Raw genomic sequence first — 129,111 nt, 5'->3', positions numbered from 1 at the left:
TGTTGGGAAGAACTTCCCGAACAATATTTGATTTCCCTTGTAGAAAGAATGCCACGAGTGTGTTCGGCGGTTATATATGCTAAAGGTAGCTACTTTGCCGAGTCAAAAATTTAAATTAAATTTTGTTAAACGAAATGATTCTATGATTTCTTTTTTTATCTCCAATTGTTTATTTGTTCTATGCTTAATTTCAGAGAACATTGAGACATTAAACTGCGTAGATTTCAATAAAAACTGGAAAAGTGAGGTGTTCGAAAACTTTTGACCGCTAGTGTTCATCCTATATTTGCACGACTCTGTGTCCATACTGTTTATGTACTTTGCACCTCCCACTCCATTAAATATTATGATTAATATGGGATTATGTTTAAGTTCCTCTCTGTTTAATACGAGTAAAAGTACCCGTCCCGGTGAGGGGAAAAGTTAAAGTTGATCGATCAATTTAAATTATTTCATTGTTCATTGTGTTGCACTCTTGGTTTCACTCAGATCCAAAGCTCTGAACAACTTATACCGCCCACCTTGAAATGTTGGTGCATCATTGGGCGGCAGAGGTTGGATTTGTCTAAAAAGAGGGAAAAATGTATTTCTTTTAAATCGTGTGTTACTCCATGAAGATCTGAATTAAATCTACTTCAAAGATAACTTGAAGGAACAATAAAAAAAACTGCTTTACCTGGGTATACACAGCTTTTCAAACCCAGCGTGGGAAGCAGCCGCCATAAACAGGAGACAGACGAATGCACGGACAGACATCACGGTTCACAATATTGTATATTTAATAGAGAATATCATTATTAATGATGCAGCCTCTCCCTCAGGGTCTCATAGCAACGGACGACATTGCTATAGTGAGGTCCGATGGTAACCTCAGTCAACCCTCTCCACCATCCAACCACCCGCACCTTACTGATATCCCTCCTCACACAATCCTCCCATCTCAACTGCAGTCCCACTCTTTTTCTTCTACCTTGTACCTTCAACCTATCCGCTCTCTTTGCCATTCTCTCTTCCCCCATCCACACCAAGTGTCCAGCCCATCTCAGCTGACATTTCACCAATCTCCTCATCAAGCCCGTCTGCACACCAATCTCCTCCTTCAGTTAATTCATTCTCATTCTATCCACCCTCTTCAATCCCACAATCCTCCTGACCCAGTTGCTCTCCCAAACCTGCAGCCTCTGTTGTTGTCTCTCGGTCAGAGCCACCATCTCCAGACCGTAAAGTTAGGCCGGCATTACACACGACATCAGAACTTTTCCTTTCAATCTCCTTGATATATTCCTGTCTGCCATTACTCCCTCTACCTTCCTCCCCACATTCACACCCACCTTAAATCCTCTTCCTCACCTCTGTCTCTGACTTACCATCTCCGGTCGCTGTTCCATCCAGATACTCAAACCTATGTCCCTGTCTGATCTCCTTCCCCTTTGAACTGACAATTGATTTTCTCTCCTGCCTGACCCACATCACCTCAATCTTCTCCATGATCATTTTCAGTCCATGTTTCTCAAATGCCTCTTTACACACCCCCAATAGTTCCTGCATCTCCCACCAACTCTCCACCACAACAGCAAGAGCATCGACATACAATATCCTTCCCAGAATATCTTTCATGTTCACCTTCCTGCTTACCAGCTCCATCACCATGATAAACAGGAGTGGGCTGAGAGTGCTTCTCTGCCTCAAACCAATGTGCACATTGAACTCCTCGACATCCCAGGAACAACCAAACTCTTCCCTTCATTCCCTTGTCCATCCCTTCCACCAATCTAACTTCTGCTTCCATTACTCCCATCCATCTCAGTGTTGCCATCACCATCTCTCTCGGGACACTGTCAAGGGCTTCTCCAGATCCACAAATCCAAATACAATTTCACCTTGCACCTCCAACCTCTTATCCACCAGCTGTCTCAGGGTTAACATCCCACCCATCATCCCCCTACCCTTTCTAAGCCCCTGCTGCTCTTCTCTGATCTCCTTCTCCACACTCTTCCTTATTCTCCCATCCAGAACCCTCTCCAGCACCTTAATGACATGACAAAGGAGTGTAATGCCCTGTACTTCCCCAGATCTTGAACATCCCCTTTCCCCTTCCATATCGGCCCAATTAACCCTGTCCTCCACTCCATCGGAATCGGAATGTAGGCAACCCCTCACCAATAGGTATCATGGTCGGCCTGTCTCTTCTGTCTGATCTGAGTCAACCGGACTCGGTCAAAAACCGAAAAGAGCGACAATAATGTCAGGCTTACGAAAAACGAAAAGGCATACAGTGTCAGAATGAGTCAGTACGTTTTGTCAAGGTGTTTTTAAAAGTGGAATTCCTCTATATTGTAGGCACTCAAATTTTGTACTAGGTTACGCACAATGTATACACACTAGCGGGCAGTGCAGAATGCACTAGTGTGTGGCGCAAATAATGGAAACAAAATGGCTTCTAATTCCGGGTTGTCGTAACTCTCTCTATACAGGGACTCTAGGGAGGAGGGGAGAGTGACGATATCGCACAAAAATGTTTGTCAATGAAAAAATGGGTACATGAAAACAGAGGCAGCTCTGTCTACTGTAACGCCATGTCTTGCAAAAGCAGCCTGAATATCATTCACCATTCGTAGATGTGGTAAATTTTGTCAGATTTCACTCCAGATTTGGACATTATTTAGTCTACATTATCCACTCCTCATATCCGAATCCAGATTTTGATGATATGCTTCAATTATGAAATGATAAGCGATCATGTTTCCAAGGCAAGGCACGTTTGAGTGGTTCGAAAGAAAATGGCGGTTTAAGAATCTCGTGAAGTGCAGTGGGCTGATCAAGATGGATGTTATAACACACCCAAACACCAGGTTTTCATCTTTGCTATCTTTTGGAGGTCCAGGTGTATGCATGCAAAGTTTGAGGCCGCTAAGTTTCATGGTTTTGGAGTTATGGAGGAGACAGACGGACGGACGTACACTGCCTTTTATTATTACAAGATCGCCCATGGGGTCACCCATAGTGCGGGTACTCTGCTCGTAACATTAATAATATGCTATTACTAGTACCCTACTGCAAAGCCGCAATGAGCTGGCGAAGCCAAAGCCTCTTGCCACTATTTTACCCCATTACTATGGCATCAGTAGGTTAGGTAGGTGGTAGTAGGTAGGTGTAGTAGGTACCGTACCTAGTTCAAAATGACACCATTTGCATTCTGGATGAGATTAAAATTTATAAAATTTCCTTCTTCATTAATTCGATGAATTCCGTCTCAATTTCGGATATTTCCGGCCGTGAAAAACTATTCCCTATGGCCGCGAGATTTCAAAAAAATAATTCTTCGTCAATTTTAGAATATTTGACGCCGTTTTCAGCCTCCGAAATGCGGTAATAAGCTTTTTTGAAATATTTTTTCAAATGCTCGAATCTCATTGGTTCCGGTGTTTGGTGACGATTTTCGTTGAAGATAACCAGGGCCCGTGCGGGCCCGCGGAACGAGGTTGGTCTTAAAGTATTTTAATTACAAATTAGAGGTGCATAAGATTGTGAATCAAAAAAAGATGGGTGAAACAAACTCCTATTGAACTTTTTCTCAATTTTTTATGCATACTTCCGCATCCGCAAGATGGCGGCCTCCATGGAGCGATTTGGTTTTTGAAATATTTTTTCAAATGCTCGAATCTCATTGGTTACGGTGTTTGGTGACGATTTTTGTTGAAGATAACCAGAGCCCGTGTGGGCCCGGGGAAAGAGGTTGGTCTTAAAGTATTTTAATCACAAATTAGAGGTGCAAAAGATTGTGAATCAAAAAAAGACGGGTGAAACAAACTCCTATTGAAGTTTTTCGCAATTTTTTATGCATACTTCCGCATCCGCAAGATGGCGGCCTCCATGGAGCGATTTGGTGCGTCAAAGCTTCGAAATTCTCAACAGATCCAGCAAAATCTGGCTTTTCAATATAATACATACGCGTTCATTCACAACACCGGCTTCGCCGGCTATTATCATTAATTTTATTAAAAGTGTCTATGGAAAAACGCCACGATAAAGCTAACTTAACATGGATATACACCTCAACATGTAACCCCATTGAGGGCAATGGCAGGGAAAACCCGCTCGGGAGAGAAAACCTCTTGTAGAGGGGAGGGAATGAATGCGCTACAACCTGTAACCCTTCATCATCCTGTCAAGTTTGGTTGAGATTGGATAAGTAACGACGGAATGTATTGCAGTCAAAAAATCATCAGACAGACAGACAGACAGACACCAAAAATCGTATTTTAGTAAGAAAGATGGTGACAGATTGAATTGAATTACGCAATTAATCAATCAATTATTGTACACCTTTCTCTCCCAATACCGTCTGTATGTGCTGCACAGTTGTATCGCCGAAGGCGCCCGGGGCAATACCGCGCTGGAGGATGTTATTTTTTTATTTGGCATGAAGGCGTTGCCTTTGAATGTATCTGTACTTGTTTAATATTCTTTTTCTACCATTATGAATAAATATAGCTGTTAAAATTATTCCTCCGTAACTTGTATTAAATTGCATTTTTTTGCATTAAATGAGATTGCATTTAACACTGTTCATTACATGGGAATGTTTTAGTAATTTTAAAATGTGTCGGGTACATTATCCCTTCACCTCCATATTTCTTGCTGGCCTTTTTTGTCCCTCAACCCTCCAACAATGTCGGAGACAGGGGACATTGACCGAACAATCATCTGTTCATGTACGTTTATGTACGTGATATTTCAAAAAACGTTCAACATTTAGCTTTCATATTGCAGATATCTATTCTTCGTGATGCTATCTTTTAAAAACCTGATTAGTTCGTGGCTGTGATTGGCTGCATTATGTTGCTATGGCAACCATTTCGGTAACTTGGCCTGTGTACATGATCTTTCAAAAACCGTTTAAGAATTAACTTTCGTATTGCACAGATATATTCCTCATACCACACACAAGGTGGGGGACCCGGAGTATCAGCTCCTTGTGTTTTTGGTAATTTTCACCCTCGCCAGAGGTGAGGAGATTGCATTGGAGTCCGTTTGTCTGTTTATTATTATTTTAATATTTTTTGGTATACAGAGTCAAGGCTCTTGTAAGAAATAACGTTCTTTTGGAATGAATTACACACGAGAACAGGCACAGACCCATAAAACATACAATACATAAAGGGAACAGGAGACAAGAGGGGGAGAGAGAGGGGAGCACACAAGCACAACAACAGTAGAGAACAGGGACGCCGGTAGATCTGTGGAAGGGGGCGGGGAGGGGGGGTGGGGGGGGGGGTGAGAGCAGTGCATGGTATAAAGCAAATGAACACTACTAAGAATTTCAGGAAAGAAGTTGGAGCTTGAAAGGAAAGAGGTAGATTTGGAACAATTGGAATGGATTTGCATTTGGAACATTTGGAATGGATTTGCATTTGGAACATTTTTTGGATTTGGATTTGGAACATTTTGAACATTATATTTGGAACATTTTACACACTTTACAGATAACAGTTCTGCATTCTCTGGGCTGTGGCGTCATCTTGTGCACTTTGGCATAGACCTTCCAGCAGGTGATAGTGTTCCTGGAAGACTCTCCAGCCTGTCTTTTTACCATGTCTGGATATGGATGAAGTGGTGTCACCTTGTTGATTGGATCAATTGCTGAGAGGAATCTAGCTAAATCTTTGTTTTCTGGGTGTGCCATTAAATTATCCCACTTGAAGCGCAGTGGAACATCCCTGACCACATGTCTTCCTTGTTCCACATTTTATTGACCTCTCGTATTACTGATCGAATATTACATTGATTCGTCTGAATAGTGAATCTTATTGAAGAACCGCTCCAATGAACACGTCAGTTAAGTCTCCAAATGAGACTCCAATCTTAGCTCTTTCACGAGCCTTGACTCTGTATACAACAACAACAAAAAAAAGTCTCCAAATGTGGCTGCTTTCTGATGTTTACCAATAGCGAACACCAGCGCCTGGCCATCGGTGATCAGTGATGCTTCTTCACTGATACCTGTGCCATCAATTCCTGCAATAAGTATTTGAGACAAGTCTGCTTTCGATCCTGAGCGAAGGCTACCATTGGTCTCTGCTGGAGCTTGTGGGACTGGCAATAGTTAATGTGACAATATATCTGACAGATCAATGTTACATTCAGCTTCGTAGGCCGTATTGAGGCGTCGAAGGATTTTTCTGTCTACTTTGATGGACCTCACAACACCACTATGGGAATCCTCCTGTTTGACCTCAAACAAGGAAGAAAATGTCATGGCCTTGTTTTTGGAATTGGATCTCTGACCTTGACCTTTCTCTCTCCACAAGGCATGAATGAGTCTCTCCTCAATGAATGTGTTCGGTCTCTCCTCAAGTCTTCAGGCATCTCATCTGAGAACAGATTGAAAGACTTTGAGGCTGTTTTCTTCTTTATTGTCTTGTTTTTTTTCTTTCATTTGAAAGATTAATTGTGCCTAAAGTCGTCACCGGATTCTAGGCCATACAAATCTCTTGTTTCAGCAGCGAGATGTGTCCATAGGTTCTGTGAGAGTGCCCTTCTGCTTAGAGCAGAGGAGGTCTTTGTTATGCCAATGATGCCACCTCTCTTCTTTTGAAACTGTTCATGAAAACATTTTAACCGCAGTGTCCATCCACAATTCCAGGTTTTTTGGGGGGTTTTTTTGCTCGTCCATTAGCACTTTTTGGGATGACCGTACCTTTAAATATTTGGAACAATGCAATATATTTTGAAAATTTGGAAACGTCCCTGTACCGGTAAACATGCTGGGATGCACGTTTTTTTGAAAGCGTCGGTATCCTTTTGTGCTTTGCAGGATTGACATTGCGCGACAAGACTGCAACATATTGAGTGACAAAGGCATGACATTTCGGTCAACATTGGAAGGCTGCACGAAAGCCTGTCGCCAGATTTTGCAGGTGTTGCGAAAGGAAGCCGAAAAGACAGATCTGTATGTTGATCGCTTTCCGTCATTGCATCTCGTGTCTTCATTTACACTGGCTTGTGAACTGCAGCTTGAAAATGATGATGAATGATGATTGCCCCAATTATAAACCGAGTAGCCTGATTGCCTGGTCTTCCTGCCGAAAATGGAAAATCTACCAGCTTTTCTAAGCTGACATGCGGATGACGGATCACAATGGCAACCTCACACAACTTCAGCAATCGATCCCACGTCACGGCTACAAAGCTATATATGACTGGAGGTGTGAGGATTGGTAGCGATTAAGTAGCAATCCAGAAGTATCAACATTTTCATGGTATTACAAAGAGTTGCACTTTTTAAGAAGAACACTCCTCCTCCCCCACAAAAAAATTAATAAATAGTAGACCTGCAGTACTTTTCAACACTTTTTTTCAGAAAAAAAACGGAATCGGAGTTTTCAAATGAAAACAAATAAAGCACTTTATTATTAGTCAAAACAGAATTTTATGGAAACCATCACTTTTGTTTTTGTGTATATATGCGTGATATATATATATATATGTATATATATATATATATATATATATATATATATATATATATATATATATATATATATATATATATATATACATATATATTATTATTATTATCTCTAATGGACTATTTCCCTTAAATGTTTGCAAATTTCAAACCTTTGTTATTTGTCAAGCCAAAGGTCAAGGTAATGTGGGCACTGATGAAACACACAATATACAAAGCAAAGTGGACACATGATGCACACGTGTAAAGTGTAATACGGGTTACTACTAAGACTGGCCATCCATGAAATCACAGGGTGACCGGCTGCGGAGCAAGGCATCCCATGTCGGTATAATGCGCGTGGGGATTTCAATCAAGGCATTGGCTCAGCATGAGGCTCGGTGTCATAGTGATGTACTGCACTCTCGATGCAAGATGTTCGACTTTATTTTCTCCATTTTATTGATCTGGGTGTTTAATTTCTTGTTTTCCAGTCAATTGCAGGTTTAAAAGTGACAATTTCAAAAAGCATTTTAACTCGTATGTGAGCGGTTACCTCACTATCCCTCTTCCATACCTTTGGTACGACCCTGAAAATGTCTAATTTTCGACAGCCCCTAATAAAACACTGCAGAGGTGGATGAGCAAATACAAGAGTGGACATCATGGGATTTGGAATTTACCTACCCCTCCCGAATACGTGGCGTACTCTCCGTGAAGGACACTGGGATCTATAACGTTCACCAACTAATTCCGGCAGACAGGACACCCAGTTTCAGGTCCACCAAAGGGAGAGCTCAGTCATTGATTCTGTCTGCGGAATACCTGGATTGCAGTTTACGGCTGGGTGAGAATTGAATCTCGACCCAGGTATAACATGTGCACTTCTCTCCTAATAAAACACCTTTATAATACAGTTAGGCATCTAATACAAGATCTATATTTAATGAATATAGTCTTGGCCTTCACTCTTGTGGGTTAAACACTGGGCTAGAATTTTTTTTACATTGTGGTTTCAATTCAAATCCAGAGGTATACAGCAGTATTGACGGATTTGGATCAAAGCTCTTGAAGGCTGAGATCGTTTTCACCATGTCACTATTGGCTTGTTGGCTGACAGGATGGCCTAGAGGTACGCACACTCGCTTCTAAGCTGTCTAACCTGGGTTCAAATCCCGACCCAGCTATGAACTCTCAGTTCAGTGTTTCACAGGCAGGGTGAGTCATCAATGTGTGTGCCGTTTAAACTGGGGGTCCCGTCTGCCAGTATGGGTTGGTGGACGTTAAATATCTCATGCTGTCCTTCACAAAGAGTAGGCGAGATTCACCGACACCATGGCTAAATTCCAAATTCCTGCCCTAACTAGGCGAACGTCAGGCCTGGCCAGACCAGTTCGTGGAAGACTTGGGCAAAGCTTCCCCTGGCCGACCCCACAAGGTGGGATAATAGTGGCAGTTAAAGAGCAAGAATAACTCTTGGCTTGTTAGTATAAAAACACAGCTGGCTGGTTGATGGCCTTCAGGGAAGGAGTAATCTAGCCTGCTCCTCTTTGTCTGGTCTACAGTCTACACACTGCATGGTTGACACTTCACTCAAGGAAGCATTGGTGGATGCTTAAATTCTACCAGGCAGTACCGACAACAACAACCCCCTCATTGAATTGAAATAAGTAAAGCATTCAGTGTATGCACGCATGATATCTTGAAGGAGACCATTTGTTCATAACCATTACTGACTATTTGTTTTCATTGTAATGACAATTATTTGCAAACATTCAGGTTATATAATAAACAACTTGGAACCCTCACAGACTGAGGGCGATGACTGCGGTATCAACAGAGGATATCTTCTGTGCGTTGTTGGTGGACATGTGACAGCTCCTCATACTGGCCGCAGCATGGTGACATTGCTGCTGTGAATGGCTGACATGAGCTCCTCGTGAAGACACGTGTTCTTTGGTACCTCATTTTGCTTCACCTTGCGCTTGCTTAATGGCTGCAAAACATGCCGGAAATCGTTCTCATTCCGCAACCATCGTGCTTCTGAAACTTTGGGCTTCTGCCGCGCCGTCGCTGCCTCTGATGCCTTCATCGCTGCATTGATGTCAATGAAGGCCTTTTTCTGCTGGGCTGGACTGCTTGGCCGTGCAGGGCTCTGGCTGCCCAAACTTTCATTGCCCTGTTGGTACATTACCTCTCCAGCCCGACGTTGGATTTCTGGAGAGAAATCTTGAGGTGGAGTCGCACCGGCCTGAATGTCAGAGCAAGAAGTTTGGAACCCCAAGCACCTTTCTTCTTGCTCTTGCCGCTGTTGTTCCACCCTCCGTAGCTGTCGCTGCCTGTGGGAAAACCATAGTGTAGTTGTGATTATTGATAAAATCATTTGGATAGACATACCTAATTTGGATGGACATAGAACTGAAAAAGAAATCAGCAAAAAAATGCTAGTGTTCTATTCTCTGTACCCCTTTTGATATCATATTGAACTAATTTCCTTAATCAGATATTTTTTTCTCTCTTTCCCAATAGTCCTATCTCATGCTACGAGGTTACGAAAGTTACGAGGACAAACCAAACACCAAGGGAGGTATTTAGATGAAATACAGGATTTCTTTTACAATAGTAAATTGTAAAATAGACCCTCCCTTTAGTTCCACCCTCCCCTTCTGCCTCACACTCCACAACCATTCACCACTGGCAGGATATTAAAAAAAAAAGTATGGTGCCCAACCCTTCTGAGACTCTGCAGCTCACTATAACAACATGGTTTGCCGACATGGTCATAAGCTTTGAGCACCAATATTTGGGTGCGCATTCAAAGCGCAACTGTCTTTCTAATAGCCCACAAGTCCTCACACTGCCTCACCATAACAAAAGATTTTTACACATACAATCTTATCTCTAGCAACACGATAAATTACATACACTGCCTCCTCACCTTCACATTTAACAAGAGGACTTCCTCTAACATTTTCCCTACTTACAAGAGTAAATCTACACTACGCGAATCACATGGACCATGCTATTCTTACAGCAATCTAGCTATGGATCCCCCCACCCCCCACTTCCATGTAACAATATACAGAAAAAATAATATGTATGTATGTATGTATATATATACACACATAGGGGAGAGGAGAGGCGCCTGAGGACAAATACACACACATATATATACAGGAGGAGGTATACACATATATATACACACATACATATACAGGTTGAACTGAACATCAAAATAAACTAATCACTTTCATTTTTTGAAATGTGCAGCTTTACAAACACGTTTCTTCAATTGTAATGGCTGATTATGTAATGGGAACTTCACTTCAATCACCTGGTTGATCAACAATGGCATGCTTGAGTGGTTCTGTATCGGGATCTTTTCCTTTAAATAATGACCCTCATAATGAAATCCTTCAGTTCTCGTGGTTAGACATTCATTTACTGCTGTCCATAGTCACTCTAGACTCTAGAGGCTTCTGACAGGGAAAACAACAAGAAAATTCAGATGCCACGCCTGACATCTGAACAACCTTTAAGGGCAATTGGGATGCTTGAGGCTGGTGTAAGCTAGCGAACAATTGCCCAACGTCTTGGTTGCTTACAGCCTGCAATTTCCAACCTGGCCAGGTGTTACGGTGAAACTGGAACTGTGAATGATGGGCCATGAAGAGGAAGACCATGGGTAACCACCCCAAACCAAGACCAATGGATTGTGCTGCAGCATCTTCGTGATCGTTTCCGCCCTGCGACGCAAATGCAGTGACAAAAGGTTGCCACAACAACCGCATCAGTGTCTCTACTGTGCGGCGGCACTTGAGAAGTCGGGGCCTGGTGGCAAGACGTCCTTGCAGAGGTCCAGTATTGAACGCAGTGCATCAGCGGAACAGACTAAGATGGTGTCTGCAGCATCGCCGCTGGACACAGCAACAGTGGAGTGCAGTCTTGTTCAGCGATGAGTCCAGATTTTACCTCCATGCTGCTGATGGGCGTCAACATGTATGGCGCAGAGGTGGGGAAAGTTATGCATCATGCTGTATTCGCCAGATCAATCGTTGGGGAGGACTCAGGGTGATGGTATGGGCCGGCATTTCCACCCGTTTCAGGACACCTCTGGTAGTCATCGAAGGCAATCTCACGAGTCAGCGTTATGTCAATGAAGTTTTGAGACGTCATCTGCTGCCATTTCTCCAGGCTCATCCTGAAATCGCAGTGTTCCTGCAGGACAACGCTCGACCCCATGCTGCTCACCTGACCATCAACTTCCTCCAGGAACAGGGTGTTGAAGTGATGCCTTGGATGCCTTATTCCTCTGACATCAATCCCATTGAGCATTTATGGGATGTGCTTAGTAGATATCTTGCATTGAGGAGATCAACGGCTGTCAATCAGCAAATGCTCATTCAAGGCTTGCAGGAGGAGTGGGACAGACTTCCTCAGGACCACATCAGACGCCTGGTACAGAGCATGCGTCGGAGGTGTACAGCATGCGTCGGAGGTGTACAGCCTGCATCACAGCTCAGGGAGGATACACACGATATTGAGGACTGCTGTCATTCTGTCCTTGACTGTTAGGAGTGGTGTGTCCATTCCTATGTCATTTTGTTTTGACTGTATTCAGGTGCGTGCCTTTGTGTTTCAGTGCTGTGACTTTTGCTGCACCCCTTGTGATGTTCATGCTTTTTGCTTTTGTGTGATTTTTTGCTCTTGTTTATTGACATGTGTTTAGTAAAGATAGCTGAACTTTACCTCTGTGTTCAAATATTTTTCATTTTTGCTTGGAGGATTTCAATGAGTGTCCTTCTAAAGATTTGATAAGTTTATTTTGATGTTGAGTGTTGAGTATATATATTTGTATGTCCACTAAAGGTGATGTTTCTGGTGATATGTTTGTTAATGACACACCACTGATAGTGAGTGGTGAGATCCGAAACGAACCCGGGCAGCAGGAACTGTCTGCCGCTCGGCCACATTGTCTTTCCTCATCAGCCTCCATCAAGGAGTTTTTCCTAATACCCCTATCAAAATTAAATAATTTCTGTAGCTTTTACCTGCACATATTTCTGTCACATTTCAGCATATCTGCACCAAACACATTTTGTAACACAATTGCTAATTCCAGTGAAGAGGCACGACTGAATATGTTTTTGTATATGTACACATTATAATTACTAGCAACGGTACCTGCCCTATGGGCGGGGCTTCAATTGGGAAGCCCAAATGAAAAGGCAAAATATCAGAAATTGAAGGCCTTCTCTCTAAACTAAACATCTAAACAGTACAGATCAAAATCTAAACAGTACATGGCTAAACAGTACATGGACGATCACGTACCACATACGTCTCGCTCGCTCTCATGTTGTCCCGATAATGATCCTTCCGCAGGTTCACCGACGGAACCTTGTTACGACTTTTACTTCCTCTAGACTAGACAGTCAGGTTCGCTCATCTTTTCGGTGCACCGGCACGAGCCGAGAACGGCCCGTGCAGGGGCTGATCCGAGGATCTCACCAAACTGTCCGATCGGTAGTAGCGACGGGCGGTGGGTATGAAGGGCAGGGACTTGATCAACGCGAGCTGATGACTCGCGCTTACTGGGAATTCCTCGTTCATGGGACACTGTCTCAAGCTCATCTCACGATGAAACCATCACGGATGGGGCTCAGCGGTTTACCCGAGCCTGACGGCGAAGGGCAAGGTATATGCTGGCCCGTCCAGTGTAGCACGCGTGCGGCCCCGGACATCGGAGGGCATTAAACGTTCATTAAACATTAAACGCTCATTAAAGGATTACGAAACGAAAAACATTCCGAAATTACATTCACACCGTCACGTCAAACACTACCGTGAACACATACATCGTCACAACATCGTCAAAATGAACGTTATGCGAACGCGAATGTTATGCGGGAGTCCAAACCTGAGAATGCTGGAGACCAAAGCTGAAATTGGGAAAACTAAATAGCCTATTTTACTCCCAGGGGTCCCAGGATTACCCACCCAAAATATCTTTGCGATCGGTTCAGCAGTTTTTACGGTACCTTCGAACAGACAGACGGACATTTGGTGAATTATAGTAAGATTACGCTCCTTCTTACGCTCATTAAACGTTCATTAAACATTAAATGTTCATTAAACGATTACGCAAATAAAAACGAAAAACATTACGAAATTACGTTCACACCGTTACATCAAACACTACCGTGAACACAAACATCGTCACAATGAAAACATCGTCACAAACGTTGCGTTACGTAATTCAAACCGTGAACACATCGAATATTGGAGAGCCCATTGCCCAAATTTGAAACACGATGGAATAATATTTACCGATATGAACAATGATGTGGCTTTTATTGAAATTCTACAAACGAGCAACGGTACCCACCCTATGGGCGGGGCTTCAATTGGGAAGCCCAAATGAAAAGGCTAAATATCAGAAATTGAAGGCTTTTAATTTTAAACGATTCATATAAACATCCGTTAAATCATATCACACGCAAATCATCAAAATCTAAACAGTATCTTACTATAATTCACCAAATGTCCCACAGTGATCGATACACTATGATCGTGATGATCGTGATCGTGAATCGTGATCGATAATCGTGTTCACAATCGCTATGTCGTATGTACTCCAAATACGTGTTTCCTTTAGTTGAAATGGGTTAGAATTCTCTCAAGCAGGGATGATTGTGGATATAATGGAATCGTCATTATGTCATAACATGATGGAAAGGATGCACCTAGTTTTTTTGAGTGTGGCTGCCTCCCTTTTACCTCCCTTAGTTTTGACTTCCTTGTACAGAACAAAATTTGTGTTCACCAACCTGTCTAGGTTACGAGTGAGAATATTTGCAGCTACCATGCGTGGGCCGGGAAGCTCGAAGTGGTAACCCAGCTTCAGCAGCGTGTAGTTGAACTTCAGAAGACGAGAAATCTCCATTTCAGCCTGCAGTGAAAGTGTAGATTGTTGTAAGTTTTTGTCACATTACTTACATTGAAATGTTAAAAATTGTAAAGGGTAAACCGTTTCAAAAAGAGTGATACAACGTTAAACGTTTATTTACAAAGAAACAGAAACTTCAAGAACATGAACCAAGCATTTATTGAAAGCTTATGACATGGTATTTTATATCACTGATTGCTATTGTAGTAAGTCACTGCTGGAGTTAGTGAGAGCCCAAGGTCTGAAATTGGCATTTACGTAAAATCCTTGTAATTTATGTTCTCGATGTGTTCAGACAGGCATTGATCCTGACTCCAAAGTTCTGCCCAACTTTCCTGTATGTCTCAGGTAGTTCTGCCCCCCAGAAAATGTTGTTGTGGTTGTTGATGGCACCGTTCAAGTGGAAATGGGCTTCATCACTGAACCACATCAGGTTGATCCAGTTTGGGTACCACTCCATCCTGTCACTGAGCCAATTGCACATATCAAGTCTCTTTCTCATGTCACTTGACTCCGTTGATGCCTAATAGATATGATGTATGGGAAAAGCCTCAGTTCCCTAGTGAGGATATGCCAGACTGATGTTGGTTTGATGCCCAGCTCCTGGGAGCGCCCCAGGTGGGGCTTCTTGGGACTGTTCACTGCAGAAACCCACACGGGGTCGATGTTGGCTTGGCTCTTGGTTACTGATGCTGGCCTGCTACTGTTGCCCTTGCTCTGGTTGTGCACTGTACCCTTGTGCTCAAAATATTTTCACAATATGTTGAATGGCACAATTTGTGGGTCCATCACCTGTTCTGGGGTCGTCTTCCCAGTAGAAAGTCGGAACAAAGTTATTCACAAAGCTCGGAACAAGTGTGTGTCTACCCTCAGGAGAGCCAGGAAACAATATTTCTCTACTCTCAAGACTGAACTCTCAAAGCTTCGATTTATGCCAGGAAGAGGAATGACAGACGCACTTTTTATTGGAAGGCAGTTGTAGGAGAAGTACATGGAGAAGAGGAAGAAGTTGTTTCTTGGGTTTGTTGATCTGGAGAAAGCATTCGATAGGGTTCCACGCGAAGTAGGGACATGGGCATTGAGGAAGTTAGGAGTGGAGGAATGGTTGATCAGAGTAGTGATGGCAATGTAGGAGAGAGCGCGCACAGCTGTAAGGATGAAGGACGGGAACAGTGGTGAGTTTGAGGTGAAGATGGGAGTGCATCAGGGGTCGATACTAAGTCCACTACTATTTGTAGCTGTGATGGAAGTGCTGGCTCGGAATGTAAAGGAGGGTTTACCGTGGGAGTTGTTGTATGCAGATATAATCTGGTGTTGATTGCAGAAAGTATGGATGAACTGAAGGAGAAGATGAACAAGTGGAAGGAATGTATGGAGACAAAAGGTCTGAAGATGAATATCGGAAAAACAGAAGGTAATGGCAGGTGGTAAAGCATGTGGAGGTGGAAAGAACTAGGAAGTGGCCGTGTGCTGTGTGCAGGAAGGGTGTCGGAGTGAACTCCATTCAATGTAGAATGTGCGCAGAGTGGGTTCATCAAAAATGTAGTGGTCTGAGAGGGCCATTAACCAGTGTGGCAGCTACATTCAAGTGTAAGGTGTGCACAGAAGGAGCTGCAGATGGAGGAAATGTTGAGTTGGATCTTGGAGACGGCGTGAAGCTGGAAGGTGTGAAAACATTTTGCTACCTCGGAGACATGTTGAATGGAGAAAGTGGATCAAACTCGGCAACAGTTGCCAGAGTGAGATGTGCATGGAAGAAGTTTCGGGAACTGAGTGGCGTGCTGACGAGGAGGGGAGTGTCGTTGAAGCTGAAGGGAAAGGTGTATGCTGCATGTGTGAGAAGTGTTATGATTTATGGGAGCGAGACATGGGTAATGAACGTAGAGCAGCATCGAAGGCTGGAAAGGGTGGAAATGCGAATGGTTCGGTGGATGTGCGGAGTATCGTTGAGAGAAAACCACCTTAAAAAAACCACCTTTAGAGGCTATTTTTCCCCGCAAAGCGGGGGTTGGCCTTTTTCGGGCACCGTGGTTGTTGTTGTTTTTGTTGGTCCCCTTTTTGAAGCAATGTTTTACGGCCGGATGCCCTTCCTGCCGCCAACCCTGTTTGTCGCCTTTTACGACACACAGGGAATTACCAGTGAACTGGTACTCAATTAGCTGACCTCGGAAGGATGACAGGCCGAGTCAACCCCCTGGCGTTAATTCAGCGATCGACCGGGATTCGAACCCAGGATCCTAGGATCCTAAGCTGGCACCCTCGCCGCTAAGCCAACACCAGGCTCTGAGAGAGAGGAAGACAAATGATGAATTGTGAAAGATGATGGGAATAGAGCCTGTGATGGATGCTGTGAAGAGAAACAGGTTGAGATGGTTTGGTCATGTGTTGAGGAAGGATGGAAGTGGCTAGTTGAGAAGAATGATGGGAATTAATGTAGAGGGAAGTAGAGGACGGGGAAGACCGAGAAAGACTTGGCTAAAGGTGGTGGAAGAAAAAATGCGGGCAAGGGGGGTTAACAATTGGAGATGCAGAAAATAGGGCATAATGGAGAAGATTGTCATGGGGCCCGCAAAGCTAACCCCCGCTCCAGCAGGGAAAATGGCCTTAAAATGCCTGTTGTTGTTGTTGTTGTTGTTTGTTTTTCATGGTTCGGGCTCAGCCCCTTGGTTCTAGTGAAGGGAAATCTTAACGCTATGGCGTACAATGACATTCTAGATGATTGTGTGCTTCCAACTTTGTGGCAACAGTTTGGGGAAGGCCCTTTCCTGTTTCAGCATGACGATGCCCCCATACACAAAGCGAAGTCCATACAGAAATGGTTTGTCGAGATCGGTGTGGACGAACATGACTGGCCTGCACAGAGCCCTGACCTCAACCCCATCAAATACCTTTGGGATGAATTGGAACTCCGACTGCGAGTCAGGCCTAATCGCCCAACATCAGTGCCCGACCTCACTGATGTTCTTGTGGCTGAATGTAAACAAATCCCCACAGCAATGTTCCAGCATCGAGTGGAAAGCCTTCCCAGGAGAGTGGAGGCTGTAATAGCAGCAAATGGGAGATCAACTCCATATTAATGCCCATGATTTTGGAATGATATGTTCGATGTTCGGATGTCCACATACCTTTGGTCATGTAGTGTATCTCGTGCCTTTGATACGGTCTGGCATCCCGCCTTGCTCACCAAACCCTCCTCCTATGGTATCCATGAAAACTTCCACGCATGGCTTGCAGACTTCCTCACCGGTCGCAGTCAACGTGTGGCCCTGAAATGGAATTCTCTCGTCTCCCCTTCCTGTTTAGGCTGGAGTTCCTCAAGGCAGTGTTCTGGGCCCTGTGCTTTTTCTGGTCTTCATTAATGATCTCTCTGACTCCCTGGAAAATCCTCTATCTTTTTGCTGATGACTCCACTCTCTGCCGCTCCATATCTCATCCCTCAGATCAGCAGTCTGCATCCACCACACTCTCCGCAGACCTGCATAAAATCACAAACTGGTCAAACAAGTGGAACATGTCTTTCAATCCTGACAAATCTCACACTCTCACTATGTCTCTCCGAAAAGACCGTCTGGATAATCCTCCCATCTACTTTCTGAACAACCCTTTCCAAGAAGTTCTGTCACTCAAGCTTTTGGGTCTCACTATCTGCCATGATCTTTCCTAGGAAAACCACATTTCCAAGCTGGCCTCCAAAGCCAGTTGCCGACTGGGCATCCTCAGTCATGCGAAGTCCTTCCTTGGCACACCTGATTTCCTCACCACATACAAAACTTTAATCCGCAGTTTGATGGAGTACTGCTCTCCCCTCCGGGCTGGTGCCCCTGCCTCACACCTAGCTCGGCTTCACGCTGTAGAAACCAAAGCTGTCAGAATCATTGGTATCTCCCGCGATGAAGCCAATTCTGAGGGCCTTCCACTCACTCATTCACTCAGGTTAAACATTTACTCTCTTCAATCCCACTGCTCCCTCCAGGTCTTTAAAACAGCTGTTCACCACCATCTCTTGGTGGTCTTTCTGTCTTCTACCGACTCCTATCCGGCCTAGCTCGCCCAGCTCTCTCTGTGCTCTGTCCCCCAAATATTCCTACAGGAAGCACAAGATCTGCCAGCAACCCTCTTATGGTTAAACTGCCAAAATCAATACTCTCTATTCACTTTCACTCTTTCATTCCTCTTTACTCCCGCCTCTGGAACAAACTCCCACACTCTCTTCAATCCCTCTCCTCCCTTCAGGTCTTTAAAACAGCTGTTCACCACCATCTCTTATCTTCCCCCATCCAAAACCTTGATCTTTTCTACCCCTGTTAATTCACCCCAGATCCACCTTTTTGAAATACTGACTTTTTCCTGGAAGTCCTAGCAGTGTCCATTTGTTTTATACCTCTCCCACCACCCTCCTTCCCCTGCCCCCTCCCAAGAACTCTCCCTCCCACAGATCTCCCAATGTCCCTGTTCTCTACCGTTCTTGTGCTTGTGTTGCCCAATGTCCCTTCCCTCTCCCTCCCCATCTTGTCTCCCGCTCACTTTATTATATGTTATTAATGTTAGCTCTTATACGATCCTTGATGTTGTGTACAAAAAATAAAAATAAAAAGAGAACTTCTGGTGGGTGTCTACATATGATTTGGTCTCATGCCACAGAGCCACCACTTTTGTCTTCTGCTCCACTGTCAATGTCATAGTTGAGCTACGGAACTAGAAATCCCAGGGAACAAATACCACGATAACACCACCAAACCCTGAAAAGGAAAACGGTATTGGTAAAAAAACAAAGAAATGGCAGAAAGTCAAAGTTGTATCAATCTTTTTGAAACATCCTGTAGGTTACGACTTATTACGGTGGGCAACAGGTTGAGGTGGTGGTAAAAGGAGCCCATAAATGGAGAACAAAGTGCAGCTACAAAGAGCAATCAGAAATTGCAGACCCTCGATGGGAATATTGTTTTGTGTGATGTATTTTGTGGCAAACAAATGGAAGGATGTACTAAATAAAAGGTCGATGATTGCAAATGAAAGGTTCAAATGGTCTAGTTTAAATGGGTAATGGTCAAAGGTTTGAAAAGTTGTAAAGATCAAAATGTGTAAATGGGTCTAAGGTGTCTAAATGGTTTAATTTAAGATTTAAAGGGTCAGGATAGTCTGAAAGGGTCTAAAGGGTCATAAAACATCTAAAAAAGAGTCAAAATGTCAAAGGGGTCTACAGGGTATTAAAAGATATGAAAGGTTTAAAAGCATCTGAAGGGAAGAAAGGAGTCGAAGGGACTTAGGGATTAAAAAGGATCTAAGAGGATCTAAAGAGTCTTAGAGGTCTAAGGGTTCTAAAGGGTTTAATGGGGGTCTATAGAGTGTAATGGGTTTTATAGGGTCTTAAGGGTGGAAGGGCATTTACAGAGTCTTAGGGCTCTGAAGGGTTTTAGGGGTCTGTAGGGTCTATAGGGCTGACAGTGTATCAAGTATCTTTGGACCCCAAAGGGTCTTAAGGGTCTTAGGGTTCTAAAGGGTTTTAGGGGTCTTAAAGGTTTAATGGTCTTGAGGGTCTTAAGGTGTTTTAGGAGTTTTAAGGGTCTTACACATCTTATGGTTCTAAAAGGTCTGATGTAATTAATTAAATTAATTAAAACACATACTCACGTTCTGTGCGGACAAACCAAAAAACAAACAGACAGACAGACAAACGGACCCAAATGCAATACCCCTCTCCTCTGGCGGGGGTAATAAAAGGGGAACTTACATGGAGAACAAAATACTAAGAACAATAATAGAACAATGCAATGAATGGTATGCAACCCTTTACCTATCATTCATTGACATTGGAAAGGAATTCGACAGTATGAATAGAGAGGCAATGTGGAAGATACCGAGACTGTATGGCATGCCAGATAAATTTGTACGGATGACAAAGATTACTACAATGGATACAAATGTTGTGTAATTTGCAACAATAAGTTGTCATCCAAATTTGAAATTACCACAGGGGTCAGACAGGTTTCATGTTGTCTCCATTATTGTTTTTTAGTGGTGTTGCACTGGGTGTTGTGTAAAGCAACTGAGCAGAGAAGGAACGGGAAATATACCTTGGAACAAATTCCAACAGCTAGAGGAACTCTAGCTGAACGAAGAAGAAGTGTGGCTGAAAATGAACTTAGCCAAAAACGAAGCATGAACATACATGTCACACACACCAACGAGGTGTAAACTGGTAAATTGGAGATGGAGGAGATGGAGGGGGTTCAACAATCAATCCTGAAACAGAGACAAAGTGAGAGCTGGGAGCTTCCTGCATTGAACAACCTTTTCCAGGTGGCTGGACAATGACAAGAAGAAAAATCCAATATCTGCAGACAAACATGGATGCTCTGGAGGCTGCCTCTCAGGCATGTGGTGTACTGTTTGGCACAAGCTAGAGTCGTCATCAAAATAGTACGGAAGTGAAGAGGTCATTGATGTGCATCAATGATATTAAGGCTTGGTCTTAAGTGCTGGCTTGCAGCGCACTATAGCCTCAAGAGGAAGGTCATGAGATGGAATACTATCAACACAAACCTGGTGTTTCCACTTGTGGACAACAATTCAAGGAAGGTCCCCAAAATACCATTGGCAGACAGGTTAGAAAGTAAGGCAGGTGGCAGCGAGTATTAAAACTTGAGTGTGGCTCCGTACTCTCCTTTGAGCTTGGAGCATCCAACTGTTAGTGAGTTAAAAAAAAAAGCAAAATGTCAATGTAGAATAGCCATGAGGAAGGCCAACTGATGATGGGAGATGAGAGACTTGGAGAAGAGATGATGCCGAAGATCTGCAACAGTGATAACTTCCATCGCTTTGCATGGCTCGTCTGTATTTGAGTGGATCAGACTTGGAACCCTTCTTGTGAATAGGGTTGGTCTTGGCTACTTTCCAAGATGAAGGCAAGAGACCTGAGAAACACCTGGAGAAGAGTGGGGAAAGAGTAGAGGAGTGTCAAAGCACAGTTTTTCTGAGTGGGGATCATTACCATCGGCCCATTTGCATAATCGAAGTTGCATAACAAGTTGTCGATGTTCTTGTAATTCCCGTGTCCCTCTGGGGGTATTTAACACCAATGATCGATCTTGAAGTATCCTTCGCAGATAATAGACCCCTGGATAGGCTGATAGTCCAATGTGGGATGTTGTAAACAGTAGCCCCCTGTCACGGTAAGAATTTCGAATTTTTTGGTCGGGCTGCTGGTACAATGGGATCTACTTTTGATTGCCTTCACTTTTTGACAGTAATGTTGGACCATGACCATTGAGAGAATGAATGAATGATCGTTCTAAGGCCATTTTTCCCCGCTAGAGCAGGGGTTAGCCTTGCGGGCCCCATGACTTCATGGTTCCTTGTTTGAGGCAATGTTTTTATGGCCGGATGCCCTTCCTGGCGCCAACCCGTAGGCGCCTCTTATGATGCGCAGGGATACGGTATACCTATTCTATACCTATTCTAAATCTGGGTGCACATCGGGATCATTCATCCCAGCAAGCTGGTACTCAATTTGCCGACCTCGGAAGGATGACAGGCTGAGTCAACCCCCCTGGCGTTAATTCAGCGATCGACCGGGATTCGAACTCAGGATCCTAGGATCCCAAGCCTGCGCCCTAACCGCTAATCCTACACCAGGCTTCGACCTGGATTGAGAGATGGGGAAAAAACAATGTATATCACGGTATCTCAAACATGGTGGATGGGCAGATTCGGCCAAAACTAGGTGAATAGGTTGGGTGTATGACAAGGAGGAATTGATTCGATTTTGGTGAAGATTCGAATCCTGATCTGGATCAGAGAATTTTAATATGTGATTCTTCACCATTGAGAGATAGGGCCAAGACCGACATGTATCATGATATCTCAAAAGGTTGTGGACGACTTATGACAAAGCTGGGTGGATGAGTTGGGTAAGTGACAAGTAGAAGCCGATAAGATTTTGGTTCAGGTCTGGATACAGAGGTCTATCAGTGGATGCAAAACGTAAACTGTTTAGCCTGGCGGAGGTATGCGCCCTACCGATTGTAGTTGTAGTTGAACGTGTCCTAGACAATACAAAGGTGGGTGTGTATACCATATGTCTCAGCTGCCATATGGCAGCCAAGGGTGGGGGAGGGTGGAAGGCAGAGAGAGTGGAGAATAAATTGGGAATCTAAAGAGTGTACAAAGGGAGTGTAGAAGCGGAGAAGGAAAGAAGACGATACGAGGCGAGAGAGAGGAAAAGGTATGAATGGCGCATATGTCGAGGGACTCAAAAGTTTTAAAATATCACAGATATGGGATTGAATAATGGGATAAATGGCTCGTAATGGAAGCAATACTTTGAAGGAACATCAAGTGATGGTGTAGCGAATGATTGCATGTGCAGTGTTTGTTACCTTCATACCCAGCATGTGCCTCTGATTATGGAAGCGGAGCTCGGTAAGCGTCTCGTTGAACTGGAGGCAGCGCACCAACGCGACCGTACCTCTACTCGATATGAAGTTCGAGTCAAGGTTGAGGTGAGTCAACGAGCGGTTCTCTCGGATCATGTTGGCCAAGGCAAAGCCCACACTGTCGTCTGCGTGCGTGTTGGTGATGCTGAACTTACGGACGTGCTTGTTCCTCTTGAGGGCCTCAGCGAAATCCACAAGCACGGGACTTGTTATTTTCTCGATGTTGTTGAGATTGATGTCGGTGAGCGATGGATCGTTTTTCTTCACGCTACGCAGCGCATCCTCTACGATCGTAGGGTTTCCCGAAAGCAGACCAGGAAGAGCAAAGGGCATTTTGGGAAGATTTCCTATCTTTCCGATTAACTTTCCCTTCATCTTCTTCATCTTGTTCTCCTCACCCCCACTAGCATTTATGTCCTCGGCCACTTCTGAGTCTTTGAATTCAGTTTTTCGTTCAGAATCTGGACAGTGGTTCATTCTCTTTCCTTCTATCGAACCAGTTTCTTCTTTGAATTCATTGTGTAGCTCTTTTGTCTTCATGCTGGTTTCCTGAGGTGTGGTCGGACGCTCGCCACCACCCTCCATTTTCTCTGTCGTTGCACACAATTCGGTAGCTTTCATTTCCTCAGCAATGTTATTATCATCATCACAGTCATTATCAAATTTCTCATGATCTTCCAACACTTCTTGATCCTTATCATAACTTGATGTTTCTTCTTCTTTCTTTTCTTGCAAAATTTCATTCACAGTTTTTGTATGCTCTTCGTCGTTCTGTCCTTCTGTTGTCACGTCACTTCCCAAATCGACTCCATTGATCTTTGTTTCCACTTGAATGGGAATATGCGTAATCTTTTTATTTTGCCACGTCTTATTGAGATCTTCTTCCTCCTCCTCCTGTTTCTCCTCTTGCTTTTCCTGCTGCACCTCCTCCAACTCCTCCGGTGCCTGCTCTTCTTTCACAGCACAAACCTCTTTCCTATCTTGAACTTTGTACTGCAAAGACAATCAGGGATTCATAATTATTTGTGCTGAACATTTTCATGCATTTAAAGTGAGCATTCTGGTAGTGGATTATTGAAGGATGAAACGAAATCCCAGAGACCATTTCAAAGAAAACGGATCTCAGATTATGTGCAGGGTGCTTGACTTGTCCTGCAAGAGAGAACAGGCCATTGGACAGGGTAGAGATGTCAAATGAGATATACAGGCTGTCCCTGAAATAGGTAACCTAATGATTTCTATTTATTGAATACAACAAGCATACACAACAAGCTTACAAACTCCCAACAATGGATGGAGGCTTTCAATGTTAGACATGAGGTCAGGGCCGCCTCACTAGACATATCTCAAACTTTCGATAAATTCTGGCTTTGTGTATGTTCTGATACAACACCTTATTGTGTCTGGCACAACTCTCTGCCTATGGCATTTAATGCCAACTCCGCACATGGCTTATTGACTTCCTCAGCCCTCGTAGCCAATGAGAAGCTCTCAACAGAGTTCTCTCATCTCCTTTCACTGTCAAGGCTGAAGTACCCCAAAGCAGTGTTTTGGCCCAGTCATATTCCTTATTTCATTAAAGATTTATCTGACTCTCTGGAAAATCCTCTTTATATCTTTGCTGATGACTCTGCCCTCTGCTGTGACATCCCTCATCCCTCAGATAGGTAGCCAGAAGGCATTCTCTTCCCTCTCTTCAGAACTTGATAGAATGACAACTGGCCAAACACTTGGGATATGTCTTTCACTCCAGACAAATCTCACTCTCTCTCTCTCTCTGAAAGGACAGTCTGGAAAGTCCTCCGATGTACTTTCTTAACAATCCTCAGTAAGAGGTTCAGTGACTTAAACTTCTGGTTCTCACTACCAGCCATGATCTTTCCTGAGCAAATCACATTTAAAAGTTGGCCTCCAAAGCCAGAAGCTGACTGGGCATCTTCTGTCGTACCCTTCCTAGCCCTTCCATGGCACACCTTGACTCCTATCCACCTACAAGGCCTTCATCTGCAGCTTGATGGAGTACTGTTCTCTCATCTGGGCTGGCATGCACCTACCTTACACTTTGCTCAGCTTGATTTTCATGATGCCATGGAAACCAAGGCCTTCAAGATCATTTGAATCTCCCACTATGAAGCTGCGTCTATGGACCAATCACTTTCACATCACAGACAGGTCGGTGGTCCGTCTGTCCTCTTCCGCCTACTTTCTGGTCTCGCACCCTCTGCTCTTTCCATGCGTTGTCCCTCCCCAGATTCCTGCAGGGCACGTGTGGTCCACCATCAACCCCTTCTGGTCAAACTACCCAAGTCTAGGATCACTGCTCACCTCCACTCATTCATTCCTCTTTTTCCCCTCGTGTCGAACCAACTTCCACATTCTCTTCAACCTCATTCTTCCCTCCAGGTCTTCAAGACAGCTGTTCACCACCATCTCAGATCACACCATCCCCATCCAAAACCATGATCTTTTCTACCTCGAGACATATCTCAAACTTTCGATAAAGGCGTGGCCCCATTCTTCCAAACCAGGCTCCCTTCCTCCAAAATTTCCAGTTTTTCCTTCCTGATAATTTGCTTCTGTATCCATATTTTCCACCCTGTGTGTCCTCCCCTACACCTCATTCTTTCCCACATGCCTTATTTCTACAAATATCCCTCTATTCTGCCCCTCAAACAGTTAGAGTAATGTTTGAAGTTTTGTTTGGTACTCAACATGTCCACCTTCTCTTTCAATATACGTCTGGAGACATTGAACAAAACTGTTTATAACGTTCGCACAGATGGCACGAGATATGCCCTCAACATAATTTGGGATGCGATCCCGTAGCTCGACCAATCACTTTGGGCACGTGGCTTATACTCTGTCCTTGATGAAACCTCCCAAAAAAAAAAAAAATCACAGGTAGTCAGGTTCAGGAATCTTGTCGGCCCTGCAATGGGTCCACCACGGCCGATCCATTGGGTCCACCACGACCGATCCATTTGTTGGAGAATGTTGAATGAAGGAATTCGCAAACTGCTTCTTCACAAGAAAAAATAGAAAGCGAACATTAATTGAAACAAAAGTTGTTGGATATGTTGTGTACTAAACAAAACTTCAAACATTACTCTAATTGTTTCATATCAGCTTGAATTGGAAGGTTGTTTTTGCTTATTGTATTCAATAAACTAGCAACTGTACCTGCCCTATGGGCGGGGCTTCAATTGGGAGGCCCAAATGAAAAGGCAAAATATCAGAAATTGAAGGCTTTTTAAAATTTTAAACAATTCATATAAACATCCGTTGAATCACATCACACGCAAATCATCAAAATCTAAACAGTACATGGCGCCCATTTTGAAAAAAGATTGAATTCTGCAAAACGGAAGCGGCCGCCACACGTCTTTCCCAGTCGCACGTTCATGGGTGAAGAGTGCGCGCCGAATCTGTAACACGGAAGCGGCCGCTACACCTGTTTCTCAGTCGCTTTGCACACGCTGCAGTGTTTCTTCGGAGCCGCACGTTTATATAGGAAGAGTTCGTCAGGAGTCGATCTACTCTCTCCTGGTACGTAGAATAAACAGTATTTGTAGAATTTCAACAAAAGCCACATCACTGTTCATATCGGTAAATATTATTCCATCGTGTTTGGAAAAACTGGAAAATTGGAAAACTTGGAAAAATTGGAAAATTGGAAAAATAATATAACCTATTTTACTCCAGGGGGTCCCAGGATTACCCACCCAAAATATCGTTGCGATCGGTTGAGCCGTTTTTGCGGTACCTTCGAACGGACAGACGGACATTTGGTGAATTATAGGAAGATATAAAATGGGTACCGATTTAAGGGACACCCTGTATAGGGCAGCCATCTAAAGCAATCTATCTATAATTCCAGCAATCTCTGTGTGTCTGTGTGTCTGTGTGTCTGTGTGTCTGTGTGTGTGTTTGTCTGTGACCGCTGTTTCTCGACAACCACGGGTCCGATATACTTTAAACTTGCCAGGTTTATTGCTGGGGACCCGAGGATGTGCCTTTTCAAGGTTTTAAATTAATCGGACAAGTACTTACCGAGCTATGTCCAAAAAACGCTTCAACCAATCAGAGAGCAGCGAGCTATCACGTGTGCCGAACGTGGCGATCAGACTCTACCTCGGACGGCACATTTGAGAGCGTATTCATTTATTTCACGTTGGAAAACTATGTTGCCGTTAAACTATGTTTTAAAACGAATTCAAACTGCGATTAAATTAAAACGATTCATCGTAACTGCGACGATTTGCGAACTTCCGGACAGTGAAGACTTCACTTCCGGCAGCCAATCACAGAACGCTTTGTTGCGTAGGCGTGGCCGATGTGAGAACGAGCGGAGCTGAGCGCGTTACGAGCTGACCGCCATTACGGTACGGTTCGTAATTCGATTTCTTCCGGAGAAAATAATAATTTCTCGATTTCATATGCGCATTATTTCTCCCAATTCAGTCAGAGCGAAGGGCGGAAGCGAAGAGCGTTGTTTTTTTTGTTTACGGGCGTACGGGCGGGGTAGAGCGTACGGGTAGCGTTTTTTTTTTTTTTGGCAAGGAACGGGCACCCACGTACGGGCAATGCCCTAGTATACCGTAATCAGACCAATAGTGTAGAGACTTTATATATTTACGGCAGTATCAAGTAGGAGACCTCGTGTAGTCAATTTGAGCTACATTTTAATGGAGAATGACAGATTTTTATGTCGCTTTGTCGGTTCCGGTGCTAAATGTTAACAACTTAAAGTGTATGGAGGCCCCGTTGGGTCACCCTCTCGTTTACTGGATATGCGTTGAGTAGGGTATATATTGTACTTATATAGGTTAAAATGAGCAGATCTGCAAGATCTCATGATTTCCAATGTTTTTAGATGTTCTTTTTTTTCAACCTAGAAAAAGATAAACCGATTTGAAGGTTTTTAAATCCAGTGATCAAAATTTTGAGCTCCAAGTATGGGCAGGTGAGGGAAGTATGATAAAAACCCCTGGAATGGCCATGCCCGTACACTCGAAGGTAAAATATCTAAATTGTGTTTCATCACTATTACTTTTGCGAGTTACAGTTTTGAAGTTAGTGGAAATACCTGGTTTATTGACATACTAGTAATAAGCTTGTCAAATATGATGGGATGGAACAGTTTATTTGATCATGGTGCACTGGTGCAGCCTCGTGAGCGTGCCAAAGTCTGAAGCCTCGGCCTAGAGTCAGGTGTGCTGCTCATATCTTTAATAGACATCCTATGGACGTAAATGAACACTCGGTTTACTCTGCGCATGTTGCACATCAAGTGCAATGAATTCCACCTCCATGTGCATTGTATTTATTGTTATTTAAAAAAAAAAAAACCCTTCTGTACACCACCCTTGAGGCTCGGTTTGCAAGCCACCGTCTACAATTCCAATAGAAGCGACATAATTACTCTTTTATGGAAAATGTTTTTCGAGTTAGTTTTATCCTCAAAAATAGACCGTAGTGAACACACATTCGTGTTAAAATATTGCCTTTTATAACCTACCCTTATGAAGGAGGACAGACATCTGTACAAACACACAAACTGACTGTGTTGTAAATGATAGATTCCTTGTTGGTGATTCTTGTAATTAATTGCTCAATTACTAGGCCTACGATCTGCCATCTTTCTGATATCACTGTGGAGAGTTTATAAACTTGATGGAAAGGATAATCAATGATCGTGTAGCTTAGGTGGGTCACTGTGGGGTAACGCAATGTGGTGCTAAAGAGGTACCGTATTTCACATTGCCTCATTGAAAGGTCATCGGTGTTATTTTCTTGTGTGTGTGGTGATTGTCTCACCTGCCCATTGAGCAGTACTGCAGGCACACGCTCAGCCTCAAGTATGTGTTGTTCACGTTGCAGGAACTCTCTCAGGGCATACCGATTGAAACCAGCCTCCGGCTCCCGGCTTGAATGGTCACGCTGCCGCTGGCCAATTGGCAGGGAAGATTCCGGAGAAAGTTCCTCCAGCTCTTGCTCTAGCTGCTGAAGCTGTTCCTGTGATAATTCTGCAAGAAGTGTTTCCTCATCCTCTTCTTCATCTTCCTCTTCTGCGTCATCACCTTTTTGAGATTCTTCTTCTTCTTCACTTGAGTCTTTCTCTTCCTCACTCCACTTATTGTCAGAATTTGACTCAGTAGTTTCCAGGGAACCATCCTAGAGAAATGAAAGAAATTAAAACCGAGGCAGCGCATGAAAAGGAGCATCTTTTGTGTTTTCTGTTGTTTATTAGACAATCGAAAACTCATTTGTATGTTCGATTTTAAAAAACCTCGGTTTCCCTACATCATGAGCCAGGGATTCAGTTGAAATTGATAAAAAGGCTAAACTCAAGGTGTTGTATTTTGTCGTGCAGACACATACATTGGGCTCTAACTGGGTATCGAATAATTTTTGTCTTGACTTTCGTGCGAAACGTTTATTTTTGCTATTTTTTTTTAATGAATCAAGTCTCAAAATGTTGTATTGTAGCGACCCATGTGTCCCCCAAGCAAGACCAGCATCAGAATCTCCTTGCTCCAGCCGGTGACGTCACCGGCGGGGATCCGCGGCGCCAGAGTGGCTGGTCACGTGACCACCAAAGCGTGCCGCGCGTGCGGGTATAATCAGCTACACCTGTTGATCACGTGACCACCGAAGCACGCCTCGCTTGAGAGGCGTGGCTTTCGGTTTCGGTTTCGGTTTCTGGTTGTGCTTTATAATGCAGCCCGATAAACGGGCTTTACAGTGTTCCCGAGTTGGTTTTACGAATAAATATCTTCTCGGACGAGTTTGTGCCTTGCCATCCTTTTGTCCGTATTCTGTTGGAGCCCGGACTCCTTCACTGGTGACCCCGAATTTGAACACGCAACCCCGACTGCCCCCGCACGGATGCGGGGGCTGCGAACGGACACGGCAAGCACGCCCTAGCCAGGGAAGCCACCTAAGCTGGTGACGCCGGCTTCTCCCGCACGGCTTCGGGCGCAGTTTTGACCGCAGTTTCGAAATGCCGGAGTTTCGGAAACGACGACGGCCATGACTATGAGGTTCGCGCACCGCGCTCGGCTCCTCCTCTACGACCGGAGGGGCGAAGCTATTCCAAGACCCTCCGAAGGCACGGCTGCTTCGTCACCTTCGCGCGCACTGACGTTGGCAGAACGGCTGCTTCGTCACCTTCGCGCGCACTGACGTTCGCGGCATGGCCGCTTCGTCACCCTCGCGCACCTACAACTACAACCGCAACTACTTCTCCGACCCTGCAACCTCGGGAGGCCCGCGAGGAACCTCGGCAGCCTTCCCCGAGGCCTGGACCAGCCCCTCGGTTGGCTCACCCGCTTTTCGTGTGCGCCACTCGAGCCTTCTCGGCACTGCACCCGCGCACTGCAACCTCGGGAGGCCCGCGAGGAACCTCGGCAGCCTCCCCCGAGGACTTGCCCGGCCCCTCGGCCGCCCCCCGTCCACTGCATCCCCCGAGGCCTTGACCAGCCCCGCATCCTCGGGAGGCCCGCGAGGAACCTCGGCAGCCTCCCCCGAGGCCTTGACCAGCCCCTCGGTTGGCTCACCCGCTTTTCGCGTGCACCACTCGAGCCTTCTCGGCACTGCACCCGCGAACTGCAACCTCGGGAGGCCCGCGAGGAACCTCGGCAGCCTCCCCCAAGGACACGCCCGGCCCCTCGGCCGCCCCCCGTCCTGCACCCCCCGTCCGACCACCCGCCACCACACCGGACCCCCCTGCCTGCACCCCCCCGTCCGACCACCCGCCACCACACCAGACCCCCCCCCCCCCCCACGACTGGCCAGGGGTCGTTTCGGTCGGGTCATCCGGACCCCCCTCAGGTTGACCTTCCTGGATCAAGTCCATTCTGGGGGGGCGTGTGTAGCGACCCATGGGTCCCCCAAGCAAGACCAGCATCAGAATCTCCTTGCTCCAGCCGGTGACGTCACCGGCGGGGATCCGCGGCGCCAGAGTGGCTGGTCACGTGACCACCAAAGCGTGCCGCGCGTGCGGGTATAATCAGCTACACCTGTTGATCACGTGACCACCGAAGCACGCCTCGCTTGAGAGGCGTGGCTTTCGGTTTCGGTTTCGCGTTGTGCTTTATAATGCAGCCCGATAAACGGGCTTCACAGTGTTCCCGAGTTGGTTTTACGAATAAATATCTTCTCGGACGAGTTTGTGCCTTGCCATCCTTTTGTCCATATTCTGCTGGAGCCCGGACTCCTTCAGTATCTTGTTTTCTCAGATTAGTGCTCCTTTGTCTTGTAATATTGTACAGATACACACAACTAAAATGATATAAAAAATGATGTAGTTCTCTTTGTTGTCCATCTCGATGACCATATATTTGGTGCTCCTCATTTAACATGTGTCCTGATAGGTTAATGTACAGTTGTAGCACACTTACCGATGAGCTGTCTAGTCCTGATAGGTTAATGTACAGTTGTAGCACACTTACCTATGAGCTGTCTAGTCCTGATAGGTTAATGTCTGGAGGTAGCACACTTACCTATGAGCTGTCTAGTCCTGATAGGTTAATGTACAGTTGTAGCACACTTACCTATGAGCTGTCTAGTCCTGATAGGTTAATGTCTGGAGGTAGCACACTTACCTATGAGCTGTCTAGTCCTGATAGGTTAATGTCTGGAGGTAGCACACTTACCTATGAGCTGTCTAGTCCTGATAGGTTAATGTACAGTTGTGGCACACTTACCTATGAGCTGTCTAGTCCTGATAGGTTAATGTACAGTTGTAGCACACTTACCTATGAGTTGTCTAGTCCTGATAGGTTAATGTACAGTTGTGGCACACTTACCAATGAGCTGTCTAGTCCTGATAGGTTAATGTACAGTTGTAGCACACTTACCTATGAGTTGTCTCGTCCTGATAGGTTAATGTACAGTTGTAGCACACTTACCTATGAGTTGTCTAGCCCTGATAGGTTAATGTACAGTTGTAGCACACTTACCTATGAGTTGTCTCGTCCTGATAGGTTAATGTACAGTTGTAGCACACTTACCTATGAGTTGTCTAGCCCTGATAGGTTAATGTACAGTTGTAGCACACTTACCTATGAGCTGTCTAGTCCTGATCGGTTAATGTACAGTTGTAGCACACTTACCTATGAGCTGTCTAGTCCTGATAGGTTAATGTCCGGAGGTAGCACACTTACCTATGAGCTGTCTAGTCCTGACAGGTTAATGTCCAGAGGTAGCACACTCACCTATGAGCTGTCTAGTCCTGATAGGTTAATGTACAGTTGTAGCACACTTACCGATGAGTTGTCTCGTCCTGATAGGTTAATGTCCAGAGGAAGCACACTTACCTATGAGTTGTCTAGTCCTGATAGGTTAATGTCCAGAGGTAGCACACTTACCTATGAGCTGTCTAGTCCTGATAGGTTAATGTCCGGAGGTAGCACACTTACCTATGAGTTGCCTAGTCCTGATAGGTTAATGTCCAGAGGTAGCACACTTACCTATGAGCTGTCTAGTCCTGATAGGTTAATGTACAGTTATAGCACACTTACCTATGAGTTGTCTAGTCCTGATAGGTTAATGTCCAGAGGGAGCACACTTACCTATGAGCTGTCTAGTCCTGATAGGTTAATGTCCAGAGGGAGCACACTTACCTATGAGCTGTCTAGTCCTGATAGGTTAATGTACAGTTGTAGCACACTTACCTATGAGTTGTCTCGCCCTGATAGGTTAATGTCCAGAGGTAGCACACTTACCTGTGTGTGCACACTTACTAGCTGTCTAGTCCGACTTTGATTCCCGACCCGACTAGAAACTGCAGGATCATGATGTTTTGTAGGCAGGCCGTTTCATCACAGAGTTCCTCGGATGGACTTGAAGTTTGGTGTCCCATTTACTAACATTCCTTTGTGGCCATGAAAGATCCCACGGTGTGTTTCGTGAAGAGTAGGCAAGTTATCAACGGCACCCTGAGAACTTTACAGATTATTTCTGTGCCCACCAGAAATTATTATATACTTGCAAGCCCAATTCATAGTATGATTAAACCTTTAGGGCCGAATTTATGAAAGGCGTTTAGCAAGCGTTTTGCTAACACATACCTAACCCTTACACGCTGACAAAAACATCTTTGTGTGGAACAGCTAATTACCCATTTAAATAGCAATTTACGAAGGGAGATGAACATCTGTTTAGTTGGGTGTGTCTCAACAGCGGATTAGTCTGTGAAACTCCGCCCATATCTCCAACATCCAATTGAAATAATGCACTTGCATAGAATCGCAGCGCCACAGACAATTATTGTTGGACGGGATTCAGCGTATTTATCCTTATCGTAGGTTGATCCAGGTCATGTTAAATTAGATTCAGCACCCAGATAAATGATTCCTTCGAGAGATCCATCCATCCCTCCTTCAAGATTATCCATCCCATCTTCCACTCATCCATCCCTCTTTCTACTCATACATCCCTCTTTCCACTCCTCCATCCCTCTGTCCACTCCTCCATCCCTCTTTCCACTCATACATCCCTCTTTCCACTCATACATCCCTCTTTCCACTCATACATCCCTCTTTCCACTCATACATCCCTCTTTCCACTCATCCATCCCTACTTCCACTCATCCATCCCTCTTTCCACTCATCCATCCCTCTGTCCACTCCTCCATCCCTCTTTCCACTCATCCATCCCTCTTTCCACTGATCCATCCCGCTTTCCACTCCTCCATCCCTCTGTCCACTCCTCCATCCCTCTTTCCACCCATCCATCCCTCCTTTCACTCATCCATCCCTCCTTCCACTCCTCCAACCCTCTTTCCACTCCTCCATCCCTCTTTCCACTCATCCATCCCTCTTTCCACTCCCCCATCCCTCTTTCCACTCCCGCATCCCTCTTTCCACTCATCCATCCCTCCTTCCACTCATCCATCCATCCTTCCACTCATCCATCCCTCCTTCCACTCATCCATCCCTCCTTCCACTCCTCCAACCCTCTTTCCACTCCTCCAACCCTCTTTCCACTCCTCCATCCCTCTTTCCACTCCTCCATCCCTCTTTCCACTCCTTCAACCCTCTTTCCACTCCTCCATCCCTCTTTCCACTCATCCATCCCTCCTTCCACTCCTCCAACCCTCTTTCCACTCCTCCAACCCTCTTTCCACTCCTCCATCCCTCTTTCCACTCATCCATCCCTCTTTCCACTCATCCATCCCTCCTTCCACTCCTCCAACCCTCTTTCCACTCCTCCAACCCTCTTTCCACTCCTCCAACCCTCTTTCCACTCCTCCATCCCTCTTTCCACTCATCCATCCCTCCTTCCACTCCTCCATCCCTCTGTCCACTCCTCCATCCCTCTTTCCACTCATCCATCCCTCCTTCCACTCATCCATCCATCCTTCCACTGATCCATCCCTCCTTCCACTCATCCATCACTCCTTCCACTCCTCCAACCCTCTTTCCACTCCTCCATCCCTCTTTCCACTCATCCATCTCTCCTTCCACTCATCCATCCCTCTTTCCACTCATCCATCCCTCTTTCCACTCATCCATCCCTCGTTCCACTCCTCCATCCCTCTTTCCACTCATCCATCCCTCCTTCCACTCATCCATCCATCCTTCCACTCATCCATCCCTCCTTCCACTCCTCCAACCCTCTTTCCACTCATCCATCCCTCTTTCCACTCATCCATCCCTCCTTACACTCATCCATCACTCCTTCCACTCCTCCAACCCTCTTTCCACTCCTCCATCCCTCTTTCCACTCATCCATCCCTCTTTCCACTCATCCATCCCTCTTTCCACTCATCCATCCCTCTTTCCACTCATCCATCCCTCGTTCCACTCATCCATCCCTCCTTCAACTCATCCATCCATCCTTCCACTCATCCATCCCTCCTTCCACTCATCCATCCCTCCTTCCACTCATCCATCCCCCCTTCCACTCATCCATCCCTCCTTCCACTCATCCATCCCTCCTTCCACTCATCCATCCCTCCTTCCACTCGTCCATCCCTCCTTCCACTCGTACATCCCTCCTTCCACTCGTACATCCCTCCTTCCACTCGTACATCCCTCCTTCCACTCATCCATCCCTCCTTCCACTCATCCATCCCTCCTTCCACTCATCCATCCCTCCTTCCACTCATCCATCCCCCCTTCCACTCGTACATCCCCCCTTCCACTCGTACATCCCTGCTTCCACTCATCCATCCCTCCTTCCACTCATCCATCCCCCCTTCCACTCGTACATCCCTCCTTCCACTCGTACATCCCTCCTTCCACTCGTACATCCCTCCTTCCACTCATCCATCCCTCCTTCCACTCATCCATCCCTCCTTCCACTCATCCATCCCTCCTTCCACTCATCCATCCCCCCTTCCACTCGTACATCCCTCCTTCCACTCGTACATCCCCCCTTCCACTCATCCATCCCCCCTTCCACTCGTACATCCCTCCTTCCACTCGTACATCCCTGCTTCCACTCATCCATCCCTCCTTCCACTCATCCATCCCCCCTTCCACTCATCCATCCCTCCTTCCACTCCTCCATCCCTCTGTCCACTCCTCCATCCCTCTTTCCACTCATCCATCCCTCCTTCCACTCATCCATCCATCCTTCCACTGATCCATCCCTCCTTCCACTCATCCATCACTCCTTCCACTCCTCCAACCCTCTTTCCACTCCTCCATCCCTCTTTCCACTCATCCATCTCTCCTTCCACTCATCCATCCCTCTTTCCACTCATCCATCCCTCTTTCCACTCATCCATCCCTCGTTCCACTCCTCCATCCCTCTTTCCACTCATCCATCCCTCCTTCCACTCATCCATCCATCCTTCCACTCATCCATCCCTCCTTCCACTCCTCCAACCCTCTTTCCACTCATCCATCCCTCTTTCCACTCATCCATCCCTCCTTACACTCATCCATCACTCCTTCCACTCCTCCAACCCTCTTTCCACTCCTCCATCCCTCTTTCCACTCATCCATCCCTCTTTCCACTCATCCATCCCTCTTTCCACTCATCCATCCCTCTTTCCACTCATCCATCCCTCGTTCCACTCATCCATCCCTCCTTCAACTCATCCATCCATCCTTCCACTCATCCATCCCTCCTTCCACTCATCCATCCCTCCTTCCACTCATCCATCCCCCCTTCCACTCATCCATCCCTCCTTCCACTCATCCATCCCTCCTTCCACTCATCCATCCCTCCTTCCACTCGTCCATCCCTCCTTCCACTCGTACATCCCTCCTTCCACTCGTACATCCCTCCTTCCACTCGTACATCCCTCCTTCCACTCATCCATCCCTCCTTCCACTCATCCATCCCTCCTTCCACTCATCCATCCCTCCTTCCACTCATCCATCCCCCCTTCCACTCGTACATCCCTCCTTCCACTCGTACATCCCTGCTTCCACTCATCCATCCCTCCTTCCACTCATCCATCCCCCCTTCCACTCGTACATCCCTCCTTCCACTCGTACATCCCTCCTTCCACTCGTACATCCCTCCTTCCACTCATCCATCCCTCCTTCCACTCATCCATCCCTCCTTCCACTCATCCATCCCTCCTTCCACTCATCCATCCCCCCTTCCACTCGTACATCCCTCCTTCCACTCGTACATCCCCCCTTCCACTCATCCATCCCCCCTTCCACTCGTACATCCCTCCTTCCACTCGTACATCCCTGCTTCCACTCATCCATCCCTCCTTCCACTCATCCATCCCCCCTTCCACTCGTACATCCCTCCTTCCACTCGTACATCCCCCCTTCCACTCATCCATCCCTCCTTCCCTCATCCATCCCTCCTTCCACTCATCCATCCCTCCTTCCACTCATCCATCCCTCCTTCCACTCATACATCCCTCCTTCCACTCATCCATCCCTCCTTCCACTCATCCATCCCTCCTTCCACTCCTCCAACCCTCTTTCCACTCCTCCAACCCTCTTTCCACTCCTCCATCCCTCTTTCCACTCCTCCATCCCTCTTTCCACTCCTTCAACCCTCTTTCCACTCCTCCATCCCTCTTTCCACTCATCCATCCCTCCTTCCACTCCTCCAACCCTCTTTCCACTCCTCCAACCCTCTTTCCACTCCTCCATCCCTCTTTCCACTCATCCATCCCTCTTTCCACTCATCCATCCCTCCTTCCACTCCTCCAACCCTCTTTCCACTCCTCCAACCCTCTTTCCACTCCTCCAACCCTCTTTCCACTCCTCCATCCCTCTTTCCACTCATCCATCCCTCCTTCCACTCCTCCATCCCTCTGTCCACTCCTCCATCCCTCTTTCCACTCATCCATCCCTCCTTCCACTCATCCATCCATCCTTCCACTGATCCATCCCTCCTTCCACTCATCCATCACTCCTTCCACTCCTCCAACCCTCTTTCCACTCCTCCATCCCTCTTTCCACTCATCCATCTCTCCTTCCACTCATCCATCCCTCTTTCCACTCATCCATCCCTCTTTCCACTCATCCATCCCTCGTTCCACTCCTCCATCCCTCTTTCCACTCATCCATCCCTCCTTCCACTCATCCATCCATCCTTCCACTCATCCATCCCTCCTTCCACTCCTCCAACCCTCTTTCCACTCATCCATCCCTCTTTCCACTCATCCATCCCTCCTTACACTCATCCATCACTCCTTCCACTCCTCCAACCCTCTTTCCACTCCCCCATCCCTCTTTCCACTCATCCATCCCTCTTTCCACTCATCCATCCCTCTTTCCACTCATCCATCCCTCTTTCCACTCATCCATCCCTCGTTCCACTCATCCATCCCTCCTTCAACTCATCCATCCATCCTTCCACTCATCCATCCCTCCTTCCACTCATCCATCCCTCCTTCCACTCATCCATCCCCCCTTCCACTCATCCATCCCTCCTTCCACTCATCCATCCCTCCTTCCACTCATCCATCCCTCCTTCCACTCATCCATCCCTCCTTCCACTCATCCATCCCTCCTTCCACTCGTACATCCCTCCTTCCACTCGTACATCCCTCCTTCCACTCGTACATCCCTCCTTCCACTCATCCATCCCTCCTTCCACTCATCCATCCCTCCTTCCACTCATCCATCCCTCCTTCCACTCATCCATCCCCCCTTCCACTCGTACATCCCTCCTTCCACTCGTACATCCCCCCTTCCACTCATCCATCCCCCCTTCCACTCGTACATCCCTCCTTCCACTCGTACATCCCTGCTTCCACTCATCCATCCCTCCTTCCACTCATCCATCCCCCCTTCCACTCGTACATCCCTCCTTCCACTCGTACATCCCTCCTTCCACTCATCCATCCCTCCTTCCACTCATCCATCCCTCCTTCCACTCATCCATCCCTCCTTCCACTCATCCATCCCCCCTTCCACTCGTACATCCCTCCTTCCACTCGTACATCCCCCCTTCCACTCATCCATCCCCCCTTCCACTCGTACATCCCTCCTTCCACTCGTACATCCCTGCTTCCACTCATCCATCCCTCCTTCCACTCATCCATCCCCCCTTCCACTCGTACATCCCTCCTTCCACTCGTACATCCCCCCTTCCCTCATCCATCCCTCCTTCCACTCATCCATCCCTCCTTCCACTCATCCATCCCTCCTTCCACTCATACATCCCTCCTTCCACTCATCCATCCCTCCTTCCACTCATCCATCCCCCCTTCCACTCGTACATCCCTCCTTCCACTCGTACATCCCTCCTTCCACTCGTACATCCCTCCTTCCACTCATCCATCCCTCCTTCCACTCATCCATCCCTCCTTCCACTCATCCATCCCTCCTTCCACTCATCCATCCCCCCTTCCACTCGTACATCCCTCCTTCCACTCGTACATCCCCCCTTCCACTCATCCATCCCCCCTTCCACTCGTACATCCCTCCTTCCACTCGTACATCCCTGCTTCCACTCATCCATCCCTCCTTCCACTCATCCATCCCCCCTTCCACTCGTACATCCCTCCTTCCACTCGTACATCCCCCCTTCCACTCATCCATCCCTCCTTCCCTCATCCATCCCTCCTTCCACTCATCCATCCCTCCTTCCACTCATCCATCCCTCCTTCCACTCATACATCCCTCCTTCCACTCATCCATCCCTCCTTCCACTCATCCATCCCCCCTTACACTCGTACATTCCTCCTTCCACTCGTACATCCCTCCTTCCACTCATCCATCCCTCCTTCCACTCATCCATCCCCCCTTCCACTCGTACATTCCTCCTTCCACTCATCCATCCCCCCTTCCACTCGTACATCCCTCCTTCCACTCGTACATCCCTCCTTCCACTCGTACATCCCTCCTTCCACTCATACATCCCTCCGTCCACTCATCCATCCCTCCAACTATTGATCATGTAAAAGACAATCTGTGAATTATGTACAATCTCTGTAACCGAGCTATTGTTCCCACATGTATGTATGCCACTCCGGTTAATCTGGATTGAAATGATCGATGATGGTTATTGAAACATCGATCATGTTTTACGTTTGGGTGTCTATACAGTATAAAATTAATTAGTGGCTATCTATTTATTTTGTATGCAGATCTGCTGACGTATGCAGATCTGCTTGCCACTCCTTCCATACCCATATAATAATAATAATAATGCATTTATTTTATATAGCGCTTTTCAGGAAGCCCAAAGACGCTTTGACAGAGTGCAAAACATAATGCACAGCAAAACATAAAAACAATTGCAAAAAAAGAAGAATCAATAGGGAAATATTCAAAGCACAAAGGAGGGAGAAGGAGAGGAGATAGTCAGGGGTTAGATGCTGTGGGTTAAATGTTGAATGCAGTGTTGAACAGGTGGGTCTTGAGTGATGTTTTGAATGTGGTGAGTGAGGAGGAGTCTCTGATGGTGTGAGGTAGCGAGTTCCAGAGGGTGGGAGCAGCGATGGAGAAGGCCCTGTCCCCCCAGGATCTAAATTTGGTCCGGATGGGGGGGGGGGGGGGGGGGGGGGGGTCAGGAGGTTGGTACCAGCAGAGCGGAGGTTGCGGGTGGGAGTGTGTCTGGAGAGGAGGTCAGCCAGGTAGGATGGGGCCAGGTTATGGAGGGCTTTGTAGGTCAAGAGGAGGATTTTGTACTGGATTCTCTGGGAGATGGGGAGCCAGTGAAGCTTGTAAAGGACGGGGGTGATGTGGTCACGGGTCCGGGAATGGGTGAGTAGACGGGCAGCGGAGTTCTGAATGTATTGGAGTTTATTGGTGATTGTTGAGGGTGAACCAGTGATTCTAAAGTTGACTTAAACTGCCAGGAAGTACATGAGGGTAAAGCTGCATTTGTAACTATACAATTTTTGCCTAATTATTGCTTCAAGGCCTTACACGCACTCTTAAACACTTCGATGCTTCACGAAGAATATAATTAATTTACGATCATTTATTAGCACAATTAGGCTACTCATCATCACATATTTTACAAAATTAGACAGATAGACAAACGACCGACTGTATATAATAAACCAATGACCTGTCGGAAATGCACTTCCTGTTTCAATGCGCTTACCATGACGTCACCATTGGCATGCGGTAATGAATAAATATGTAATGGCGATATAACAATTTTATCCTTTTGCTTTGAAGAACGAGAATAAAGGGGGAAGATGCTGCTAAGTCTGGTTGAGAAGTTTGGGTGGTGAGGAGGTTTGTAGACATATTTCAATGTAACAGCGGCCATGTTGGTGCTCGCTGCTAGCAAAGGCAAAGGCGCTGTAACGAACTCAAGCAGACTCCATCGTGCCGGAAGCGGAAAGCGCGTTTATTGACGGTTGACGCGGTGATGATTCACTCGTGTCTGACGAATAAGCGCGTCCGATAAACCACAACAACAATGCAAATACAAGTCAGAATAATACGTTACATCCTCCTTTCTTTCAAGGAAGCCACTTTAAAGGAAACCAGCAAAGCAAATAACTCTATAAAGTAAAACTTACAATGAATTAATTAACAAACAGCATCACATTCAGATCACGTGAATCAATTGATTTAAATTTAAAGATCCAGACGTCTGGGAGGGTTAACCGCTCTGCCGCTCCTTGTGATGAACTTGGTATTTCTGGGAGATGCAGCGGCTCGAGGCGATGACACTGTTGGGAGACTTTGGGATTCAGATGCTTGCTCACTTGGACTTGGGGACTTGCAGCAGTTCCCCACTGGGGTGTCCTGTTGAGTGGTGGGATCAGGGAAGTCCCTCATGTCCTGGGAAGAGTAAAAGCGAGAGAGTGGCTGACTTCCCACCGGGCCAACATTGGCTGAATGAGGCACTCTGCGGAGATGGAGCCTGTTACGCCGGTACACATTGTTTGGGGTCCTCAGCAAATATGACCGGGGGCTGTTGTGGCGCGCCTCAACTACAGCCGGAATCCAATGCCTGGCCTCCGGGTTTGGCAACATCTTAACACTGTCTCCCGGCTGGAGCGGTGGCAAATCTGACATAGATGGCTTGTCATGATAGTATTTTTGTTTCTCCTTCTGTGTGTCAAGGCGTGATCTCACAAGGTGATGGTCATACCGCGCAGGCATGAGAAGAGTGCGGTTGCAAGGCAGTGTGTTTCTGGGGCGTCTTCCCATTAGGAGCTGAGCCGGGGACAAGTTTATTCCTTCAAGTGGAGTGGTGCGGTAGTCTAGCAGGGCTAAGTACTTATCTGCTGACTTCTTCCAGAGCCTTTTCACTGTCTGGATCGCTCTTTCTGCCTCTCCATTGGCACGTTGGTGCTTGGGGGACACAATGTCGTGAGTTATGCCATATTCTTTGCAAAACTGAGAAAATTCCTCTGACGTGTACTGACTTCCGGAATCGCTTCGCAGCTTCTCTGGAATACCATGTCGACAAAACTGCTGCTTGAGAGCTTCGATTACAGAGCGAGCTGTAATGTCCTTGAGGCAATCCACCTCCACAAACTTGGAGTAATAATCGACCGTGAGCAAATACTGCTTTGATTCGAAGTCAAAAACGTCGCTTCCAACTTCGATGAATGGAAGATCAGGCGTGTAAGTCGGCAAGAGAGGCTCCCGTTGCTGAGCGCTTTGATACTCTGCACACTTGCAACAATTCCGTACAGTTTCTTCGATGTCAGAGTTCATTGAGGGCCAATACATGACCTCGCGAGCACGCTGCTTACACTTGTTCACTCCGAGGTGCGATTCATGAATCAAGCTCAGCATTCTGGGTCTGAGGCTTGGCGGGATGACAAGGCGCATGCCTTTGTAGACAACACTGTCTGAGACTGCCAATTGCGTTCTGGAGTCAAAGTACGGACGGACCTGTGCTGGGACTTCCTTTCGGGAGTCAGGCCATCCACTTGCAATGACACCGCAGAGAAGGCTCATTTGACTCAGAGTAGCTTCCTGGATTTCGAGGTATTTCCCACTCGTGATCGCAAGGAACTGGAACATGTTCACAGGCTCAAGGTCTTTCCCAGCTTCTGAGTCGGTGTCCGGTAGAGGTGCACGGGACAATGTGTCGGGGAGCACCATCTCAGAACCACGGCAGTAGTTAACCTCCAAGTCATACCGTTGAAGCTTGAGCAACATACGCTGTAAACGCATGGGAGAAGATAGGAGAGGCTTCTTGAAGATTTCCTCAAGGGGTTTATGGTCATTATATACCACTACTGATTTTCCAAAGATATAGTAGTGAAATGCTTCTGTTGCATGGACGATTGAGAGCATTTCCTTCTCAATCATAGCGTAGCGACACTCAGTATCGGTCATACTGCGTGATGTGAACGCTATAGGGTTGCCATTCTGGAGCAAACAGGCTCCTACAGCGTTTTGGCTGGCATCGGCTTGTATTTCAACTGGCTGACTTACATCGTAGTACTGAAGGACCGGGGCCGAAATACATGCTTGCTTCAGCTTCTTGAAGGACAGCTCCTGAGCTGACTGCCAGGAGAACTCCACGTCCGCCTTGCAGAGATCACGGAGAGGCTTGCTTGTGTCACTTAGGTTGGGGATAAACTTCCCTAAATACTGAACGAATCCAAGGAAACGCTTGACGCCTTGTTTGTCTGTTGGACGTGGCATTTTCTCAACTGCCTTCGTCTTGAATGGATCTGGTAGCACTCCTTCTGCAGTAAGCAGGTGGCCTACATAAGGGACTGAGGTTCGCCGGATGAGGCATTTTCGGAAGTTTAGTTGCAGGTTATAACTTGTAGCTCGTTGCATAACTCGCTTCAGTACACAGTCGTGGTGGGTGATGTCACGACCAGCAACTAAAATGTCATCCATTACCGCTGTTGCCCATTCTATCCCTTCTAGCATCTGGTCCATGATTCGCTGGAATATCTCCGGCGAGCACCTCAATCCATAAGGGAGACGCAGCCAGCGGTATCTCCCTACAGGTGTATTGAACGTGGTCAAGAATGAAGAAGGCTCGTCAAGGCGAATTTGCATGAACCCACTGCGGGCGTCAAGCACAGAAAATACTTTGGCTCCAGGGATTTGAGCTAAAACTTCCTGAACAGTTCTCATTGGGTAGTGCTCACGTTTTGTGCACTTGTTTAAGTCTTTGGGGTCTATACAGATGCGGACTTTGCCGTTGCGAAGAGCTACTACCATGGAACTCACCCACTCAGTCGGTCGTTCTACCTTCGCGATGTGACCTTCGGTGACCATCTCTTGTAGCTTGTCAACTATTTGCTCTCTCAATGCTGCAGGCTGTCTGCGAGGAGCGTGAACTACTCCCTGTGACCCTTCTACAAGCTTGATCCGATAAGTTCCGGGAAGAGTTCCAGTTGTCTTGGCAACTTCTGGAAACTCAGAGATTACTGCTTCCTGAGACACATTGACTAGAGGCTGAACAAGAGACAACTTATCGAGCTTGACAATGAGGCCTAGGGCTTCCGAGGTAGCGCCTGACATTACATTCTCCTGATCGAGGTCAATGACCTCAAAACTGGCTCTAACGGTCTTGTTTTTGTGAGAGAGAGGGAGTGTCACGGTACCGACAGGATGGATAGTATGGTTCGAGTATGTTTTAAGAACTTTATGCGACGATTGTAGATCGCCTGCGAGGTGCTGGACTAACTGGTAGTCGTTGAGTGTTAGTGTGTTGCACCTTGCACCCGTGTCAATCCGGAACCGAGTCGGCTGACCCAGCAACGTGACGGTCTGTGCCCACTTGTCATGAGTAGCCGTATTGATGCTTGGTTGTAGAGCGGAGATCCTTAAAATTTCAGATTCCTTGACGAGTTCTTGAGGAAGATCTACATGATCTAGACTGGTCTCCTCATCAAGGGACTTTAGGTCGCGCAGTCTCTTCCGACACGCCGCAAACCAGTGACCAGGCTTCTTGCAGTAGGAGCAGCTAGAATTAATTGCTGGACACTTGGCTTGCCTGTGCACTGACTGGCCACATTTGCTGCAGGGACCGTCATTCCGAAACCGATTCTCAGCTTTGAACAGCTCGGTGGCTTGTGTATGCCTATCAGGCTTGCTCTTACAACGTTGAGTCTGGTGCTGAGTTCGTTCGTTTTCAGATCTGAGGGCTGAGATGAGAGCATCTTCATCTCGGACTATTCTCATATGTTTCTGCGAGAGCTCTAGCTGTTGGCCAATTTCTATAGCTTTAGCTAGTGAGAGCTCCTCACCCCTATCGAGTAATTTCTCTTGGACCCTCTTATCATGGCTGCCATCAATGATGCAATCGACGATTATGTCGTCTGGGTCTTGGTAATCGCAATCCATGAGAATTATCCTCAGATCTTTTATGAAATGATCAAAAGACTCACCACTCCGCTGGCGCCTTTGTTTCAGTCGGTGTCTGGCAACTCTTTTGTTCTTTCTGGGCTGCACATAGTTCTGGAATTTGTTCAGCACTTCCTGCGGGTCGTCTTTCTCTCCTTCCTCCCAAGATAGAGTTTGGTAGATTTGACGACCTTGTTCGCCGATCCACGTTCCGAGCCATCCTGCTTGACGAGGCTTCGTTATGTCTGCGAGCGGCCCTGACAAGACAAAACTGACGTGATTTCTGAACCGGCAAAACTCCTGGTAGAGATCCAGACTCTCCCAGTCGATCGAGGGATGATCAAAGTTCGGAGATGCCATATTTATGGAGACGAATGGCGGCTTATGGCGTGAATATCAACGAACTTCTGACACCATGTAACGAACTCAAGCAGACTCCATCGTGCCGGAAGCGGAAAGCGCGTTTATTGACGCGGTGATGATTCACTCGTGTCTGACGAATAAGCGCGTCCGATAAACCACAACAACAATGCAAATACAAGTCAGAATAATACGTTACAGGCGCCTCGGAGCTGTCATATTCACAATCGCGATGCACAACCAAAGTGACAGTTAAAAGGATTTGAGCCGATAGCTATTGCGGTCTTGTGAAGATCGGCGTCAGCAATCGAGAGAGCGGTCTGTTAACTTATACACCGCCCAAATACTCGTAGCTGTGGCATTCTCAAGCAGAGATTAAACCCATGGCGTTTGAAATTTGTTGGAGGTAATTATTTATTTTTACGATGTGCGTCTATATATATATATATATATCTGTGCAGTGTCTGTGTTGTGTTGTGTTGTGTTGTGTTGTGTTGTGTTGTGTTGTGTTGTGTTGTGTTGTGTTGTGTTGTGTTGTGTCTTGTCGTGTCGTGTCGTGTCGTGTCGGAACTACTCCCTCAAACTTTTGTCAAATCGTACCAAACTTCTGGTATGCACCTATCTCTCCCGTCGGTATGTCCTAAGGGTATTTTTTAAAGAAAATTTTTCCAAATGTTTTTTTTTTGGGGGAATTTTTTTTTTTAAACCTAAGTTTTCCACTTCAATTGTTTATAAAATGTGATATCACGTATATTACAAATACATTTGTGCATTATGATTGTTTGAATTATGATTGGTGAAACCATGACAAAACAGCAACTCAGGTACAGTCATTATCCTCAGCTAAAATAAGCCTGCTCCTCAGTAACGACGATGTATATACAAACATATATATGTGTGTGTGTGTGTGTGTGTGTGTGTGTGTGTGTGTGTGTGTGTGTGTATATATGTGTGTGTGTGTATATATTGTTACGGACATGACTTAGATGTTATGATGGGCCGAGCGGAATGGCCGCCGTGTTCGCACAGTTTACCCGATTACACTCGAACGTTGACTAAGTCGCGCTATGCTAAATCAATGAAGGAAAGGACACAACGGCTGGGATAAATTCAACGACACAAGGGGTACAGTTCTCAAGACCTCCGGAGGAGGATATAATATTGGTTATGCAGAACGATTAGATTACACGACAAGAGGTAAAGCACAGCAAGATGGACACTTAGACACAGTCTTATCTTAGCCCTGACAGACCACAGACAAACGGGACAAGACTGACTCACACAGGGATTGATGGCAAGGAAGGGCAGGCAGTCGATAGCTCAAGGTGCACCTTGAGCTCAGGGGCAGAATCGACCCGGTCCGGTCTAGAGATGCGGGGAGGTATCGTCGCGCTGGAGGTGGCGTCCTTTTCTCTCCAAGCTGAGGCGCATCTGACGTCACCTCCGTCTTCCTGCGCATGTCCCGCGGGGAGTGACACGCCCTCGGCTCGTTAGCTCCGCCCCAGATGGAATCGGTCCGCCGCTTCTTATTGGGTGCGGGGGGTTACCGGGCTCCGCCCTTGACGAGGAGCTGACAGTGAGCCCCTGCGTGGTAACCCCGTCGGAGCACATGGTCAATGGCGGCTAACCAAGCCGGAGTGAGGACGCACACTCCCCGCGCCGCCGCCGCTGTTGTTGTAGTTGTTGTTGTGGTTGTATGAGGAAGAGATGCGGGGAGGTATTGGGAGGTCCTAAACTTACTAATGGTGCCATACAATCACATTCTGGTGCAACGAAGAGTCAGAATTAATGGAAACGAGTCCTTAACTGACATAGACTAAGAATAACTAGCAGGATGTCCGAAAGTTGTCTACGTGAGATGCGGTGGACCTGGGCACGACATTTAATGGGGGAAAAAGGGGAAGGTCGGGGCTACAGAGTGTTGTTTACAGACAATGGGACTAGGGAATGGGGGATTGGGGATAGTTGGGGTGTATTGGGGAAATAGGGGAATATTTACAAGCGGATATGGATGGAGGCCAAATCCCATATCCGCAACATTGCACCCTTCTCTACCTCGGGGCGTCCCGACCCGATAAATTTTTACCTACTTTAGTGTGGCACTCAGATGTAGTTCCCTCTACTATTAACTCAACCCTGAGTGCGACAGTTTTACAGATGTTCACAAATGAGTAAATATGTCCCCCTGCGACGTTGCACCCTTCTCCTACCAGAAACACACCCACAGGATAACCGAATCACGGAAAGAATTCTCAAACTAAACATACAGCCGGTAGGGAGCATTATTTACACAAGACTACACTGATATTTACACTACGATCCAGGACCTGTTTTTGGAGGAACACATGCAGATGTTATGCATAGAGAGAGCACGCATGCCAGCATCGATACACCAACCCACGAGTGCTCTGTGGCCCTACGGCCTTTAATAATGTGCAGAGCACCCCATCCAAGCACCAAAAGCACCACCCCATCATGTACAGTCAGCACCATCCGGTGCGCCAATAAAGTGTTCGATAATCACCGGTGGTGTCGCAGCCGGCCGATGTTCTGCCGCTGGTCTTGCCTTCATGTGGTGTACTTGGCCTTCTGGTTTCCTTCAAAAATAAAGAAAGGCACCAACCGCGTCCATTTCTGTATTGTGGCCGTCAGGGGGCCAACTAAAAGTGGTTCACCTGTATGGCATAGGTGCCACGTTGACCCAGAGGTCCATCCACGGGTGGTGCTTGCCCGCAAAAGAACTGCGGTCCATGGTGGGCGGCCACAAAAATAGCGGTCCATATGGTGTATCGATCCCGGCAGCAAGCAGCGAAAGTGCAGGCCCACAACTGCAGAGCCAGCACCTCTCTCTCCTCTCTCTCTGCCCCAAAGCCAGATCCTCGGAGGTGGGAGACAAAAGAAGCAGACAAGTGAGTAAGGTGGTAAGGGCGCAAAAGTGCACGCAATACCAGGTAATGCACAGTAGGGGCACATGGGAACCAGGTGAGACAGGTACGTTCCTACCGTACGCCCCCCCCCCCACCAGGTAACCTACATTGCCCCTCCCTTACCCCTTACTGTATCCACAAAACACAACACTACCCATAAACATCTACTTTACAAATCAACAAACGTCCCTACTGTCTTCCCCGTTCCTCCCATAAACCAAATTCGTCTTCTCTCCCTCCTAACCAATCAAATTTGCCATCTCCAACTCCACATCAAAATTTGCCATCACCAATTCATCATCAGTCCCTCCTGAGGAGGGAGAGATGGAATCACCCCAATGTCTCATCCACGTCGTGATGCGTCTCACAAATCCAACAGCAATTCTCATTTCCTGCACACAGAACAAAGAAAACACAGGTGTGGAGTCATCATCATCACCTCAGGTAAGTGGCTGCGTATGGTGCGACAGGTTCATCAATCCTAACTATTTCCTAAATGACTTTAACAACTTTACATTACCCGGGGTCTTTCCCTGCCAATCCATTGGCCAACTTACACTATGGGTTCTACAAACCAATTCCCATTGACCAATCTGTGGTGCCTCTCAATTTGGGGTCTCACTCCCCCGATTCATCTCTCGGTGCCCTCGCACAATTTCTGGGCTGCGACGTGTAGCTCTCCTAGCTGGTCTACCCACCTGCACACCTCCACTACTGCAGTTGCCTCCGAGCTTACCTGCTCCTTACCCTAACCTATCTACCTGGGGAAGGCCCTCTGGCGCTCTCCCCACTCGGTGCCCTCTCTGGCACTGGGCTACCCGGGTCCGTCCTCCGGATCCTCGGGCCCCATCCACAACTCTACCGGCTCCCAGAGCCCACCTGCGGCCTCACCTGGCCGACATCCTCACAGTGGTGGAGTGCCCAAACCAACTACACACACTAACAGGCTACACGCCCAGCCATTTCCACAACACTAATGCACCCATACAAATACCATTCTGTCACCCGCACCACAGATGCCAATATCCAACCACAATTTACCTATACCCTCTACCTAACACTTACACTACCCGCCCCGGGTACTTGTGAAAGGGGTCCACTCTTCCCCCATCCACACCTTCGCACCATGCACACCACTCCGTACCACTTACTCCAACTCTCTCCACACCACTCATTCTCTGCTCCCTATATTCCACACACCTGTACTTGCACACCTGTGCACTCATGCTTGGTGCCACCTGCACCCTTCTCTCCCCAAGCGCATTCGCGCTGATCCACGACACTCACTACTCATACACTGCTCCACACACCTGTCCAGTTCTCACACAGCATCATCTCATCTAACTACTCCCCTCTGAAACTTGCGCTTCCCAGTCGTCCCTTTAAACTATTGCGCTCCCTCGTCATTATCATCCCTACTAATCTACCTGCGTCCCCACTACAGGTATCATTGTCACTAACTAACCTTAACGTTACCTAATGTCATCTTCGCTAGATCCCTACACACAATATCCTAACCCACCTGGGCTAGTTTTCACTGCCATACACCCCATAATCTATAGCGCATTTGCCCCACATGGGAAGGGTGGCAGGGATGCCACCCTTACCCACCGGGCCCATCGCTCACTACCAATTTTGCACATGAAATTTCAACAAATCAAAAATTTGCCAATCACTACCCATCATCTGCCAATCATTACTGCCAATCCTTTGCCAATCATCAAATTTTGTTTTTTTTCTAATTTTGGGTCCAAAACACTAACCTCATCACACAGTCTACTCACTAATGCCTCTCGGTGCGCCAATTCCCGTCCAAAGCCCGGCTTCGTAAAGCCGAGCAATGAATGCGGGTTGTTTGGTGCCAGCGGCTGGATACGTCCCGCATTCGGGGCAGGGATGGGGGCTTACCCGGCCCGAGATCCCACGCACCACCTCGGCGTGGAGCCATCCAATGTCCCGATCTCGACCTGCCGGCACGTCTCAATAGAAAGTGGTCGCCATGACGACCCTTCCTATCGGGCTGCCCGCTCCGCCTAGTGGAGCCCGGACGTGGCCGTTCCACGCGAGGCCCAGCATGGATCGCGCACGGCGGTCCTTTCGAACCCGCCGTGGCTCGGATCCCCGCTGGTTCTCGCGGCACGCGAAGCCCGGCACGCACCGAGGGCCCGCTTCGGCTAAAGGTCGACCTAACCTCTAACCCGGTTACCGTCGATGCCTCACCTGGATGCTTACAAGCATACGCTACCGCTTTCGTGCTCATACATCCAGCCGTTTCCATGCTCCTCGTCGTACCTTCTCTAACACACCCAGGTACACTCATTCCACTCCCAGCCTTGGTCACACACCTGACCACCGAACACTTTGGCACACATTCGTTGGTCGCACACCTCACCAACACACCTCTTCGCGCCCCCTCCTCGGTCACCTCTTCTGTGACAATCACAGGTGTGCTCTCACTCGCACACCCAACCACGTGCCTCACTACCAATTCCAGCGTGCATTCCCACACACGCGCTACCATTCCAGGTGTGCTTCCTTTCTCACCTGTCACAACCAACTCACGCTCCGTGTCACTCTTACTACTCTCACCTCCACTCTTCACAGCGCACTCACCCTTACTCTTGACAGCGCACTCTTTCCCCATGCACCTGTCCGTCACACATCTTTCTCGCACACCCTCTCCCGTTACATCCTCTGTAACACTCACCACAGGCGTGCATTCTCCCTTTACATCCTCCGTAACACTCCTCACTACGCGCTTCCATGTGCTCCCTCGCACACGCGCTACGACCGACTCACTCTCGCCAGCACCCTCACTCCTTGGCACGCACTTTTTCCTCACACACCCCATGGTCGGACATTCTCGCACACCTCCTTTTTCGCACACCAGACCTGTCGCACACTTCACCAACGGCCTCTCACGAACACCCGGGTCCATCTCGACCCCCAAGCTCATTAAATCACCTGGCGCATCATACGCACGACCATATTGGTCACCACTTACACCGGGTCCTCTTCCTCTTCGCTTCTCCTCCATCACCTGCGAATCCCTCATCCGGTTAATGAGCACATCATCACGATCCGAACACAGACTTTGGAGCAATTCTTTTACTTCCTCTTTTATCTCTTTCTTATCCCCTCTCCGTCGCTTCTTAATTTCGCTCACCCCTTCTTCCACTTCTTCTAATTTCTGCTTCACCTCTTTTATTTCCCGGTACGTCTCCTCAAGTTCGTCCTCTAAGGCTACCTTGACCGTTTCCATGTGCGTCCTCACCTGCCGGTCCTTCGTCTCCATTACCTCTGTCACCTCGTCCAACCTCGTTGTCAGTCCCTCACGTACCATCTGACATTGCCTCTTTGTCGCTATCAAGTCGTTTTTTATGTCGTTTTGTGTCGCTTTTAACCCTCCTAATACCGCAGTGTTCCTCTGAACCTGCTCCGTGAGTCCTTTTTGTCCCTCCGTCAGCTGTTCCACCTCCTGCGTCAGGTCCTCTATGCCCCCTTGCAATTTTACAGTCCCCTTTCTCACCTCCTTCTCCATGTGCTCCTTACAGTGCCTCACCTCCTCGCGCACTCCTCCGACCTCCTCACTCACACCTCTTCTGATCTCTTCTCCCATCACTTGCATCTCCTGCCCAGATGCCACCCTCATCTGCTCCATTTCCTCCCTGTGAGCATCCAGTTTGGTTTCTACCCCCATTCTGACCCCCTGTATCTGCTGCCCCATTTGTTTAACTTCCCTTTCCGCTTGGTCCCTCATGTCCCTCAATTTGCCTTCCATACTGTTTTCTAACCCCTCTAACCCCTTTTGCATCCCTTCCATTTGATTCTCTTGAGCAGCCATTCTATTTTCTACCCCCATTAACCCCTCCTGTATTTCCCCTAATCTATTGTCTAATCCCTCTATTCTACTCCCTAACCCTCCGATCTGGGCCCCCATGTCCTCCCTCAATTTCTCGCTATTGGACCCCATATCCTCCCTCAATTTCTCGCTATTGGACCCCATCCTTTGTTCTAACCGTTGGCTATTGGCCCCCATTTGGCCCTCCAATCGCTCACCCTGAGCATCCATCCGGTTCCCCATTACCCCCAATTGCTCACTCTGCAGTTTGAGGGACGCCTGCATTTGCACCATAAATTGCTCCATGAGGGCCTGCATTTGGGCCATCCCTCCCACTTGTGCAGCGGGTGCGGCCGCCGTAGCTATGTGCGAGGCGCCATTTTGCGCGCCCGCAACCTCGTGCGCGACGACGCCATTTTGCGACCCTGCTACCCTCACTGCTTCGCTCTCCTCATGTCCCTCAATTTGGTCCTGGATCGACCCTGCCTCACTCTCCTCTACCGGAACCCAGCCGTCTTGATCCGCCATAGCGCGAATTTCAAAATTCGGGTTTTTATTTTTTTTTGTAAAACACAATCAAATTTCGCCGTTATAATTTCGAGCGCGTGAAACGCGCTCCGGGACCGATCCCACTTCCCGACACCAATTGTTACGGACACGACTTAGATGTTATGATGGGCCGAGCGGAATGGCCGCCGTGTTCGCACAGTTTACCCGATTACACTCGAACGTTGACTAAGTCGCGCTATGCTAAATCAATGAAGGAAAGGACACAACGGCTGGGATAAATTCAACGACACAAGGGGTACAGTTCTCAAGACCTCCGGAGGAGGATATAATATTGGTTATGCAGAACGATTAGATTACACGACAAGAGGTAAAGCACAGCAAGATGGACACTTAGACACAGTCTTATCTTAGCCCCGACAGACCACAGACAAACGGGACAAGACTGACTCACACAGGGATTGATGGCAAGGAAGGACAGGCAGTCGATAGCTCAAGGTGCACCTTGAGCTCAGGGGCAGAATCGACCCGGTCCGGTCTAGAGATGCGGGGAGGTATCGTCGCGCTGGAGGTGGTGTCCTTTTCTCTCCAAGCTGAGGTGCATCTGACGTCACCTCCGTCTTCCTGCGCATGTCCCGCGGGGAGTGACACGCCCTCGGCTCGTTAGCTCCGCCCCAGATGGAATCGGTCCGCCGCTTCTTATTGGGTGCGAGGGGTTACTGGGCTCCGCCCTTGACGAGGAGCTGACAGTGAGCCCCTGCGTGGTAACCCCGTCGGAGCACATGGTCAATGGCGGCTAACCAAGCCGGAGTGAGGACGCACACTCCCCGCGCCGCCGCCGCTGTTGTTGTAGTTGTTGTTGTGGTTGTATGAGGAAGAGATGCGGGGAGGTATTGGGAGGTCCTAAACTTACTAATGGTGCCATACAATCACATTCTGGTGCAACGAAGAGTCAGAATTAATGGAAACGAGTCCTTAACTGACATAGACTAAGAATAACTAGCAAGATGTCCGAAAGTTGTCTACGTGAGATGCGGTGGACCTGGGCACAACATTTAATGGAGGAAAAAGGGGAAGGTCGGGGCTACAGAGTGTTGTTTACAGACAATGGGACTAGGGAATGGGGGATTGGGGATAGTTGGGGAGTATTGGGGAAATAGGGGAATATTTACAAGCGGATATGGATGGAGGCCAAATCCCATATCCGCAACAATATATATATATATATATATATATATATATATATATATATATATATATATATATATATATATATATATATATATATGTGTGTGTCTAAGAAGGTAATTGGTTTCGGGTGGTTTGTTGTCACATATCCTTTCCACTTATCTTGTGGGATAGTGAGTTAGACAGGAGACCGTGATGGGCAATGTTATGCTCATGGGGTTTATTGCATAATTATTGCTCAATAATAATGAAGGTATGCTTGCTCGAAGGACTAGTTGCTTAATAATGATGAGAAGCTGTGACAGTTAAGGTGCATCTCAGGTGGAATGCTGGGTCAGCTGTGGGACCAGAATAGCTCCTTTCATTAATTTTTTTACAATTATATTTTCGTTCTTCTGTTTAAAAGACATTCCTTATTGCCCTTCTTCCCCCCTTCGAAGGAAATGGAAAAGGAAAAGAGGAAGTCGCGGCCAGAAAGGCAGGCTCGAGAGTGAGAGAGAGAGAGAGAGAGAGAGAGAGAGAGAGAGAGAGAGAGAGAGAGAGAGAGAGAGAGAGAGAGAAAAAGAAAGAAAGGGGGGAACGAAGGCAAGATGCGCGCCTCAATTTTGACTACAAGTAACTCGGCCTGAGAGGGCTTGTGGAGGAGTTGACTGTTCACCCGCGAGGGCTGCCGGTTGGAAGCACTATCGAAGAGGGAGGGACGGGTGTTGAGCTGGTGTGGAGGAGAGCCTCTCGGTGCATGTGTCGTCGTTTAGCAAAGAGGGAGGGAGCAGAGGTGTTTTCTCCTCCGAGTATAGTCTTGGCCCACCTGAGGAAACTTACTGCTTTATGGTGTTGCAAGAATTGCCCAGGTCTGTTGGTTCGTGAAGCTTGAGGACACATCTCAAGAGAGAGAAGAGTGGTGAGGCACCATCCATGGGGCCTGCGGCTGAGACGAGGCCGCTGGAAGACATCTCAAACAGGCCTGCATCCCCCACCCCTCTTTTTATTTTTCTTTATACCCAGACAAATATTATTTTGTTAATTTCTTCCCCTCCCTCCCCCCCTTGGGATTAGATAGGGATATTGGGTGCGGCATTTGAATGTGTTGTCCGCATTGTCTTGGTGCCTGTCTGTCTTTATGTGATTACTTATTCTTTACCACCACATGTAAGTGGGATTTTCCTATGATTTTTGTATTGCTTAGTTGTATATCCTGTGTTTTGGTTTAATCCTGAGCAAAGGATTTGCATTCATTCCATTATTTTGAATTTGCATGGCATACATTTGCACACATTTGCATACTGTATCGGTGAGTGGGGGTGTAAAGTTGCGTCATCATTCGGAAGATACACCGCTCGGTCACATCTGACTGCTTAAACGGCGCAACACACACGGGGAATGTACTGACCTCCCGAATATGTCAATTAGGACCTCTGGAGCAATAGATCATACACCGAGCCCTCTACTCAAGGGCCAGGTCATAACAGCCATGAGCCTTTTTTTTCTTTTATTTTCTATACTGAATCGAGGCTCGTGAAAGAGCTGACAACCGCGAGGGAAAGACAGCACAGGGGGACCATGAGGGAAAGACAAAGACAGCACATGGGGACCGCGAGGGAAAGACAAAGACAGTACAGGGGGACCGCGAGGGAAAGACAAAGACAGTACAGCGGGACCGCGAGGGAAAGACAAAGACAGCACATGGGGACCGCGAGGGAAAGACAAAGACAGCACATGGGGACCATGAGGGAAAGACAAAGACAGCACATGGGGACCGCGAGGGAAAGACAAAGACAGCACATGGGGACCGCGAGGGAAAGACAAAGACAGCACATGGGGACCGCGAGGGAAAGACAAAGACAGCACATGGGGACCACGAGGGAAAGACAAAGACAGTACAGGGGGACCACGAGGGAAAGACAAAGACAGTACAGGGGGACCGCGAGGGAAAGACAAAGACAGTACAGCGGGACCGCGAGGGAAAGACAAAGACAGCACATGGGGACCGTGAGGGAAAGACAAAGACAGCACATGGGGACCACGAGGGAAAGACAAAGACAGTACAGGGGGACCACGAGGGAAAGACAAAGACAGCACATGGGGACCGCGAGGGAAAGACAGCACATGGGGACCACAAGGGAAAGACAAAGACAGCACATGGGGACCGCGAGGGAAAGACAAAGACAGCACATGGGGACCACGAGGGAAAGACAAAGACAACACATGGGGACCGTGAGGGAAAGACAAAGACAACACATGGGGACCGCGAGGGAAAGACAAAGACAGCACATGGGGACCACGAGGGAAAGACAAAGACAGTACAGGGGGACCACGAGGGAAAGACAAAGACAGCACATGGGGACCGCGAGGGAAAGACAAAGAAAGCACATGGGGACCGCGAGGGAAAGACAAAGACCACATGGGGACCGCGAGGGAAAGACAAACGCAGCACATGGGGACCGCGAGGGAAAGACAAAGACAGCACATGGGGACCGCGAGGGAAAGAGCTGCACATTGATACGTCTTTTCCGCATATCTTGTGGGATTATAAGTTGGACAGGTGACCTTGATGGGTGGGGAGGCTTGAAGGCTTGAAGTAGGGAGAGGATTGACACCAAAGGAGATTTGAGCCTGTGTTCCATATCGGAGATTTGAGCCTGGGTTCCTGCTAGGAGATATGAGCCTGTGCTCCATGTCGGATATTTGAGCCTGGCTTCCCGATAGGAGATATGAACCTGTGTTCTGTATCAGAGATTTCAGCCTGGCTTCCCAATAGGAGATTGGAGCCCGGCTTCCCGATAGGAGATTTGAGCCTGGGTTCCATATTGTAGATTTGAGCCTGGGTTCCATATTGTAGATTTGAGCCTGGGTTTAATATTGGACATTTGAACTTGGCTTCCCGATAGGAAATTTGAACCTGGGTTCCACATAGGAGATTTGAACCTGGGTTCCACATCGGAGATTTGAACCTGGGTTCCATATAGGTTATTGGAACCTCGGTTCCGTATAGGACTTTCGAACCTGGGTTCTGTATAGGAGATTTGATCTTGGGTTCCATATAGTACATTAGAACCTGGGTTCCGTATAGGAGATTTGCATATGGGTTCTGTATAGATTTGAACCTGGGTTCCATATAGGAGATTTGAATATGAGTTCTTTATAGATTAGAACCTGGGTTCCGGAAAGGAGATTTGATCTTGGGTTTAATATAGTTTTGAACCTGGGTTCCATATCGGAGATTTGAGCCTGGGTTTAATATTGGAGATTTTAGCCTGGCTTCCCGATAGGAGATTTTAACCTGGGGTCCATATTGGAGATTTGAGGCTGTGTTCCATGTAGGAGATTAGAACACAGGTTATATATAAGAGATTTGAACTTGGGTTCTGTATCGGAGATTTGAACATGGGCTCTGTATAGATTTGAACCTGGGATCCATATAGGAGATTTGAACCTGGGTTCCGTATATATTTGAACTTGGATTGCATATAGGAGATTTGGACATGGGTTCCGTACCGGATATTAGAACCTGGATTCCGTATCGGATATTAGAACCTTGGTTATGTATATATTTGAACCTGGGTTCTGCAACTGAGATTGGATCCTGGGTTCTGTATCTGAGATTAGAACCTAGGTTCCATATCAGAGATTATAACCTAGGTTCCATATCGGAGATTAGAACCTGGGTTCCGTATCGGAGATTAGAACCTGGGTTCCGTATGGGAGATGTGAACCTGGGTTCCGTATTGGAGATTTGAACCTGGGTTCCGTATGGGAGATGTGAACCTGGGTTCCGTATGTGAGATTTGAACCTGGGTTCCATATGGGAGATTTGAACCTGGGTTCCGTATGGTAGATTTGAACCTGGGTTCCATATGAGAGATTTTAACCTGGGTTCCGTCTGGGAGATTTGAACCTGGGGTTCCGTATGGGAGATTTGAACCTGGGGTTCCGTATGGGAGATTTGAACCTGGGTTCCGTATGGGAGATTTGAACCTGGGTTCCATATGTGAGATTTGAAACTGGGTTCCATTTGTGAGATTTGAACCTGGGTTCCATATGGGAGATTTTAAGCTGGGTTCCATATGGGAGATTTTAACCTGGGGTTCCGTATGGGAGATTTGAACCTGGGGTTCCGTATGGGAGATTTGAACCTGGGGTTCCGTATGGGAGATTTGAACCTGGGGTTCCGTATGGGAGATTTGAACCTGGGTTCCATATGCGAGATTTGAACCTGGGTTCCATATGGGAGATTTTAACCTGGGTTCCATATGTGAGATTTTAACCTCGGGTTCCGTATGGGAGATTTGAACCTGGTTTCCATATGTGAGATTTGAAGCTGGGTTCCATATGTGAGATTTTAACCTGGGGTTCCATATGGGAGATTTGAACCTGGGTTCCATATGTGAGATTTGAACCTGGGGTTCCATATGTGAGATTTTAACCTGGGGTTCCATATGGGAGATTTGAACTTGGGTTCCATATGGGAGATTTGAACTTGGGTTCCGTTTGGGAGATTTGAGCCTGGGTTCCATATTTGAGATTTGAGCCTGGGTTCCATATTTGAGATTTGAGCCTGGGTTCCATATGGGAGATTTGAACTTGGGTTGCGTTTGTGAGATTTGAACCTGGGTTCCATATGTGAGATTTGAACCTGTGGTTCCATATGTGAGATTTGATCCTGGGGTTCCATGTATGAGATTTGAACCTGGGGTTCCGTATGGGAGATTTGATCCTGGGGTTCTATGTATGAGATTTTAACCTGGGGTTCTGTATGGGAGATTTGAACCTGGGTTTCGTATGTGAGATTTGAACCTGGGGTTCCGTTTGGGAGATTTGAAATTGGGTTCCGTATAGGAGTTTTGAACCTCGATTGATGCAGTGTCTTTTATGATTGATGATGATTATTATTAGTATTATTGATTCATGCACCTTATCAGTCAGCAACAATATTGTATCTATCGTTCAACACGTTACAACAGTTATTTGTACCTGTTGTTTGTGCCCGTCTGATGTCCTTAAAAACACTAAGTTTCCTGTTTGGAATGATTTTTTATTTTGTTTGACTTCCAGACAGGCAGATAGAGTAAAAATATTATCTCCCTCCTCTCTGCGCATGCGCGATCGGGACGAATGCAGAGCCAAAGTACTGCTAAACTACAGGTTCGTGTTCCGATTCGTGTTTGAAATATAACATTCAATTGAAATTAAGTTGTTTCATGATCATAATCTCATGTTTCTAGACAGACAGACAGACAGACAGAAGTGAACCAATTGCTTAACCTCACCTTTTGCTTCGCGTGCATGAGGTAACAAGTCATGCTGTAAGCAGATCAGTGCATGGGATTTGTTATCCACCATTCACGGAAAGCAACAGGTGTACATGTTGCCCCAGGGTGACGAAACGCAGTAAGATGAGTAGTTAAAACAGAAATAGGAATAGGGAAGCCAATTACGTCTTAGCAAGAAAAAGTTACCTACGGTACAAGGAAAAGAAGGAATAAATATGTTTGTTGGATAGTCAGGTATAAGCTGAGTGACTGCAGGTTTGGGTGTTCACTATATACCAGTATAACACGTTTGTGGCAGTATTTAACAAATGTACCTTCATTAAGGCTTAAAAAGGAAAAGGAGAAGTTCACAGGTAAATCATAATTAATAGACATGAAGTGTTTTAAAAGTCAAAGTAGTTCCGGATTGGGGAGAAAGTAGGCACCAAATTAATTCTTCCCTCCAGGTTTTCAAGAGAGCTGTTCACCACCATCTCAGGTCATCCACCATTCAAAACCATGATCTTTTCTACACCTGAACACCCCCATCACATCCAAAATTTTGCTTATGTTTCCATCTTGACAACCCCTTGCATTCACCTCTACTCATCCTTACCTGTATCCCTTGTTTGTCAGTCTCCATCTACCTTCTCCCTAAGCTCTGCTATTTGTCACTTCCCCTTTCTCCTGTTGTTCCCTTTGCTATGTTGTGTCCTGATCTGTTCTGTGCCCTAGCTCTTCCACGAGCCTAGACCATGCACAGAGAGACAGAGAGAGAGAGAGAGAGAGAGAGAGAGAGAGAGAGAGAAGAAAGGAGAAAGAGAGGAGAGAGAGGGTGAGAGAGGAGAGAGGGTGAGAGAGGAGAGAGAGTGAGGGAGGAGAGAGAGTGAGAGAGGAGAGAGAGTGAGAGAGAAAGAGAAGAGTCGTCGAAGTGAACACAGACCCTAGAATGAAGTTCTAGAACTACCTAGCACCGTTTGTTTAACTTGAATGAATATTTTTTGGTTTGGCGGTGATGTTGAGTCTCGTTCGTATAGCCAGCGAAGGTAGATTTACGGTAACGCGAACCTTCATCTGCTGCACAGGTAGATTCTAAGTATGATGCAGATAACAAGAAGTTTCAAATGGAGGGCACACTAAACTTCCCTTTATGGATGCTATTTGTTACTCAACAAGCCTCTTGTTGTAAAGTATTTTTTATAGATTTTTGTGTTGCGTTACAATACGTGGCCACAAACATGACATTTTGTAGAATCCAAGATATCGCTGTGGCCTGGACAAAGGAAAAGAATTCTAAAAGCCGTTTACATTCACACATGGCCCCTTACCTCAAGCCTTTGCAACTCCCCAGCCAAAGCCTTCAACTGTTCTTGGGACAGACTCTCCAAGATGGCGTCCTCGTCCAAATCGTCCTCATTTTCTAGGCATCGATGGTGGAGAGACATTGTTTACAAATGTTGAAGATGAGATCCCTTTCGTCTTCTGTTTATAGAGATTAGAAATATATCCACACTTGATTTGACGGTCTCTGAGCGCTGGTTGTTTTCTTGGAATCCGAAACGGTCTCTTTCCGTGAGTTGTCAATACACCTCCACCGGTTGTGGAATCAGCAGACGACCACTGTCTGACCAGGGGACACTTTCATGGCCACAGTAAAGTGTTTGTGCACTGGTGTGAAGCAGCTAAAATAAGGCTTGCAGCATCAGACAGCTATTTTTAGCATCCCAGTCATGCCGGTGGCCACATGTCAACTGACCCTCTCTCTTAGACACGATATCACAGAGTAACAATGATGTTCCACAACACACAACGTCTCCACCTTGTTGGATAATGATTGCAAGGCCTAGTCAAGGTCTAAGCCTGAGTGACTCATCTGTGCTGTGTTTGCCATCATCGGATCGAATTGATTGGTTGATTCATGATGGTACAAGAGGTTCTAATCTCACTAGGGATTAATCCACTGTAAATATGACACCTGGTTTTCAAAGCATGTTGGGTACGGTATTCTAAACATGGGTATGTGGGTATTAGACAAACCACAAGGTACAAGATATACATACCTCATACATTTTAACACTTCCTCTCCTTTTTATACATAACCATATTTCCTCCCTGGCCCTCTTTGCTTTCTATATTTTTCCTCCTCTCCTCTCTCTCAACTCCCCTTCTCTTCTTTTTTATTTTGACATTAAACTAAAACAACACTCTTCGACGTCACGACGTCGACCGATATGCCTCCACCCACATCATTACATCGTTATAATACTTGTATCATGTTTGATTTAAATCCATTCAGCTGTTCTCAAGTTATTACATTTTTACCTGACATGACCTCTGACCTTTGACCTCTTGACCCCAAAATTTACTCAGTTCATGTTTACATCATCACACATACCTGTACCAAGTTTTAATTTACATCCCTTCAGCTGTTCACAAGTTATCACATTTTTACCGGACATGACCTCTGACATTTGACCTCTTGACCCCAAAATTTAATCAGTTCATGTTTACATCATCACACATACCTGTACCAAGTTTTAATTTACATCCCTTCAGCTGTTCACAAGTTATCACATTTTTACCTGACATGACCTTTGACCTTTGACCTCTTGATCCCAAAATTTAATCGGTTCATGTTTACATCATCACACATACCTGTACCAAGTTTTAATTTACATCCCTTCAGCTGTTCACAAGTTATCACATTTTTACCTGACATGACCTCTGACCTTTGGACTTTGACCTCGGGACTCCAAAATATAATCAGTTAATCTTTACATCATTACACATACCTGTACCAAGTTTGAATTAGATCACTTCAGCCGTTCTCAGGTTATAGACCTATTACAGACTTTGACCTTTGACCCAAAAATCGAATCAGTTACTCTATAGCCACAGGCTGCACACAAACCACCACGAGACTATACACCCAGCTTAACGTCTATCTGAGGGACGACACGCATGTTGATTCCTCCTCCTGCCTGTGAAACACCAGGGTGGTAGTTCATAGTTGGGTCGAGATTGGAAACTAGGAAAGAAAGTTCTGAAGTGAGTTGTTTGGGGGATTAAACCCCACTGTCTCTCTTAAACACCTCTTTACTCGATAAGAGGAGCTGCCATGTGTCTCAACGAGGTTGAATTAATTGTTTTCTGATTTAAATTACCTTAGGTAATTCAGGGTACCTGTTTATAGGGGTAAATTATGTTTGAATAAGCATTGACACCGATTATTATCACCCAATAGGATATGTTGTTGATATGGTTCAAGTGCACTGGTTCTACCTTTCCTGCACAGGTGTTAAGTGAATCGGTAAACAGTTGATTCTCATTCCATCAATACAACTAGATGGTATTCATAGAATACTTACCCTGTGCAGTCAACTTGGTGCGAGCCAACTCGTCTGTTTTTGAATGTTAATTTTTTTCTTTGATCCAATATGGCTGCCAGACCACGTGACAGAAGACATCATAAATTTATATTCTCTAATATAATTCTTGCATAGATCATGCTCAATAAATTTCAAACTGATCAGACTAAGCATTGTTCCTGTTGAATTATGACGTCATAATTAAGGTACCGATGATATCATCATTAACATATCTTGTTCCCCAAGGGGAGTACTTGACAATGAGCCATATTTCAATTTTTTCCATGGAGTGGTTTCGGAGGTATAGAGGTACAACTTTTTCCGATTTTCCCAAGATGGCGTCTGCACCACTTGACCAATGACGTCATAATTATCATTAGAACAATTCTACAGGAGGAGCCGCTCATATTCTGAAAATTTTGTGTTCATCGGACTAACAGTTGCAGAGTAATTTTTTTTCATACTGATCAGATCAAGCTTTGTACTTGTCGAATTATGACGTCATAATGGAGGCACCTATGACATCATCATTAACATATCTTATTCCCCATGGGGTGTACTTGACAATGAGCCATGTTTCAATTTTTTCCATTAAGCGGTTTGGGAGATATAGAGGTGTAACGTTTTTCCAAGATGGCGTCCGTACCACGTGACACATGACGTCATAATTATCAGCAAAACAATGTACAGGCAGGGGCGCTCCACCGGTAAATTTAATCTCAATTGGACCAACGGTTGCCAAGACAATTAATTTTTTTAATGCAGACGGCACACGGCACACGTACGGCACACGGCACATGTATGGCGCACGGCACACGTACGGCACACGGCACACGTACGCACCCGACTGCTTAAACCTGCTTTTCGCTTCGCAAGCGCAGGGTAACTAGTTGATCCACTCTTACAAGTCCACCCTTAGTGGAACAATACCTGGGGCATATAGCTTAACGAAGCTCCTTAGAATAGTTTCCGAGAGCCGGTGGATGCTCAAGGTCAGAAAAGTTTGTTTTCCACATTTATGTCACATCAGAGCAATTTTGAGCGATTTGTCATTAAATCTCGCGCTCACCTTTACAGCTTACAATGTCTTATCCCCAGATGTAATGTGACTGCGTTTTTTATTTTCTTTTATTGCGTAGCCCGTAGAGCAATGCTGTCTGGAACAGCGTTCGTCTTTCTGGCCGATGTATGTATGTATGTATGTATGTATGTATAGTGTGTGTGTGTGTGTGTGTGTGTGTGTGTGTGTGTGTGTGTGTGTGTGTGTGTGTGTGTGTGTGTGTGTGTGTGTGTGTGTGTGTATATATTTGTGTATATATATAGCTGAAGGAGCAAAAGAATGTCATTGTCTTACACTAATGGTGTATTAAATTGCAGAAGCTTAGCCTGGTACTTCGTAAGCAGTTTGTGAGTGTAACTTCCATGGGATTGGGTGTCACTCCACTGAGTCCACTGTATAGTCAGGTTCACTATGTTTTTTCGTTCAAAATCATGGTAGATTAGCAAACCTATACATTTTTGGAAACGTTACTACATGGAAAATCTGAAAATCAATGTTTACATTTGCCAATTCCGACCAATTCGATTCGACCAATTCGACCAATCGACCAATTCCATTCGACCAATTCGACCATTCGACCATTCGACCAATCGTTTCGATCGACCATTCGACCAATTCGATCGATTCGATTCGATTCGATTCATCGAATTCGATTCGATCGACTATTCGACCAATTCGATTTGCCTATCAATTTGACCGACCTTTGCTTGTGTGGAACGGACTGTGAAAACGATGCGGACTATATTGTCGGATACGACACACAGGACAGTGATGACGAACTCTAAATGGCATATTCTGTAATCGTGTATGTTTGATGCCATTGACTGCCTGTGTATATTTTGTCATTGACTGCCTGTGTAGATGTGAAGTTATACTGACTGCATGTGTATATATGATTTTGCTGACTGCCTGTGTATGTTTGGTGATATGAATTATTGTGACACATTTTGATGTTATTAACTGCCTGTACAAAATGATAACATGTATTTGATTATGCAACTTATCGTGAATATAAAGACAGTATTTTGCAATTCAAAACCTTTGATTCATGTCTTACCATTCCCCATAGCACTAATTTGATACTTTCATTGGATTCCTTGTCCCTGAAAATATAGGTTTAGTATATTTTAAAAAGTTTTTAGGGTAATTAGAGGCAGAAATAGAACAAAATATGTATTTTACAGTGGCCATTTTGAAAATCCAAATGGCCGCCATACAGGTATCTCTCCAAATGTAAACATTGATTTTTAGTTTCCTTATGCTATAACCTTTCCAAAAATGTATGGGTTTGCTAATCTACCATGATTTTGAACGAAATATAATTTATTGACATAGTGAACCTGACTAGTACCTGCGATCTATTTTTAAAATTTGCTCTGGATGATGGACCCAGATTGTGCATATCAAATTCCCGTCAGGAAGCGATTCATTGTTACCTGGCAACGCCGGGTACTTTTGCTGGTATATATATATTGTTACGGTGGCCGGAGCGGAATCTCGCTCCTGAACACTGAATGTGTTACAGCCCGGGGTTCGGGTTTACTACGAGGGGGTGAACCTCTGTTCCCTCCCGAACTTACCGGACCTGTGGCTGCCGCGCATGAATAACTTTGTGCTTAGCAGGTTGTGAATCAGCAACTATGAACGCCGATTGGTCTGTTGCGCGATAGCTTACCTGTGCCACATGATGGTTCCAATCGGGGAATGCACCATACCCTCCGGCGGCACACCAATTTATATGGCGAGCGAAAACCGTTGGTAACCACTGGAGTAATGGTAATGTCGTTACGGCCGATGTTAACCTGGCTGGGCGCGGGCAATGGCAGATCAATGAAGGTAAAGACTTTCACAGACAGAGAGAAAGGAAACGCTTAACAATTTGATTTATTACAGATATTTACAATGTAATTATTTCAATTTGAAAGAAAAATGGGCGAGAAGCAGGAACTTAGCTTATTCTACGCCTTATTACGATTACTACGAATAAACACCACATGGGCCCAGCACACTTTCACGGGGAAGGGGAGGGGAACGAACAAATGAACGTAGGAAACCTGATAGCACAAAGGCGACGATGCTCCAGATACCTCCCAGCACGGCAGAGTGAAGTCGATCATCAGGACTGACTTGGGCAGGTAAGGTCGTGTGCACGTGCACCAAGAGAGAGCCCAGCAGCCAGCGGAGAACAATGAACACGTGCAAAACGAGCAAGTTCAAGGCTTCTTTGTCATGACCACGTGCAGTGAGAGGGAACAGGGAGAGTCCGGCCAAGAGAGCAATCACGTGCAGAGACTGAGTGAACCCAGCAGAGAGAGACAGGCCTAGAGTCGAATAATCTTGCAGACACGTGGTGAGTGGCGAGAGACACCGGCCAGAGAGCGCGAATGCACGTGTGCTGAGTCACAAAGGCCACGCCCAAGAGAGTGCAGGAACGAGTTCAAAATCCCTTTGTTCATCCTCGTCAAGGGAGGGGGGAATCTTGGAGGTGTCCTGGCTCCCTATTGGTGGAGCCCATTACTCCGCTCCACAAGTTCCCCCCAAAAGTAACTTTCACCCTGATTGGTGGGTTTCTGAACCCGGACACCATGGTGTGCCTTGGAGCCTGGTGCAATATTCCTATCTTTCCTTTCCCCAACGCATAAAGACATAATAACCCGAAATAAGGGAAAGGCACTAAGATAAAAAGGGTCTGCTATGAAATAACTATTCTAAAGGACCTGTATGGTGGTTGCCATTACTTTTTAGTGGTTTCCCAAAACCGCTATATATATATATATATATATATATATATATATATATATATATATATATATATATATTGTTACGGAACCGGAGAGGGCTTCCCTCGTTGCCCTGCGGAGATCAACCCGCCGTTCCTTCTACTAACCACTCTCCGTTCCTGGTCGTCCCAACGCTCTCTCCCGCCCGCAGCGCCGCCAGGGTATTCGGGCCAGAAAGTCGGAATGGCCTTCCCGGGACCTGAGTGCAACGCTCGGTCGTGAGACAGGGAAGAGACGGCCGTTCGAGCTACGGTTTTAGGTTACCGAGCGGGTTTAGTAACCCGTAGTTCGAACCATTAACAAACTACACCCGATTCTAACGTTGGCCAAATCGCGCTATGCTAAATCAATGATGGAAAGGACACGACGACTGGGAAAGATGAAACGACGCAAGGGGGTACAGTTCTCAAGACCTCCGGAGGAGGGTGTAATTACAGTGGTGGAGAAAAGGGGTAGATTACAAGGCAGAGTGAGGTAAAGACACAGAAGAGATGGGCACTTAAATACAGGCTTATTTAATCCCAGACAGACCACGGACAAACGGACAAGGTAGACTCACACAGGGGTTGATGGCAGGAATGGACAGGTAGGTCGATGGCACAAGGTGCACCTTGGCTCGGGGACAGGATAAAGCACGGTCCAAAGATGCAGGGAGGTCTCACAGCGCTCGGAGGGTACGTCTTGCTTGCTCCAAGCTCAGCGCGCATCTGACGTCACCTCTCTCTCACTGCGCATGCTCAGCGGGGAGTGACACGCCCTCGGCTGGTTGGTTCCGCCCCAACTGGGGCCGGTCCGCCGCTTCCATTGGGTGTGGGGGTTACCGGGCTCCGCCCTTGACGAGGAGCCGACAGGGAGCCATGTTCTGCCCCTGTTGGGTAACCCCGTCGAGCACATGTCCAATGGCGGCTCGTTGGGAAGGCCTGGTGCCCTCCCACCACTCCTACCAACCAAGCCGGAGTGAGGACGCACACTCCCTGCGCTCGTTGTTGTTGTTGTTGTTGTTGTTGTTGTTGCTGCTGCTGAAGAGAACTGTGAGGAAGAGCTGCGGGGAGGTATTGGGAGGTCCTAAACTTCCTAACGGTGCCATACAATCACATTCTGGTGCAACGAAGGGTCAGAATTAATGGAAACGAATCCTTAACTGACATAGACTAAGAATAACTAGCAAGATGTCCTATAGTTGTCTACATGAGATGCGGTGGACCTGGATGCGACATTTTATGGGGGAAATAGGGGGAGGTCGGGTCTACAGTGTTGTTTACAGAAAATGGGACTAGGGAATGGGGGATTGGGGAGAGTTGGGAAGTATTGAGGAAATAGGGGAATATTTACAAGCGGATATGGATGGATGCAAATCCCATATCCGCAACAATATATATATATATATATATATATATATATATATATATATATATATATATATATATATATATATATTGTTGCGGATCTCCCGAAGCCCGTTCCCGTTACAAAGGGGGGATTATAAACCCCTTTTTCCCCCCTGGGTCTTCGGGTCCACGAGACCGAATCGCTACTTCCGGGCAAACGTGAAAAAGGGTATCAGGACAAATTCGCACGTACCTTTGGTACCCACGCTGCCACGAAAGCGGGGATCGAGCCTCGCATAAGCCACGCTTAATCGAGTACGCCTGAGCGGTATGCGTATCACGTGACTAGTGCTGTTACTTTTATTGGAACCCGATTTGAGCGGTTTTATTCGTACCATGCAAAGCCAATGGATGGAAGGGACAGGACGGTCAAATCAGAGGAAGAACATGATTTATTATTATTTATGTACAATGATAATGATGAAGGAAAGGGGGACACAGAGCAGAGCTTAATCAATCTAACTTATTTTCCCAGACACGGGCCCAATCACTCACACAGGGAAAAGAAGAGAAGAATGTTCGCGCGCTTCGCCGTCAGTCGCCCCGGGGCAACTCACCCGGCGTGGCTCTCTGATGTTCACGGCACGTATCCAGGCGAAGGCAGGCAGGAGGAAATCCTCACGGCACGTATGCAGGCAAAGGCAGGCGGGAAGAAATCGCGCGTCTGTGGCCCGGCACGGGTCATCCTTTCGAGCGCGCGATTAATACAGCGCAGAGCACGGTGAACGGGGGAAAGTTTGTGTACAATAGGCAATTCAATTCCTCGTTCTGCAGCACCACTCGCGTTCTCGTCTGCCTTCTACGTTCTGCGTTCTGACTCACACGCGTCCTGCTGCTGTTCTGCTTAATGGGCTCGGGGCAGGACCTTATATGGCACCTCCCCGATCTTGCCCGAATGTTCCAAGCCCCACCTCCTGCCGCAGTGGTAAGCCACAAACCTCGAGCCATGATTGGCGGCTCATTGCTTACCGGCCACTCCCCCTGCAGCTCGTCCCTTCGGCCTTGCCAGACTTGTTGAAGGCCTACCACGTGGCATTTCAGCGCCAAACCAAACCAAAGCGCCAAAAGAACACCTAAGCTCTCTGGCCTACTCAACGCAAAACTAAACACAGGAAAGGACTACGCTTACATTCACTAAGAAATAACTGAACTAAGCGAGGCTACATGTTGTGGTGCAACTAACTAAGATGGGGAATTAACCTTTATTCCAAAACCGCAACACTATCTATATATATAAAGTAGTAAAGGATGTTTGTTTGTCCTCTTATAACTCGAGAACTACTCATCGCAAAGCAAAACCAAAGGCATATTCGGAATCAGTACGTCTCAGAGAAACTACAGCACACCTTAAATGTTTTTAAAAACCTCGGGTTTTAAAATTATGACGTCATCAGCGTATGGCGTAACGTTTATTTTTCAACTTCATCCGATTGACATGGGATCAACGGCATGTGACAGAGTGAAAAATACATGCTACATTTATTTGACGACAATGACTTCCGACTTCCGGGTTCGGAATGCGGGACCAATGCCATTTGACAGGGAATAAAAAATAAATGCGACATTCAATTGACGACAATGACTTCCGACGTATGCGTGTTTGTTTGTTTGTCCTCTTATAACTCGAGAACTACTCATCGCAGAGCAAAACCAAAGGCATATTCGGAATCAGTACGTCTCAGAGAAACTAAAGCACACCTTAAATGCTTAAAAAAAACTTCGGGTTATAAAATCATGACGTCATCAGCGTATTTCGTAACGTTAATTTTTCAACTTCATCCGATTGACATGGGACCAACGGCATGTGACAGAGAGTGAAACATACATGCTATTTCTTTGACGACAATGACTTCCGACTTCCGGGTTCGGAATGCGGGACCAATGCCATTTGACAGGGAATAAAAAATAAATGCGACATTCAATTGACGATAATGACTTCCGACTTCCGCCTTCCGACTTCTGACTTCCGACTTCCACGCAGTTTCTGATCGATTTTTCTGATTCTGGATTCTCTGATTTTACATGCCGCAGTTTCTCAATGAAATTTCACTTCATGATTTTCTATTTTCTTCTTTTTCATGAGGATTTTCGATTTTCTGCTTTTAGATGACCCAGGCCTAATTCCACGCAGTTTCTGATCAAAATCTCCGAAATGCCCCGAAAAAGGAAGAGCTGCATTGGTCCGAAGACATCTTCAGCTAAGCGAAAACAGACTGAGAGACAACAGGAGACCGAAGAGGAGCGAACAACCAGGCTCTATGAACAGGCTCATTGGCAACAACAACTGCGAGTAAATGAGACACAAGATGAGCGATCGACCAGGCTCAATGAACAGGCTCATTGGGAACAACAACTGCGAGTAAATGAGACACAAGATGAGCGATCGACCAGGCTCAATGAACAGGCTCATCGGCAACAACAACAGCAACTGATGTACTTACTTTTTCCACATGTGAAATTTGCATTTATGTTTATTTAAATTATACAATGGACTACAAAATGTAAATGTTTCATGATATTTGTTATATTGAAGCACGATGCTGCGCACGCTAATGCTTACGCAAGGAGCAAGCGGACAACGCGGTTCATAAAAGAGTCTTTATTGAAAGTACTCAAACTGCAGCACTAAACTGCTCAGGGCTGCGTGCCCCGTGTATATCGTGAGGCCACGCCTCTCTCCCTGGCGTGGCCCATCCCCACTTGGTGTGCGGGGTGATGTCACCACGTCAGTGCTTTCGTGTCCGCCACAATATTATATCGCCTTTATCTCTCAATATTGTTGAAATGAAGATCAAATAGCTGTATGTTGAAATATGTTGAAAAAGTCAAAACTTTACATGGGGTGTACTTACTTTTTCACATGACTGTATATTGTGGGAATGTGGGTACATCGTTTATTGAACCTTTTTGAACACCCTACATAACAGATTATCAGGAACACATCTACTAAATTTAGCACTTTCTGGCTTATCTATTTCCAGCCTACATCCTCCAAACAAAACCTTTAGATAAGTGGTATACCTCATCCGTTCACTCAGCATTCCAACCTAGCTATATATAAATGGACTGTTTTCTTTCCTGGCATTGATGTCTAACATTCCCTGAAGCTTACCTTTTTATTTGGAGTCTTTTAATCACATGCTCATGAAGTGGTCCATTTTGTTGATGGAGATTACTATCAGAAGGGCTTGCTTTTGTACTTCAGCTCTACCGGCTCACCTTTCACCACTCTTATGCATGGGCACACGTGTAGGTGTGCTTCACCAAATGTCCTTTTATAACAATGTTGTATGGCTCATGGTGAAGCTTGTACGTACATCGCATGCAGGACAAAGAAGACATGAGGAGATGTTTTTGTAGTTTTATGTGAATTACAAGGATATTGATGGAAATGGAAAAAGATTGAGCTGTGGGTTGAGGTGGGAACACCAAACGGGCCGGTCCATGTTTTTGAATGTAATTTGGAAGGGTACCAAAGGTGATTGCATAATTATCATAACCAGTGTATGTAGACAAACCCCAAAGTCAGCCTGATATAAAATTATATTTCTTGAATCTGTTGTTATGGTTCGGGTGGTGTCCTAGCAGTTAAAAAAAACTTGGCTGTATCAAAGTTGTCAGCTCGCGACAATCAATTTCCCTTCACTTCCTTTCATGGTGTCAAAACCCCTCTGTGTCAGTATCCTCGACCACATCTCCTACAATCGTGCGTCCTTCCAACCCCACCCCTTCTATGTTTCCCACTGTTCAGCATTGTTCCACTTCATGTCTCTTCTTTCTGCATCCCTCCCTTACCCTACCCACTCAAAGCTTCCCACTCACCATGTCCTCTTTAAGCTTCCCCCTCTTCTCGCACCTTCTCAGCTTCAACGCTAGCCGACCTCTCTCAGCTTCAGCCTCATCACGCCCCCTCTTAACTTCATCTTCATTCCACATGCTCCCAGCTTCAGCCTCATCCTAGCTCTGCTTAGCTTCAGCCTCATCCTGCCTCCTCTCACCCCTCCTCCCCCAATCTCACACCTTTCCAGCCTTCCCCACATCTTGCAACCTCCCAGCCTATCTTGTCCCACACCCTCTCAGATTCTTCCCAGATCCCCTCCCCATCCAGTCCCTTTTTGAAGCTCCTTTCCCCTTTCCTGCACCCTTCCAAAAATGCCACCTCCCCTGTCCCGGCCTGTGTGCACATCAAACATCCAAGGCTTCCACTCCAACCTGATATCTCTCAATCCAGGCCGCTGCCAATAAACCAGACATCATCTGTTTAACAGAACTCTTCCTCACACAGAACGTCCCTCACTCCTTAGTGTTTCTCTCTGGCTATTGTCTCCCCCAATTTGATAGGCCTGAACCACGACCCAGCGGTGGAGTTTCATATTGCATCAATAACTCAATTTCTCACTGCTGGTCTCCTATATCTACTGCCCCTGATGTTAACTCAGCCTGGTAGTTCTTCCACAGAAACCTTCTCTCTCTCAGTCTCATGCACAGATGAATCCCATCCCATCTTCAATTAACCTACCCTTATTCCCACCCGTGGTACACTGAATCCTGTGATGAGGCAGTTGCTCTGAACCAACTTGCCTTCTCTTCCTGTAAGGCTAATCCGACCGAAGGAAATCTCAGTGCATTTCAAAAAGCCCGTGCTTTTTTGACTTTTTGTCCAAAGTTTCCACTCTCAGTGTTGTGACTGAACAAGTGTGTCCACTCTCAGGAGAGCCAGAAAACAACACCTGTCCGATAGGGTGATCCAAAAAACGAAATTATGAATTTTAATCTTGGCTGGAGTCACCCCTGTTAGGTATCGCCCAATAACAATTTGTGCCAAATTTGAGCTTATTTCGGTAACATTTATAGGTGGCGCCATAAGTTGACTTTTTAATGAACTGAACCATTTGTTGAAAATGTTGTACCTTGTGAAATAGCCACACTTCCTGTACAGTTTAGCTTTGTCTGAAGAAAAGCGGCCGATAACTTGTGATACAATTCTAAAACACTGACAACAACCCCGTGAACAATGCTTGTCATCCAAATTTGATGAAAAAAATACATTGTATAAAAAACCACAATCTGGCTCGACCTCTAAATTAGCTCCGATGTTGTTGTTTTTCGGGTTGTAGAGTCATCTGATGTAGTGGAACAATGGCGCATACAGACAACCGAGGAATTTTGATTTAAAAAAAAAAATTTCACCATGTGAATCTGGACCACCCCACTGTACAACCTCAATAATGAACTTTCAAACTTGTTTCCCTCCTCTAAAACCTGGTAGTACCTTGTTCAGTCTGCCTCTGGTGTATGCTTCCCTTCAATCCCTTCCCCCACTTCAAATGGCACCACAGCTGACTCCGCTTGTGAGAAGGCCAAATGCCTCCATTCTGTTTGCTTCCAGATATTGTGTCCCCAACCCCTTCCTCTGTGTGCCCACCATACTCAGGCACACACAACTGCTCCTGGATGTATGTCTCTTTTGCACCTGTGAAAATGGAGATGTTTCTGGCAAACCTTGACTAACAGCCAACATCACCGCAAAATATTAAAAGGTGCAAAAACCAATCCCTTTAACTACAGATCAATTAGCTTACTTCCAATCATCAGTAAAGTCATGGAATTCATCATCTCACCCGACATTAAATCCTTCCTTTTCTCCAACAACCTCTCAGATCATCAATTTGGTTTCAGACCAGGTCACTCCACCTTGGACATGCTGCTTCTACTCCCAACAATGGATGGAGGGGAGGCCCTCAATGTTAGACATGATAATAGTGCCATCTCTCTGGACATATCTCTAGCTTTCAATAGTCTGGCATCCTGCCTTGCTCTCCAAACTCTGCCTATGGCATCCAAGGCCGACTCCACACATGACTTACTGACTTCCTCTACTCCCATTCCCTCTCTTTAGACTTCCTCTCTCTCCAAAAGGACCGTCTGCAAACCTCCCATCTATTTTATTAACAATCCGCCTGAAGAGGTTGAGTCACTCAAACGTCTGGGTCTCACTCTCAGCGATGATCTTTCTTGGTCAAACCTGTAGGCCACTATTTGTGATTTAGGCCAACCTCTCATCTGTATTTCGTCCAAATCCGTCCACAACGTTTTAAGATGTCCTCTTCACAGACAAACAGACAGACAGACAGGGGTTAAAACAACCTCCATCCACCTTCGGTTGTGGAGATGATGATGATGATTATGATTCTTCATCACCTGCATAATGAGCCTGCTAATATATTTTGAGCATCCTCATGATGATAAAGTTCATTATCTTTAGAAATTAATGGGACAGGTGTGCACTTGCAAAGAAAAAATGTATTTGTACAAAAACAAACAAACAATAAAGCAAGTAGAGTACAAATAATTACGCATTTATTAAAATCTTCTTGGATCGTTTCGCTCAGATAAATGTTATTCCAGTGATCCAAGGGTTTTGGCTTCAAATCCTGATCTATCCAATCCAATGTGGAGGAAAGACATTGATCATCACCCGAGCATAACATAATGTTAGTGCAGATTATGTTAACCCATGATGCAGACATCTTGGCAGTTGCATTCTTGTTTTCTTGATCATCAGTGAAGAGTCAAGAGCATTAATAAACTCTTTTTACTCTTTCTTTGTTATTGACTCATTCAAGTCATTAATATCTTGGAGGACATCTCTAAGGCAAGTCACAGCCTGGGCCTTTACTCAAACATTTTCTCCCAGATTTTGATTGCTTGGAGCTGGGATTCTCCACCATTCTTTGTGTTGTGCATCTTCTCGTTTTCAGAATTTTTTTTTTGTCGTTAATGTTGTCGAGCCCATAATTGACTTTCAAAATGTTCCGTAAATTCGGCTGTCAGAATTTTTTTTTATACAGAGGTTTAGGCTCATTGAAGGGCCAAACGACAAAGACCAACAGTTTTACAGATGGACAGAAAGGACAAAAGGGGAACAGACAGACAAATAACCTATGGATACGAGGCAAACAAGAACGGTACTTGGGAAAGGGCATACCTCCCTCCACCAGGCTGAACAGCTTACGCTTTGTATCCCACTGATAGGCCTAATCTGGATTCAGATCTGAACCAAATTCGAATCGGCTTGTTGCAGACCTAACCTAACCAAGTTGCAGACCTAGGTATCACCTAACCAACTCATCCACCAAGTTTTGACGTAATCCGTCCATAACCTTTTTGAATATCATGCTATATATCGTTTTTGGCCCAATCACTCAATAGTGAAGAATCACTTGGAAAATTCAAAAATTCTTATATCCGGATCCGTATTCGAATCTTCACCAAAATCTAATAATTTCATCATAGATACGTACCCAACCACTACACCAAATATCGTCCGAATCGTCCACAACTTTTTGAGATATAGTGCCACATATCGGTTTTATGTCACTCAATGGTGAAGAATCACCTTTAAAAATTGAAAATTCTTCTATCTGGATGTGGATACCAATCTTCACCAAAATTTAATAATTTCGTCATAGATACATACCCATACTCTCCACCAAATATCGTCCGAATCTGTCCACAACTTTTTGAGATGTCCAGTTCACAGACAGACAAACAGACAGGGGTGAAAACATATAAGCTTCGCCCACCTTCGGTGGCAGAGGTAAACCAGTTATTGAGTGGCAGGAATGGAAGAGGAAGAATGAATGAATGAGTCAGGGGTCAATAAGAACATAAGAGATCGGAGGTATGTAGGGGGAAACCCCTAATATGAACATGGATGGAATGCTTGAAAGACTGGAGGGAAGAACATGAGGCAATGAACTTGAGCAATGTTTACCTGTACCTGTTGCTCCAACAAACCTGCTTGCACATGTCAACGGTCTAGGATACCGGTTTGTTGATCCACAATATGAAATTCCATCCATTGACATCATGCTGAAATGGTTTCGTGAATTTCTCTTCTGTGGTCTCCATGGAATGTAATTCTCAATGAACTCCTCCTGCCACTGGGTTTCCTTCCCTTTTCAGGTGATTTTCAATGGTCTTACCCAATAATGGTCTGCGTTGGTATTGCACCTGAGGGCTTTCCATTTCATGACAACATTCCCCACATTTGATTTATGTATACATGGGTTGAACAATCTAAATCCATCCGATGGAGGTGTCCTCAGGTGGACTGTTGATTACCATTTTTCGTTGGGATTCCTCTAACTGCTCCCTTCTTCCACATGATGCTCTGAGACTGAACAATGATAATGTCCCCTGGTTATTTATGCTGTGCCTGTTGATGATGGTGTTGCAGAAATCAAACGCATGTGGAGGTGTTTAGCATGAGTGGAAAACATTGCCCTTTAAATGACCTTTGATATGAGTCGATTTGCGAATACAACTTGTCGATTCGTGGCTGCACATTTCCTCTCACCAAGATTAGAGATGCACAGCATTTTTAACGTTCCATTAATAGGTGAAGGTACTAATAACACTGTGGGAGTGGAAGGAGGCATTTGGGAAGTATCGGCTGAAAATGAGCATGGATAAGACTGGAGGTGATGTGGGTCGAGCAGCAGAGAAAATAATGAAATATCTGGGGGGACAGTGGCATGGTAAGTCAGAGGCAGAGATGCGGAGGAGGATTCAGGTGGGTGCGAATGTGTCGAGAATGGTGTAATGGCAGACAGAAAGATTTCAAGGTGATTGAAAGGGAAGGTTCTGATGTCTTGTGTAAGGCCGGCCTACCTTTACGGTCTTGAAACAACAGCACTGACAGAAAGTCAACAACAGAGGATGCAGGTTTGCGATAACAACTGGGTCAGGAGGATTGCGGTAGTGAAGAGGGTGGATAGAAGGAGGATGGATAACCTGAGGGAGGAGATTAGTGTGCAGATGAGATTGACTCAGAAATTGGTGAAATGCCGGCTGAGATGGGCTGGACATTTGGTGCGGATAGGGGAAGAGAGAATGGCAAAGAGAGCGGATAGGTTGAGAGAGCAAGGTAGAAGGAAAAGAGGTAGACCACAGTTGAGATGGGAGGATTGTGTGAGTTGGGATATCAGTAAGGTGCGGATGGTTTGAAAGTGGAGAGAGTTGGTATGTGATCACCTTTATTTAAATTCCCCTTGTGGCCACCACGCAGAAAAGAGTTGGACCCGAGGTATTCATAGACTAGGGAAGGTTGATTTGGTTTTCTGAATCCCTTCGGTCGCTATTTGTTTTGGCGAGAAGATGTGCACGAGCTAAATATGAACTTGACTTTGCTAAAATACAAAAAATGAAGATAATTATCACATGACAAATCAACAACAACAAAAAAAGGTTTCAACAAGTGCAGTCAACACAAGGAAGTCACAACAAAGGGGTAACTCAACGACATGAAGCCAAAAAGATTGACCCAGGTGTGTGTGTGTATGTGTGTGTGTGTGTGTGTGTGTGTGTGTGTGTGTGTGTGTGTGTGTGTGTGTGTGTGTGTGTGTGTCTGTGTGTGTCTGTGTGTGTATGTGTGTGTATGTGTGTGTATGTGTGTGTGTAACATTCCTTCTTTTGAGGCCTTTCAGTTAAGGCTATGCTGTAATCATGGTTCATATAATGCAAATTATTATTATTATTTATTGTTACAGTGATATAAAATTAATATGTATTTATAATCACCAGCCTAGCCAAATAAATGTACTGTAATAATTGGAATTTCTCCCAAAGCCTAACATATACTGTTCCATGCTTACCATTGTGACAACCAGCTTAGTATCTGTAGGCGATTGTAAAAGAGAAAAATATAGAAATACCTCCGAGATAGATCGACTCTATTATATCACCCACATCATACACCTTCAACATATTCTTTTAGTTAAGGCTCAGAAAGCGTGTTTTACCCGTCTTCCATGAAGCAGCAGGCCTGGCGTGACGTTTGACTAGCTGGACTTTGGAATTCGTTCAGGATGCCGGCGATAACTCTTCATCTAAAGGTACTGTGGAATATTTTACATCCATCAGCAGTCGATGCCAGTAGACGGGCCCCAACTTATCGTTAAATGCAACTACACATGAATCGCCTTACATTACCAGTGTATAAAATAAAAAAAGCAAGTGCACCACCTCAAAGTTATCCTACCATCCTGTGAATGGTGCGCTCTGCATGCTCTTTACAAATCTTCTTCTTCATGGAGGTCTAAAAGCGAATACAACTTCAAATGCAAACAACTAGTTTTGGTGCAGTTTTGTGAGCAGCACAGGCGTGTCAGAAAAATATGATGTGATGCTCTCTTAATCTTCCCATTCATCGTCGTCATCTTCATCATCATCACTATCATCTTCACCTAAACAAAAAAGCTCAAGTTAGTCAATTCAAAAGCATCTCATTCATTCTAACTGCAAAGGGTACGAAAATACCAATGTCTGTATGTCTGTCCAAACCAGAAATATGGAAACGCTCCTCGGAGAGAAAAATTATGAAGTAAAAGTTGCCTCAAATTAATCCAAACCTACGGGAAAATTATAAATCTTTCAATCGGGCCAAAAGTTGAACTCGGGCGGTGTATAGGCAACAGACCGCTGCCTTAATCCCTCCCAAAATTTTTTCTTTGCTCTTAAAAAATCTTAACAAACACATAACCTTCCATTTTCAGCTTTCAACGAGTGCAAGAATAAAAGGCTCCCTTTTTTACACCGTGGTATTTTTACCATGTGCTTCTGCTTATAGTTCGCTTATTGGTATTCCTTGCACCAAAGGTGGACGGAGGTTATGTGTTCACCCCTGTCTGTCTGCCTGTTTATTACTTGCAAAATCGAAGATTTTTCAAGTATATTGGTCGGTTGTGTTTGTGATTCTGTCTGTCTGTCTGTTTGTTTGTTTGCTTGTTTGTTTGTCACCGGCCTACAGGTCACAATTTTCAACCGATCTTCACCAAACTTCACCAAGTGGTAGAGTTGGTCAAAAGCAAGAAGCCTATTGTTTTTGGGGTCAATAGGTCAAAAGGTCAACATAGGCCAAAGGTCACCAAATTTGCTAAATTTCTAAAATCCCCAATTTTCATCCGATTGACTTGAAATTTGAAGACCACTTGCATATCTGGTCACCGAATTCAACCACCAAGTATTTTTGAGGTCAACATAGGCCAAATGGTCAACATAGGCCAAATTTCTAAAATCCTCAATTTTCATCCAATTGACTTGAAATTTGAAGAGGACTTGCATATCTGGTCACTGAATTCAACCACAAATTATATTTTAGGTGAACATAGGCCAAAAGGTCAACATAGGCCAATAGGTCAACATAGGCCAAATTTCTAAAATCCTCAATTTTCATCCAATTGACTTGAAATTTGAGGAGGACTTGCATATCTGGTCACTGAATTCAACCACCAATTATATTTGAGGTCAACATAGGCCAAAAGGTCAACATAGGCCAAATTTCTAAAATCCTCAATTTTCATCCAATTGATTTGAAATTTGAAGAGGACTTGCATATCTGGTCACTGAATTCAACCACCAAGTATTTTTGAGGTCAACATAGGCCAAATTTCTAAAATCCTCAATTTTCATCTAATTGACTTGAAATTTGAAGAGGACTTGCATATCTGGTCACTGAATTCAACCACCAAGTATTCTTGAGGTCAACATAGGCCAAATGGCCAACATAGGCCAAATGGTCAACATAGGCCAAATTTCTAAAATCCTCAATTTTCATCCGATTGACTTGAAATTTGAAGAGGACTTGCATATCTCGTCACTGAATTCAACCACCAAGTATATTTGAGGTCAACATCGGCCAAAAGGTCAACATAGGCCACATTTCTAAAATCCAAATTTTCATCTAATTGATGTGAAATTTGAAGAGGACTTGCATATCTGGTTACTGAATTCAACCACCAAGTATTTTTGAGGTCACCATAGGCCAAAAGGTCAACATAGGCCATCATGTATCATTGGAAAACTTTTGGGGGAGGGCGGATTTTGCAAGTATCGTGCTACGCATGACGTCCTCTTGTTTGTTTGTTTGTCCGTTTGTGAACAAGATATCTCAAAAAGTTGTGGACGGATTCAGACGAAATTTGGCACAGATGTAACGCATGTCACAAGGACGAAATGATTAGATTTTGGTGAAGATCCGGATCCGGCTACTAGAATTTTAAAAGTGATTCTTCACCATTGGGACATAGAGCCAAAAACGACACATAGCAGGATATCTGAAAAAATTATGGATCGATTCGGACGAAACTTGTTGGACAGGTTGTGTATGTGACAAGGAAGAAACGATTCAGTTTTGGTGAAGATATGGATCCAGCTTGTAGAATTTTTAAAATTATTCTTCACCATTGAGTGATATGGCCAACCAGGCCGAGGTTTGCTCTCTACTGAGTGCCGTTCTCGTAATTTTAATATCATGGAGCTAATGCATATTTGGCTATATATACACTGGCGCTGCCCCGGGGGGAGGTTCAGGGCGCTGCCTGGCTGGGTGAGCTTTTCCCAGCAGTGGTTTCGGCCATGACAGTAACAAAAAAACGCACAAAAAACAATGAAACAAAATTGTTTGGAAGATTTCAATTTTTTCCACCTACAATATGTACCAGAACCCCTACGCTGTCACTTTTTCCCGTGTGCCTTGTGGGGGTGAAGGGGGGAGGGAGTGTTGTACCCATGACCTGATCCTGGGTACCCCCAGCATGTCTGCAGAATTTAGTGCAGATTGACGCAGCGGTTTTTTTCTACGATTTCCAGACGTGCTCACAGTACATACAGAGCATTTCCTTGTGGGAGCGGGGGAGGGGGGATTTTTGGTGACCATGATTCGAACCTGAGTACCCCCAGCACTTGTGTAACATCAGTTGAAGGCTGGCCCAGTCGTTTTTACCCTGCGCTCGCGAAGCGAAAATCGGGGTTAAGCATTCCGTTACATACGTACGTGTGCCGTGCATATGCCGTACGTGTGCCGTACGTGTCTGCATTAAAAAAAATCATTTTCTCGGCAACTTTTGGTCCGATTGACATGAAATTTTCACCAATGGAGGGCCTCCTCCTGTTGAATATTTTAATGGATATTATGACGTCATAGGTCACGTGGTACAGGGGCCATCTTGGAAAAACGTTACATCTTCATATCTCCGAAATCATTCAATGGAAAAAATGGAAACATGGTTCATTGTCAAGTACTCACCATGAGGAATAAGATATGTTGATGATGATGTCATCGGTGCCTTAATTATGACGTCATAATTCGACAAGTACAACGCTTGATCTGATCAGTATGAAAAAAAAAATTCCTCTGCAACTGTTAGTCCAATTGGCACGAAATTTTCAGAATATGAGCAGCTCCTCCTGTGGAATTTTAAAAATGATATTTATGACGTCATAGGTTCACGTGGTACAGGCGCCATCTTGGAAAAATCGAAAAAAGTTGCACCTCTATAAGTAGTGTATGTATGTTGCTTCTGGGACACTCTCATTTTCCCATTGACTTACATGTTAATTTTTCCCCTCCCTCATTGCCCCTAAACACCTCTATTTCTCTCACCCTGTTCTTTACGAACCTTCTAACCTTTTGACATGTTATCCTTATTCATTAGACCACTTAAACAATGGTCCTTCTGTGTGAACCTGTGATCCTTCTGACCTTATGGACCTTTTAACCTTTTACTCTTAATATCATCTGGTGAATCATCTTTGGCCCACTCAAACAACGACCCTACAAATATTTGTTTATGCGTGGGAAATAATTTAATTATCTTGCCACTCCCTTCACCATCTAATATATTAACAAAAAAGATGTTTGAGTTTGGTTCTTTATTAATATATTTTAACTGAGCTAAGATAAAATGGTAAACCTCCCTCAATGTTCTTGTTTGAGCGCCTCCAGTGCCACACACTTTTTGGTAGGCTCTGCCCACCTTTTGTTAAGCTCCGTCCACTTTTTGGTAAACCCCGCCCACTTTTTGGTAAACCACGCCCACTTTTTTACTAAGCCCGCCCATTTTTGTTAAGCCACGCCCGCTTTTTCTAAGCTCCGCCCACTTTTGCTAAGTCGCACTCACTTTATAAACTCTTCAGCATTGTATCATTTCCAGGTAATACATTACATCATTTTCAGGGAATTTCCATCACAGCATTTCCAGTTAAGACACGCCCAGGTTTGCCCAGGGAATTTCCACAGGAAATGACCCACACCCAGCCCTTCTTATAAAAGGCACCGACCACACAGGCTTTTTCAAACACGCTTTCTGCTTCACTTGAGAATGGACTACTATGCCGAAATGGAATGGGATAACTTTGCTATTCCTTGGAGTCCTACTACCTGTGTAGAACTCAACCTTCAGATTGATGAACTGGACTCGAACCTCTTATCAATGGAGGTAAGTTTGTTTATTTATTTATTTATTTATTTAATTTTTTTTTTTTTTTTTTTTTTTTTTAGATGAGACTCATGTAAGAGTTAACAAAGTTTATTTTAATATTCATAGAGCTTGATTTATACAAATAAAAATATTGTATTAAATTAATACATTGTTATTTTCTTTCACAGGAAATTGTATCTGAGATACGAAATGAAAATTCTGCTTTTAACACAACTTGGGATGAAGTTATTTTTTTGTTTGAAGACATTTTGAACAACCAAGACCCCCAGAACGAGTTCTACCTTGATGACCCAGCCAAAGAGTTATACCTTGGAGATCCACAAAATCCTGAAAAAGAGTTTTACCATGATGATACTTGTTGTGAGTTATCAAAACAAAACCCACTGAACAAGTTCTACCTTGATGAGCCAGAATACAAGTCATACATTGGAGACCCACAAATTTCTGAAAATTGGGAAAGGGGAGTTCTCCCTGATGGTCCGTAGTTATACTATGTGAGACACATCATAGAAACCCTAAAAAATTGTGAAATGGGAATTCTCCCTGATGGTCCGCAGTTATACTATGTGAGACACATCATAGAAACCCTAAAAAATTGTGAAAGGGAAGTTTTCCCTGATGGTCCGCAGTTATACTATGTGAGACTTATCATGGAAACCCCCAATATTTCTGAAAATTGTGGTTCTACCTTGGGGACTTGGAAAGATGGTTATATTTTTGGAGACTCGGAATGGGGGTTTTGTTTTGATGACTCGGAATGTGATACCTATCTTGGAGGCTCAACAGGAATGTGGTTATACCTTGGGAACTTGGAAAGTTGGTTTTATTTTGGAGACTCTACCTGTGGGGTCCATCTTGGAGACTCTTTGGATTCTAAAGCAATGAACAATGTTCTTTGTTTAATGACGCTTGATTTAAGCAATATCAAGAAAGTTCGAGGAAGAAAATGCTGGAAAATTCTTTCTTCCCATTTCTACTTCTTCAAACTTGAAAGCCTTGAAAGACAGAATTGGCAGAAGAGGAAAAAAAAAAAAAATGAAATACATATTTTTAAAAAAGAAGAAAAAAAAGATTATGTTAGGGTTTGGGTGGGATTTTGAATGTGAGGGTTAGGGATGGGGTTGGGTTAGGGTTGGGATTTTGAATGTGAGGGTTAGGGTTGGGGTTGGGTTAGGGATGGGGTTGGGTTAGGGTTGGGATTTTGAATGTGAGGGTTTTTTTTTTTTTTTTTTTTTTTTTTAGTATACAAGATCGAGGCTCGTGAAAGAGCAAACATTAATCACACAAAAAGACAAACCGACACACAAAACACAAAAAACAAGGGGAGCGGCAGACAAGATGGGGAGAGAGGGGGGAGGACACAAAAGAGAGGGGGAAGAAGGGGAAGGACACAAACACAACATTTGAGAGCAGGGACATCGGGAGGACTTGGGGGGAGGTGGGAGAGGATTAAAACATATGAACACTGCAAGGACTCTGGGGTGAATTACCGGGGGTAGAAAAGATCAAGGTTTTCGATGGGGGAAGATAAGAGATGGTGGTGAACAGCTGTTTTAAAGACCTGGAGGGAGGAGTGGGATTGAGGGAGTGGGGGAGTTTGTTCCAGAGGCGGGAGAAAAGGGGAATGAAAGAGTGAAGGTGAGCAGAGAGCCTAGACTTTGGCAGTTTAACCATAAGAGGGTTGCAGGCAGATCTTGTGCGACCTGAAGGAATATTGGGGGGACAGAGCACAGAGAGAGCTGGGGGAGCAAGGCCGGAGAGGAGTCGGTAGAAGACAGAAAGACCACCAACCTGCCTGCGGTGAGTGAGTGAAAGGCCCTCGGCATTAACTACATCGCAGGAGATTCCAATGATTCTGAAAGCTTTGGCCTCAACAGCGTGAAGCCGAGCAAGGTGTGAGGCAGGAGCACCAGCCCAGAGGGGGGAACAGTATTCCATTGAGCTGCGGATGAAAGCCTTGTATGTGGTGAGGAGCTCAGGTGTGCCAAGGAAGGACTTCGCACGACGGAGGATGCCCAGTCGGCGACTGGCTTTGGAGGCCAGCTTGGAAATGTGGTTTTCCCAAGAAAGATCATGGCAGATAGTGAGACCCAAAAGCTTGAGCGACAGAACTTCTTGGAGAGGATTGTTGAGAAAGTAGATGGGAGGGTTGTCCAGTCGGTCCTTTTGGAGAGACATTGTAAGAGTGTGAGATTTGTCAGGATTGAAAGACATGTTCCACTTGTTTGACCAGTCTGTGATTTTGTCCAGGTCTGCAGAGAGTGAGGAGGCTGCAGACTGCCGATCTGAGGGATGGGGAATGGAGCGACAGAGAGTAGAGTCGTCAGCAAAGAGATAGAGAGGATTTTCAAGAGAGTCAGAGAGATCATTGATGAAGACCAGAAAAAGCACAGGGCCCAGAACACTACCTTGGGGAACTCCAGCCTGAACAGGAAGAGGAGATGAGAGAAACCCATTCAGGGCCACACGTTGACTACGACCAGAGAGGAAGTCCGCCAGCCATGCGTGGAGATTTCCATGGATACCAAAGGAGGAGAGTTTGGAGAGCAGAGCAGGGTGCCAGACCGTATCGAAGGCACGTGAAATGTCAAGGGAGACAGCTCTAATTTCCTGTTTGGCGTTGAGGACCTCCATCCATTGTTGAGAAAGCAGAAGCAGCATGTCCAGAGTAGAGTGACCAGGTCTGAAACCAAATTGATGATCAGAGATCAAGCCATTGGAGAAGAGGAAAGATTTAATATCTGAAGCAATGATGGATTCCATGACTTTGCTGATAATTGGGAGAAGGCTGATTGGTCTGTAGTTGCTGGGATCTGTTTTTGCACCTTTTTTGTGCAAAGCGGTGATGTTGGCTGATTTCCAAGCAGATGGCAGATGACCTTGAGCAAAAGAGAGGGTGAAGAGAACAGAAAGAGGGAGTGAAAGAGCAGAAGAACATGATTTTAGGACCCGTGGGCTGATGCCGTCAGGACCCGTTGCAGAATCAGAGTCGAGGGTTGACAGAAACTTTTCCACCTTGTCAGGAGGAAAGGACACAGAGTCCAGGAGCAGCTGGGTACGACTGGGTACGGTGGGTACAGAGAGGGATGGGTTTGGGACACAAGATTTAGAGGCAAACACAGAGTTGAGGCATTCAGCTTTTTCACGTGCGGAGTCAGCCGTTAAGCCGTTTGAGGGGAGGGAGGGGATGGAGGGGGAACAAACACCAGAAACAGATTTGACCAGACGCCACCATGATTTGGAAGAGGGAGACAGATAAGAGAGTTCGGTCTTGAGAATGGTGAGATATTGTTTCCTGGCTCTCCTGAGGGTGGACACACACTTGTTTCGGGCTTTGTGAAAGGAAATGAGATTTCCTTCCGTTGGATTTGCTTTCCAGGAGACGAAAGCAAGTTGTTTCAGGGCAACAGCCTCACCACAAGATTCCGTGTACCATGGACGGGAGGAAGGGTATGACAACTGAAGACGAGATGGTATAAATCTGTGCATGAGAGAGAGCAATTTACTTTGAAAGAATTCCCAGGATGAGTTGATGTCAGAGGCGGTAGAGATGGGAGACCAGTCCAGATGATTGATGGCTGCTTGAAGACCGTGCCAGTTGGCCTGAGTGAAATGCCAGACTCGTCGACGCTGAGGAGGCTCTCTGAGAATGGTCAGAGAGATGTCCACTTTGACAAGCACATGATCAGATGAGCCGATTGGAGCAGAAGAAGAGCAGCAGACATTTTCAGGGAAGTTTGTCATAACCAAATCCAGAAGAGAAGATGCTCCGTTGACTGAGATCCGGGTCGGGAAATTGACAGATTGTGTCAGTCCCAGTGAGTCGCAGAAGTCCTTTGCTGAAGAGCCATGGCTGGTGAGAGAGGTACCCACACCCAGCCAACTGGCATGGTGACAATTGAAATCACCACATATGAGGAAGAGAGAGTTGGGATGGGTAGATAGAAGTTGGTCCATATTATCAGACAGTGAGATGTAGATGGAGTCATCGCTGATTGGTGGACGGTACAACACACATATGAACAAAAGGTGGGAGCGAAGGGGAAGCCGTAGCCAAAGGTATTCCTGGGGGTGAGGTGGAGAGAGGGCAGTGGAGGGCGAGTGAGGAAGAGAGTTTTTTATAAAGATAGCAACCCCACCTCCAGGACGAGGCTCAGGTCTATCATACCGGAGGAGGGAGTAACCTGGGAGAGATACCAAGGCATCAGAGACATCATGAAGGAGGAAAGTTTCTGTTAAGCAGATCACATCTGGTTTGTCAGAAGCAACCTGTATGGAGAGGTCAGTCAAGTTTGAGCGAAGGCCCCGGATGTTTGAGGTCCATACCGTTAATGAAGAGGAAGGGGGAGCATCGGGTCCAGAACAGGGGGGGGGGGGGGAGGGGTAGGGTAAGATGTGGAAGAGGAGGAAGAGGTAGGGAGAGCTGTTGAAGGTGTGTCAGAGATTTCAGAATAGCTTGGAGAAAGGTAAGAATGGGGCAGACAAAAGGTTTGATGGAGATTGGGTGAGGCACAGTGATGTGTTATTTGAGGAGGGGGAAGAGCAAGGCAGGAGGTTTGGGGAGATGAAGGTGAAAGTTGGAAGGAGGAAGAAGCAGGGAGGATGCTTTGAGGAGGAGGGGTGAGAGGGGAGTCTAGGAGGAGAGGAGCGAGGGAGAGTCTCGGAGGGGAGGGGTGTGGGGTGAGTTTAGGAGGGAGGGGAGGGAAGGGGCAAGGGGGGAGATTTGAAAGGGATGGGTGATGGGGAGGATTTGGAGGGGAGGGGTGAGATTGGATTTTGAAAAGTGTACGATTCATGGGAAACGAACATTTTTTGCAAAATGAGTTTGAGACCTTCGAGTCAAAAATACGTTTGAGGACACTGGAGGAGGGATGGAGTTCTGGATAGTTTATGGAATGTATAAAGGAGGAACTGTAAGAGATGGTATTATATATATTTTTTGGAATGAATAGATTTGGTGAGCAAGACGAAAGCATCCTTTTGTAGGAAAAGAAGAAAAGGGTGTTATAATATATGAGAGAAAATAGTTGTTCAGGGGAGAGATTATACATTTCTAACCGCGTGATCGCGAACGAAGAACGAACGAACAAAAAGAACAACAAATAAACGAATAAGACCTGGGAAGGAAATATTTTTTGGGTTTTTTTTTTTTTTTTTGTGAGTACAGATATTGAACAAGGAGGTACGGGGTGAACGACTGGTACGAAACAGAGAACGAAAATAATTTCAGCGCATTCGACGAATCGCTGAGAGAAAAACAAACCACAAGGTCTGAGACGGTACGGTAGTCTAAGCCTACGAGTACTAGGCCGCAGAATACTCGATACCATTAACCGACGATTGTGTATACATGAACGAAAAATTAGCACCGAAAATTTTCCAAAAGATACGCTGTAGGTACATACACCGAAAGATAGATACAGTCTCGACAAAACACAATTGAGAAATATCACTTAGCTTCGAAAGCGTGAGCGCATGGAGCAGCTTCGAAAAGACGTGACCTCGCCGTGATCTCCAAGGGTTGGGGTTGGGTTAGGGATGGGATTGGGTTAGGGTTGGGATTTTGAATGTGAGGGTTAGGGATGGGTTGGGGTTGGGTTAGGGATGGGGTTGGGTTAGGGATGGGGTTGGGTTAGGGATGGGGTTGGGTTAGGGATGGGGTTGGGTTAGGGATGGGGTTGGGTTAGGGATGGGGTTGGGTTAGGGATGGGTTGGGTTAGGGATGGGGTTGGGTTAGGGATGGGGTTGGGTTTGGGATGGGGTTGGGTTAGGGATGGGTTTGGGTTAGGGATGGGGTTGGGTTAGGGATGGGGTTGGGTTAGGGTTTGTATATTATTATGACTCACTCACACATACACAAAAGTTAAGCCCCAACTGGAAAGTTGAGGGATTCTGTGTTTGGGGTTCACAGATTTAAAAACGTATCCCCATTATACACACACAAAAGTTAAGCCCCAACTGAAAAGTTGTGGGATTCTGTGTTTGGGGTTCACAGATTTAAAAACGTATCCCCATTATACACACACAAAAGTTAAGCCCCAACTAAAAAGTTGTGGGATTCTGTGTTTGGGGTTCACAGATTTAAAAACGTATCCCCATTATGCACACACAAAAGTTAAGCCCCAACTAAAAAGTTGTGTGATTCTGTGTTTGGGGTTCACAGATTTAAAAACGTATCCCCATTACATTTTATTTATTTATTTATTATTTTCAAGGGTATTATCTGCTTACTTGTGTTTTTTGTAATTCTTGTGAGTAAAATGAACCCAAGATTTCTTCTCCATTTAAATCATATAATTTGTAGGTCCAAGGGACTGTATCCATTACATCAATGATTTTAAATAATTCACGAGTCCATTTTTGTGTATAACCTTTCTCAAAATGACTTTTCCATTTGTATATTCTTACAATATCACCAACTTTAAACTTGGGCTTTCTCAAATTAATCTCCTTTTCATATTCTAATTTTGTAAATGTTTCCGATGGTTTTGATTTTGTTGATGAATAAATAAAATAAAAAACACCTTTAGAGGCCATTTTTCCCCGCAAGCGGGGGTTGGCCTTTTTCGGGAAGCGTGGTAGTTGTTGTTTTTCGGTCCCCTTTTTGAAGCAATGTTTTACGGCCGGATGCCCTTCCTGACGCCAACCCTTTTTGCCGCCTTTAACGACAAGCAGGGAATTACCAGTGAACTGGTACTCAATTAGCCGACCTCGGAAGGATGACAGGCTGAGTCAACCCCCCTGGCGTTAATTCAGCGATCGACCGGGTTTCGAACCCAGGATCCTAGGATCCTAAGCTGACACCCTAGCCGCTAGCCCAACACCAGGATTTGTTGATGAATGAACTGTATTATTGTAATTATCTACAATATCCTGAATTAAATACACCCATTTTTGAGAACCGAGTTGTGTGAATTTTTTATATAGTCTCTCTTTCAAAGTACGATTAAAACGCTCAATAACAACTGCTTTTCCTTCATTAAAGGTGCTGTATAATTTAATACCCTCCCCTTTAAGAAATTTCATAAATATTTTGTTATAGAACTCTGTTCCCTCATCGGTCCATAACTTCTTTGGTTTCCTTTTATTTCTATCAAATATTAGCTTAAAGGCTAACATTAAAGTATTACCTCTCTTGTTTTTCAAAGGAACAACCCAGGCAAATCTACTCCTCAAATCAATAACGGTTAAAGCATACCTGTATCCCTTATCATTATTTAGTTCGATTAAATCAGCGGACCATATGTGGTCAGTGTATTTAGAATAAACTTTCCTTCTTTTAAACTTTGTGATTATAGGTTTATGTAATTCATTAGCCAAAAGCTCCTCAGTCTTGATAACATCATTGGAGTTTAATCGTTTTTTGGGAAATAACCAAGACCAAGTTTCAATTTAACACTTATCATTTTTTTCACAATAAACCTATCAACTTTCTCTCTCAATGTCGGATTTCGTATCAAGGACAAATTATACAACATTTCTCTGTCTGCTTCATGTTTTTCATCTAATGTAGTGGTATTCCCATAAGCAATATCATGCTTCATACACACTTCATCAACCCTATTTATAGGTTTAGACCAAGGTTTAGGATTGTCAGCCTCATCTAATCTTTTATCCAAGTTTGTTCCTGGACCACAGAAAGAATACCCTGGAAGGTGTAATTCCCCTGGAATTCCAGTTGTTGTAAATTTACTTCCTGACAGAAACTTTTGTATGTCTCCTCCACTTTTAGGAGAGATGAATTGTCACTTTTTAGAGCCACACACTTGACATATTCCTTTTTGATAAACTCTATTATTTTTAGCTTTAACATAAGAGATATTTTTAGATTTAGTTTTCTTTTTACATTTGAGACAATAACTCATATTTATTTATCAGAAAAATTCCGACAGATTATCAAAACCTTTTTGGTTTTTAACATATACATTTCGATCTTTATTTTTAAAACATAAAGAATCCTAAGGAATGCCTTCACTCTCTCCTCCATTTATTTACAAATAAAACTAACTAAAGTCAATTACACCGACATCATCAACCACATAATCTTTTCCTTCTTCTTCTTCTTTATCCCCACTTTCTCGTTTAAATCTCCTCCCTGAAACTGAAGACATTGACGTCGTTATTCTTGAAAATAATATTTTCATTAGACTTCTCATTTCTTTATTTTCCTCCTCAGTGCGTTGAGTTTGATTTATTTGCTGTAATACCTTCAATCTTTTATTAATCTCACTGATTTCCATCTTTTTATATTTTTCCTCCCTTTCTCTTTGCTCCCTCTCCTCCTTCTCTCTTTTCTCCCTTTCCTCCCTCTCTTCCTTCTCTCTTTTCTCCCTTTCCTCCCTCTCCTTTTTCTCCCTTTCCTCCTTCTCCTTTTTCTCCCTTTCCTCCTTTTTCTTTTTCTCCCTTTCCTCCTCCTTTTTCGCCCTTTCCTCCTTCTCCTTTTTCTCCCTTTCCTCCTTCTCCTTTTTCTCTCTTTCCTCCTTCTCTTCTTCAACTCCTTCCTCATCCCTTGCTACCCTTGAGTTTGAACCCCAAAGAATATTATACATATACTCATCTGGATTTTGAGATATTCTTGTATCAATAATTATTTTTCTCATAATAGGATACCAATAAGATTTGTTGACGATTTCTAAAAGAGTTTTATATTTCATAACTTTGAGAAGTTCATTTTTATTTAATACTTTAAACAAGTCTCTATTTGTGGGTTTAACAATATCAGTATAAGGCCAGTTTTTTATGACAAAATTCCCATGTATATGCTCCAAATCATAAGGTATGTAATACCGAGCACCCTTTTCTTGTAGGTATCCTTGAATACAAAAATTATAATTCTCTTGTAGTCTTCTTCCTGCCATTTATGTATCAGAAATATATGTGAGATTAATATTATGACAGGTAATACCACCCCATCTTTCCACTACCAAATCGGTTTGTATTCCTCGGCTTTCTATCCTTATCTCATGACCTTCCTTCTTTGTCATGCTAACCATCGCTATACTATCATATATTTTTCTTTTCTTAAAACCATGTATTTGTTGTTTATTAATTGTACTTCCACATAAATCCATATCCTCACCAAGTGGATAATATTCTTCTTTACGAGACTGATTCAAATCATGTAGGTCTTCTATGTTTATTGAAAAAGACCAATTATACCCTAAATCAGGCATATCGTACCCCCATTTATTAATTCGCATATTAACTATATGTCCTTCTTTATAAAATTCAATTGTAAGCAGGTAGTTAAATTCAATGAGGAAAGGTGTATGGTCAGTATAACCAGGTGTTGTGGTTGTAAATTTTACTTGTTTAACAAAACGTGCTGTTTTCTTTAAAAATATATATTGTGATAAATCACTAAATCTAATTAAGTCATTTGCATCTGTAGGGTTTGGATAATTGATTAATTTATAAGTATTCTTCATATTAATATTTTTACTTACACTATATTTTTGTCGTTCAGCCTGTGCCTTTGTATAATAATTTGATAAATCAATATCCTGAGAGGATTTTCTAAAGATAGAACCATCTTTTCCAACATAAGTCATTTATATTAGATTAAAAATAATATCATAAAAATTTTCATTATTGTTGAGTTGAAATAATACATATAAACATAATTGACCACAACATTTAGAATTAATTTCTTGAACTTGAAATGTTTGATAAACACCATTCTGTAAGAATTGTATTACTTCAACAGGTGGTGGCATACCATAACTATCAAAATAATATTTATCCTGACTATTATGAATACAAACCCAATGAGAACCATTCTGTGTGTCTAAATTCATAATAATATTCTTTGTATTCTTATTTATATGTATTAATTCATCTCTCATACAAATAACCACATTATCAATTTTTAGTGTTTTACAATACTTAGTAAGTTCTATATTTGACGTTGTATTCTTTCCAAATTGTTTAAACCATTTATCCATTTATTTATGAGAAAGATACAATCCATTACCCCGTTTAGTTAGTTTAACACCCGCTTGAGCGATAGAGGAAAGCATATCTCTAACCAACAATCTAGCTTTATCAGGTAGACTTTCAAGTTTTTGAGCAAAATCTACAATTACACCACTTCCACTAATTTGTTTCTCCAACTCCTTGTTATGTCTTTCCAATTCTTTTTGAGCTTTTAGTTGTGCCTTCCTTTCGTTAGCAGTTTTTACCGCTGCTGAAATACCACCAGTCAATGCTCCCGCCGCACTTAAACCAGCAAATAAAGGAATTAGAAACGGGAGAAATCCTCCTCTTGACTCGTCTATTGAATATTTCTTTAACATAGGTTTTGTCATTTTAATTTTAAGTGAACCAGTATCATTTAGTGTTTTTACTTGTGTGTGTGTGAGTAAAACATCAATTCTTACAGCTCCTTTTCTTTGAATTGTATTAACATTAATAATACAAGGCTTTTGATTTTGAATACAAGATGTTAATTTATTAAGATTGATTTGATTAACATATACCCCAACCATTTATTTATGAGAAAAAACCTATGTGATATTAATCATAACACCATTATCTGTATTAATCTGTAATTCTGTTTCCTCCAAAAGCAAACAATATGCATTAACCTCTTCACTCTCCCCTCTTTCAATGTATAGAGAAGTATCCACTCGATTAGACTTTATAGTTTCCTTTTGAGAACTCAGGTCAATTGCGTAGATTGTATAAAGTTTTTGAAACGCAACCATATCCAAAATAGGATCATTATTACCATTACTTTCACACACCTTTTGGTAGGACTTGTAGGCTTCCGCATAATCATTTTTTTCCCAATCAATTTCCAATCTATCTCGCGGATAAAATGTGCCATCAAGAGAAACCCGAAGTTGTTTCACTTTAGCATTATCACTCAGCGCATTATTCTTATTAGTACTGTCCTCTCCATCTGGTTTTTTAAAAATGAGCCAGAGGTATCGTGGCTTTCCTTGAAGAACACCCAAATTCCAAGTGTAGGTAGTGTGTTCCAGTTTAACGTGTTGACATCTTCTTTTAAGGTATGATACATTTAGCGGTTTCTTTGAGTTAAGTCTTCTATTTAACATCTCTTCCGTTTTAAGATTAGGAGTATATTCACTGATATACCAACACAAATCATTAATAACAAATTTATTGTTGTCTCCAAAAGCATTTTCAACCCCAAAAAGCAACCTATTTACATCATCATTCCTTTGTAGTTGAAATCTAATTTTAAGACCATACAAAACTTTGTCATAATCACAAAATCCAAATATACCTTTCAGAGGTACTGCTACGGTAAAACTATTCTCTGGTTTTGTGTCATCATTATACATTGCCTTCCTTTGACTATAACCAGGGTCTGTGTTTGTACCCGTTGACATATCAGGAATAAAACCTTCAACAGCTCCCTTACCCATTCTATCACCAAACGAATATAGTGTAAATTTCATCATTTCAGATGTAGCAGAGACATAATCAACCGCTTCAACCTCTTGTGTTCCAATATACAGGCGAACACTATCAAACATTTTCCAGAAGAAATCATTTACGAGTGTAGCATGAGTATTATTCGCAGCCTTAGTGAATTTAAATTTACACAGCAAGAAACTATCAGCTATATTCAAGTAAGTTTGTTGATTATTTATTTCAAAACTTTTTGTTCCGTTTGAATTCCAGTCTGTTCCTGTTATAGCATTTACCTTAAAATAGTCTTCCTTTTTTGTGGAGTTTGAAATGATAATTGTATCATCCAAATCATAGATACTATCAATCGCTTCCATACTTGTATTTATATAGTATTAAAATCGTTGAAACCCTGACCCAAGTATTTTAATGATTTTTTGTCGTTCTTGTGAAGATAGTTGAGTTTTACCTTTTTTTATTTCTTTGATTGCTTGTAATTTATGAGACTCCTTTTGAGCATCTTTTATACTCTTTATAGCACCCGCAACGGAGCCCACGGCAGAAGCAGTTGAACCAATTAGGTCTTTATGTTTAAGGATGGTTGAACCAATACCCATTAGAGTATCAATTATCCCATCTCCTTTATTTCGAAATTGATGACCTACACCTCGTTGTCTCTTAGGTTTATAGTATCCTTTACCCACATACCTTGTATAGTATGGTGAAAGGTACATGCCCTCCCCTATAATTATTTTATATTTTCCCAACTCATGTTTTCTCACAATAACCATTATTTATTTATTGAAAAACTTCACGTAGGTGAATTCTGATGGATATAATTTCATCATTAAAGGATATCATACGATTATCTTGGTCGGTTATCCTAAAATTTACTCTGTATATGGTTTTTCCTGACACAGGTAAATAGACAAGATTTTTTGGTTCCATATTAAATTTATAACCAATCCGGGTTGAGTATGCACTGAATGAAAATATTGTATTTGTTCTTATTCCATCGTTATAAGCACCATCAATCAAATCACAATGAATTAATACTGAATTTATACCGGAGGATATTTGGATAACATTATCACTGTAAAACGTCCCGTTATTTTCAATCTTTTTTGAAGAGAAACCCAATAGCTCTCTAAACGAATTTTCAATCGTGAAATCAACTTTATAATTATTTTTAAGTTTAATAGTTGATTTTGAAGTGTGTTTTTGAATATCTATTACAATATTTTTTGGTTCATCACCTTTTTCTTTCATAAGGCGAGAGACTTCTGAAGATATTTGAGAAATCTCGTAAGCTCCAGGTGAAACGGTTATAGTTTTATATCCACTTCCTGGATTATAACTAAACTTGTTGTTTTTCTCTGTGATATTAAAAAGGGTATTGTAAGTTTCCATTGACAACAAAGATGCCTCATATGAGGTAAGGGGGTCAAGTTGTAGTGGGTAAGGGAATGAAGCTGTGTAATCGCTCGTTGTGAAATTAAAACTAAGAATTGTGCTTCTCATCTTATTTAATATCTAATAAAATATCTTTGTATTGACATTTATTAATTATTTTCATGTTCATCAACTGATCTAAAATGGCTGAGGATTCATTAAAACAATTGTTGTTTTCAGCCTTCTTACTACCTAACAACAATAATAGCCTATTAACTAATTGTGATGGGTCATTTGGAAGAAAACTAACACCCGAACCAAGCTTACTTAAAGCATCAATAATATGTTTCTCCTTCTCATTCTTCTTACTTTTACCAGCAACAGAAACTCCATAATCAAGTGCATTTAGCAACTCAATATATACCCTATCTTCCTCTCTTTCCATATCAAGTGGTTCCTCAAAATATTTTGAACCGCTGAATCCGGGGTTTGTTAGAAGAAACATTAATCTTGGAGTTAATTTAACATTTGGTTGAGTAGAACTCAAGAACATCAATTCATCATTAAATATCAATACCTTTTCTTCCACAAGATGGAACACTGCTGGTTCTTCTGTTGGAATGAGACCTGCTCTGGTTTTTGAATCTGCCAAATATTCATTGTTTTGAAGAGCTTCCACTACATAATTAGGGGGTTGATTTACCTCCTCAAGTTTCTGAAATAATTCTTCATCATTATATTCTAATTTTCCAAGTTCTTGTTTTGTTATCTGACTAAAATCTTTGAGCATTTGAAGTTTTTTTGGAGTAAATTCTACCGTGGGAACTGTAGGGTGTTGAGTTTTTAAAAGCGGTTTAAAAACTTTCTCTTGTTTTCTTTCAAAGGCTTCTTCACCAGTTAGTTTATGTCTCCGTTTCTTCTTTATCTCTTCCTGTTGCTTTACAACTTTTGAAACCAACTCTTGATGTTCTTTAAACTTTCTTGCTCTTTCTTCGGTATTCATTTTCTGTATTTATTTATTGAAAAATATCATTTAATGAATTGTAAAGGTCAATGGGAAAATTTTCCTTTTCTTTGTCATTATAGTAAATGTGTTGAAATAAATCCTTTTCTTTAAATATTTCATCAAATTCTTTATTGGTATTAATACGAGTTGTTATTTCTTCTTCACTAATACTTGTATCTCTGCTTTTCATACGTTTGCGTTGAGTCTCCTCATCGATATCAAAACCGAATGATAAAATCTTAACTCCATCACCACACAATTGTTTAATAATTTGTCTCATTCCTTCAGGATTAGTTTCTAAAATCCCAAGACCATTAGATTTTACTTTATTTAACTCACTCTTACAATGTGAATATTTTGTAGAACCAAGAGAGACCTCCTCAAATATTTGACCTTCGTTCCTCAATCGCATATGTTCCTCCATTGAAATGTAGTAATAATCTTTCCCTTCTACTTCTCCTGGTCGCTTTGCTCTGGTTGTAGTACTCACAAAACGATTCATAGGGTGTTTTAAAAAAAAACTTACAATCTTTTCATTTTTACTATTCAAGAGTTTAGATTTATGAAAGTTCTTTCCAGAAGCAGATTTACCCACCAGGTTAATAATAATTGTTGTCATTTATATATGTAATTATGTTTAAAATAAAAATACATCCTTTAATATCTCATCTTGTTTCACAACAATATATTTATATTTTCCAATCGTGTGTTTCATATAATTTTCAAATTCTTTTTTACTACATAACGTAGAGCAATTATCTCTCCAAAAATTATTTACATCTATTGAATTTAACTTAAATAAAATAAAAGTATTAGCATTGTTTCTTATTGAGCGTCGAGGGAGTTGAAAATATGACTGACTAAGATAAATACAATTACAAGAAGAATGTCTCCCTCTTGTATAGTAGCTATCCATTACTGTTTGGTTTCTCTCATTAACACAATCATCAAAGATGACGAGGTTCTTTTTTGATTTATCTAAATCTTGAGGTGAAGGTATATCATCCGTATTATCACTGAGAATACAAGTTATGGGTTTTGGTTTAGGTTTCTGTGTATCACAAAATAGTTGTATTATATCCTCAATGTTATAATCATTTAGTTTGTTTTGAAGTTTAAATAAACCGATAATGTCTTCCTTTTTAAGACCTGCATTAAAACCCTGTGAGAGTAGTTGATACTCGGGTTGAAAACTTGACTTCGTAAAAATTATTAAATTATCATAATCTAAAAAGTTGGGGGTAAGGAGCATCTTTAAAAGCAAACAGGTTTTTCCACATCCACTTGAACCAACTATTAGACATCTCAATGAATTTGGAATGTTTTTATGGTTATTAAATTTTATCTTATTTTCCCAAACGGGTAAAAAATCATTCATTTATATATTTGGAAAACAAGTCATCCAACTTTTTTTGAGCTATTTTAGAAACTCTATATTTTATCCTGAGTTCGGGTTTAATTTCAAAATAATTCATTATTTTATTTATGTAGTATCTTGTATTAACATTTCCATTAAAATTATTTTGAATAATAAATATCATTAAACCCTTATACATTTCCTCAATACAAAGAGTCTCTTTCCTTGTAAGAAATGGTGTATTATCACCATAATACTTAACATTCATCTCTCTTATTAATCTTGTAAAGTAATTCATTTTTGGTTCTAATTTAAAAGAGTTATATGTTTTTTTATATTTCTTATTATCATTAATTAGAATATAATCACAGAATAAACATTGTTTATATGAATCCTCATCATTAAGCCCCACTCTATCACAAGCCGAACAATTCTCTAATTTATCATATGGAGAGTCTGGAAATTCTAAATATCCTTCAGAACTTATCATATTTATGTGGTAAATTTTTACTTAAACTAAATGCAAGTTTATTCATTAATAAATACAATGTTTCAAAGCACAAAAGACAAATTTCAATCAATCTCTACTTCGGTGAGAGATATAGAAAAATATGTCAAAGATGTTAAATTGAACAAAGATAAATATGGAAATTTTTGGGTAAAACCAGTTATGGAAAATAACATGAGCCCCTCTATTTCATTTAAAGGAAGAGCTCTAACTATACCTGGAAAGACATCCATTAAAGTAAATCTAACAAAAGTTTCTCCTCTACTCCTGGCAATTTATTCAAAGCTTGAAAAAGTGATTGACCACAATACTTTGAAAAAGAATGATAAGACCATCAACAATACTCGTGGAGAAATTTGTATTTACTTTAATAATCCAAAGGGTGTAGATCTAAGTAAAATGAATGATGTTAATATTTCTGGTGAAATGTCATTTCGTTCTATGATAGTTAGAGATTATTTAAAGATAACTTTTGATATTAAAAATGTAGAGATTGAATCCGTTAATGAAAGAAAGTATATTGGTATAGATGGAAAGGTTTTTTCTGCTAATTAAATATGAGTCATTACAGCAGTGAAGATTTTACTATTTCATTGAACTCGGACGATGGTGATGATAGTATTTCATTGAACACAGATGATAGTTATGATACTAATAGTTTGTGCTCAAATGATAGTTATGAGAGTAGCTTTATTGATGACTCTGAGTATGATTCTGAGTATTCATGTGATAGTTATGACTTAGATGATTCTGAGTGAAAAAGTGTTTTAGTTTAAGCACAGCGATATATATAAAACGGAGCTGTAAAGCTCAAAAGTGTTTTATTTTAAGCACAGTGATATATATAAAACACCACGTTTTCTCATGCTATAAATATGGTTTATTGTGATACTTGCGAGAAGGAAGTAAAATATTATAAACAACATATTCTCACCGCAAAACATACATACAACATTCTTAACAAACTTTCCCCTCTTCCACCTAAAACAAAACATTGTAAGGTCTGTAAAACAACCATCCTCAAGAAGGGGTTTAAAGCCCATCTTAAAACTAACAAACACTTGTCAAAATTGTTTACTATTAAAAATACTGATGGTGCTTTCAAAAGACATATCAGGATTCGAATCTTTAACTTCAAACCTCCCGAACCAAAGTCTATAGTTGATGCTGTAGAAATAGTCAAACCTGCTGTTCAAACATTGATTGAAAAAACACTAAAAGAAATGAAACCACTTAAATTTTATATGGGGGTAAAATTAGAAATGACAAAGGATAAAGGAGTTATAGATACACCATACATGAGAACTGAGCCACACTTTATATCTTCATATCAAGATTTTAAAACATCAGGAGTCTATGATGAACTTATTAAACAAGAGCAAGATGTGGATAATTCAATCGTAGGAAGTGGATTCAATATAGGAAAAATTATTTACATAGACATTCATATTCTTAAATCAGATCCTCTAAAAGCTTCTTCTTACATTGATTTACCCAGTGTTATCAAAAATAGAAAAGCAGTTATCAATATCAAAAATAAAGACAATAAATGTTTTCTCTGGTCTATTTTAGCACACTTACATCCTCCACATTTTCATGATGAAAGAGTATCTCATTATAAAAAAATATGAGAATACATTAAATACGAAAGATCTAAAGTTTCCGATGACTTTAAATGATATTCCTAAATTTGAAAAGATGAATAATTTATCAGTTAATGTTTATGGTCTAACAGAAACAAACAACATTCAGGTTTTAAAGCTTTCTGACAATTGTAAACAAACTCATATTAATCTTCTATATTTTAATTCAGAGGAAAATTCACATTATACATACATCAAAGATATTACAAAATTAATAAAACCACAAGTATGTAAAAGAACAAATAAAATATATATTTGTATGCATTGTCTTAACTTCTTCCATACACAAGAAAGATTAGATAAACATTCAAATTATTGTGGTGAACATAAATCAACGGTAATCAACATGCCTAAAAAAGGCTCAAAGATCACATTCAAAGATGAAAAGAAAACAATAAAACATCCATTTGTTATATATGCTGATTTTGAAAGTATTTTAGAAAAAATTGATACTGCTTCTCCAGATCCAAAAGAATCATACACAAATAAATATCAAAAACATACTCCTTGTGGTTTTTGTTATTATATCAAATCATCCGTTGGTGATAAATATAACAAGTTAGAGATGTATAGAGGCTCAAATACCCCAGAGGAGTTTGTGAAACGACTAGAAAAAGACTGTGTTCGATTAACCAAGATAATGAGAGAAACCAATAAACCAATGTCCTTAACAAGTAAAGAAAAAAGGGAATTTATAAAAAACAATGTCTGTCATATTTGTGAGGAGAAAATTGGTAAAGGTCTAAAGGTTAGAGACCATTGTCATCTCACTGGTAAATATAGAGGTCCGGCTCATCAAAGTTGTAATATTAATTATCAACTCCCCTCTTTCATTCCTGTCTTTCTTCATAACAACGCTCATTATGATACACATCTATTTATCAAGGAACTCTCAAAGACTTCTGGAAGTATCTCAGCAATTCCAAACACGGATCAGAAATACATTTCATTCACAAAAACAATTCACACATCTCCTATTACTCATATCAGATTTCTTGATACATTTAAATTCATGGCAAGTCCATTGGCTAACTTGGTTCAAAATCTAAAAGAGTTTCCATGTCTTTCAGAGTATTTTTTAGATAAAGATTTTCTAACACAAAAGGGAATTTACCCCTATGACTATATGGACTCATTTGAGAGATTCAATGAAACACAACTTCCTTTAAAAGAAAATTTCTATAACAAATTAAATAATAGTCATATATCTGATAAAGATTATGTACACGCACAAAATGTTTGGAAAAAATATAACATTAAGAATCTTGGTGAGTATCACGATTTGTACCTCAAAACTGATGTGCTTTTGTTGGCTGATGTGTTTGAGGCTTTCAGAACAATCTGTCATTCTGGATATGGATTGGATCCTGCTCACTATTACACTGCTCCTGGATTGGCTTGGAGCGCGATGTTAAAAATGACAAAACAAGCTTTGGATTTGATAACCGATGTTGATATGCTTTTGATGATTGAAAAGGCAAAGAGAGGAGGAATTTCACAAGTCTGTTCAAAGAGATATGCTAAAGCAAATAACAAGTACATTCCAAATTATGATCCATCGGTAGAGAGCTCCTACTTGATGTATTATGATGCGAACAACCTGTATGGCTGGGCAATGTCTCAGGCTCTTCCTTATGGAAAATTTAGATGGGTAAAGGAAAAAGATTACAAAAAGGTTTTACAAGATGTATGTATCTCTACACAAAAAGAATTGGATGATTCAAAGGTTGGTTATTATTTTGAGGTCAATTTGAAATATCCAGAGGAACTTCATAACCTACACAAAGATCTCCCATTTGCTTGTGAAAAGGAAAGTCCAAAGAAGGAGTGGTTAAGTGATTATCAACAATCATTTAATATAGGTGAATCAACAGAAAAATTACTTACTACATTATATAACAAGAAAAATTATGTTCTACACCAAAGAAATTTGCGACAATATTTATCAAAAGGTCTAAGAATAGAGAAGATCCATAGGGTTCTAAAGTTCAATCAAAGTCATTGGTTAAAGGGGTACATTGATTTTAATACACAAAGAAGAACAGAGTCAAAAACAGATTTTGAGAAAGACTTTTATAAATTGATGAATAATGCGGTCTTTGGTAAGACCATGGAAAATGTGAGGAAAAGACAAAATATCAGACTATCAACATCTTGGAAACAAGCATCAAAATTAATTAATAGACCGAGTTTTACTAGAGCTGAGGTCTTTACTGAGAACTTTTGTGCGATCCATTTGATTAAAGAGAGTATTGAAATGGACAAACCTATTTATATTGGAACATCAATTCTTGATTTATCAAAGTCATTAATGTATGATTACTTTTATAATAACTTGAGGAAGAAATATCAAAATGATGTTAATCTACTTTATATGGATACAGATAGTTTTATTTTGCAAATTAATACTGATGATGTTTATTCAGACATGAAAAAGGACATTAATATCTATGACACTAGTAATTACAGTCCAGAGAGTGAGTTGTTCTCTTCTAAAAATAAAAAGGTGATTGGAAAGTTTAAGGATGAATTAGGGGGAAATGTCATGAGTGAATTTGTGGGATTGAGGTCTAAGGCTTATGCTTATAAATACATTGTGAATAACGTCGAAAAGACTGATAAGAAGTTAAAAGGTGTAAAGAAAAATGTTATTAAAGAAACAATAAACTTTAAGGATTATTATAACTGTTTAACAACAAAGAAAGAAGAGTTTAGAAAGATTAATGGAATAAGAAGTTATAAACATAAATTATATTCAGAAGAGATGAATAAGAAAGCATTGGGGGCTTTTGATGATAAGAGGTTTATTTTAGAAAATGGAATTGATAGTCTCCCTTATGGTTATATAAGTATATAAGTGATAAGTTAAAAAGGGGGGTTAGGGATTTTAATGGGCTACCGCCGCCTTTTTTACTATTATATAAATGATAGAACCAAGTACCAACCAGACTAAAGAGTGGAGGTGTAATCAACCTTGGTATATAAATGGTAAACATAACGAATGTGAAAAATATCAAATAGGTATAATTGAAAAGACAACTGGTAAAACAATTTACAAAACAAATAAGAGAATTAATTTAAATACCGGTGAATTGGGTAAAAAAGATGGAAATATTTTTGAGTGGACGGAAAACTTTGATGGTTGTCAGGAAAATATATACTTTAATTTAAAAATGGTATGTGGCACTGGAGGCGCTCAAACAAGAACATTGAGGGAGGTTTACCATTTTATCTTAGCTCAGTTAAAATATCTTAATAAAGAACCAAACTCAAACATCTTTTTTGTTAATATATTAGATGGTGAAGGGAGTGGCAAGATAATTAAATTATTTCCCACGCATAAACAAATATTTGTAGGGTCGTTGTTTGAGTGGGCCAAAGATGATTCACCAGATGATATTAAGAGTAAAAGGTTAAAAGGTCCATAAGGTCAGAAGGATCACAGGTTCACACAGAAGGACCATTGTTTAAGTGGTCTAATGAATAAGGATAACATGTCAAAAGGTTAGAAGGTTCGTAAAGAACAGGGTGAGAGAAATAGAGGTGTTTAGGGGCAATGAGGGAGGGGAAAAATTAACATGTAAGTCAATGGGAAAATGAGAGTGTCCCAGAAGCAACATATATACACTACTTCTATATCTCTGAAACCGCTCCATGGAAAAAAACTGAAACATGGCTCATTGTCAAGTACTCCGCTTGGGGAATAAGATATGTTAATGATGATGTCATCGGTATTTTAATTATGATGTCATAATTCAACAAGTACAACGCTGATTCGATCAGTATGAATTTTTTTCTCTGCAATTCTTGGTCCGACTGACACGAAATTTTTCCGCGCCATCCATACATAGAGAGTACTACCATGCTCTCTGATATTCACCATAGGAGGGCCTCCTCCTGTTGAATATTTTAATGATTATTATGACGTCATTGGTCACGTGGTACAGGCGCCATCTTGGAAAAACTTTGCACCTCCATATCTCTGAAACCACTCCATTGAAAAAATTGAGACCTGGCTCATTGTCACCAACTCTCCACAGGGAATAAGATATGCTCATGATGATGTCATTGGTGCCTTCGTTATGACGTCATAATTCGACAAATACAACACTTATCCATCCGATCATTATTTAAAAAAATTCAGCAACTGTTGGTCTGATGGACACGAAATTTTCACCATGGGAGCGCGTCCTCCTTTAGAATATTTTAACGATAATCATGACGTCATAGGTCATGTGTTACAGGCGCCATCTTGGAAAAACCGAAAAACGTTGCATCTCTATATCTCCAAAACCACTCTATGGAAAAAATTGAAACGTGGCTCATTGTAAAGAACTCCATATGGGGAATAGGTGTTCTTAACGATGACGTCATTGGTGCCATAATTATGACGACATAATTCGACAGGGACAACGCTTAGTCTGATCAGTTTGAAATTTATTGAGCATGATATATGCAACACTTATTTAGAGAATATACATTTATGATGTCATCGCTCACGTGGTCTGGCAGCCATATTGGATCAAAAAAAAAGAAACATTCAAAAACAGAAGAGTTGTCTCACACCAAGTTGACTGCGCAGGGTAAGTATTCTATGAATACCATCTAATTTTTCAATATAACTTCAAGTGAGTATGTTGCTTTTACCCTGCCTGAGATTTTCCTGGGAGGGATCGAGTAATTTGTTTTGTGAAGATCATATGTTTAGGTCGTAGTGATTTGTTATCAACACAAATTGAATTATCAGAGTATTTCATTGAATTTTCCTGGGTAACGCCGGGTACTTCAGCTACGGTAGTACAATATATATATATATATGTATATATATATATATACTGTTATCTCACATACTTCAGCACTCAATTCTCATGTTTTACACATTATATAGCTGCTACCTTTCGTGAGTATATAAAACATGTCTGGAGGTTCAAATAGGTGAAGGAAGGGTGGAACTGGGAAGGATACATGGGCAAATATTATGCTTGTTGGTTGTTCATGCTTTTACCTGATGAGTGAATGACCTTGTTCCGAATCTCCAAAGCTTTCATAAGAGCACCTGCAATTCCAGGTTCATCCTCTTGTATCTGGGAGCTGCTTACTTCAGTCTGGTCAACCTGTGATACAGGTGAGTGTCGAGTATTAAACCTTCTAAATCTGTTATTTTCATTGAAATCCATCTGACTCACATGTTTATCACAATGAGGACCCTCATGGCTCATAGACATTCAAATGATGTTATGTTTTATTATTTTGGATTGTATTAGCAGTGGAGGATGGTGGTATTTAGAGAACGGCTCACCACTGCTCACCTCCACTCATCTCTGAAAAAAATGAGAAGCCAGATTTGCCTTGGAAAAAATTAAAATTGAGATGATAATGGCATATTCCATGAATACCAATTAGAAGACTTTACTCTTTACAGAACCCTGAGATGTATCACCACTAGTTGAGAAACTTTTCAAGGCTGGAGTCAATCCTAAGAAAGTCGTCGTTCCAATGCAGGGTTGTGAAATTTGAAATTTTCCCACGTTGTTGGTGATATAACATCCCTTTTCCCAAAATGGATCTTTAACGTCCACCAACAATTTGTGCTCGTAGACTGGTCCTCCGGATTGATGCACAGCGTACACTGCCATGTTGCATTGCGCTGCATGCAAAACACCAGAATGACAGTTTACACCTTGGTGGAGATTCAAACCAAGCTTAATTGTTGCAGAGGTGAGTGTGCGTACCTCTAGGCTAGTGGTGGGCAACCTAGAATAGTAGAGCTGCAGGGCCGGCTCTGAAACAACTTCAAGGGCAGCAAGACCTCGTTTACCACCATTCCAGGCCAATATATTCTATTTTAATTTTTAAACAGGCATATGTTGCATAATATATACATTAGGAATGTAATAAGGGATTAACATATCAGTAGTCATCGTAGTTGATATCCTTCACCGTAGTTGATATGAAATTCTTCCTTTTCTCCAACGGCCTCATGTGAGATCACCAATTTGGATTCAGACCAGGTCACTCCACCTTGGACATGCTGCTTCTACTCACCCAACAATGAATAGAGGCCCTCAATATCAGACATGAGATCAGGGTGGTAGAGACACATCTCATGCTTTTGATACAGTCTGGCATCCTGCCTTGCTCTCCAAACTCTCTGCCTTTGGCCTTTGAGACCAACTCCACACATGGATTACTGACTTTTTTGACTCTTATAGCCAATGTGTGGCTCTCACCAGAATCCTTTCATCTCCTCTCTGTCAAGGATGGAGTGCCCCAAGGCAGTGTTCTGGACCCAGGCCTATTTCTGATCTTCATAAATGATCTCACTAACTCTCTGGAAAACACCTTTATCTATTGGCTGATGCCTCCACCCTCTGTTGTGACATCCCTCATCCTTCAGATAGGCAAGCTGCAGCCTCATCCCTGTCTTCAGACCTTGACAAAATTACAAGCTGGTCAAACACTTGGTCAATCACAAGCTGTCTCTCAATCCAGACACGTCTCACACTCTCGCTCTCTCTCCGAAAGGACCGTCCTGCAACCCTACATCTCGTCCTCCCCTCCCCCAATCTACTTTCTTAACAATCCTCTTGAGGAAGTTCAGTCGCTCCAACTCCTGGGTCTGACTGTCAACCATGATCTTCCTTGGGCAAACAACATTTTACAGTTGGCCCCCAAAGCCAGTTGCCAACTGGAATTTCTGCTTTGGACTAAGTCCTAACTTGGCAAATCTGAACTCATATCCACCTGCAAGACCTTCATCCACAGCTTGATGGAGTACTGCTCTCCCCTCTGTGCTGGCTCTCCTGCCCTCACACCTTGCTCAGCTTGACTCCGTGGAAATGAAGGACTTCAAGATCATTGAAATATCCCGTATGGAAGCTGAGTGTATGGGCCTGTCATTTTCCCACTGCAGATGCGTCGATAGTCTCTGCCGTCTAGCACAATCTCCTTGATGGTCTTTCACCCTCTGCTCTTTCCGTGCTTTTCCCCTCCACCTCCCAAGTTTGTTTCTGAAGGGTACATGCGGTCTACGTCTACCCCATTCAAGGTGAAACTGCCAGAATCCAGGAACACTGCTCACCTCAACTCATTCATTCCTCTTTTTTCTTGCCCGTGGAATCAACTTCCACATTTTCTTCAATCTCATTCTTTCCTCCAGGTCTTCAAGACAGCTCTTCACCATATAATATAAACTCTAAATAATGTAGATAAAGAAATTCTTTTTTGCCATGCGTATGCATTTCTCAATCTTAATTTTGATCATTTACTTATAACTTACATTTCAATTAAGTTAACTTATTTAGTATTTACTTAAACCTATTTATTATCTGATCTCTTTAGCTTTAGCAACAGCAAAATAGGTAATAGTTTTGTGATCAAAGAATCAAATCTTTCCTTTTTGGAGAATCAGTTTAATGCCCCCTTTGATATTATGGTGTCTGAGATACTTTTGAGCTCTAATTCCCATTGGCACACCAGAAGGCCGGTTTTTCATTGCGTTCAAACCTACAATCATGAAATATCACAGATTTCAGTTCCACCAGTTCAGCGAATCTGCCTTGTATAACAGAACACTATTGTTACCAATGGTTTGTCACTCAAAAAACCCACCTGCTTAAGTGTCATTCCTCCTCGGATTTGCTGAAGCAATGCACTTCGTCCTTCACCGGCATCCATGTCATCGTCATTATTTGACTGCTGCATTGTCGGTTTTTTGGTCATGGGTGGTGGTGGAGGAGGCGGGGCAGATGAAGTTGAGTTTGGTGGAGCGTGTGTGGGTGGAGGAGGAGGTCCTCTCATTTTGCCGGTGGGTGGAGGTGGAGGCGGTGGGGGAGGCCCGGGACAGACACCTCGTTGAGGTGGTGGGGTTGGTGCAGCAGGACATATAGGACGTCGAATTGTGGCAGGGCTTGTTGATGGCACTGGTGGTAGTTTACGAGGCATTGGGGGTAAAGGACCTGAAAAAAGTAGACAAGGATTACATAAGTATGTAAAAAAAAACCATAAAACGCCTTATAAGTAGCTAACAAAATTCCACCATATTGGCATAGGTATAATGTTGTCACTTGGATGACGTCTATCCAACAGGGGCACAACCACAACCAAGCTATTACCGACCATGTTCTGAAGCTAGTGGCTTCAAAGATAGCTGAGTTGTTGTATGGCCATGCTCTGGCGTGATCTAACACCATGCCAGTTATTAATCAGGATTACCAGTACTACCAATATTGCCATCCAAGGATCCCCAATGAACCCAAACCTTGGTGTGACAAAATTGCAGCAACACGTAGCACTCTGTGTTAATAAATTAATAAATACATAATTCACATTAGACACATATGTTATCGAAGTCCTGATATAAAACGATGACACACAAAGAATATACCCCATAGGGTGTCAATTTCTGTGCACACATTAATAACGGGGAAAAAGATAGGGAAGGCATGGGATATAGGACCCCAGACTGCTGCAGGACCCAAGTGTGCAGCACAGGAGTGGACCAGAGTCCTAGAACAGGATGCAGGCAGAAGAATGCATGGGGCTGTCCAGAGCGCAGAACTAAGACTGCAAGTTCTGTCGATTCCAGGCAAGAGAGCTAGGCAGGATTGGGTGATTCTCGATCCGATCCCAGGCAAGATTCTCGAGTGAGAGATGAGCACGTGATTTGCACGATACAGTGCCTCCTCCCCTCCATCCTCCTCACTCGCAGATTGATGTCACTGGACCAATCACCATGTTCCGTGCATGGATATATATGGCAGAACACACCATATATGACCTTATCACCGAGGTGGCTTGGACCAATGCCAGGCCACAGGGGTCTTTGCACTCCAAGGCCCACCAATCATGGACCTGGAGGTTGCACCGATCACGAAGCCAGAAGAATCGAAGTCCTGTGGTACAACAAGCAGGTAGAGTCACCATCATTGATGTTGTCCAGGCAATGGGGAAGCCCACATGGATTAGGACTGGAAAGGACCGAGCGAACCATTTCGAAGATGTTGTGGAACGAAAGTCAGCAGGGTTTGATGAAGTCCATGTCATTTTCGACTGGTATGACATTCCAAATTCACTGAAGGAAAGAAAATTCCTTGCCCGATGGTGGTATATAACGGTGCATCAGGTTCAAGGTTGGAGAACTATGTTCTTATCTAGTTAAGTATAAACCTGCTCCGGCAACCCAATTGTATTTTACCAACTGGATGTTCAGTGAAGTTTGCAAGGACAATACCTCGATGCTGCATCTCGTTACGAACACCCTCAACACCGCCATGTTGCGCGATCACATCGTAGATCAGTTTGCTGGTCGACTCGTCTTGCAGTTGAGTTTCAGAGATCCCAACAATATCGAAGAGCGACTTTAGGTGTGGATCCATCGTGTTGGTCTGTTCACCACAGGTATTCACACCTTTAGCATCATGTTTGATGGAAGATACTTCAGCATGAGCATTGAATGCAGTTTGTTTCAACTTTTTAAAAATATAGGATATGGCATTAAATAAATAAAAAGGTCAGAGACTTACATCAAATCCTGTGTTTGGGTCAAAGCCAACATGATCAACATGTCTGTGGGTTACATAGGCAAAAAAAAGAGGAAGAATTGCTTTGCAATACATGTCCCCTACCGGTCCCAACATATTGCAGAGTAAAGCAAGATTGCGGAGTAAAACCAATTTTAAAAATTGATGAAAAGCCCTGAAACTAAAACTTGCTCTGTAAATTATTAAAAAGCCATGTAACAATCTTCAGTTGAATATGTTAAAGGGTACTGGGAGAAAGTGTGGAAAACTGACCCATGTACTATATATATTTTCCAAGTCCAAAAAGGGCATAACTCTGTGAAAAAATGGCGAAACACCTTTACTTTATCCCGGAGGTCTTTTGAAAACTCCTCCGTGCTCATGGTGGAGTCTTTGCCTGTGAAATGCACCACCCAGCAGAGGAAACCTACAGAAACAGCTGATTACCTCTGCCACCAAAGGTGGATGGAGGTTATGCTTTCACCCCTGTCTGTTTGTCTGTTTCTCTGTTTGTGAACAAGATATCTAAAAAATATTGTGGACGGATTCGGACGAAATTTGGCAGAGAGGTAGCGTGTGTGACAAAGACGAAATGATTAGATTTTGGTGAATATCTGGATTCGGATCCGGCTAGTATAATTTTTAAAGTGATTCTTCACCATTGGGAGATAGAGCCAAAAACTATACATAGAAGGATATCTCAAAAAGTTGTGGACAGATTTGGATGAAACTTGGTGGACTGGTTGGGTGTGTGTGAGACAAGGACAAATAGATTAGATTTTGGTGAAGATCGGAATATAGATTCGGATGTGAGAATTCTTTAATTTTTTAAGTGATTCTTCACCATTGGGAGATAGGGCCAAAAACTATACATAGAAGGATATCTCAAAAAGTTGTGGACAGATTTGGATGAAACTTAGTGGAGAGGTTGGGTGTGTGCGAGACAAGGACAAATAGATTAGATTTTGGTGAAGATCGGAATATAGATTCGGATATGAGAATTCTTTAATTTTTTAAGTGATTCTTCACCATCGAGTGATAGGGCTAAAAACCAACATATATAGCAGGATATGTCAAAAGGTTAAGGACGGATTTGAACGAAACTTGGTGGACAGGTTGTGAGTGTGACAAGGACGAATCGATTCAATTTTGGTGAAGATCCGCATACGGATCCGGCTAGTAGAATTTTTAAAGTGATTCTTCACTATTGGGGGATAGGGCCAAAAACGATATATACTGTAGTAGGAAATCTCAAAAAGTTGTGGACGGATATGGACGAAACTTGGTCGAGAGGTTGGGTGTGTGAAAAAGACTAACCGTTTCTATTTTGGTGAAGATCTGAATATGGCTTCGGCTACAATAATTATTTAATTTTTAAGTGATTCTTCACCATTGAGCGAACGGGTGAAAAGCGATTATATAACATGATATTAAAAAAAGTTATGGATGAGTTGGGTCGGTGACAAGCACAAGCAGATTAGATTTTGGTTCAGGTCCGAATCCAGATCCGGCCTATCAGTGGGATACAAAATGAAAACTGTTCACCAGGCGGACGTATGCTCTCTACTGAGTGCCGTTCTAGTTTTATTCTGAAACTAGATGGTATTCATAAAATATTTATCCTGCACAGTCAACTTGGTGCGAGCCAACTCTTCTGTTTTTTAAAGTTTTTTTTTCTTTGATCCAATATGGCTGCCAGACCATGTGAGCGATGACATCATAAATTTATATTTTCTAATATAATTGTTGCATAGATCATGCTCAATAAATTTCAAACTGATCAGACTAAGCGTTGTCCCTGTCGAATTATGACGACATAATTATGGCACCTATGACTTCATCGTTAACAGCCCCTTCTCCCCCGCCCCCCCCCCCCCCTAATATGGAGTTCTTTACAATGAGCCACGCTTCATTTTTTTCAGTAGAGCAGTTGTGGAGATATAGAGGTGCAACGTTTTTCGGTTTTTCCAATATGGTGCCTGTACCACATGACCTATGACGTCATGATTATCATTAAACATTCTACAGGAGGAGGCGCTCCTATGGTGAAAATTTAATGTCCATCAGACTAACATTTGCTGAGAAAAAAAATTCATACTGGTCGGATGAAGCGTTATACTTGTCAAATTATGACATCATAACAAAGGCACCGATGACATAAACATTAACATAAGACGGGTTAAGACCGGGGAAATCGCGAATGGCAATCGAGCGTTAATGAGGTGACGATCAATGGCGGACATGCTATACACGCACGGGAGGAAGAAGGAAAGAAGAAGAAGTGTCGAGATTTACCTGACGGCCCGCTCACAGTCTTCAACCTGTGAAAAGTAACTCACAAACGAAAACGGAATTATGTACAAAAATAAATATTTATTAAACGGTACCCGATAACAAAGGGTGCGACGGTAAAAACTAAACCCTCTCGTGAGCGCTCTTACACACAGACTTCGAACACAAGACAAATAGAAGGATAATTAAAAGAAACCGTTGTGTGCACGTTTGTGCTTATCTGTCTGGATGTCAGGAATCGTTCGTCAAGGATGGTCAGGCTCCGAGCTCGGCGTCTGACCACAGCTCCGGCTGGCATGAACCGCTCGGGCGTTGGCGCGAACACCGGCCTCACTGCACAGTCCATCCCACGCCACACAGCACTCGCATGCAGGCACCAGGAGGGAGAGAATGATCGTCGGCGTCCCACCGTCTTTCCAACGTCCACCAAGCGAAAGTCCAAACGGGAACGAAAAGGCAAGAAGGGAAGAGGTCCAAATGGGAGAGAAGGGGAGAGAGGTCCGGGCAGGATGAATCCAAGAACGAGAAGAAGGAAATGTCGGCCAGCGGGTGGTTTTACTTCCTGTCCCGTGACGTCAGCTCTCTTCCCCTCCAACCAGTGCATCGTTTCCTCGTGGTCTTTCGCGCCTACCGCACGACGCCGGCGCTTCTCCAATGAGCGTGTCACTTGTTGGTAGTGTTTCGCACCCTCCGCACTGATTGGCTGAGCATCTCGCGCCTTTGGTGTTACGTCATCGTGTGGCACGTCATTGTCGGTGGCCAATCAGTGTGGCACGTCCTTCATCTTCCCCACTCTCCAATCAGCGACCTGCTTCCAACTCGCCCCTCCCCCCGTCAATCATGAGTTCTCCTGGGCGTGGCTCTCGGCCTGCCTGTTCGATGTTTGCTCATCATGCTGGCGTTGTGCGCGGCCGCTTCCGGTCTGTTCGTCCGTAAGTCATTGTGGCAGCGGGGGAATTTAATTAATGTTGTGCTCTATTGGGCCTAGCTAATGTATGTGATGTGTTGCCATAAGGGACACCGGAATGATCATAGAGGGGACGACACACCGGGGAATTAGCATAAACCCTACAACTACTTAACATGCCCTGCCCCCTCATGGCGGGGACACAGATACACAGCTTACTCTGACAAACCAGACATCGAGATGATTCTTCTTCTTCGTGACATCGGAGCACCTACCTATGCAGATCTACCTAAATCTATATATCCCCCTACCCCACCGACATAATAATATCTTATTCCCGTGGGGAGTACTTAACAATGAGCCATGTATTACTTTTTTTTCATGGAGCGGTTTCAGCGAAATAGAGGTGGAAAGTTTTCCAAGATGGCGTCCATACCACGTGACCTGTGACGTCATAATTATGAATAAAAGCATTATGTAGGTGGAGGCACTCCTATGGTAAAATCTTGTGTCAATCGGACCAACGGTTGTCAAGAAAATGAATTTTAGAAACGCAGACACGCATGTACGCCACACACACGTACGCCACACGCACATACGCCACATGCACGTACGCCACACATACATGCGCAACTGAATGCCGAGCCCTGCTTTTTGCTTCGTGAGCACAGGGTAATCAACCACAAAATGTGGAATGGCGTCAACTTGTGGAGGTCAAAGCAGGTGAGGCAGGTCGATTACCTCCTTCCTAAAGATCGTTAATGAGTAAGCTGGGTTTTTATTCATCTACTGATTAGCCCCATGTTAGTTATAATGGGAATAGCTCCATAAAAAAAATATAGCTCCAAAAAAAAAAAATTGTCAGAAGTTTAGGATGGCAAATCCTTCATATTCTTTTCCTTCATAAATAAAATCCTTCATAAATCCTTCATAAAACAGCCAACCACTGGGATACTAGTTCAAGATCTTTGAGGTACAATTGCAACTTCACTGTTTCTCAGATGTGATGCAATATACTTTTATATCTGCCAACTGGCTGAATATGAGAGGGACAGCACAGTCTGTTTACTCAAGTGAGTAATAAGTTGTTTGGCAAAAAAACCAACAGATTTTACAAGAACAAATACACAATGAAATCTCACTCACTGGAAGTTGCTGGGAGTTCCAATTTCCTCCTTTGTTAGTTTTTTCTTCGATTTTTTCTTGGACCTTTTCATCAGCTTATTAATAGAATTTTTCTCTTTTTTCGGAGTGTCAGTCGGTGGGGTGATGTTCACGGTGGGTACAACAGGCAGTGGCCGGCTGCCGCTTGGTGGTAGCGGTGGTGCTCCTCCAGGTGCTGTCAGAAGGTGTTCAAGGAACGAACACACAAACACACACACACACACACGATATTGATAGACCCACAGGTTTGTTAGTTCAAATACCAACAATGCTTGGGACCTAAAACGGAAAACGTGAACTTACATATGTTAGTGACTTGGTATTTTGTCCTAAAGACATCTACTACGTATCTAAGTTCACAGAAGAGCGAAACAACGAAGGAATACAGAATGGACACTACCAAAAAAAATTCTTACTAAGAAAATATTTTCTTTAAATAAGAAAAGTTTTCTTGAAACAAGAAAAGCATGAGAAAAATTTTGTCCTGCTCTTCTTGTTTGAAGAAAACTTTTATTTCTTTGAAAATGTAAAAATGAGCATATGGAAGATATTGGTCAATTTGTTTTGTTGTTTTTGTTAATTAAGGTCAGGGATACACTGGAGGGAGCAGCTGATGTCAGCGTCACCTAGTGGCAGAAGCGGTAGATAGGCCAAAGAAAGTCCAGGTGTGGTCAGGTCAGCCTTGCACTTCTTGGAGTCTCCTGAGCAGTGATACTCATATATTCTTCCCACGCACTGATCCACTAATATTATTGGCCAACAAATCCTAGACCTTGGCTAAGTAACAAGTAACATCGACATCGTTTCTTCTGCCATATTATTACACTGTTTAGGGCTAACAGTGTACGTTGAGTTAAAAAAAAAAAAAAAAAAAACTATTGTGATGAAGAGATGCACCGTTGAGAATTACAACAGGTACACTAGATGTCCATTTTATTCCATTACCAAATCCCCAACCAGTACGAGATCAAAAATTACATCTGGTTGACCACGATCCAGCGTGGTGTCAACATTATATATATTTGACTATTGACATTATATTGACATATTTTGACTATTGACATTATATGACTATATTTGCAAGTTCAAAGCTAAGTATCGATTTCTCGGTCAAATAAACCAGTACAAAATGTGTACATATTTCAGTGTATATATATATATATATTCTGATCAAAACGTTAATTTCTCAACCTGTGTGACTGTGACGTCACCACGAAGAGTGGTTCTGGTTGTGCCATCTTCATGCAGTAGACACGGTGTTTAGGATGTGGATAATACTCGTTTTTACAGAATGTGGTGATTGCTGTGATGGGAATCTATCTGTGGTATTACTATGCACAGTTCGGGAGTTTACCTCCGCAAATATTTATTATTATTATTATTATTATTATTATTGTTATTATTGTTATTATTTTTGTTGTTCTTGTTCTCCATGATAGCGTTGGTTCTGCCAAAGCAGTTTCTTGGCAGGGGATTCAATCCTGGAGTTGCCACTCCACCGCAGTATACTCAACCGAGGGAGTAGTAATTTGATATTTGTTCATGTTACCGGCGATAGCTTGCCTGCTCTTCGCAGATGACACAGTGGGATCTTTAATGTTCACTAATCAATTTTAGCAGATGGGACACCCCGTTTAATGTCCGTCCGATGGTGACACACACATTGATGCCGGAAAAACACTCGGATGACAGTTTATGTTTGGGACTCTGGGTCAAGGTTCAAACCAAGTCTAGACAGCTCAGAGGGGAGTTTGCATACCTTTAGGGCCTAGGTTATCCTACCAGGCCATATTCATACATAAGAAATGCTTATTATGCCTGCACAGTCGAAGGAGGCATTATGTGTTTGAGTTGTCCGTCCGTCCGTTATCGGGTTTTTGTTTACACAATAACTTGTGAACCACTGAATGAATTCAAACCAAGCATGTAATACAAAGATGAACCGATTAGATTTGGGGTTTAAAGGTCGAAGGTCGTGTGTCCTTTAATTTTAAGTCTTTGTTACCGCGATAACTTGTGAACCACTGACCACCGAATCTTCTGATGATACAGGGAGTCGTTAATGCATGGAATGGTCACCCTAAAAGGTATTGGCAGTCGAAAGAGTAGATAGGTATAAACTGGAATTATATAGGTACCTAGATGCATTGGAGATAGAGGCGTACAGGGATATTAGTAGGGCTTGTAGAATGTAGGTAGCTTATGTGTGGATGGGTGATGGTATCTGGTGTAGGTTTGATGGGCCAAATGGCTTCCTGTGCTAAAGTTTCTTGCATATCCTTTTGTACACAATAGTGACAATTATAATGCTGAGGGACTAACATTATGACATTGACAACACTCTGTGGCGAATGGAGTGTGGCTCACACAGTTGGGCCCCATGCCATATGCGTAGTGAGAATTGGTTTGTTCTGATGTTACATTGACAGAAATACTTATCCACAAAACCCCCTACCAACTTCCAGCAGATCCTCCCAATGTATATGTTGGAACCCATCTGTGGATCGGTCCCACCGGCCGATGGGTCTGACCCATCTGTGGATGCACGAGAAATGACAATGCAGACCCATCGGCCGATGGGTCTGCGCCATCTGCGGATGTGTTGTTCACCTTGAAGGAATGTGTATGCATCAATGGTGGATGAGTATGTTTATTTGAACCTAAAAATAAGCAATTGATGTCATAAATGTTTATAAAGCAGTCCGTGACATGTGGTTTGTCGATAACCGTTTGTCGATAAGATAAAAATAAGATAATATTTTTAGGTTCAAATAAACATACTCATCCACCATTGATGCATACACATTCCTTCAAGGTGAACAACACATCCGCAGATGGCACAGACCCATCGGCCGATGGGTCTGCATTGTCATTTCTCGTGCATCCACAGATGGGTCAGACCCATCGGCCGATGGGACCGATCCACAGATGGGTTCCAACATATATACAGTATGTACAATGTACATCCTCCTTAAGAACCTTGTTTTGGAGGCTTGGACTGAACATCGTTCACCTGAAATTGCTTGCTGTCGAGTCAACAAGAGGGCACTCCTATAGGTGTTCAAGGTCAAGGAACATATGGCTGGGATGATTATGTTATACAGGGATGGAGGGATTGGTAGGAGATAAACTTGCCCACCATCATATATCCCACTCAATGAGATATTCCTAATTCCCAATCTACAGTATTTTCAATCCCCCCCAAAACTTCCGTACCATTCAAATTGGTCAAACCCTATGAGTATTAATCTCAAAAACACATTGTTGAACAGTTTTATGACCTCATGTTGTTGAGTTAAATATAATTGTTTTTAGTAACGATTTTATTGGAACCACTATATATTATTTCCGTCACTTACCACGGACGCTTTGCTGCTTTTGAGCTTGTTTCCGTTCTGCAAATGGAATAACAAGTGTAAGCATTATTATTATTATTTTTACTAATATTCAAATCTCACATGCATAGTTTATCTGGAGGTTTATTAATATTTAATGATCATTTTCATCTTACTATAATTCACCAAATATCTGTCTGTCTTTCTGTCTGTCTGTTCCCAGGTACCGCAAAAACGGTTGAACCGATCACAACCAAATTTTGGGTGGGTAATCCTGGGACCCCCTGGAGTAAAATAGGCTATATTGTTTTTCCAATTTTTTTCCAATTTTCCCAATTTTCCAATTTTTCCAATTTTCCAGGTTTTTTCCAAACATGATGGAATAATATTTACCGATATGAACAGTGATGTGGCTGTTATTGAAATTATACAAATACTGTTTAGATTTTGATGAATCGTGTGTGATATGATTCAACGGATGTTTATATAAATCGTTTAAAATAAAAAAGCCTTCAATTTCTGATATTTTGCCTTTTCATTTGGGCTTCCCAATTGTAGCCCCCGCCCATAGGGCGGGTACCGTTGCTAGTTGCTCAAATTGACTGAACTGACTGGGTTATTCCTAAAACCAGGAATTGGAATACAGTATATAGTTATCTTTTTAATTAATTTTTCTCAAACTCAGCACTCCCATATGAAAAATAACTAGTGGGGAAATATATAAATGTTTATTTATTTATATATCCACATCAATACACTTTTTTTTTCAAGTCTTGGTCTATTCTGAGTATCCCTTTTGTAGAATCTATTTCAATGCCTCATGTACAGTGCATTCAGAAAGTATTCAGACCCCTTCACTTTTTCACATTTTGTTATGTTGCAGCCTTATGCTGAAATCGTTTAAATTCATTTTTTCCCTCATCAATTCACATTCAATACCCCATAATGACAAAGAGAAAACAGGATTTTAGACAGTTGTGCAAATTTATTAAAAAGAAAAAACTGAAATATCACATTTACTGAAAACAGGTTTGATAGTTGACACATTGACAAAAACTGAAAGTATTCATACCCTTTGCTATGACACTTGAAATTTAGCACAGGTGCCTCCCATTTCTCTTGATCATCTTTGAGATGTCTCTACACCTTGATTGGAGTCCACCTGTGGTAAATTCAATTGATTGGACATGATTTGGAAAGGCACACATGACACACCTGTCTATATAAGGTCTCACAGCTGACAATGCATATCAGAGCAAAAACCAAGCCATAAGGTCGAAGGAACTGCCTGCAGAGCTCAGAGACAGGATTGTGTCGAGGCACAGATCTGGGGAAGCCTACAAATTTCTGCTGCATTGAAGGTTCCCAAGAGCACAGTGGCCTCCATAATTCTTAAATGGAAGAAGTTGGGAACAACCAGGACTCTTCCGAGAGCTGGCCGCCCGGCCAAACTGAGCAATCGGGGGAGAAGGGCCTTGGTAAGAGAGGTGACCAAGAACCCGATGGTCACTCTGGCTGAGCTCCAGAGATCCTGTGTGGAGATGGGAGAAACTTCCAGAAGGACAACCATCACTGCAACACTCCACCGATCTGGGCTTTATGGCAGAGTGGCCAGACGGAAGCCTCTCCTCAGTGAAAGACACATGAAAGCCCACAGAATCTTGTTTCTCACAGTCTGAGAGTCCTTTAGGTGCTTTTTTGCAAACTCCAAGCGGGCTTTCAAGTGTCTTTCACTGAGGAGAGGCTTCCGTCTGGCCACTCTGCCATAAAGCCCAGATCGGTGGAGTGTTGCAGTGATTGTTGTCCTTCTGGAAGTTTCTCCCATCTCCACACAGGATCTCTGGAGCTCAGCCAGAGTGGCCATCGGGTTCTTGGTCACCTCTCTTACCAAGGCCCTTCTCCCCCGATTGCTCATTTTGGCCGGGCGGCCAGCTCTAGGAAGAGTCCTGGTTGTTCCCAACTTCTTCCATTTAAGAATTATGGAGGCCACTGTGCTCTTGGGAACCTTCAAAGCAGCAGAAATTTTTTGTAGGCTTCCCCAGATCTGTGCCTCGACACAATCCTGTCTCTGAGCTCTGCAGGCAGTTCCTTCGACCTCATGGCTTGGTTTTTGCTGTGATATGCATTGTCAGCTGGGAGACCTTATATAGACAGGTGTGTGCCTGTCCAAATCATGTGAAATCAATTGAATTTACCACAGGTGGACTCCAATCAAGGTGTAGAAACATCTCAAAGATGACCAAGAGAAATGGGAGGCACCTGAGCTAAATTTCAAGTGTCATAGCAAAGGGTATGAATACTTATGTAAATGTAATATTTAATTTTTTTATTTTTAATAAATTTGCAAAACTTTCTAAAATCCTGTTTTCTCTTTGTCATTATGGGGTATTGAGTGTAGATTGATGAGGGAAAAAATGAATTTAAACGATTTCAGCAAAAGGCTGCAACATAACAAAATGTGAAAAAAGTGAAGGGGTCTGAATACTTTCTGAATGCACTGTTCATCACTGTCCCATATAGTATGGCGTTACTATCACCAGAGAGTGCTGATGATCAATACGGAGTGAAATATTAATCCCATCAGGTGTTTGTCCCAACCTTGTTTCCGCTGATGCCGCAATTGCATCTTCTCATGCACAATGGCAAAGAAAGCAGCCGCCTCCTGCTCATCAGCAAAACTCAGTCCGGCCTGGTAATCCTGCAAGACAATTGCCATCATGACTGGTCATCTTGGTAAATCATAAACAATGTCAAGGATTATATTTAATCGACGATAGAAAAAAAAAAAATGAGGAAATTGGGGATATTTATCCATGTGGTTGTACACACTATTTCGTTATGCACATGCATGATGATGTGCTTGTAGACACCAATGAAGGCTCAATGAGATGAGGTCCCTCTTCATTGGAATTCCATATGGCATCTCACAACATGAATGGGTGAACATGGAATACTTTCCAGACATTAATAATCGATACTGCTCGTGATATCGACACATTCATATTATAGTACATATACCAACAATTGAAAACGTGATGACTTTTAATAATAATCACTGCAGATGTGGAGATGGGCATGATAATAGCAGAGTTTGTGGTTAGATTTGAACTTACATTAGCTTCGAATGTGTGGAAATATGGTCGAGGTGTAATGTAGCAAAACTGGTTATACATTTCCTGTTCCCAAATCTTTGCAGCTTCCTGTGAACGCAGAAGAAAGAAACATCATTTCCTGAAATGGCACTTTCATTCTCGATGTGAGCTAATTAAGAATATATGAAAGGCAGTCATTATTTTAATACCCTCTGAGCTCTGAGTGAATCTCTGAGCTTGCCACACTTTTCTCATCCCCCACCTCACTCCCCTTACAGCCCCCAGTAAAATTAAGCCGTTAGTTTGATGCATTAATTTAATCTGGTGTTGGTGTAGAGCAAGCATGATGGGCCGAATGGCCTTCTCCTGCGTCAAATTTCCTTGTTGTTCCTTGTTAATGCAAGCTCAAATATTTTTTCCCCCAAGTAACACACTTTATGCATGTGATCGCATGCGCGCGCGCACACACAGACACACACATGCACACAATATGTACATACACACACATACACACACATATGTACATACACACATACACACACATATGTACATACACACATACACACACACATATGCACACTCACACACACACGCACACATGCACAAACATACACACACACACACACACACACACACACACACACACACATATGTACATACACACCCATACACACCCATACACACACACACACACACACACATACACACATACACACATACACACACATATGCACACTCACACGCACACATGCACAAACATATACACAAACATATACACACATACATACACACACTCACACACACATACACATACACACACTCACACACACATACACATACACACATGCACACACACAACCATATACACAAACATATACACACACACACACAAACATATACACACACATACACACATACACATTCACACACACACACACAAACATATACACAAACATATACACATACATACACACAAACATGCACACACACAAACATATACACACATACACATACACATACACATACACACATGCACACACACAAACACAAACACACACAGAGGTGGATACTTTGAGACTTGGGAGGGTTCCATTCCACCTTCTGAAACCCGCATATGGAGATAACAACCAAGGACACATGGTGATCTTGCTAAGATGAAAGCTGATATAATGATATATTCAGTATCAAGAGGAACAAAACCATGGGTTTAACAGAGAGGAAGCTGAGTTTGACAAAATTCATGCACATATAAACAACATAATGTCAAAGTGAAATAGTCAAAAACAGGAAGTTAAACTTGTTTAATTAGCATGACAATATCACTATATGCTCAACTTCCTGTGGAGTAATGGAATGATTATTTGGACACAGCACTTGGGGGAGGATTCACCTTTACGTTGTAGATGCGGATGTAGTAAGATCGCTGCGGATTGTCTTTCACAAAGCAGGCGACACCACAATGGGTTTTGTTCCATTGTCGACTGGAGGATGGGCCGGAAGTGTACAGCTGGACCACTGCGGATGCAAGTGTCTGACCACACATGTCATTCAGATCATACTACTGTATATGGGATACATAATATCATAGCTTGCATTCTGACCACTTGCTGCATCCTATTTCCTGTTTCTTTCTGTTGAATGAGCATAATGGCAAATTTCCACCAAAAAGGGATGCCAACATTTTAGCCTTAAGATAGAGGTAAACCCTCACATTATGAAATGGAAGGTATTGTCGCGCGAATGCCCTCGGTTAATACCGTGGGATCGCGGATGGCCAAATGGGCTTTAACGGAGGCGACGATCAATGACGGATTCGACTATGCTAGCACGGGAGGAAGAAGGAAGAGGAGCGGCGAGCTATTACCTGACGCGATCCGAGCAGTCTTCAACCCTGCAAATTAATCTCACACGAACACGGGATTTGGTATGAAAGGGAAAATAATAGAAGGGTTTATTCAAAATAAATATCAGGACAGGGAAACGCGGTGATACAACTAAATTTTAGGTTGGGACGTCCCCACTCACAGACTTCAAATACAAGACAATGGGAGAAGATGAATAAAATAAACGTATTGTTGTGCTCGTGTGTGAAATGTGGTGCGTCTTAGCTGTCTGTATGTGTGATGTCGGTCAGGCTCCGTCCAGCTCTGATGTTGGTGTGAAGCAGGCCTCCGTCCGCCTCGTTCACGCTCCGCTAGGCCCCGAGTCCCTCCTCACCCCCCCCCCCCCCCGCTCAGCGGCACGCCTCGCTCCAAGCACCAAGCACCGCTCCAAGCACCAAGCCTCGCTCCAAGCACCAAGCCTCGCTCCAAGCACCAAGAGCACCAATACCAAGAGCAAGCACCAAGAGCACCAAGACCAAGAGCAATCACCAAGCACCAAGACGACAGGGAAGACCGCAGGGAAGAATGCAGGGAAGCAGAATGCCGACCAACAGGGAAGAACGCAGAGAAGAAGCACCAATAGCACGCGCAGAACCCAGAGCAAAGAGAGCAAAAATGCCCGCCAGCATATGCTGCAGAGTGGCAATGTGGTGTGACGTCAGCCCTTTTTCTCCCAATCAGTCCCTCACTTCTTGGTGGTCTTTCCGTGCCTTCCAACGTCACTTGCCCTTCCCCTCCAATCAGCGACCTGCTTTTAAGTAGTGTTTCCGCGCCTTCCGCACTGATTGGCCGAGTGTTCGCGCCTTCTGCACTGATTAGCTGAGGTGTCCATGGTCATTGGCCAATCAGTGTGCCGCTTCCTTCCACCTTCCTTTCACCAATCAGTGGACAGCTTCTTACTCCAACCAATCACACGTTCCCTGGGCGTGGCTCTTGCTTGTCTGCACGATGTTTGACGCCCATGTCGGCGTTGTACGTGGCCGCTTCCTGCTTGTCTTTCTGGTTTGTTTTATTGTAAGGGAGGGGATTTAATTAATGTGGTGCACTAAGGGCCTATCTAAATGTCTATGGGAGTGCGTTGACATAAGGGACACTGGGTTGCTCACAGAGGGAACTACACACGAGGGAATTTTACCCATAATCCCTGTACTAACGAGCATGCCCCGCCCCCTCGTGGCGGCGACACAGATACAACTTATTCCGACATCCGGCTAAACACAGAACTTATTAAATGTAGATTCCCTATCACGACAGTCGAGTACCTACCTATGCAGATCTACCTGGATCTAGATATTCCTCTACCCCCTGACATAACAGTATCATCAACTAGAATACGAGGTAGATGCACAACAAGCTAGGTAGGCTCAGGTCTGACGTTTTGACTATTGGGTTGACTTCTTCATCCAGGTCTGTACAGGCATCACACACTTGGCGTGAATTTTCTTCCCAAGGGGGAGGGAACATCACGTGACTATAATCAACATATGGTAGCCCGAATGAGCTTAAGCTTCCACAATCCATATATGAGATTGGTACCCCTGCCCTCGCGAAGCGAAAAGTGGCATTAAGTGATCGGTTGCATATGTACTACGTACATCGTACGTGTCTGCATTAAAAAATATATTTTTCTTGGCAACCGATTGACACAAAATTTTCTCCATCGTATGTGTCTACTCCTGTATAAAATTTTTCTGATAATTATGACGTCATAGGTCACGTGATATGGGCGCCATCTTAGAAAACCCGAAAAACTTCAAACCGCTCCATGGAAAAATTGAAATGTGGCTCATAGTAAAGAACTCTGCATGGGGAACAAGTGTTGTTAACATTGACGTCATTGGTGCCTTTATTATGACGTCATAATTCGACAAGTACAACACTTAGTCCGATCAGTTTGAAATTTCTCGACCATGATGTACGCAACAATTATATTTGAGAATGTAAATTGATGACATCATCGGTCACGTGGTCTGGCAGCCATATTAGATGAAAGAAACGAAAAAACCTTACAAAACAGAAGAGAAGGCTTGCACCAAGTCGACTGCGTGGGGTAAGTATTCTATGAATACCATCTAGTTTTGGAATGTTTTGTGTGATATGACTTGTATCATAAGAAAATCGGATTTGGTTGTGTTGGATGAGATATGTTGCATCAATCATAGCCAATGGGACATTGTGGCTTGCTCATATTATACACCAGACAACATTTTTAGCTGGTCGATGATGGAGTCAACATGAGCTCTTAAAGCCATAACGATCGATGTCCTTCAGTCAGTCAGTCAATCAGTCTGGGTCCATTAATGATCTATTTCAGTTCTTCTAACGTGTTGGAATACGCAGAAAGTCAGACACGATTGATTTAACCTTAAAATGTAGCGCAAAAACCACGGCAAAATGAAGTGTAATGCATGAGTAAAGGTTGACACTGAAGAGTGCTTATTTTGAGGTGTACAGATCGAGTGGGTAGAAGAAACATACAGGTAGTGACAGAACGCATAAATCTGAAAGAATTGGAAGAAGGAAAGTGAAAGAGAGAAATGGAGGCACACCATCCACGCGAGATGTGCACACCATCAAGAGAGTAGAGAATTAGAAAATATAACAATTGTGAGTGAAAAATAGAAAGAGCTTGAAAATATCGATTGAGTGTTTGTGTGCTCTGCCTGAAGGCAGGTCCTTGGCAGCTTGAAAAGGGAGACACTGGATGGTTTGCCATTGCCTTCCCAGCAGTTAGTTCGGGCAGAAATTTGGAATTTCACCAGGATGCCGGAAATAACACATCTTTTGGCGACGGACACAGTGGGGTCTTTATGGGACACCCAGTTTAATGTCCATCCAAGTGACGGCACACACATTGAAGAATCACCCTGCTTGAGAAATACCAGGATGCCAGTATATAGCTGGTTTGGGATTCTAACCAAGGCTAGATAGATCTGAACCAAGTGTGAATTGTAAATATCGTCTTAGCTATCCTGCCAACCCCATTATATTGTCGTATAATTCCCCTCGGTGAATACTGAGGAATCACGGATAGCAAATCGAGTGTTATTTGAGGCGTTATTCAATAGCGGATTTCACTATATACGCGCGAGAGGAAGAAAGAAGAAGAAGAAGTGGGAAGCTTTTACCTGACGCGGATGGTCGAGCAGTCTTCAACCCTGGGGAAATTAACTCAAGTGGGAACGGGTTTAGAATATACAAGGAAAATAATGAAAGGGTTTATTTACAATGGATGCCGGGACAAGAAAATGCGCCGGTCACTAAAACCCCATAATGAGCGCTCCTACACCAGACGTATCAAACAGACAAGGGAATATATATAATAAAATAAAGGGGGGTCGTGCGTTTGTGGTGCGGGCTTATCTCCACTCGACTGAGGTGTGTCAGGGATCATCAGGCCCCGAGCGCAGTCCGGACGCAGCTCTGGTGTTAGCACGAGGAAGGCCGACCGGTCGTTGGCGCGAACCAGGCTTCGACATGCGCTCGCTCGCTTGCTGCTAGGGCCAGCATATGCTGCAGAGTGGCAAGCCTCGCCCGTACGCCAGTCGCTCGCATGTGAAAACCGGGGAGAAGAATCGTCAGCGCTCCACCGTCTCTCCAGGGTCAAGAACGCAAGGGAAGGCAGTCCAACTGAGAGACTATCCAAAACAAGAAGGGATCCAACGCAAGAAGGGAAGAAGAGCGAGAAGGTGTCCAGCACGAGAAGGCCAAGAGAGAAAATGTCGGTCTCCGCGAACATTTAACGTCAGTTCCTGATGTCACTGGCACTTCTCCTCCAATCAGCGCATCGCTTCTTGCTCGCCTCTCATGTCCTCCAATCCGAGGGAAGCTTCTTGCCCCACCCCTGGCCAATCACCAGTCCTTCCTTGCTCTGCCAATCGGCGGCCTTCATCCTGCTTCGTGTCTTCCTTCCACGAATCAGTGGCCAGCTTCTTGCCCCTGCCTTGACCAATCACGAGCTTCATCCTGCCTCGTCTCCCTATTGGTGGTGTCTTGTCCAATTGTGTGATCTCCCCATCAAACCCTTCGACCAATCCTTCGTGAGGTGGGCGTGGCCTCAGCCTGCCTGAGCAATGTGTGTCTGCCAAGTCAGGGTTGTCAACCCAAGTGCGTCATCTGGGTTCCGGTTAGTTTTATTGTTGGGGGGATTTAATTAGTGTGTGCGCTAATGGGCCTAACTAATGTCTATGGTGTAGTGCCATACGGGACAATGAATAGATCACCAGGTCTCAGACACAGGGTAATTAGCATAATCCCTACTCCATTTACCACAAGGCCATCCTTGTATGACCACAAATATACACTTAATCCGACATCCAGGCTAGAGAGGTCCCTGACTTATGTACATCGAAATGGTTCTTCTTCTTCACGACAGTCAGAGCATAATACCTACACAGATCTACCTGATCTATACACCACTCTACCCCAAAATTCATAACAATATATTGTTGCAGGGAAGTGATGAAGTTTAAACGGGGTAACATAGCTTAGTTATGTCATCATTAAATGTTCAGCATAAGGTGGATGGTAATTGTGTACAAGTCAAAATATGTCTGTACAGATTTAATTGTGATCCCTTCATTCTGTAATGTGTCTCTGATCCGATTATCACTTGTTAAGCCTTTAAATCTTTTCCTCTGTTATCTGTCTTTTAAATATTTATTTTGAAGCGTAAGCCATTTGGAGGAATGAACAGGTGTGTCGAAACTGTCTTGTCAGAACAGAACGATAGTTAGCATCACCACAGGGGGCATGTGGAAAACTTTGTTATAGCATGTGGCAATATGACTTATTGAGCTGAGAAAAGTCGGTAACTCCTGGTCGTGTGCCGAGCTGTAACGCCCGATGGAGCCAGCAGAGGGAGTGGATAAAAAGGCAGATACAGATGAAATCGCTTCTTGGAATTGGAGGAGGAGGTTTGATTTTTAATTGGGACTGCTGGCTATACCGAACCTGTGGAGAGGGCTGCTGTGTCACGCCTCACCAAACAAGCTGCACCAATTTTTTTCCTTGGTCAGTAGCACGAAACAATAAAACAGTCTCCCGCCTGGATGTATCCGAACTGCCACTATACTCTTTGACAGGCTCTACCTCCAGGATTGCTGATTAATTGGTGAACAGCAATCTTCAAGTCTTTCCACAGATTTCTGAATGGGATTCAAGTCTGGGATTTGGCTGAGCCACTCAAGGACCTTCATGTTAATGTTCTGAAGCCATTCCAGTGCTGATTTAGGTATATGCTTTCGGTCATTGTCCTATTGGAATGTAAATCTTCACTGCAGTCTGAGGTCTTTTGCACTCGAAGGCAGGTACTCCTCAAGGGTTTGCCTGTATTTGGCTCCATTCATTGTTCCTTCTATCCTTACAAGTCCCCCAGTCCCTGCCACTGAAAAGCATCCACATAGCATGATGCTGCCACCACCATGCTTCACGGTAGGGATTGTGCTAGATGGGTGATAAGCTGCGCTCAGTTTCTGCCAGCCATAGCATTTTGCATTCAGGCCAAAGAGTTCAATTTTTGTCTTAACAGACCACAGAATCTTTTGCCACCTGCTCTCAGTTTTTCATGTGCCTTTTTGCAAACTCCAGGCGTGCTGTCAGATGCCTTTTTCTCAGGTGTGGCTTCCATCTGGCCACTTTCCCATTTGTGAAGTGCTGCAGAGACTGTTGTCTTTCCAGCAGGTTCTCCCTGTCTGAATGTTTATTGTGTTCTTGGTCACCTCCCTGACCAAGGCCTTTCTTGCCAGGTTGTTCAGTTTAGTGTAGGAAGGAAGAGTCTGGGTCGTTAATATTCTTTCCATTTCCGAATGATGGAGCTCATTGTGCTCTTGGGAACTTTCAACACCTAGAAAATGTTTTATACCCTTCCCCTGATCTGTGCTTTTTGAAGTTTATCTCGGAGTTCCACAGGAAGTGCCTTGGACTTCATGGTAGAGTGTCTGCTCTGACATGCACCGTCAACTGTGGGACCTTATATAGAAAGGTGTGTTTCATTCGAAATCATGTCCATTCAATTTAATTAGCCACACGTGGACTCCAATCAATTGTGGATACATCTCAAAGATGATCAACAAAAATTGGATGCACCTATGCTCAATGTGGAGTGTCGTAGCAAAGGGGTTAAATTCTTATTGACTCAAGACATTTCAGCTTTTTATTTTTAATTATTTTGTAAAAATTTAATTACCTTATTTAAAACAAAATTCCACTTTGATATTATGTGGTATTATTTGTAGATCAGTTTCTCTATGGTGGTAAATTATGGTACTGAATTCAATTTAATCAATTTTACATTCAGGCTGTAACAACAAAATGTGAAAAAGTCAAGGGTGTGAATACTTCCTGAAGGCAATATATTGTCATGTGCCTGCCCTCTGGTGAACACCGCAGGGTGACACAGATGACCAAACGAGCTTTACTCCAAGGTGTTCAATCCAATGACGACGGTATTCGTCACACGCGAGGGAAAGCGGGATGACGAACTTACCTGGACGGCTTCCACCCGATTTCTTCGCACCTGGATAAATTAATTCAAACTACACAGAAGTAAAATGTACAACAAAAATGCCGGCTTTATTGAAGAAATGCCGGTAACCAAATGAAACATGGCCAAATAAAAACTATAATTTATAATCAGAGTGCCCCCACATAGACTCAATTACAGACGAGGGATAAAATAACTGAAAAATAAATATGTGTAGTTTGTGGCACATAGCTCGAATCGGCTCTTGAATCTCGTCAGGAATGATCAAAAACCCCTTGCGTCCTTGGCGGGAAAATGCGCTCATTGACGCGAACTCGGCTTCGCTGCCTGACCGCTCACTCCTGGCTTCGTCGAGAGCGCAGCGAGCAGGCAACGCCTGTCCACTCGTTGTTCTTGCTTGGGAAACTGCAGTTCTCGGTCCGCAGTTCCTCCTCATCACAATCACGATGAGGATGTCAGAATACGACCGTTCATGATGAATCTTCCTTGTGGAAGAGCAATAGCGACCGTTCGCTATGGGATCCAGAACGAGAAGAAGCGAGAAGAGAGAAATGTCCGCCGTTCAAACTATTTTGTACTTGAGGCTCTGACATCATCTTCCCAGTCCTTGTGCCAATCAAAGCCCAGACCAATCACTACTCTTGTAGGCGTGGCTCCACTGACCTTTTGTGCTGTGTACTCACCAAGTCAATGTTATCCATGGTAGTGTTCGATGCCTGGTTTCCGGTTGGTTTTTATTTAGCGTTATTAATTATGGTGTCGATTGCTTGGTTTGGCTATGGTGCATAGTGTGGTGTCATAAGGAACACAGGAAAAGATAACAGGGGCAATTACATACAGGGGATTAATTTACCCATAATCTCTCGCTAATTAACATACATCACCCCTCTTATGGGGACGAAGATACAAGCTTACCCGACATATGGTATACTCTACACGAATTTCCTACTTATGATACATCGAGGTTTCTTCTTCTTCACGACAGTCAGAGCACACTAATCTATACACTCTACCTGGTTCTAAGGTAATCATTGTCTACCCCCTACAAACGTAACAATATATATATATCAGTATTTACTTTTTACCTTGTCACAGAGCAATCACTATGATTTTAACCTTCGATTCATGTGCCAGGCTATGAACCTTCACCTTGCTCTCCTAAAGATTATTCAAATGGAAGCATTCCCTGTGTGAAGAGGTTTTCAGAAATGATATTCCATGTTAAATTGGCATTATACATGCACGGGACATTGATATAAAGGTATATTTACTCGCGGTATCCAATACATAAAGAAGAAAGTTTGTGTGGTTGCTTATTCGTTTATGCATTCGGACCCTGCAGGAACCAGTTCAACCAAGCTTTGCAAGTCCTCTTTCGTCCAGATAAAAAATTGACCCCAGGTAAAACCATATAATTGGCCTTCAGGCCTCGTTCGAGTCTTGTGTTTATATACTGCCTGGGTTTTTTTCCAGGGGCGATTGTGTCATATGTATTGTGAAGATCGTATGTTGAGGTTGTAGTGATTTGTCGTTAACAACACAAATTGAACGATTATATAATGTTTACACATGAGCCTGTGAAAAGAATGCTTTTCACAGGTTTATTATAACACCTCTATGGTCAGGCTTCGAGTGAGGATGTTGCTGATATACTGCCTGGGTTTTTTCCTGGCAGCGATTGAGCAATATG

The 129,111-nt window shown here is 43.6% G+C and overlaps 2 protein-coding genes across 2 annotated transcripts in view; both read right to left on the bottom strand.

The window, feature by feature from the left end:
• Positions 1-7,578: 7,578 nt before the first annotated feature.
• LOC137437803 (leiomodin-3) lies at positions 7,579-60,281 on the bottom strand. Its single transcript, XM_068132441.2, has 5 exons — positions 59,906-60,281; positions 28,652-29,008; positions 22,778-23,827; positions 14,281-14,402; positions 7,579-9,789 (listed from the first exon to the last, which is right to left on the bottom strand). The coding sequence occupies exons 1-5, from the start codon at positions 60,020-60,022 to the stop codon at positions 9,333-9,335; spliced, it is 2,103 nt and encodes a 700-aa protein (XP_067988542.2). The 5' UTR covers positions 60,023-60,281; the 3' UTR covers positions 7,579-9,332.
• A 16,415-nt stretch (positions 60,282-76,696) lies between these two features.
• The window catches only part of LOC137437801 (actin nucleation-promoting factor WAS), an 86,474-nt gene continuing 34,059 nt past the window's right edge, over positions 76,697-129,111 (bottom strand). The window contains exons 2-11 of the mRNA XM_068132439.2: positions 120,445-120,585; positions 119,076-119,162; positions 118,561-118,660; positions 115,987-116,022; positions 112,610-112,802; positions 108,268-108,310; positions 107,976-108,129; positions 106,355-106,701; positions 103,749-103,857; positions 76,697-77,423 (exon numbers count right to left, since the gene is read on the bottom strand). Of these exons, the coding sequence (XP_067988540.1) occupies positions 77,371-77,423; positions 103,749-103,857; positions 106,355-106,701; positions 107,976-108,129; positions 108,268-108,310; positions 112,610-112,802; positions 115,987-116,022; positions 118,561-118,660; positions 119,076-119,162; positions 120,445-120,585 (1,263 nt within the window). The 3' untranslated portion in view covers positions 76,697-77,370. The remainder of the gene's footprint in view (positions 77,424-103,748; positions 103,858-106,354; positions 106,702-107,975; positions 108,130-108,267; positions 108,311-112,609; positions 112,803-115,986; positions 116,023-118,560; positions 118,661-119,075; positions 119,163-120,444; positions 120,586-129,111) is intronic.

This window comes from Myxine glutinosa, assembly GCF_964187855.1.
Source record: "Myxine glutinosa chromosome 12 unlocalized genomic scaffold, kmMyxGlut1.1 SUPER_12_unloc_1, whole genome shotgun sequence".
In the NCBI taxonomy this organism is placed as follows: domain Eukaryota; kingdom Metazoa; phylum Chordata; class Myxini; order Myxiniformes; family Myxinidae; genus Myxine; species Myxine glutinosa.
Note: the sequence above shows the minus strand (reverse complement) of the source record. Positions and strands in the feature narration are given on the sequence as shown.

Coding starts and splice junctions, on each gene's coding strand:
- LOC137437803 (XM_068132441.2), bottom strand. CDS start 60,022: ATGTCTCTCCACCATCGATGCCTAGAAAATGAGGACGATTTGGACGAG. Junction 14,403..22,777: donor GGCACATGCTGGGTATGAAG/GTAACAAACACT, acceptor CTTTCACTGCAG/GCTGAAATGGAGATTTCTCG. Junction 9,790..14,280: donor CTCACTCGTAACCTAGACAG/GTTGGTGAACAC, acceptor GTTTTCCCACAG/GCAGCGACAGCTACGGAGGG.